Below are 143,782 nucleotides of genomic sequence, written 5' to 3' on the forward strand. Positions count from 1 at the left end.
TGAGTGAATCACTAAATGAGCCGTTTATAAATGAAAACTGTTTTAAAGCAGTGAAGGATTCAAATTCATACAAACATATTCATGCCTACAGCAACCAGGAGGATTGAACAAACTAAAGAAAATTATTTTAGCTTACAGTAATAGCCATAAAAATCCTTTAATGGCCCTGGTAAAAACAGACTCCTATGGTTAATGTGCAATGAAAAGCTAGTAGTTGAGAACATGGAAATTCTAATTGGAGTAAGGAATTATGAAGTAAAGACTGAAAACAGTTGCTCTCCAGTGCTCTGTTCAAAATTCTAACATTAGGCTGTGCCACATCATACAATAATACAGTATAGATTTACTTAGTTAATTAAGTAAGATTGTGGCTTTAATCATGTTGGAGGAGTGCTGAGTTTTTGTTATTTTTACACCATCCTAACACAGAGAGGAACCAGAAAAGCAGACCGAGTATATGTAACTAAAATGGAGGTATGTTAAGGAGGAGTTTACAAGCCTTGTGTGCCACAAGCAGGACCCAGTTTGCTTCACTGTAATCAACATTTATTAGAAAGGTCTCGTCATATGCGTTGCACATCAGATAATAGAAAGGAATTGATAATAATAATGTTTTTTATTCAGCCCCTGGTTGTCTGGTCCAGTGTGTAAGTAAGGGGAAGTAAGTGTGTCGACCTAAAGCAGAATCACATAAAAGATGGTTCTTTTTAAGTAGTTTTGGGCCTGTATCTCTGGCCCACAGGTGAAAAAAAAAATAAAGGGTTTTTGTTCTGAACAGTTTGAGTGGGAGGAAGAGTAAAAGTATATGCTGTTCAGCTGATGCTCACCTGAGTGAGAATATCCATTTGACCTATTATGTGTTCCAGAGTGCTGGCTAGACCAGCAGGGACCCCTCCATCAGAGGCCGCAGTCTGTGCTTGGTCATGGGATGGAGGCTGCAGTGTGCTGCGAGTGTGTGTCTGATGGGTGGAGGAGGAGGAGGAACCGAGATTTCTGTGGGTGTGGGCCTGAGTCGTACTGCTGTGGCTGCCATTGTGATTGGCACTCTGAGCGTGGGCAGCGGTTTGATAATCCTGTCCCTTAAAATCTTCCGATGGGTCAGAGGTCTGCCGACAGAGAGAAGACAGAGTGAAGAGCTGTTAAAAAACATGTACAAAGGCTTGCTTTATACATAAAGGTCACACAGTTTTCCTGTTTCTGCCAATTTCCGCTCCTGCTCCCTTGTTTCAGAAAGTCTTTGGTGTAACAAGAATGAAAGGGTGTCTGTTAATGGGTTTTAGATTACTCTTTCCAGTGTTTCGCCTACATTTGTTCAACAGCACCATGCCCCCGCTGCTACTATATTTAGCGGAGCTGCTAAAAATTCTCCAGCGAGCACAGGGGAGCAGCTGCCTGCATGTTGAGCCCTGCACTCCACCCTCTCCTGCCAGCAGCAGGTAGGAGCATAGACCAAAATGTGTACCGTAAAACCAGGAATATGAATGGAAGTGTATGGAAAAATGAGCAGACTTCTCACTTTATTTATTACGTCGATAAATATTTTCCTAAAGGGGGGTAAATGGTAAATTATGTTCTCATTTAGAGTAAAACGGACAATTAAGCAGGGCACGTATGAGTGGTGCCAGTGTGATTGACAGCATTGTCCAATAGGTGCCTGATTGCCAATTACATCTGTAAATTTCCAGTTGACAAACCTCAACAAGTAACAAATCTCGAGACTTCCAAATGGATAAATGGAGAGAACAGAGCAGACCTGAAGACTCTGTGAACCGTGGGACTGGAAAACATGTTGTACAATGACATCAGTGATGAACAGAGCAACAGGTTTTTGTGCAAAATTTAAAGACTCAAGAAGAAACATGATGGGGGAATAATATTAATTATATTTTTTTCTTAGGTATAATGAGAAACATTATGGTAAATGGGTGTGTGTCATGTTCTCAAGCAGGAACACCCCCCTCTGATGACTTGTTAGAAGAGTGTTTTCTACATCAGCCAAAGCCACTTGTTTGTTTTCAGATATTTGTCCTCTAATTTTACATTTTCTCTCTTTACAAACCTTGTCCCCTTTAAAGTTTCTCAATTCTTTATTATGTTTGCTAAGGAACACATTTTCTTAAAGAAAATTACATGATTATGTGCATCTCACTCACTTACATGCCACCAATGTTGAAGTAGTGAAATGATTGCCTTCATTAAATATATGTGAGCAAAATCACACATCATCTGGGAGAAAATGTGTTCCATATGAAATGCAATTAGATAATGCAGTTTTTAATGTATGTTTTTGTGAGACGGGTAAAAATCAGTGACATAAAAATACAGCGGAAGCATATTTTTATAAAGCCAACAGCACTTCAGTATTTAATCGAGCAGGTGAAAGTGCTGTTTTTCCATTTGTACCAAAACTTCAGACAGATCTTCCCAGAGAAAGGGTTCAGAAGGGGTTTACAAGAATAGTCATTCTCAAAAAGAGGAGAATACATTTCATACTTTGCAGTAATCATCTCTCTCCATACGCTTCAGCTGCCCATTTCATAATCACCTTTTGTGGCAAGTCTGTAATAATGAATGTCAAGTGCAGGAGTGCTAATAAAATCCATTTACAATCCCTTTTCACAGCAGTGAAAGAAAAAGACAGAGACAAGGAGAGCACAAAAAAACAAAACCCAGAGGGGTCTGCAGATGTCATTAAGTAAACACTTCATTTTAAGAAAATGTTAGAAATAAACAGAGCAGATGCAGCTTTAACACGTACTTCAATAAAACGTTCTTTCAATGGTTGATTGCTCTTGTTTTTCTCATTAAATCTGCTTTCTTTCAACTCCAGCACCTCAGCCAAGGCAGATACTGCAAGAGTAATGTTCTTATTAATTTGTATTATTACAAATTACACATTTTGTTCTCACAAGCTTGTTGCACAATAATTGTACAAACTACTTTGTTATTAAACAGTTATATTTTATCAGATAGAGGAAAAAAGAAAATCTGGGTTCCTACACTGTGGTTGACCTTAAATTCAAGGACTTTTCAGGGACTTCCCTAAAATTCAAGGACCGAATGTGCCAACGCAGCTTTTGGGAGGGAAACTCGTTAGAGCCTCTTCGCCCATGTCGTCCACTTTCATTGATTTGCAGCGCGCTCTGCATCTGGACAAGTGACTGTCCTTGGGATCTTGGACGAGTCAGTCTTTGTAATTTTCTTTGGTGAGCCAGAGATGTTGGAATTTGCATTTCCCTGGCATCACATAATTTGCTCTCTTTTGCTTAACGTTAACTCACTCACTATTTTTTCTGCATGTAATCTCAGGTCAACGGAGGAGACATTTACCTTAATATCAACTTAACTTGTTTCTTGAAGCAATTTCAATGACTTATGTCTACTTTGTGTGATTTTCACAAACTTTCAATGATTTCAAGGACCCATGGGAACCCTGTATATGGGCCAAAAGAAATCAGCATCAACTATCGCTGATTTACCATCAGCTGCCTCTGCATCGGCCATAGACAATCCCATATCGGTTGACCTCGACATAGATAAGTATCTCTATAGTATAAAAAAGTAACGTATGAAAAAAAAAAAAAAACACTGCTTCCGCACATTAACACAGCAGTCAGAAAAGGAATCACTGCACTTAAAGGCTCCTTCTGAAAAACCAGAGAATGATGTCTGATGAAATTACTGCCATGAAAATGGCAGAGATGCTGTCACTAAATGGGCTTCGAAGTCTGGATGGTTTGATTTCCATCTGAATATTCTTAACGGGCTTGTTTATTACCCACATAATGACATCCAAACCTCTTAGTTGTCAAATTAGATTTTAAAAAAAAAAAACCTCCAGCATGGATTATGGCCAGTAACACATGTACTACAATGACATTTGGAATAATAACACATGACATTATTTAGAGCAATAAACAAATACACTTTACTGCAATCCATTTTAGAAGGTTGGAGGAAAATGAAAAAGCATGGTCATTAACTTTTGCTTCGTCAGAGCTTCGTCTCAGCAGGCAAGCTAACTCATTAGCGGTGAAGAATCTCACTAAGTTTTTAATAACCGTAATATTGGTTTGTAATCAATCATACGGCCCAAATGACTAACATTATCATGAAAACCAGGCTGAAATAACAGCACTTGTATACGCACCGCCACTCATCATGCTGCCACATGTTTTTTTTCTGTCTAATAAGTAATATTTACTTAGTAGACAGGGTGCAGGCTGTGCCCAAAGGCCACGTCAGCGTGACGTCATACCGGTGCAATTACAAACAACAAACAACAACATTGAATGCAACACCACAGAGAACAATGGAGGACATCCAGCAGCTCTTTTTCCCTGCTTGGTTTGAGGCTATCATGGACGTCAAGCTTTGTATGAGAATAGACTGCGGGTGTTGGCCTCCTATAGAGTACCACTTGGAGCACCACTCTAAAACGGAACATCAAAACAGATTTGCTCTCAGTTCATGGTGTTTGTCTCCATCAGTCTGACCTTAACCTGACTTCTGTGCAAAGGTGGATGCAATTTTAAGGGGAGGTGAATTGTGGTGCTGGCTGATGTTACCTGACTCCTGGAGGTAGTTTGATGTCGTAGCCCGTCACCACCTTCACTACAGTCGAAGTTGCTCTTCCACAACATTACCTGTTGGTGAAATTTCAACTGTTATTATAATCTAATACTAATACTAATAAATGGCAAAACAATGTAATGAAATGAACAAGGGATGAAATGAAAAATGCATTCCATTATTAATTCTAGTCTTGCTTCAGGCAAGTCAATCGTTAAGGTTTCATCTGTTTATCAATGTTTTTGGATCAATTAGAAGAAAATCAGTGATTACCTGTTCATCAGCGCCCCCAGAGGCAAAGTATTCTCCTGTCCTGGAGAAAGCGACACAGTTCACTGAGCCCTGAAATAAGAGAAGGAGAAACCATTTAAAAACACAATAAACCAATCCTAATCCCTAAAAATTCAAGTAGTCAGCACGATGATGCTGGTTTGAACAAGAGGGGTTTAGGGCAGTTGGTCAGATAAAACAGGCAACAAGTTTTAGAAATGGTGATGTGGACATTTAAAAAAAAAAAAACGATTTTAGATCTTTAATCAGTCTCATGATTACCTGAAGCTCATAAATATCCCTGTAAACAATAAACAATCCCTGTGAAAGTGCTGCTGTCTATGTGCAGAATTAGGTCCATTGTTTGATTTTTGAAAACAACACAGTACTTTTGAATGACATGAATAACTAAATATTTTCTTACTAGTAAATCTGTTATGAGAGGCATTATACTGTAGCAGCAGCTTAAGTGAAGGCGATAATGTAAAACACACAAGAAAGTAAACACTTCATAAGAATCTCTTCAATCCATTGATTGGATGCAGTTCTTTTGTGGCATTAATCTAGTTGTTATTTTTCTGCATAGACCCCGACCCAGATGCAAAGACAAAAGCATTGTTATGTCAAGAGTTAGTCATGCTGTGTGCATGTGCTTGAATGTGCACACTCCAGCCTGCAGCACAGACAGAATTCACACTCTCTCTTTTCTCGACTGTAGCTCAGAACAGGGTCAACCGTTACAGCCTGAGCTCTCACACGGCTTTCAAGAAAAGATGAAGGAGAGAGCAAACCAACGAAAGGAAAAGAATAAGAGAGGGACTGTGCTGTGAACAAAACAGAAGCTGTGTCCTGTGGCTAGCACCCAGGCAGGCTGGTTTGGATGAGGAATAGTTTCCCAGAAGCACCTGAGAGTAGCAGACAGTGTCACTATGGCAACACGACGGCCTGACAGACAGCATGTTCTGTCTGCACTATGACTAATGACTGCTGCCAGGCTGGCACTTGCCATGGCCAGAGACACACACACACACAGTCTGACAGGGCTATGAACATAACTGGAACATTACAGAAAAGGTCCTGACAAATGAAATAGTGCAAACCTCTTCATAAACTAACTGTTATTAACAAAAACAATTAAAATTAGTCCATGTTGCAGTAAGCTGTAAAGGTGCAGTCTTGGTTGGTGGTGGTGGTGTTTTACGGCAGGTGGCATCCATAATGTTGTATTTCTGCCTTCCCCTGGATAAAATCAATCATCCATTACTTCTTCTCTTTCCTTTAAAATAATGATGATAATATGGCACATTTGCTGCATAAACTGTAAGAAAGACTCTCAATGTCTGTTTTATTTTGTCACGTTAAAATTTACATTTTTATCCTTATCCTCCGCCCTATCATTTTAAAGCAGGTGCACACCTTATTGCATCTCATTTACTTAATCTTAAAGCCAAAGTGTACTTTATAGTTTAAGACACTTCATGAAAACATCTGAATCATAGTGAGAAGACAGAGGAACAGAGAGACAACTGCACCTAGAGTGAATCAACACTGTTCTGCCCAGCCAGGAATGGTTCTCATGAGACTTGGTAAACAACACATCCAACAGCAACATCTAACAGCAACAATCTTTTTTCAGTCCTGCTGTGTTACCATATACATTGCACACACACATAGGCCTCCACAAATACACAGTAGAATGTATACAAGCAGGCAAATACATACACATCATCCAACATACCCACACCGAACAGATGGAGGTGTCTTCCATCTCTAACTATGTGACTCGGGAGACAATTAACACCCTGTGTACTCCCAGCACCAACAGATTGGCAGAGTCACTCACCACTTGGCCAAAAACAGAAACGGAGACACAGCAAAAGAGAGGACAAATTTGGAGGTGTGAAGAAAAAAACTGACACACTGAACAAGATAGAAAGAAGGGCCTTCAAACAAATTGATACAGTCAGAGAGACATCCAGACAATTAGTGGGATGGACCAAAATCTACATAGGATGTAGCACATGGGTGGCGGTCAAAAAAAAGGGAAAGGGAAAAAAGATGGAGACAAGAATAAGAATAAGTTGGAGGATAAAGGACGGGATGGAAAACATAGAGCAGAATAAAGAGAGGAAGAGGAGGAGTCAGAAACACAGTTTTGCTTCCTTCCAACAACCCTGAGATGAGTCATCATGAGTGGGTTGTCTATTTGCCTGGCAAGTACTAAAATACACCACATACCAAAAAATGCATCATACACACAAAGCAGCACCCATATACACAAAGATGTCAAACACAATCATATCAGACATAAACGTCTACACAAACACACAGACTCTGGAACAACAGCACAGACCTCAATGATTGTGTAGACGGCACCGTCTGACCTGTAGGTTATCTAAACGGTGAAAGAGTGTGTTTGTGTTTGTACCTGGTGTCCGTGCAGTGTATACAGCAGCTTGCCCTCGACAAGGTCCAGTATCTTCATGGTGGAATCACTGGATGCAGTGATGAGGAAATTACCGGAGGAGTGAAACGACAAGCTGTTCACGACACCACTGTGGACTGAAAAGCGCACATACAGTTTACATTATACACAAAGACACACTAACGTGTTAAGCAGTTTTACACATTCAAAATTATAAAGATTATCACTTTGGATTTCTTTCAGTGAATGAATATTTGGTCTATCAAATAACAGTCTTGCAAAAGTGGGCAACATGAAATCATTTTGTAAATAAAAACATACAAACAATCATAGACATATAATCAACTATTTAAAGATAAAAATCGAACCTCTTCATCAGCTGACCAGAACAAAGTATTACGTAATATTACTAAAATAAGATAAAAGAGTGTGAAAACATATTTCTGGCCATGTAGAAACCAAATGACAAGGTCAGGTCACTCACATCCAACACTACAGGGTCTGAGAGGAATATTAAAGTGCTTGGCTCAAGGACACTTCAGTGGACGAGATGTTTGCCATATGGTTTCCTTGATCCCACTGCTGCACATACTGCAGCATTTTTGTACTTGTACAAAATGTTGTAGGCTTACATATGAAGTAAAGCAGCCAATAGCAAAAACAATCTAACTTTCCCCAGACTTGAGTTTATTCTGACAAGCAGGGAGTGATGGGAGAAAAAAAAGAGAACAATATCAGATATTGGACAGGCAACGTGGTCCTTCTGCTGGCTGCAAGATGCTATGACATACACGGTAACAGGCATAACAGTAAAGATGTCAAAAAGCAGTAGTATACTAAGCTAAAAAAAAAAAATATATATATATATATATATATATATATATATATATTAAAAACAGCCCCAAAAAACAAAACTAAATAAAGTAATAACCCAACAGCAAAGTAAGAAGGCCCAAGGACGAGTAATAACAGTGTACCATAAAAACTATTCACACATGGCTCCTTAAGAGTTGTAATTAAAGGCTTTTCAAATCAATTTGTAATTATAGAAAAGTCCCATGGGTATCTAATGTCAACCACAACACAATTTAACACTTCAGGCTGGGTAAATGGGTAATTAACAGCAGAGGAAAGCATCTATCTCCAAGCTCACTCTTCTCAATCCATTAAACTGCAATACGATCACAGAAAAACACATTTTATTGTCAGGTGTAAAGGGGCCACTATGTGATTATCCACCATTACATCCCTCAACTTAAAGAAATTTAAGAGAGCTGATTGGAGCAATCAGACTGTGTAGCAGACTAACAAAAAGGCAATGCTGCTTAATCAGGGTACTGAATCAAATATGCAAGAAAAACAAATCGATCGATTGCCACTTTCAATTTCAAGAGTTATAACTTGGTGCTATTTCAATAATTAGTTGTAAACAAATGGGAAGAGATTAAGTCAGTTTTCCACATCAACCCTTCAAGGGAGATAAAAAAAAAGAAGCATGTGGCCAAGACCCACTCCTCATTTGCTGTGGTAATTAGCAACTGTGACCTTGCTATAGAAAACAAAATAATACTTATTTCTAAGGTGTCTTTACCTTGGTAGTGTTGCAGCATCTTATGGGATCTGATGTCCCAAACCTTGACAGAGTTGTCAGTACTGGCAGCAGCAATGCAAGTGCCACTTGGGTGGAAATCCACCTGGTTTGCATAACTTGGAAGGAAAAAAAACAAGATAAACAAAGTGACGTAAGCTTTTATAGCACCTACATTTAGTAGTTGTTCTAAAGTAAAGTCAGCCATGCAACAAATGCAGCTATCAACAATGATAGTATTGCTCACAACCTCACCAAAAATATTAAACATTACCTGCAACACAAAGTACTATAAATACTATACATTTACAAAAAAATGACAAATGTGGGATATGGTCTCTCAGTCTGAAATGAACACACTTAATGTGCTGGTCTATTCTCAAGGGCTCACCAAGCATGTTCATAGAAGGTATGAATACACTCTCTGCTGTTCTTGTCCCACAGCTTTATGGTCTTATCGTCACTGGATGACACAATCAAACGATCGTCTGGAGAAAACCTGCAAGAAACAGGTTTACTTGTAAGACACATAAGAAAAATGTGTCATAATCCAGAGTTCATGCTTGTATGTATTTATTGATTTAAAATGACACGTATAGAATCCTCAAATGCAAATGAGACAAATGCAGCGTGTATGCTTCATACTTAGCACAGCGGACCCAGTTGATGTGCTGGTTAAGAGAGAACAGAAACTTTTGCCTGTGGACCGTCCACACTTTAATGGTCTTGTCATCAGAGGCGGTGACCATAGTCTGTCCATCACTGGAGAAGTTTACACTGCGCACGGAACCAGTGTGAGCCCTGAAAACTGTGGACTCAGCCTTCCTGTATATGTACACACACACACACACACATACACACACACGGTGCAAAACAACAGAAAGTTCAAGACAACAATCTAAAACAGTGAGTGTCCTGCAATGTGTGCCTTCCTTGCTTATCGAAGCAGGAGGTGGGCTGTCTCTAGCTGCTTCTACAAGCCAGAGTCATTGTTCTTTGTGCAAGCTTTTCTCCAGTAACAGAGACTATTTCAAATTTTAAAAAATTAAATAAAAGAACCTGCTGGGCACCCAGAGACGAACAGTCTTGTCTCTGGAGGCGGAGGCCACCAGGTGGCCAGAAGGAGAAAACTGAACCGAAAGGACACCATCTTTGTGTCCATCAAAGCGATATGCTCGCATCTGAGGTTTCACATTCCAGATCATCACACAGGAGTCCATGGCGCCTGTGGCTGGAGGAGGAGGAAACACACTGGATATAACCCCAAAAAGCACACCATTGTAGAAAATAAACAGACAACAGTGATACAGGTGCCATAGTCCAAACAAAACACAAAGAAGTGGCTGTTACCAATCTGTTTCATGTTGCAGCTGAAGTCCACACTTGTCACAGTGTCCCGATGACCCTCGAAGTGCCTCTCTAGAGTTGGATCAGACTATATGGACAAAGAAACAGTTTGTAGTTGCAGCATATAAAAGCAGAGAAAACCTTTTTTGTGAAAAAAAAAAAACCCCATAATAATTGACAGTGGTCAATACTAAATAAGGCAATAACACATCAGAACATTTGCAAAATCACAATTTTGGGAGATAATTTGTCACCATGCCACTGAGGCAGTTTTGGCATTTCCTCATGCAACTTTTCTATATTGAAGAATATGAATCTACAGAAACCTTAAAGATCAAGGGCTTTGAAGTGTGTTGAAGGACAGTACATCTCTTAGTGTGTACAGCCTGCAGGAAAATAATCTTCTTTAGTCTCTACTGTTTGGAATCACACGCTCAGCAGCCACGTAGTGGCGCTATTTCGCACTGTACTTCCTCTTAAACAAAAACACAGAGAAGACCAAATAAATAGCACAAACTTTAAATTAGCGTTGAAGCTGACTTATTATTCATTTATTAACATGCTGTGATGCCTTATTATTTTTTTGCTGTTCAAACGAGGGATTCCGTGTTACTCACTGCCCTGCATTTAGACTGTCAGGCACAATTGTCTATGCCACAGAACACGTCAACAATAAAAGTTGAGAGTGTATTACAATTTTCTGGACGAAAAAACAAAGTCACTGTGGTACAAGTTGAACCGGATGTGTTTTAAAATGTATTTTAACCTGGCGGTAAGTGCTGCCTGACGGAACCAACTCAGGGTAAACGTCACACAGCAGTTACCAAGGAGACGTTAGTCCCTGTCGTGGTGCTAGTGGGTGCTACTTATCATAGCTAGCCGTTAAAGTCAAAAAGGAGTGCTCTGGTGCCGCACGTTCAAGAATACGCGCACTGATGCGACATGGCTGAGCTACATGTTATCGGCCAGATCGTCGGGGCGAGTGGTTTCCCTCAAAACAGCCTATTTTGCAAGTGGGGAGTTCATACGGGAGGGGCATGGCGTCTCCTGTCCGGGCTAAAGGAGGGTCAGACCCAGGTGGATAGCCCTCAAATCGGAAACATGGCGTACTGGAGTCACCCCATTGATTTGCACTACGCGAGCAAAGGGATTCAAGGTTGGCCGAAGCTTCACCTCCAAGTGTGGCACCAGGACTCTTTCGGACGCTGCCAGTTATATGGATACGGCTACTGCCACATCCCTTCAAGCCCCGGGCAACATAGAATAAGCTGTGCGACCTGGAGGCCGCTCGGTTCCTGGCAAGAGCAGTTCGCGCAAATGTTTGTCGGCGGAGGACCGCAGCTCCGCAGCCCGGACCTCATATACAGTGGGGCGGATAGATACAGACTGCACACCGAGGCCATGGGGACCGTCGAGCTGGAGCTGGGCGTTATCATGAGACACTTTGACAAATATGGCGTCGAAAGTTAACAATTGATGAACTTAATGTTGTGCAGGCAGTGGACTAGATTGTTTATTGTTTAACATGGCGTTGTACTATTTTTTTTAAGATTTATGTTTGTACTGTATTTGTAAATAAAATAAGTCTTAACGAAGTTGGTTCCACGTTCATGTCATTTCTAGTTTAGAGGGGAGAATAATCTCAACCACATCCTTCATGCCAAAGAAAATTGGCAATAATATTTGACCACAGAACAACCAAACTGGGCAGTTCTACCCAGTTGATTAAATTATAAAATGAGAAATGTAGTCAATTTCAATGTAAAATGTATAAGATAGATGGACGTAGAAGTGTTAAAATGCAAAGGTATTTATAACTTATCAGATATGGGAATATCATGGTTTTCTTGGTAACACAGAAGACTTGTATTATATCTTTGGATTCTCACCATTGATGAGAACAATTATGACATCTGAAAGAGTCTTCATAGTCTGTGGGATATTAACTGGTATTTGAGCATTTTATAATCAAAGTATTGACTGATAATTTTCCATTCTGGGAACTGGAATTTCTCACTTAAATTATACCAAATTTTAACTTGTCATTATACACCATTTCCTGCAGCTAGGACCTGCTACACGGTCGATGCTTACTATACACTATGTCGATTGCAGTGAACACAGAAAAATAACTCACTTTTTCAGTGTAGAGATTACTGAGGGCCCTACAGTTATGAACCAATGTACAGACTTGTAACTATAGGGCTGCAATTGACAATTATTTTCATAATAAATACTTCCGTTAATATCTTTCCTAATTGAATACTTGCTAAGTCTATAAAATGTAGATTGATGTTTCCCAAAGCTCATATTTGCAACGTCCTCTATATTTTTGATTTTTTTACCCCTCTTCAAATAAAAGATATTCAATTGACTTTCACATAGAAGCAAAAAAACATAACACGTTCACTCATAGGAAGCTAAAATCGCAAAACCTGTCTTTTTATATATAAAATAACAACACTCAGTCAATAGATAATCAAAACAGGTTAGCTAATAATTTAGTAGTTGACAAATAATCAATTCAACGTATGGACATTATGATTTACTCTTGATGATAACACTTACAATGTCTGAATCAATTTTAAGAAGCACTTTGGTCCAAATAAGGTTTGTGAAGTGTCACTTGATATATGCTATCCATTTAGTGAAATGAAAATCAGAATTGAGTTTATATTGTTTGGTTTTAACATTAAGGCAACTCCTGATAATAACAATAATAATAATAACGATGGTGATGTTGATGATGATACGATACATTTTAAATTTAATCTGCATACTAGCAAAGTTCCATATCCACAACAGCAAATACATGAATCAAAACCCCAATCTAAAATTCTCCAATCTTTCATGGACTCACTAAATACTTGCACACACCCAAATGCTTTGAAAACTAAAACACTTTGTGATGAATTCTACCTCGAACCCTCTGGTGTTTATTTGGTGTATGTTTACATTTTGGTATTCTGCCAAGACATGGATTGTAATAATTATTTACACTGTATGTACCCAAATTGGATAACCTGTATTCCCTACACTGTCCATACATTGTATTGCTTAAACAAAATTGTGTTATTAAAAGAAAGAAGCACTTTAATAAGGCAACAGTTGTGTAGACAGGTCCACAATATACTCAAGCTGTACTGTAGTTTCCTCGAACACTAACTGTGTGGAAAATACACATCAGAAACTAACTTCAGCTCCGTGGCTGCAGTAACAAGTGCCGGGCAGCTCCACTCACCCCCGCAGAAGTCATTTTTCCTGGTATAGAAGACAAAAGAGCGACTTGCTGCTGTTCTAACCGTTACAGCCGGTATATAACGGCGGCTCCACTTCGTTACTGCGACGAATATAACGCCACTGTCCCGCTTGTTCACCGGTATAAATTAACGTTAGCTTTCAACTAGCTTGTAGCTGCTGACAACAACATTCAGTTTACGCGCCGCGATTGGGCGCTGAGCCGCTGGTTAGTCTTCTTAAAGGGGAAGGTGTACACGATAACTTATATGTCGGCAAAACTATAACCTTTATCATGATAAAATTGTACATGAATGGCAACAAACAACTGAAAATGTGGATTTTACTAGTAAATGAACACTGAGCCATATAAAAAAAGTCGGTAAAATTGGTCAAGTAATGAAGGAATCTACCGAAATAATAGACTGAAAGTTTCCCAGCACAAGTAGTGACGCACAGTCACCGCCAGGTGTCAGGGTTGCACTAGTGTAAAATTATCTTATCGTGGCTGAGGCGGTTGCGTCAAATGTTTGGGAAAGTTTTAAATGCCTTCAGTGACAAATGAGTCAATAACATGATTTAACACTGACAGTGCCATTCTTACACGTTGTTAATACTTCCATGCTTTATTTTCTTATAGTGAAGTACTGGACTTCACACTTCACACTATTTTAGTAAATGGTCTGCATACTTCTTCATTAGCCCATGCTAAACTAAAAGTTTACATTCCAGCAAATTATCGAACAGTATTTAAAGCGGTTAGAGCTTTAAAATCTGCAACTACCCTAACAACCCTAAACAGTAAGCGGGCATAGGGCGTATTTTGAGTCAAAGCTCGTCCTCCAGGCAGGATTTCACTATCAGTATATATATAATATAGCAGCACTCACTTTAAAACATTTCACATGTCCATGGACATTTATGTTAAAACCAGTTGAAGCCATAAAAACCAAATCAACCAAAAACCTTTTCTTTACAGCAGTAGTCAATATTACATAGTCAATGTATTGGTTACGCTGGTAAATATCAGTGTGCTTAAGTCATTTATGCCTCTTTTAAGCTTAAGTGTGATGTTTCCATTCATTCAAGAAAAAGAAGATTGGGCTATTTATTTAAGGAATGTCAATACAAACCCTTTCCTTAACTAAATCCCTTGAGGGCCTTTTCCACTTTGTCACGCAGCAAACAGTTCATACCACAAGTGAGTCATCTTTGTTCCCATATATCTGTATATTATAACATACCTTTGGTTATGATGTACTTATTCTCACATTATTCATCTCTATTGTTTTAGAATGCATCTCCGGAAGCGGTTTTGCAAAAATCTAGAAAATACTTTCAACTACAATTATTTTAGGATACATGAACAAACGCTATGTAAGTGAATTAACAGAACTTGTTCCAACTTTATGTCACTTCCTAATGTGACAGTTCCTACTATGTGTGAGTCAAATTTCACATTTTACTTTATATCCATTTGTGTTTTATTGCTAAACACAGTAAGAATAAATAATAACACACACACACACAACAAACTTCAGTATTAAAATGATGTAATGAATAGGCTTTCACTCACTAGAGCTTGTCACTCATTTCCAGTACATGGGGATAGGAGAAGGAAGAAGGAAGGACTAACCTGGTAATCACAATTGATTGACTCATATTTAGTGATCATATAAACAATTACAAAATTCATTAACACACCTAGATGCCGGCCATAACACTGAAACTGCTTAATTATGTTTTTCTTCACAGAGAATGAGACCTTTTTTCAAATCTTAATATGCAGATAAAGGCTACGATTGACTGTTATTATTAAAAAAATAACGTTTCATTAATATCCTGTGACTAATGCTCATGTTTGTTTCTTTTACTTTGTGCTAAAGACAACTGAAAATGCTGCATTCATAACTGAAGTGACACTTAATTGCTGAAGCTGATATAATTGTTTGTCATTGCTGCGTTCAGAACAACAGCCTTACCTCACTTAAAGAACAATGAGTCAATGTGTCATGTGAGCGTCGATGGATGGATGGATGACAGCATTTCAGGTATACACGCAGGGTTGTTTTGGAAAGCTATGGATGTTGTTCCATTTCGTTTTTTGTTACCAACAATAGATAATGTACACGTTGGGTAAGAGAATCATTCCGACATCCGTCTTCAAAAGGGCAAACCTTCACTCTGTCAGCTCCTTTAGAGCCAGAGTGGGAATTCTGTTGTTCCATTGTTCCACAGCACTAAAGACACACACAGCAGTGCGAGAGGGAAAGCTTATGTTCAGAGACAAAAGCAAAACAACTCTTGAATCTCACGAATGAGGAAACATGAAGACTCACTGACACACCGTCTCATTCATTATTACATAAACACTTGCACCATTGCAGTGTTTCCTGTAACAGTGTGGTTTGCCTAGGTGTTTGTCGAAAACCAAAGAATATAATTATATTTTACACGGGTGCATGTTCCCGTCAGACACACACAGTAGTTCACTGTTATGATCGATAGTTAAGTAAATGAATAGCTGCCCTTCTTTTACTTTGGCATGACTACATGAGAGCCGGACAAATACAGGCGGTGGAAATTAATTAGCCTGGAAAACCGAGGCGGACATGTGCAGGCCTTGTTTCATTGCTGTCTTCCAGGAACGATGTACTCTTATCTTTGTTAAGATTTCTGTGAAGAGTGGTGGACAAAAATGCTAGTAAATTCCTTGATTGCAAGGCCTGATCAACTGGTATTGCTCTGCCCAAATTGATTGTACTAGATAAGATATTGCACACACACACACACGTAACTATATCTATATAATCAAAGCAGTAAAAAATCAGTCATTATGTGAATGTGTGTGAATGTCATCTCACTTTTAGCCCAGTTGTTCCGTGAGAGCAAAGGTTCACTGCCTTGCTCGATACCCTTTTACCTGCATAGTGTAGAAACATGTTCAAATATTGAGAATCACTAAGAAGAACACAGTCACGATGCTGCTGCTATTCGTCATGCCTTCTCACCCAGACAATTCGAAATCAAAGGATAGTTTTCATTACAACACTCCTACTCAAAGGACATTTGTGAGCCTGTTTGCTGACTATGAAATCTCATTTGCCTGAGCTGTAGATGTCGGTTGCGTGACAGATTTGTTTAATGAAACTGATTATTATCAGCAGGTCTGCAGTGGAAGAGGAAGGCTGCTGTGTTTCTTGGCCTGCAGAGAGGAAAAAGTAATCAGGGACTTCAGCCCTAGCCTCTGCCATTGTGGCTGACATCCTTCTGTCAGTCTGTAATGTCACGTACATCTATGTCCACTGTTAATTCGACCTTGCACGTGATCTCATTGTGCTCACACAGACTCAAACTGTATTTAATATACTACTGTATGTATGCTATACAGCAAATGTCTCAATTCTAGGAAAAAAAGTTTCCAGAGTAAGAGTTTAGCTTTCAAAGGCCAAATTCCACTGTCTTTTTTAAAAGCTTGTGTTGGCAATTACAACTGTCTTCAGCCCTGCAACTGGAAATGAACAATGGGAGACTGAGAAGGAAGATCACTACCTGTGACGGAAGCAGCGGCTTCTGCCAGTTACTTTTACACATCCTTGTTCCTGGTGTCAGAATCAGGTTTTATGAGGTGAAAGTCTGAACAGGAAAAGCAAGTTATAACAACAATAGGATATAAATATAATAACAAGAATACTACAACGAGTATATGAGAAACCATTAGCCAAATAATATTCATGGTCACTCACACCTGTGACGAGCAGAATAGCACAGCATATAGCATAATATAGAATAAATAAGCACAAGTACAAGAAATGAAAGGTTTTCTTTTCTTTTGCTTTTTAGTGTTGTCCTGTCTTGCCCCCCCAACTGTAACATTAACCTCTCTGTCTGTGGATTTGTTTCTAATCAAGGTCAGCAGCAGAGATGAAAGGCCACAGAGGGGGAGGAATGTCCAGCTGGTGAGCCTGGACACTGGCCTGGACACCGGCCTGGACACCGGCCTGGACACCGGCCTGGACACTGGCCTGGACACCGGCCTGGACACCGGCCTGGACACCGGCCTGGACACCAGCCAGTCTACGCTCTCATCTGTGACCAAGGAACAACGTTGCCAACCTAACCTTTATACTCTGTAACCGTTTTTGTGTAATTGTCACAAAGGTTGGCAACAACCTTGACTTTGCATTAAAGTTTTTTTTTGTTTTTTTTAAAGGCGACATAGACCGGAAGCTCCAATTAACGCTGTGTTTGTGTGTGTATCTGCGTCATTACCTCGTTTATGAAACCCTAAAGTTTTTGGGAAACGAGTACGTTCACGTTCAGTCTCCCAAAAACACCATTGGCGGACTACTTTTACTTTTTAAAATTGTTTTGGTTAACTCAGTCAACAGGTGAGAAAGATAATTAGGTTTCTGCTATAAAATGTACTTGAAATGTAGTTTTAGAACTTAAAGTATTAAAAAGTGAGGAGTTAGCCATGGTGGCTCAGTGTTAGGGCGAGTTGTCTTTCATACGGTAGGTTGTGGGTTCAATTCCTGGCTCTGCTAGTCGCAGCGTGTGAATGGGTGAATGTTAAGCAGCTCATCAAGCCGAGAAAAGCGCTATGTAAACACAGACCATTACCAACTCTTCTTCGTCTGATTTTATCTGGTAGTAATATGTAATGACAATAGTTAGGGGAAATGTAGTGGAGTAAAAGTAAAAGTTGCTAGAAATATAAATAGCAAAGTTATTGTTTTATTACTGAATACAGCAAATTATTCGCTAAGATACACATGATACATGGGATCTACTGGAATACAGCAGAGGAAATCAGGTAATTCTGTTTAGAATGGAAAATCACTCATAAATTGTATTTAATATTACATTTAGTGCTCCTCTACTTTTATGTTTTTTTACGAGTACTCCAACTGATGTGTATTTAACTTTGAAACACTAGTTGATATTTAGCCCTTCTGAGCTTATTCCATCTGTAAATCAATTCATTTCTTTATTAAGCTTAGTTTGTTCTGAATTTTATATCATTTGACCTAATTGACCCTCATCTTGGACACCGTTTTTCATTTCGGCCCCCTCCTGTACAGTCTCATTCCTTTTCTGGTATAATGCGAAAAGGGAAACCAACCACCATGATACAGAGACTTGCAGTAAATAAACAAAGCTTATCGGCCCGTGTAGCTGTGTGTTGCAACCACTAAAGACTGTAAGTAGTTAGATTTTGATTAAAGGGGCATCTGACCTCAGCTGTTTAACGAGTAATTAGTAAGCAGAAACAGCTGAGAAGGGATCGAAAAAGTATGAGAAATAAAAAGAAATAATCTAATGTAAAACCACAAATGAAAACAGGACCCTGATGGCACAAGTGGTTTTAAATGCGAGGAAAATAAGATACAATAAGTTATGTCAAATGGGCTATACTATCTATATAACTACCTTACAGGTGGTTGTAAGAACACTGATGCCTGCAGGAATAGGCCGTGTTAAAACAACACTAAAGACTGGAGAATAATCAACGAACATGCTGCTCAACAGGCACTCACATGAACTGTGCATGAAACTGGGCAATTTCAACAGAAAGGTGTCTTGTCTCCTTTCCTGCCGTTTTGCAAGATTCTTTTTTCACCACAACAGTTGTAATTGGGCAACAGTTAGTGCAATAACCGCTTGTCCTTGATGCTAAATGTCAATACACGTACACAGCGGCTCAGGGTTGCCTCTGCTTGTATGATCTAAAAGCTCATGCATCATTAAACAACTACAAAAGAAGAGAGCAACAAAAGAACAGGATTGTAGGAAAGACTTTCAGCTGTATGTGGAAGAAGTAACATTCAGTCATTTCCACCAGGGCATGCAATTCATAACTGTGCATGTCAACACGATGTCACGATGACACAGTGCAGGGCCGAGCCGGCTGTGTGTGAAACAACGGAACCTCAAGAGACTCTTTAACTGTACTGGTTCTCACACGCAACTAATGATCAGAATGTAAAGTTGATGCAGATGTGAACATTCATCATTTCATGATTTGCATTTCTGTTCTGTATATATACACAGTGAGGCTGACTGGATCGCCTCAGGTGCATCATAAAGATTATTAGACATAGACATATATACCCACATTACCCTAACCCACATTTCCACGGATTTTGTCACACAATCTTAGCCCTCGTGTGCCCCTGAGCCACCTTTCCCTTTGCATGTATTTGCATGCACTTGATGCAGACACATCACATAGCACTTATCATCCACCCCAGCTGAGTCGCTCACGTGGTCACATTCCTGCAGGCCCCAAGGACTATACTTATCTGGACCCTGATGGCTGCACTAAAGCAGATAAAGAACGATGAGGTCAGTGCCAAAGACAAGCAAAACACGAGCCCGGATCAAATTACCAGCTACGAGTTATACGCTATATTAAACAGAGGAGAAAATCAAACGTTCACCTGCAGCTGGACACAGACTCTCTCTCTCTCTTCCCTACATCTTTGAAGGCAAGATGAACACAAAGGCATGAAATGATCATGTTACATTTCAAAGGAAACTCATTTTGGGAGATGACATTGCAGTCCTAATAGTGGATGTATTATTTTTTCAAGACCCAGCTGCAACGAGATTCAGTCACTAAAAAAACCCCACTGAGGAATGCTTGATTGTAATCATCTTCACACTGTAACACACAATGACAGGGATAGAGAGAGAGAGAGAGTAGTGTATGAGGGTTGTGAAAACCAGTTATTCTGTCTCTTTTCTTGCTTCAGGTGTAATGAGGAAGTGAAACAACAACAACAAACAAACAAACAAACAGAAAAGGTTTATTTAGCCGAGAAAGATCCTGGATGGACGGATCTCATGGTTTCTCATTGTGCTGTTACCAGGCAGATTAGCTGAGACACTGAATGTTACAAGTGTCAGTCTCTCATTTGACTTCAGCACTGACACCATTTTAAGATTCATTGATCTTCCGTTTTGTCTGCACCCTCACTGTTTGTTATCCAGGCAGGAATTAGTTCACATGGAAATGGTGAATAAGAGTGAGGCACCAAGGTTATAGTAGTTCTGGATTTTTCATTCGTTTTAGTTTTTATTTTATTATTTGACTTTTTGTTTTTGAAACAAGTTAGTTTGAAAAAAAAAAAGGTTTTCGTCATAATAACCCAAGGAACTATATGTATTATACTGGTTTTATTCACAAATTTTTTTATTTTTAATCATATATTTGCAAAGTACTCAACCCATACAGTAATGTTGAGTTCAGACAAGTCTAGTTGATAGGCCATATCTTTGTAATAGAAATGGAAGTGCATGAATCCATCTACACTCTTTGCTGTCGCACCTCTCTCATCCAACTGTGCTCAAACGGCCTGTAGTGTTTTCTGTGTGAATCCGATGTTATGTTATGCAAATGATTTGTGTGTGTTCTAGGACAGGAAACATTATAACAGACACATTGGCGGCCCCTCTGGTCCCAGTGGCCTTACATAAAGTATATGTATGAATTACAATGATATTTTACTGTTATTCTATTCATATTGTATTATTTATTGCGCACCATCCCAGGAAATGTTTGCATTTTACTCTTGAATCTTTTGTTAAACTGATATACAAGCATTATACATGCAAGTTTATTTTTGTGTATATCTACGTGTGTGTCTGTGTGCACATGCGTTGGGGCAGGGTGATGGGAGTCAAATAGTTGGGGGGGATATAAAAATAACAAAAGGAGTCAATTAGAAGATACCCTTAGTGTCTCTCCACCCTACTCCCCTGCTGCTCTAATTTCACTTTACAACAGTAACATGAGTCAATTTTGCCTTGTTGTGTTTATAGGCTTTTGCATGTAAAGTAATCATAAGTTAATGATTAAAAGTTTCTCTGAAACAGAGCCGCCTATATCTGCTTTTTGAGGCTTTGCTGAGGGTCCATATGCCTGCAAACTGTTAGTTTATGCATTTATTTGTATTTTTCACATAAAAAAAACAATTGGTGATGGGTTTAAAAAGGGTACAGACTAACACTGTACTGTAGTAACAAATATTAAAATAAATGTCCTGCTTCCATATGTTACTCTATTTTGACATGGAGAAACAGGAAGTAAACAGAGGTGAACTGCCATAAAACACCACAAACAAATACATTTTCCTCTCACAGAAGAATTCACAGAAAAACTGTTTTAAGAAAAATACTAATCAGCTGATCCATTTCAATGATACGAAGCACCTTTTCTTTACCATTAACATCTCATTTGTAAATCTCTTAATACCCTCGATGATTTTAGTAAATGAATAAAAACATACTGTGTATGTATTAAGTTCATTTATAAATTAAAATGCTGCTATGTAACGAGCAGGTGAGACAAACAACCATTTACTAGATTCCCATAAATGTGGCGTTACAGACAGCTCACACACACACTCACACATATGAGGAGTCAACTCAAAAGCAGAAGTTACTTTATACAAATTGTCAGTGACGATTGTAACTGTTGTGTCTCACTTCCATTTCCATGTTAGTTTTGCGTCTCATGAGGCAACTGTGGGTTTTTACAACATGTTCATGCTTGGGAAACTGACATCGATAATCTCCCAAACACGATGTGAACCCTCAGAATGATTCATCATGAGGTTTAAATTACAGAAATTATGAATCAGTCTGAAACTATTACATTGTCTTTTCAGTGTGTACTGTATAACAGCGAGGCTCGAGAGCGCTGCACCGTGGTGACCAGCGTGTCCTCTTATTTTGTAGATCTGGGTCATCTGAAGTATCATAGCAGCATTTATGTCATCTCGACCTGAATTCACAGGACAGTGTGTAAGTAGGTCTCCCATCAGGCACAAACAAAGCTAGATTTCACCCCGATCACAGCAGGACGTGCAAATCCTCCATTTTGATCGAATCAATCTGTTGCATGTTGCATCATATTCCCATTGTTTGCTAGGATTACACTCTATTCATTCATCTTCACTCGTTCAGCTTATACAAATAAGTCAGTAGAAGTAAGAATATTTATCAAAACAATAAGAAACTGGCATGATTTTATTTTTTCTTCCTCGTGCTTAGGAGCACAAAAGAGTTTTTTGTGTGTCCTGGAAACACAAGTAGGCCAGTGGACCAAACATAATTGGGTGACTAACACCACCACTGCGACACAAAGATTTGCCCCTTCTTACATGTTGAGTCAGTCTTTCAGACCCATTTTTTTTTTTTCACTGTTACATAAAAAAATATTTCAGGGGTCATCTGCCTCTCAGCATCGTCTGACTTCTAATCTGATTCATCCACATGGTTGTCATGGCAGCGGAACCCCGGTTGAGAGAATGTAATTTAATTAGCAGTTCAATGGTCTGAATTTAATTTGTTTAATGCACGTTGCCCGAGAAATCCATTTCCCATTTTTCAACAAGGCAAACCCCACAGTTGATGTTTTTAAAAACCAACACAAAGCAAAACAACAAGACACTGGTTCTTTCTTTCTCAAACTTTACTTGGCATATATAGAGCATCTGATCATAGAATATACTTTAAATAATTTGTGAAGAAGGACTTAGAAAGACAATTAATACATTCTATGACAGTGATAGAGGAATGGGTATTGTGAATATATGTGCCATATCGAGCCAGCAGCTTTGAGCAGTGTTACGCGCAGGCTGAGATTTGATGACTGAGGCCATTGAAGTAAGACTTTTCACGCTCGCTCATCACCTCAAAGTGAAGCGGCTGTTGACAGAATGTACACTCAGCCGTTGAGTGTGACTTCAGATCCAGGCCAACCTCCTTCCATGTATGCACCAGCCTCTCTGAAGAGGGAAAAAAGGAAAGAGGAGGTTGATTCAACTTTAACTAACAAAGCTACAGTCGGTCACAGCAGCCATGAAGTAAGCGAAAGTGTTTAACAACTGGTTGGAGCTGCTTTAACCTACGTGAATCTCACTGAATGCATATTCATATTATCAGATCTTACCAACAAAATATTTCATCATCTCTGGAGAGTGATGAGGCGTTGGAGCGATACGCAGGAGCTCCTCTCCCCTGGCAACGGTGGGATAGTTGATTGCCTGCACGTAAATGTTGTGGCGGCTCATCATAAGGTCACACACCAGTGTGTTTTTCTCTGCATCCGATACCTAAAAAATAAAATAATAATAAAAAACAAAATAAAGTATATACAAGTGTGTGTGTGTGTGGGTTTTTTGTAAATATTGTAATTTGGTTGTATGTACAGTCCAGATTAAATCAAAATCATTACCCGGATTGGGATGATGTGGCTGGGACAGTGCACCACAGGAAGTCCCGAGTCCATCAGCATCTGTCTGAGCAGCTTGACGTTGCGCTGGTGTTTGCGTCTCAGTGCGCGGCCCTCTTCCCCTTTGAGAACCTGGATGGACTGCCTGGCTCCAGCCAACAGCATTGGGGGCAGAGAGGTGGTGAAGATAAACCCAGCTGCGTAGGAACGCACCATGTCCACCAGGGCAGTCGTACTCGCGATGTAGCCGCCCACGCAGCCAAAGGCCTTTCCTGGAAAAAGACATGACATGAAAGGGGCTGCATGAGTACGAGATGAGGAGCTCTCAGTTAGAAATAATTGTCCCCTCAGCTTGACAGCGACACACAGGGGAGGAGAGGATAGTAATTCAATATGTGCAACAGGAGCCCACAGTCTCCTAGCAACAGCAGAGCTGCTCCAGCTTCTTTGAGCCCTCTGGCATATATTGTGTCAAAGCTTATCCTGAGAAAAACAACAAATCAGAGATCTACCAGTGCTCTAATTACTGAGCGTTGGTTTCTTACATATACACCTTATATAAAGCAAAAATATTAATGAAGGAATAAAGTCATTAATACAACTAATAAATGGCCTGTATTTGTATAGCAACTTTCTGGTCTTGATGACCACTTAAAGCTGCTTTACACTACAGTTTTACCATTCACTCACTTTCATACAGCACATCTCCTATTACTTCATCAGTCATACCCATTCACACGCTGCTGGCACAGCCGTCAGGAGCAACATTGTTGAGTGTCTTGTCTCTAGACAACTCACTCTACCACTGAGCTCGCGTCACATATATACCACAATAGAGCAGAGAGTACATGCTCACCTAGTGTCCCTGAGATGATATCCATCTTGTGCATGACACCATCCCGGTCTCCAATGCCCCCTCCTCTGGTGCCATACAAGCCCACTGCATGAACCTCGTCTACGAAGGTGATGGCACCAAACTCGTGGGCCAAATCGCACATCTCCTCCAGCGGACACACAGCACCTGTGTCATTAAAAGATGAAAAGGGAGAAAAGGTTTAGTCAATCAGGACAGGTCAGTTTAGATCAAAATTCTGGGTTTTGTTACATTTTGAGTCATCAAATAGGGAGGTGTTCATGACATAAGGGATGTATGACCATCACTAACCATCCATGGAATGGACGGTCTCAAAGGCTACAATCTTTGGTTTGTTTGGGTCTCCCTTCTGCAACATCTCCCGGAGATGGGCCGCGTCGTTGTGGCGGAAAATAAATTTTTTCGCACCACTGTTTCTGATGCCCTGGATCATGGAGGCATGGTTGCCTGAATCAGAGTAGATCTCACAACCTAAAAGTTCAAAATACACAGGAATAGAAATGTTTAAAAAAAAAAAAAAAAAAAAAAAGTGCATCACATTGACTATTTCACATTTGAATGACACATGTTATCCAACACATTTCACATGTTAGAACAAATGTAAAGTACCAGGTAGCATCTTGGCGAGGGTGAAGAGGGTGGAGTCATTTGCCACAAAGCAGGAGGTGAAGAGCAGTGCAGCGTCCTTGTTGTGGAGGTCAGCCAGTTCTTGTTCCAGTTCCACGTGGAATTTACTGGTTCCAGAAATGTTCCTGGTGCCTCCTGCTCCTGACCCATGCTTTCGTAAAGTTTCCCTGAGGACAAAAATATAAAAAGTAAATGGCACAAACTTAAAACGACATGAGCGTTTGGGAAAACATAAGACTACTATTCATCGAACTTTTTACATAATTAAACACTAGAGATTCTTTCGTGCTAAAGTGCACCTTAAATAAAGGGTGTCAGTGCAACACGGGAAACAAGATCTGGGCAGGCTCAAACAAGCTGAACATAACACCTTCACTGGAGCCCATGAGGGTTAGTGTGAACTATGGCCAAATAACACTCTTCTAGACCCACACAAACAAAAGTCAGGAGTCTCTGGTTGCATTCAATTATCACGTACGGTGTCTCATCTTTGTTGAGTGTTTTTCTATCTGCATTCCCAGTGGAATGACAAATAAAGACGAATCAGAGAAGACAAAGACGTAAGAAAGAAAATTGCTTCTTCACATGGTAACACAACTGAATATGAGACACGGACAAAAGGTACATTTTTTTCATTCATCAAACACACCAACAACCCCACCAATACTCACATTATAGACTTTGTGACTCGAGGGTGTCGACTCATGCCCAGGTAGTCGTTGCTGCACCACACAGACACCTCCCTCTTTTCAGCCAGAGAGCCAGTGAAGTCTTCCGCCATGGGGAACTCATAGGCCAGACGGTTCACAGTCTTAAAAACGCGATAAGTGTGGTCACTCTTCTTCTCTTCTATCTTCTTTTCAAAGAATTCATCATACTGGAAGCGGGACACTGTCAGAACAGGAAGACACAGCTTGCTTGATGTGGCTCAATGGATGAAGAAATTTCATGGTGAAAGTCTAATTTCATTGTATTTAAAAACTAAAGAAAAAAAAAAACATACTGCCAGTTTCACAAAAAAAAGGAATTGAAGAATTTCATGTCACATGTTTACATTTGAATACAATGTCCGAGAAAAATAAAATATAAATGAAAATAAAACTTACTAGTGCCTGGCAAGTTGTCTTGCAGCAAATGGGAGATCATTTTAGGTCGCTGTTTCAGGAGGGTCTTCATCAGATCAGTTGGCTCCTTTCCACTTCCCTTGGTGGTACTGGCCAAGGAAGACTGCATCAGCTGGGCAGAAGACACTTCTGAAAAAAGATAGAAAAAACACAACAGTATAACATTATGAACTATATAATGACTAAAATTCAAGGATTCATTTGTCACATGTTTATGTTACACAGTGACACACAGTGAAATGTTCTGAGTCGATACCATAGCAATACCAATTTCTAAACAAATCTGACCTTTCTGAACAGTGCGAATTTCCTGAACATCCTCTTGGAACTCCAGTCCGACTTGGCGGACCACAGTGCTGGTCTTCTGACTCATCTCAGCAGACAGAAAAGGGCATTTGGAAGCCCCTGTCTGGCCAGAGGGAGGCACAGGGTGACCAGCAGGCAGGCTGGGCTCCACTTTGGGGCCTACAAGTGGACAAGGTTCATCAACAACAAAGAAAATAGCTATTTTGCCATTTCACATAACATTGCTACATAGTAAATCTTAGATATACAGCTTAAAAAGTTATACATTTCTTCTTCATCACCCTCACCTTCAGTTGACATGGTGCCCTCAGTCTTCTGGTGGTTAGAGGAGGATGAACAGAGGGCCCGTGCCATTGATGGGGCCATAGGTTTTGAGGCCAGCTCCATCATGACAGGGCATCGCTGGGCGTAAACCACCAGAGACGCTTTGGTCTGCTGGAGGAAGGCCTGGGGCACACGAGCCAGGAATGGGCAGCGACGCAAAATTACATCCATGATCAGCAGTTTTGATGATGATTGTCCAGAGATCTAAATGGCAAAGTTAAAACTATATTGAAACATATGCTGTTGAAAAAAAATTATTAAAACCTTCCACATATGTGCACAAGTAACCAATTAAGTGATGGTTAAAATCCAAGAATATAGAAGACAAACTGAAATATCACAGTTCTACCCCTCTACAGCCCAGTGTGGTAACATAGAAGGACTAATCTGTTCAGATCATCAGGTTTATAATATTCAGACCTTTCTTTATGGCATATGACAAAGAAAAGTAGTTCACAAAACTACAAGACTTAAGCCCGAGGGGGAATCTGTCAGCTGATGCTGAAATACCACAGCTGTGTTTCATATATCCACCAAGTTTCAATTATTTATAAACTTCACAGTTAAAAAAAACCTCTGGAATTAGTATGTAAAAAAAATGTGATTGCGTAAAAATGAAAATTACGTTTGATAACCAAGATATACCCTCCCCCAAGTTGGAGCCAACTCTACATTCCTAAACAGCGTAATCACTCATACGTAATACTCCTTCCACGTTTCCGGGAAAAGTTCGACGACCCATGTACAGCAAGTATATTTACGCTTATATAGACCCAAAAACTTTGGTCTGGGGATAATCTTAACTGTCTGTGTGATAACCTTTGCTTCCGTCTATCCATGTGTCAGCCCTCACTGGTGTTTACACTGTAAACATCTGCTGAAACATATTCTGGTCTGATCGAACAGAAATGTTACGAAAACACATATAATGAATGACAATTATATCGGAAAACACTGTCTTAAAAATCACGTGGTGTTATTAGAAGCTAACATTGTACAAGGAGCTGCCATTAACGCAGCTGAATGTTATTAACCATTTAGTATTATTACTCTGTTTAACACAACGTGATTTTAATAATAATAAAAAAAATCACAAATTATATATAATAATGTATAATTTTGCTGAAGAAATATGGGAAACCGAGGTCAGATTCGCTGCTCGTGACTCTTGTTTCACCTCACCTCGGATTTAACCTTAGCTAGGCTTCTAGCTTTAGCCCAGAAGCAGTAACCAGAAGTGAAGGTGGTGCGGAGAAGAAGGCGAACTTACCTCTGAAAAACCCCACAGGCGTAATTCTCTCTATCAGTCGTGTAGTGGACACTGTAATAGCCGCGACGATAACGTGACGTCAAACTGATAACGCGCCTTGCTTTTCGTTGGTGACAGGGGGCACAGTCGTTATCCTGCACTGAGGACGAACGAAGAGTACTCGGAGTTGCCGGAGCTTATAAGAGCAAGCGCCGAACGGAAGTCTCGCGAGAACATGTTCTAGTACGTCACAGACATGTTCGCACGTCATTCAGGCTTCAATTTCGTTGCCTCCTACTACTGTCTCCCTCCCTGCTGTGGCTGAATCACCTGTTGGAAAGATCTGTTTTTCTAGACTTCCCCGAAATAATAAAAACATTCGTGCCTTGTTTCAAAAAGAAAATGTTTCTATTCCAAACGTTCAACATTGATTGGAAAAAAGTTTGGTTGATTCTTAACAAATACTTGATAGTAAACAAGGTGAGAGAAGTCAGTCAGTCAGTCATCATCTACCGCTTCATCCTCTGCCAGAGGGTCGCGGGGGGTGCTGTGCCAATCTCAGCTACAGGTGAGAGAAGTGTCGTTCAAAAATAATTCACCGATATTACCCTGCTAATCATTATATGACTAAATTTAAAAGAGACATAAATACAAACTGTTCCTTTTGTGAAAATCACCCAGAAACTGTTTTACACCTCTTTTGGTATTGTTCACACACCAGATCATTTTGGCAAAACTTCAGCAGATTCATCATTGACAATATTTATAAAGACTTTATTTTATTATGGGAGAATGTGGTATTTTGCTTTTATAGAACTCAAAATAGAGAGAATGTGTACTTTGTTATAAACTTATTGATTCTGTTGGCAAAATTCCATATCCATAAATGTAAATTCAATGGTAAAAAACCTAATTTTGTCCCTTTTACCCATGAAGTTGTACATTATATTTCTTTGATTTCTGGCTCTAACAACAAAAAAGCAATTAAGACTGTCAATGTTTGGTCCTCCTTTTCTTTCTCTTTTTAATAACTCATCAGCTACCCTGGCAAAGTTTTATTTCTCCTGTTTTTGCTCTGTTTGTTCACTAATGTAATATGTTTCTTTCTTCACTTCTGTAAAAAAAAAAAAAAAAAGGCTCAATTTGGTTGGTTTTACATTGAACTTTAAAAAAAGCCACAAATAATAATATGAGCCTTAATGTCAGATATTAGACTGATAAAGACACAATACATTTTTACAAGCGTTAGTCAATACTTTTACTAATGAAATGAAAATGCATCACATCACTAAATCCATGGCCAATACGGAAATAAAAACACAACACTCCCTGGAAACTCCAAAAGTACATTCCACACTAATGTCTTTGTTGACAAACACCCGGTGAAATGAAATGTCAGCTGAGGAAATGAAATAATACTAGTGCACTACAGTGTAAACTTACGACCCCAGGTGTTGAAACAGAGACAGTCCAGCGGAGCTGCCGGAAGTCTGTGTGTAAAATAGTACAACAGAGAGTGCAAGCTTCCAAAAATAACTACACGCTATAGAGGCTTATAAACCCATAAATGCATATGGTAATGGATAAATAAACAGTCCTATTTGTAAAATGGTTTGACTCAATGAACGCAGAATAATACACTACATCGATCCTGAATTGTTGTTATTATTAGCTGAATGAGGAAACAAATCTATCTGACTGAACGCGACGTGGATGGAAAGTGACAGCTATGGTGTTATGCTGCCCTCTGCAGGTCTTTTGAGGCATTGTGTCGGTGAAGGTTCTCAGTCATCCAGGTCATGATCTTCTTCAGTAGTTGGCTGTGGGGCGACTGGGTTTGCTTGACTTGAGTTGAAGACGTTTCACCTCTCATCCAAGAGACTTCTTCAGCTCTGACTAACTAGTGGGAAGAACCAGGTATTTAACCTCTGAGGCTGATAACTAGAGAGTCGTTAAGTTGAACAAAGCAGATCTTCCACCCTTCCCAGTTTCAGTTTTGTGAGTCTGCTGTTGTGGGTGTTTGACCTCACTGTTGTTGTTATTATGTGTTTGCTTGTTAATACTTTTTGGAAGAGAGCTCAGGACACTATTGTAGGTGTGTCAACCTCCTCTGTTGAGTAATGGTTTCTCCAGGTTAACATATTGTAGAGTTAGCATGTGAACATCCTCATCCCCAAAAGGGTCCCCTGTCTTAAGATGTTGATGGACAGCTGAGTTTGGACATTGACATGCATTTATGCAGAGGCTGTTTGGTTTCACCAATGTAGAGGTCAGGACACTCCTCACTACATTGTACTGCATAAATCACATTGCTCTGTTTTTGTCTGGGGATTTTGTCCTGAGGAAGAACCAGTCTCTGTGTTAAAAGCATTGGGATTATTAACAGATATGGCATGTAGCATGCTGGATTTTCTGATATTATCCTCCATAGTTAGCTGTAGGCAACTGGACATGCTTGAGTTAGGTTAGAAGACATTTCACCTCTCATCCAAGATTCTTCTTCACTTCTGACTAAACCCCTTAAACCTGTCAATAGAGTTGTTAGACTAAATGCAGGTTGTTCACCCCCCGTGACCCATGTTGCTGAGGGATGGTTTCTCTAGGTTAATGTAGTTGGCTTCTTTAACTTTAAGTAAACAATAAAAATATGCATGTTATAAAATTGTACACCCTTCTGCGAACTGTTGAACTACCATGCACTTATCTTTTGTTACACTTATAAACTCATGACTTATAAGTTTATGATTTTAATTTTAGTATCGTCTAGTGTACAATAATCATGTGAGGGGAAAGTACAGAAGTACGTCTGGGAGAGGGGGATAAAAGAAGCACTTCTCTGTAGCATTCAAACTGTGTTGCACTGTAACGGCTCCATCTTGCAAGATTAAAACTTGGTCCAAACGTGAGATTCCGTCTCATGGTCATAGGCAACATGTTTACTTTACTAATGTCTTTTTTTATGCCAGTACTTTGGACACAGTCATTACAAATAATATGCACATTAGGCACAGAAGCCCACAATATGGTGTTATTTTCTCTCGGATATGTGAGCATTATTATCACCACGATCTGACCTCAGATGCCACATCAATGACTAGCAGCTCTATATTATGGGTGAAGTTAAAATAATATTGTGTGGCCCTCAATTTCAAGGATGTTACATAGACAGAAAAGATCGTCGATATAGGAAAACATTTGCAAAGTTAATTAACGTTTGCTCATAAACACAAAAATGGGCACAACTAAATAAAGTGATCTTGTTACATCTCATCATTCATTTTAGAAGGTGACAGAATGTGAGAACCAGCCAAAATGTCCTGTGGTTTATACATTTTATGGTTCTCACAAATAGAAGAACACACATTGTTTCCTGCTATGTGGACTATGCAAATGCATAGGGGCCTCAAGCCACCAGGGGGCCCCAAATCTGCATGTTCAGCTTCATCTGAGGAGAATTAAAATCACCTGTCTTTCTCAAAAGTAATTTTCTGATATCAAATGTACTTAAGTTTTAGAAGTAAAAGTATTTAAAGTAAGGATTGAGCAATGGTGGCTCAGTGGTAGGGCAAGTCTTCTTTCAACTGGGAGGTCATGGGAGGTTATGACTACATGTCTACACGTGTCCTTGAGCAATAAAACTTAACCCCATGTTGGACATAAAAGATGTGTGAATGGCTGAATGGCAAAACTATAGCGTAAAGCAGCTCATCAAGACTATAAAAGCGCTATATAAATACAGACAATTACCAACCGATCTTCTGATTTAATTTAGTAGTAATGAGTAACAAAGATAGTCAGAGGAGATATAGTGGAGTAAAAGTAAACGTTGCTAGAAATACAAATAAAGTAAAGTACAGATATGTGTATTTTGTACAGTAACAAAGTATTTGTACTTCGTTTCATTACAACACTGGTCTCATGTGCTTATTAAATCCCTTTTATGCTCAAAATATGAATAAATAAGCTGCAATGATAAATCGTGGCAGGTGTTTTTAACACCAACTTGAGTTGAAAAAGTAAATATTTTTTAACTTTTACTTTAACATAACTTTTTTTTTAAATTTATTGACGTATAGTATTGTTGTTTCCCCTTGTGTTGTTATTTTTAGTAGTAATAGTTTAACTTGCTCATCTTACCACTTATCCTAAACCTAATTCTAACCCTAACCCTAAAACCAGGTTCTTAATCCTCAAATAGCCTGTTGAAGTTGTATTTACCAGACAAAATGTCCTCACAAGGTCAAAATGTCCTCAGAAATATGGGTTTGTTTGACAATTGGTCTACACAGCCTCCTAAAAATGTACACACACATGCACACACACGCACACACACAGTGTGCATAGACGATCTTTGCGTCAGTGGTTAGGCTCCTCCCCCCAGCCGTCGTTGGAGATTCCCACTTCACTCCCTGAATCCGGGAATCTGTGTTCAGCCATGGCGTCGGGCCTGTGCAGTGTTGTTGTATGGCTGGTATTATGTGCGATTTTGGCTCCGTCCGTGTCCGGTAAGTTTGATTTTAAAACATCAAATAGGGTCTTGCTGGTCGTTTGTCGTTCTCGTTGCGTCGTGAACTGCGTGTGAACAGTCGACACGTATGATAAAAGTACAAACCGGTGTCAAAAACCAGGGCGATGTCAGTTTGCCCACCGAGAGCTGGTCGTTTGTTGGTTTACCGTTCGTTATTGTCTTTATATGTCTTAACTAGCTTTTGGGGAGAAAACAGGCGAATTCAGCTGCTCTTTTATGACTTAAAGGCCATTTTTGGTTGACCAAGAATCATTATATTACAAAGAGATGTACCTCCTCGGAAGTCTGTTAGCTGTTGATGATCGATGTTTTGGTAATACCATAAAAATGAAAAAATATCGTCACTTTAAATAGAATATGTCGTAACATCATTAACGACATTTGTTGTCTTAAAAATCCCACGTTTATTACAGTCTATGCACTCGAACGTAAATTAACTTTTACAAATACATAATCATTTCTTTTTTTCTACATTGTTGATTCGACTGTGTGGTCCTTGGTTACCTTTATTTGGACACTGACAGGCGCCAATAGTCTGCCTGTTGACCTTTATTTCTTTGTGCATGAGTCGCTGTGAGAATGTTCCATTCGTGATCCCGTTCACGTGTTACAGAGCATAGTCTGGTTATGACTCACATCCATTGCTGTGAAAACTCCCAATAGCATATTCTAATCCGATTAAGACTAATAAAATGACTAATATGATCCGAATACTCCACATTATCTTAACCCGATTATTGCTTTTTGTCAGTACATCATCAAAGCTTACTCAGGTTAAGGTGATCAACATGTCATTTGTATGGCAGTGGGTATTTAAACCACACTGTCTTCCTCAGCCTTACATCAGAACAGTGATGTTCAAACATAGTGTGTATATACAAGAGGTGTTACGTTAGGTCTGGCTTCATTGAGACAGGTTGGATACAGTGCTGAAGACATCTCTTAGTGAGTGCTACGCAACAGAAATAAATCGACAGCCTCCAAAATAGTCTTTAACCTGAACACTGTAATCTTCATGAAGGTCGGATTAGTTTTAGATTTTGTTTGGTGTGCCTATTAAATTGGCCAACAAGTTTAGAGAAGTAAAGGTGAACAAAACCTGTAAAGCCTCTCAACAGCACCACAGGCCGCAGTTGTTGATTCAACACTTCCCTAAAATACTGTTATGTGTTAGTCCATTGTTTTAGACCAGTGGTGATAATGTAAAGATTCTCGGATCTCAGATTCCCTTCAGACCTTTTTTTTAACAGTAAAAGTTACATACAAATGCACTGTGTTATAATAATTTTATTTTCATTGTCACAGTTGTCATTTTTATATGGCAATGCAACCGAATCCAAGCCATGCAGGATTTGAACAAATGCCTTTCGTTAACATCTGGAGTCCGATGACATAACAAGAGGGGAATACGTGTATCTGTCTGTCATGTCTGATATGCAAACCCTGGACTATGATCTAATGGTGACGACATGCGACCAGGCCCACTTTCTGTCCCAGGCCATCCCTGGCATAAATAATACATAAAATAGACTTTGGATATGTCTGTTTAAGACTGTACCCATTAAAATAAAAGCTCAGGTAAATTGCCTGCTATAATTTAGCAAAATCCAACATATTAAAATTGCTTTTTTTTGTGATTTAAAACCTAAAGTAAAGGAGCAAATTCACACACTGGAGAAAATTTTAAAAAGGACCCTTAGTACATCTTTTTTTCAGGACCACGACTTAGAACAACAAAGAAAAGATGATGGTCTAATCACCGAAATATTGCAATACATTTTTCACTGCAAGTTGAACTTTGTGAAGGCTCTTTTGTGTAAAAGTAGACCATTTATGTCTACTTTTTGCTTGTTTTAACTTTTTTGGAATCCGCAGAGCTAATATACTTCTAAAGTAAATGTGGGCACATTGAGGCTTGTGTGTGTCTCATTTATTATTCTAGTGTTATTATTCTAATACTATTCATACCTGGTATTAATACCCATCGTGAGTGTTCTGAGCACAAGTGGACAGCTGTAAGTACAGGTGTGAATGTTCTCAAGATGCATTGATGCATTAAGGACACACTTGGGCAATTCAGTTTCCACAGTTTCACCACTCCACACACAAACATTCACTCAAAAAAAACAAAGCTAGAGTGCATGAGGAAACACTACATGTGGCATGTGGGAGAGAAAATACTCAGCACTACATTAAAAACACAATGCATGGTGCAACAATGTAGAGCTGAAACGGGCTTGTGATAGATACATAAAACTACTACCACCGTCTACTTTCGATGGTGTCCTGGGGAACATGTGGCAACACCCTTTTAAACGGTGTGAACACCAATGCATCTGTGGCAACAGTGAAGGAGCCCCTACCCAGCTGATGTTTCTGAACCACTCATTTTTCACAATGAACACAAAGTATTCTTTCACTTCTCTTATCTTTCTTTTTATGATGTGAACTATAATGTACAGTATGTTGAACCTCCTTCTTAATACCAGGTTTGGACAGGACCATTGTCTTCAGTGGACAGGACCATGGTCTTCAGTGGTCTTACTTCCTCTTTCCCATTCCATTTTTCCAATGTTTTCTTTGTCCTTTTTGTGTTACAGCGGATGACGATTGTCTGGCCTATGAAGATGCATTTCAAAAATACAACCGCTACCAGGAGTGCCGAAATGAATTTTGCTGCGGTAGCTGCCGTGAGAGATACTGTTGTCGTTTTACCTCCTTGCGAATCACTGAGGACAGACAACTAAAATGGTGAGCTATTTTCTTCTCTGCTTGATATGTGTGTTCTCTCTGTCCCTCAGAGTTAATGTAGTCATGAAACAGGAAGTAGTGTTTTTCTGTGTGCGACCACCAGTATGGCGTTTATGTGAACCAGGAAAAACAGCAATATTATGACTAACCCAGTCATCGAATGCCAGCTTGTACTTATCTTTATGCCCATGATGTAGGATTTACTGTACAACACTCAGTCTCAGTAAAGTAATTAGCATGAGAGTTGTTTTGATTGATCTTGTCTTTTGTTTCTTTTTTTAGTGACTTATGGACTGATCATATGCATTCATCTTCGGCGATGTCCGTGAGCGTTGCTGTTTCTTCAGTAATTGTTTTTCTCTTCATCATCATCACCTGCTGCATCTGCCCCTGCTGCTGCTTATACAAAATGTGCCGCAAACCACAACGTAAGTAACCCTTCAGGAATGTGTGTGATGTTTGCAGTAGCCATTGCTTCAGGGACTCAAAATGAATCTCTACTCATGCGTTCACACATATGGTAGGCTTTGACTTTATTTGATTTGGCATTATTCTTTAGTAGTCCCAATGTTTATTAGCCACATATTAAAGACCAAAACCTCTTCTGAGAAAAAAACCTCTGATGAGTCATATTCCTCTTATGTAGAGGCATGTAAGAAGGGTGTTATTTTGTCATTTGACCTGTCAGTGTGTGGACAGTACAGTGCTACTGTTAAAGTAATTACAGGGATAATAAAGATCTTAAAGTGATAGTTCAGCTTTTTAGTAGCAGTGTTAAGTGTGGTTTGATGATATACGTACCAGAAGATGACTTGTAGTTGACGCAGTATCAATCCTTTTAGTATTATTTGTCTGTATTGTTTACCAGTTTTTCAGCTTAATCCTAATTGGTGTATGTCCTAGAGCGCCCTGATCTGACAGTTATCAGAAAATGGAGCGAGGCTATTTCATCAATATGATTTAATCATTTTATTGTAACGTAATGTGCTGATTAGGGTTAGGGTTAATTAGACAAATTGCAAAGGCTGCAGTTCTTTTTAATTGTTTTACATTTTATGCCAATAAATAAATTCCATTAATATCTTTAGGCTCTCATCCTCCTCCATTAATGTCTCTTGTGTGATAATGTTCTTATTAATCTTGAAAATCTACAACATGGTTAGAATTGAAGTGGAGCTTGACCTAAAAAATTATATCGCAGATTTTTTTTATACCACTGTGAGAATCATTTTAGACTCAGTTGACTTTTAACACACTACAGCAATCAGTCAGCTGTTGAAGCTGATAAAACATATGAAGTAACTTCAAGCTTTTACAAAACAGGATGTAACTGAGGTTAAATGGCATTTCCAGAAATTAGTTTGTAAAACTGAAATTTTGTCAAGATGTCAACATACCAAAAATTAGGTGTCAGCTTATCTGAATATATGCTGGTTCTTTTAATATTGTTATAATAAATGAAATACTTGGAGCCTTTTCCCCCCTCATTCATTTGAATAGCAAAGGTTTCTCAATGCACATCACTTAAAAGGGAACATGACTGAAGCAATAAATCACATGTTCGTATTAGTCAGGTCAGATATTCTTTGTGCAAAAACTTGAGTTACAAATTGCACGAATACAATTTGCAAAACAAATTAGCAATTTACAAATAAATACAATTTGCATGACTTGTAAAGGTTACAGTCTGTAGCCATTTGCTGCTGCTTCTGTGGCTTCATGTGCAGGTTTCCTGCACATTTGCAGGTTTCCAGTTTGCAGAGTGCAAGTTAGTTTCGTTTTCAAAGAAGAACCACGAGGGAACTCATTTTGAGGATTGCTAGCTGCCCCACCCACCACATGACTTGTATTACTGCTGTGTTGCCTCGGTCTTTATAAGAACACAGATTTTGGAGCACACACATGCAAACTGATTTAATTTTCCCGAAATCTTTTTTTTTTAATTCACCAGGACTGTCAGTTTCTTCATTTCATTCATTTTGGTATACTGTTTCACAAGGCTGCTGCAGTTAACAGTATTTTACAGAGTTACAGAGTCTTTGTTTTCACCCTAATAATAAAACTTGATATACTGACGATCACCACCAATTGTACCATACCATAGTGTGGTGCCTATAGAGGAGACAGTTGTTTATATTTATTATGCTCAGAGACCAAGCAATCTGGAACTGTTCCTTACATTTATTAGATCATGCCTTGTTTTGCCTTACTGTCGACAGATACAAATACCAAAACCAGTGGTAAATTGACAGTAATTGTCTGTGTGTGAGATTCATGGCCGTATTTCACTACACAGTAAACTGAGTGACATGTTCCTTCAGTTCAATGAACATGAACCTTGTGCTGTATTTTTAATGAATACCGTACACATGGTTGGGTTATCATTCACTATACAAACCACAGCTGAAAATATTTTCCCCAAAAATGTGTTATTTGCTCCTGTTTCTATACAGTTTTCAACAGTAATCCTCATGCAGTTCATATAAGCTGCACTGACTTTCCCTGATATCCTTATCAGCGTATTCAGTCTGTTCAGTGTCACTGGGTCAAATGCTGCTCCCCCTTAGAAAATGTTATAAACAGCCATGCTGTTGCTCTTCCAGTAAAGAAGAAGTATGCAGACCACAATCAGGTTATGTGTCAAAAGGCCTTTCAAAATTAAAATGGTCCATTATTGATACAAGTGACAGAAATATGACTCGTTGAATCTCGTTATTGAATAGTATAGGTGGTGTCACACCAAGGATTATTTGGAACACCTGTTCATTTATTACTTGTACATGGCAAGATAATTTGTAAAAATGACAAATCATCTTAGACTACATGTGTCTCTTGAGACAGAATGTGTTCATTCAACAGTTCTTGCATGTGATTCTCAGTCAGTGGCGCGTACAGACATTTGGAAGGGCAGTGGCGAAAATTGTGCCTTTAGTATATAATTTCCCCACATTCGTACACACCTATAAATGGACATCCTACACAGCACAGAGTCTTATAGGGTGCTGTATAACTTTTCTCCACTAGGAAACAATATTTTTTTTAAATGTGTATTTTGCGTTAGAGGACACAAATGAATGGCAGGCAGTAGTACACTTCCTCATGATTTTACCACTTTACCCCCCTCTGCACGCCACTGTTCTCTGTGCTTAGCTGAGATAAGCATTAAAGGCATATAGACATAATTATGAACTGGCCTCTTTAGTTAACATGCCCAGCCTCATTTATATGAGCTTTGTGCTATCAGTGACACACAGCTGTGATCCACTGCTCTGTGGGTGGGTGGCGTCTCTTGCTTTGAATCCATTATTCCTGCTGCCATATTCACCTATTCAGTAAACTAGCTATCATTTACATTTACCCTCTTATCCACCTCTCAGATTGGGTGTCTTCCCGCACTTGAGAAAAAGCAGCTGGATAGCGTGTGTGTTTGTCATGTCCACTGGACAGAGTTGTTAATGACACACACTCTTGCACATGTTGTGTCAGTTTGTTTTTTGATTTAAACAGATTTTTAAGTGTGTGCCTTGCAGCAACTACACTCTCAGAGAGCATGAATAGGCACTGACACGAGCAAGGATGTGATTTTTTCCCTAAATCGCGCTGCGGCATGTAAGGATCACATCTAGGAATGTGAGGGCTCCACCTCTCGTGACTCATTGTTTCCATGACAACCGCAGTGGGGGAAAACTAACCACCTCATTTACAGGAAGTGGTCATGACGCCCACTAGTCTGATGAGAGAATAGAAGAGACATAGTGGGAGAATGACTGACGCACACACGTGTTTGCACTTCATTCATAGTGAGGACCCTCAGACATTGTGCATCACAATTAAGTGCCTTACCCTAACCTAAACCTAATACCAATTCTAACCCTAAAACCAGGTCTTACCCCTTAAGTGGACTAAGAGGACTAGCCAAAATGTCCTCACTCCGTATGGTTTATACCATACTATACTTTCTATAGTTTTAAGGACACCCTTTGACATAATTGCGTTGCTCAAAACATCGTCTCTGCAGACATTCCACCCACATGGTTTCCCGCATCGTCCTCCAGTGAAAATGACGCAGCAATGATTTTAGTGACACTAATGTATGGGAGTACAAGCTTTTTGTTTTCAGCTCTGTTTTCATCATTTCACCAATGTGGAAGAAGTCGGAACTAATTAGGCAACAGAGGCTAACTTCTTTGTGTGTAATCTGAACTTCCCGATGGTATTGTCACACTTTGTAACGAACCGTTGTGTTTGTCAATTTCCTGACTGTGTTGAACATACTAGTCAAGTACGTAGAACCCTTGCCCATTAACCCAGTTGGGTATTTAGTGTGGTCCAAAGGATCATGACCTTTTGCCCAAATACTACAACTAATTCACCATTTTAACATCCATTTCTGTGTATTGTTTTTTTCTTTTTTATACAGCTGTGATAGCCACTACCACTCACACAACAGTGGTCACTGCCAGTCCTCAGCATTACCCCCAGCAGCCAACAGGAATGCCTTCGCAGCCTCAATCCTACCAGTCGACTCAGTATCCACCGTACCAGCCCATACCAGTGCAGCCAGGGTATGTAGCCCAGCCCATGCCTCCAGCACCTTACCAGGGACAATCCTTTACACCGGGGCCACCTCCAACATATCAGGAAGCCAGTGAGTATGGATTTTTCTGTTTCAATGACCTTAAATAAAATGTTTCTGTCATGGCAACCGATCATCAAGTCAAAGGCATGTTACTTGAGTGATAGTTGGTGACAGCTGTAGCTATAAAATAAAATAGTTGCATAATTCATTTCTCAGTGCTTGTCGGCTTTTCTGATATTGCAAATGATGGAAGAAGAATTATAAACCACTCATTATCTTCATTTCCTGACCTCGATTAACATCCATTTGTTTCTTGGAGTAGCTGCATGCTTGAAAGTGATTTTTTTTTTTTTTTTTTAGAAAGCATCATCGCTGAAATGGAAGAATTGGCAGAAATGAAGCTCTTGACGTTTTTAGGGTTAACATTATTCAAAGATGTCTTGATGATTGTACGACTTTTTTCCAAAACACAGCATGCTATGGAAAAGTAGCTTTTTATGTAAGGACATGATGCATTACAGTGAACACATGGGATAACTGCTGCTGGTGTATAGTTGGAGCTTGTGGTTACTGTCAATATGGTTTCAACCTTTTCATCTTCATGTTATGTTTTCTTTTTATGTGTAGTTGGTCCAAGCTACCCTCCCAACCCGATGCCTTACAGCCAGGCTGCGTTCTCCCCCAGCCAGCCACCTTACCCTCTACAGCCTCCTGCTCAGCCGGGTGCTAACGCTCCAACACCTACACACGCAGACTTCCTTACCCAGCCTGCATACAACCCGAATTACGTCACACCCTAGACTGGATGATGGACCACGCCATGCTCTCTCAGCCACTTGAAACATGCAGTGTTTAGGAACTTGGCAGAACTTTAAATGTGTGATCTGAGTCAAGATAATATCTGTTCCAGAGGGTCTACATTCATGTGTTTCAGTGATTTAAATGTGGTTAGTGACACATTTTAAGTGCTGTTGAAGATTTGCAAGATGAAAATGTTTGTCTTGGATGGTATTGCATGGACTTACTATATACTAATAGTGAGGTTACTTTTGATTACATCATAGTCATCCTGTTGAATGAAACATAACACCAAAATTTGTCTGATTTTCAAAAGTATATGTGAAGTGCATTGTTATTTTTCAACCTGCTGAACAGGCTTCAACATCCCCCGTCCTTGTCCTTACTCGCACTTGTCACTGGCTAAACCTGCTCGGCCTCCTTCTATCCATGATCTGTGGCGACTGGCTTCAAATTGGTGATGGAGAAGGTTTCGTGTCTGTGGCCGTGATCAGATTTCTGATATAAAGTGCTATGACTTTTTTGATTTTCATGGAGTTACTCGTAATGTAGATGTGTAATGTTTGGTATGTGTTTAATATACATGATACTAACTACATGTAGTCCCAAAATGGGTGTGTTTCTCACAAGATGGTTTAGGAAGGAGTCAAATCGTTGTCAGTTGCCAATATTCACAGAGTCTTGGGTCTTCTTTCTTTAAGAATTCAGGAAAAGGGAACTTGTATCACATCAGTTTAATAGAATAAACCTTTCACTCAGGGAAGGTTCACTTTACATTTACGTTTTATTTACATATGTTCAAGGGAGACATCAGATTTTTCTTTTTATTATCATATTTTTTTTAATTTACTCTTCTATCTTACAGCTGTGCACAACAAGCGGCTAAAATGCATCGGCAGTTCTGACTCAGTTAACCAAAGAAAATGCTTTTTCTCTTTTATTCAACAACAAATGTATACAGCCTGGTGTGCAATTAATGAAAAATGTTGAAAAACAGTTGTGCCTTTGTCGCTATCAAACAGCAGCGCGCATGTAAAATGTTTTATTTTCTATTAATGTTTGTTTGTTTGTTTCGCGATAAAATTGGACACTCTAAATTGACTGTAGGTGTGAGCGTGAGAGTGGATGGTTGTTTGTCTCTGTATGTGTCCCTGTGATGGACTGGCGACCTGTCAATCGCAGGGAGTGTGACACCGCCTTTCGCCCTATGTCAGCTGAGATTGGCACAGCTCTCCCAGCGACCCTCATGTGGAGGATAAAGTGGCAGAGGATGGATGGATGTTTGCGATAGTTGTGTTACTTGTACTGAAAGCTCTATGTTCAACATAAACATAGAGCTGTGTAACCGTCAAACCTTTTATTGTCGACTCAAAACCCACACTTTAGAGTCGACTCAAGTTTGCTCATACATTTTTGTGTTGTTTTGGTATTGAAATCATGGCTTTCTCTTGTAATCACCACTGCCTTTATTCAAGAGCCCTGCTGTAACAGTGACTTTTAGTTTTTTCAAAACTTTCAATTTTTTAAAGTTCTCCTAATAGGCCATTCTTGCTTTGTCACTTGCATTTTTGTTGTTTTCAAGCAAAGCCTCTCTTCTCCTCTGCTCACTGAAATTACTTGAAAATAGTTGAACTAAAGTGACCTTTTTTCTTATCGTCAGAAACCAGATAGCAATTCTGTTTAAAATGCCTGACTTTTGAGATTTCCTTGCTCAGACTTTGGTTGTGTTCAAAGAAAATAGTACCTTGTGTATGTATTTTATATATTAGCGTTTCAGAAGGTCTTTCAGTCACATTTTTGCTGTGGTTTTATTTTACCACCTGCCAGGTAATGATGATGATGTCCTTATAGGTCTTAGTAATTTACATTTTCTTTTTTTTCTTTTTTTAAGTTGTGAAGAACATGCATGTTACCTACATCAACCAATCAATTTGTCTGTATTTGACTGTAGCCTCACCTCTTGCCTCAAACGTTTTGTGCTTGTGTTCTGCCTGTGATTTCAGCCCCTTTGGCCAGTGATTCTTCAAGGTGGAGTGTTTGTATTTGTGAGTTGTAGCCATTGTCAGTTGATGTTACTTTGAGAAAACATGTATGTCTTTTATTTTGTTGAAACACACACACACACATGCACCTATCCTGCAGAGTTTAATAAAAAAAAAAAAATATACGGTGTATATATATATTTACTTTCCCAAGCGTTGGTTACTGATACTGCTAACCCACGTTCAGACAGCAGTGCCATGAACAGACTTCTATTTTCAGCGCAAACAGACCCAGAACTGAGCTAAATTAAAAGCTGAATTAGTCTAAAAGTTCTAGTTCTAGCATTTGTTAGAACATGTGGTTATTACGGCAATTTCACCGGCGCTTTTTCAGGAAGCCGGTGAATCATCATCTTTGTCACCAGAGAGCAAAGAGTTGGAAACACCTGTACATAGTTTCCATTTTTTGGCCCGTTTTTGGACATTGAGACAAAAACTCAAACATAAACTATTATTATACTGTTCAAATTTTCAAGTTTTTTTTTTTTCCAGATAATTAAAGTTATTCTGGAAAAATGGGGAAGAAGCACACACACAGGACATTTTCTGGGCCTTTTATGGTTAAAATAAGAAATAAATAAAAAAGTCCAGACACACATTTTGAGGCTTAGGTGTTAAAGGATTAAGTGAGAATGCATAGCTAAATGGGACATGTTAATAAATTAAACATTGCTGTATAAAAAGAAACAGCAGTGCACTAAAAAGATAAGAAAATGTTGCATTAAAAAAGAATGGTAATGTTCAGTGTGTGGCTGACCAGTACTGTATGTCAACTGCTCTGATTTATTTGTTCCAAATAAACAATTGAAGATACAGTAAGACTACAACTGATACATGCTGTAGGTGTAAGTGCTCAGGGTTCAGAGGAGACTGGGTGGAGATAGTTCAAAGTATTTAGGTGGAGTTACTTGACTGTATAATCCACATACAGTGCTGTAAAACTCAGTAGGAAAAGAAAGTGAGACTTAACAATTTATATCTACTTCTGGTGTGAGTTTCTGCTTTATAAATGGTATAATCTAACATACATACATGACATTGAGAATGAATGTTAAGGTTTCAGCAGTTCAATCAAAATGCAGCAACTGCTGTTGCCTTTAAAACTTTGACAAACTATCCTGCATGTCTTTCACATGAAGTAAGGAATGTTGTTTGGTGACTTATGACAGGGGTGGTACTGTCAAACAGACTGAGATGGTTGTATCAGTGAACTAGGAGCCACTTTTTTGTCATACCTCATTATGGCAGTTATGGTTTCAACTGTCTTGTCCAGTCTTGTGTGTATTTTGAGTGTGATCCTTCTCCTGCCTGTAAGGGGTGAGTTCTTTTTTTGGTATTTTTTCAGCAGGTTTATACTGAATCTTGTTCCATGATTTGTCAGAAGTCACAAAGTGAAACCTAACTAACCCAGTCAAGCTAAAATACATCTGGGAACAATCATGCCAAGACTGAGGTACACCTGTTTATCAATGTTATACTGGGAAGTGTTTTATGTGTTTCAGCTGATCACTGTAGTAGCTATTGGGACAGAGACGGCGTTTACCATGATATTGAAAGGTGTGATAGCTACTGCTGTGGAGACTGCAGCAAGAAATACTGCTGCAGTACAAAGGAAAAGCATCTTACCCAAGAGCAGCAAGAGGCCTGCCATGAAAGGTACGGTCCTGTTTTGATAATGTGATTTTCTTCATGGTAAAGATGGTAAAAACAACAACAACAATACACTGCTTTCTATTTCTATTGCTTTCCACAACAGTGTCACCAATTTATCAGCCAATTATCTCTGAGTATTGAGCAGCAATGTCATTATTATTAATTCACTCTTCTAAAATTTGTTTTCAGTGTTTTTTCTCCCAGGTTTGGCAAAGGAATCAATACGATTGGTATGATTGTGGTAGCCATCGTTTCGACCTTGCTTCCCCTCCTCTGTGTCATTATCATCATCTGCTGTCTGTGTCCTTGCTGCTTGATATACAAGAAGTGTCGGAAAAGGCGCAACCAACAGCAGCAAAGTAAGAGACTGTATTTAAAGTTTAGAGTTTTGTTTCTGACTACACTGTGTAGCTTTAACATGTGCTGAAATAAACTTGCTTTCTTGCTGAGTGAGATGAGAAGGTATGCTACACACATGCTTCCATCCATTCATGTCATATCATTCAAAACCATAATAACAAGAAGCCTGGTTTGATTTTACCCAGTGCATCAGTAGCACCAATACTTGAAGCAGGAGAGAGCAGCTTGCGATGCATGCCTCCATCTTCCCGTTAACATATTATACTTTCTTAATTGTGTTATGCATTATGTGTCTGAATAGCTACAAGTCCAGGAACTCTTGTTAGACACATAACTAAAAATAGTGAGTTCTTAAAGGTGTCTTTTTCAAAAATGTCCAGTCTATCCTATTGTATATTGTATGCAGATTATTTCTACCCTATTTCATAATTGAATCTATATGGTCTTCTACTGCAGTTGTGATCAACACCACCCATGTAAGCAATGTACCTGGTCAGCCAGTGTCTCCCCAGCACCCGTCCTACCTGGACTACCAGCCTGTGCCTGTCGTGCACGGATACGGAGGCCCACCCATGCCCACAGCACCACCACATTTATACATGGATTCAAGTAAGTCCTCTAACCGTCTGATTGCTGTTGAAAAACTAATGTTGTTTTTTTGCTCAGCATGCACAAGGCCTGTTTTGGAATTTTGTCAACAACACACCCTGTGAAGAGAACAAACCAGATGAGAAATGAATTGCCCAACAGTAGCTTACCACCTCCAGTCTCCATTCATACTCAGTTAATATTGTTCTTGCATATATATTGATGTTGATGTTTTTTTTTAAAAGATGTATATCTTCAGAAGGAAAGATAAGTCTTCAATATTGCTAACAGATAATGTTAACAACATGAAGATAACTTTAACATTTGCCTTGCCTACCAATCTATCTATCTATCTATCTATCTATCTATCGATCGATCTATCTATCGATCGATCTATCTATCGATCTTGCTAGTAATTGTGCTAGTTAGTTTGTGAGCTACCAAGCTAGAATCTATCTAGCTTGGTAGTAAGCATGCTAGTTAGCTTGCGAGCTACCAAGCTAGAATCTATCTATCTATCTATCTATCTATCTATCTATCTATCTATCTATCTATCTTGCTAGTAATTGTGTTAGTGAGTTTGTGAGCATCTATCTAGCTTGGTAGTGAGCATGCTAGTTAGCTTGCGAGATATCTATCTTTCTATCTATCTATCTATCTATCTATCTTGCTAGTAATTGTGTTAGTGAGTTTGTGAGCTAGTTAGCATGCTAGTTAGCTTGCGAGCTATCTATCTATCTATCTATCTATCTATCTATCTATCTATCTATCTATCTATCTATCTATCTATCTTGCTAGTAATTGTGCTAGTTAGTTTGTGAGCTACCAAGCTAGAATCTATCTAGCTTGGTAGTTAGCATGCTAGTTAGCTTGCGAGCTACGAAGCTAGAATCTATCTATCGATCGATCGATCAATCTATCTTTCTATCTATCTATCTATCTATCTATCTATCTTGTAAAGTTGAAGTAATTTTTATGAATAATTGTGAAAAAGCAACACAATTAATTTTTCAGTGACGATGGGGATGGGGATGGGGATGGGGTATTTCACACACCCCATCCGTTTCTTCTTCTTCTCTCTTTTCCTGATCCAGCTCACCCACCTTCATTCCCACTGCATCCCCTCCAGCCTGCAGGACTATCTTATCCACCTCCACCACCATATTCAGATGATCTTGCACATCCACCCTACAACCCATCCCATGTCCCAAACCCCTGAACCTTCAAGCTGACCAGATAAAACCACCTCATGATGATTGCGCCGCCATTATCGCAGGAAACAAATCTTCAGAAAGTGCTTGTGTGATGTTTTAAAATAGAACTTTTAAAGTCAAGCTTTGAACTTTTTGTTAAAAAATATTCAGTTTAAGAGGGAAAAATATAAGTAAAAACATTTCAAGTCTTTAGAGAGATAAAAAAATGCCTTACCATTTATTTTTTATATTAACATTTATTTGGAGATGGATACAAAGGGGAATTGCATGACAATAATTGTTCAGTGAAATACATCACTGCATTTATTTAATTAAAAGCCTAATTTTGACACTTTTGCATAAATGCAGACTCAGTTGACCTCCCATTCCTATTTCCTACTCAAATTGCCACTAGGGGTCGCCTTTGTCCCACTTCTGTGTAGAAAAAGGAAACTGAGGCCTTACTTAGGATTTATGGTTGTAATCTAACCATTTCCTCAAGTATAGTCTCTGCATAACGTTCAGTTTTGTGCTGCTTGTGATGTAAACATGCTCTAGCACCTTTAATAGCTGTTTTAGGATATACTTTTTCAAACAGTTTAAACTATGCAGTGATTCTACATCACAACAAACATTTGATGACACTAACAACAGTGTGTGTTGTGTAGCCTGCACAGCCTACATCTCTGGAGAGAGTTAAGTGCAAACCTTTGTTACAAGTAGATAAAGTGTCTCTGGGATTATTAATACATTGTTTTATCATCATCCTGAGCCCATGTTGGGGTTGCAATTATGCTTTAGGAATTGTTGCAGTTATGATAATGTGAGGATGATAAGAAGGTCCTTTATGGTATTATTTGAAATAACTGCACCATAACAAAGTTTTCTTAAAAGTGTTCTAATTAAATGAAAATAAAAAAACAACTTTTATTAGTCTTTTTCACAGTTTACCTTTGTTTTTACTTGTAATAGCTGAAACATTGTTCTGTGACTCTGGCAGTGAGCTTACATGCACAATATCAGGATTATTAGATTTTAAATGATACAATCGAGTATTAGCAATATTTTCCTCATTCATTTCACATGTGAAAGTCTTCATTATGTATGAGCTGTATGTTGGTCATCTAACCCAAGTATCTGTGGCAAACTATAATAACCATTCATTTATGAAGCTGCAATGCCTAAAATATTAAAAGCAAGACAAAAGTTTGCCATTTATTTTTAAAATAAAATTGCCTTTCTCCATTGACGTGATGAATTACTGCCATACTTAAGAATAAGAAACGCTGATTAAACATTTGTATTGCAAATGTGGGTTTTGTTCTCAGTGCGGTCCATAGCCCTTAGTCATCCATTAGTAACAACATACCCAGTTTTCTGTTTTCTACCTTTTTAAAAACTCAATTTGTCTCCAGCAGCGCATCGAAGCGATGTAGAAACAAAGACGCTTACAAGCCTACTTCATAAATCATCTTACAATCATATCAGTGTTTGTTATATAATCCATAATGTTGTATGCTAGAACCCACCCGCAGTATGTCAGAGCCACTCTGGGATCATGTGCACTCAAATTGCCAGTGTGGGCATGCTTACATTTAATTCCATAATAACCCCAGCCACTCCCACTTACTGCATCCCACACTATCCATTAATCAATACAGTGATAGTGCTGACGATGGCTATTTTAGTCATGGAAGTGACTGGGCTCTAAATGGAAAAAATGACCCTGCCCATACTGTACGTACTGCTCCCTGTTGCCCTGCCTGCCATCGAAAATAAGCTTTCTCCTTGAAGTGTGGCTCAAACTGCTAATGAGCACTTGGATAATGTGGCAGATAGTCTTTACAGCTGCCCGTCACTGTTTTCTGCCTCTCTTGCGCTCCTGCTTTCCGACAATCTTCTCCCTCCCTCTGTCTCTCTCCCTCTGAGTGTGCTTTCTTCTGTCTGAGGGCATTCTTGTTTGGCCTCCTGCCCGAGCTGCCATTAGGATATTTTCAGCATTTTCTCGACATCCCACACCATTCCTCTCGTCTAATTCTAATTAAAAGAAACCCACAGCTTTCGATCTAGTTTTGAATAATTCTTTTCATGATTGTGAGTTAGTTGTTTGAGGGAGTTACTGCACAAGGGGAAAACACTCCGCCGTGCATGCTCTTGCTCTGGCTTTGATGCTCCACAAAGATACAGACTTGACAAACTTTCGTACATGTATGGAAACATAAACATAGATGAAAACATTATTTTTATTTGGACATGTAATAAACATGTTTCCTGTTTCACTGAATATAATACGAAAGCTGTTGTTCAAATAAAAAACTAACTAAAATCATGGACAGAATTTTGAGCTATATTCTGCCCTTAAATATAAGCTTCTTCCTTTAAAAAAAAAAAAATAAAAAAAAATTCCACATTAAATACAGCAGGGGGCGGAAAATGTACGATACCATAATGTTGGTCAGATCACATGAGAGGAAATCCTCCTCATCCTTTCTGGAATCTGGTGTAGAGAGTTAGGATAGCATGCACAGACACTAATCTTCAATCATTTCTAATCCTCCTTTATTTAAATGCTGACATCTTTAAAGGAAACTTTGCTGCATGCTTGTCTCAGGCTTTGAGGATCAAATGATCAGTAAAGTAGCCCCTTTCTGAAAGTAATAGCCATGCAGTAAACCAACCATCTCACACAATTAAATTAATCTTTGACTTTATTTCCCTGAAAATCTCTACCTAATGAACTAATTTGTGTTGTCTCTGTAGATTATGGAAAGGTATATTTTCATATTTTATGGCACTGCAAAACAACACAAGATAGCATGACCTCTACAAACTTGACTTAAATATATCGATCTTGCATTAGGCAATTTTTTGCACAGATTGTGATATATATCCTCTCACCGGTTTGATTTAGATCTAATGGGGACTGAGTTTGTTTGGCTCATCTTGACAAAAAAAGAATCAAAGGATCAAAATCAAATCTCTCGAGTTCATTGGTTTTTTTCAAATTGAACTATTGGATTAGCCAAAAGACTGCAGAGGAAAACATGCTGGTGTTTAAGCTCATTTTCAAACACTGGCAATGCTGTAAAACAGTGCACAACAGACTTACTTTTTAAAGATCACAATATACATTGTGACAAGAGCACATTTTCCAGTATAGTAACTAATCATTTGCCAAATCTATCAAACACTTAATATCATTTTGAATTGGTAAAGGAATAAATCCCAAGATATGTTGAGCAAATTTGTTTGTGGACCAAAAAAAGAAGAAAAAATTCCTATAACAATGAAGCCTTCACTGGATTATTTATTATTATTGATTTGTCTGCTGATACTCTCAATTATTCAGAATATCTTTGTTTGGCCAAGAAACACAAAGATCTTTAGTTTACAGTCGAATACTGTGCTCATTCAAACCTCTGACTGGTGTTTTTCTAGACTAATCCTTTCAGCTCTTGTAGGTTCTTGACTTTTGTCAGTCACATGTTACTCTGATCTCAAACTCCACCTACAGCAGCTCACTGGTTCATTGTAATCTCTAATTTCATCCTTTTTCCCAACAAAAAATCACACTCATTCAATACGGTTGTAGAGGAACAAATGACAGGACACTAATAACCTTCCACTCTAAATAATTCACCTGTTTGTGTTGTTGACGTGCAACTGTTGTGCGTAAGGTTTATTGTATGGAACAGTTGTGGTGTTCCACTGACAGCTGAACACAGATTGACTCAAGAGAAAATAAAATCAGCTGGTAAACCCAGAGCAGCTGCTCGTCATGGAGACAATGCAGAGGAGAGGGCATGACGGATATAGTGATGATTCACTGGTGTGGGCACCAATAAATCATATCAGATCAGATCGGAATCCAATTTGATACGCCTCATCTCACTCCTGCAATTTTCCTGATTATGTCTGGAGTGAAATTGTCTTTGTCACAGCTCATACACTTCTCCAAGTCTTCAGAAGACAGAAAGGTCCTGTAATAAAGTTTCCCGGGTCACTGTGCACATTTCTCACATCTCTCTTTTGTCTCGAGAGGTTCTTTTCAGATCGCTGCCACCAGAAGTCAGACATCAGGCCCTTTCAAGCTCAAAGTCCTGGACTGAAACAGCCAATCGACTGTTTATTATTACAGTAGCTTCTTAACAGTGTGTTCCAGTGGTTCTCTTTCATGCTCCTCAAATCTTTAGACACCTGCAGCAAAAAAAGTGGCCACAGAAGCAGGAGCAGACTGGACCGTGTGAACTCAACAGATGAAAAGAAGTCTCCTGTCTCTCTCTCTCTCTCTCTTCAATAGCCTCCAAGTATCTTGACAACCTTGCCTGGTATTTTGGCAGCAGTCCCTTGAGTGTTGATGTCAGCTGAGAGAGGGACGGGAGGGAGGAGGGTGGGGGTACTGAAAGAGAGAGGGGAGAGGTAGGAGGAGTGAGCGGGCTATTCAAGGCACTTGTCCTCTGTCTCCCTCTGAGCATAGAGGAGGGGGAGGCGCACATGCATTGATAGAAACGCACACACACACACACTCACACACACATTCTAGTAGCAGCCACATTTTCACAGCCTGCTCTTCAGACTGACAGCAGCAAACGGAGTTGAGAGCCAGCACTGCAGAGCAACCGAGGATTGGAAACAAGGGAGGCATCTACAGGAAAGGGAAGGAGACTTTGACAGGATTTGCTCTTTTTTATTTTTTGCCTCTTTGCTCTCTGGGAGCCATTGAAGGAATCTTCTCTATACTCTTTTAAACTGAACTAAAGGACCTGCACCCAGTTATGGCAGTACCCGTGGGACATGGGAACATGGCCTCCCTCTCATCTGCCTGGACTACCCTCTTCTGGGTGCTGTTGACCCTTTCAAACCAGGTCTGGGGCTTCAACCTGGATACGACCCACACTCTGCATAAGTTGGGAGACCATGGTACATTTTTTGGTTTCTCTCTAGCACTTCACCAACAGATTACCCCAGAGCCTCAGAGCTGGTGAGTGTCATTGAGTTTGTCCTGTGAGCCATAGGAGATTTTGACCTTTTGGTGAAACCTTACATTTTCACTTTAAATGTGTGATGTCTTTTCTGCAGCTTCTCCTTCTCGTACAACACAAAATGTTCCCTTTGCCTTGACTTTCCATTTCAAAAGATGTGATTTTAACCGGGGCTCTTACAGTCAGCATTTCTATGCTGCACCCATCCTCACTACAGCCATAACTCTCAAGTGGATGCAGGAGTTTTAGCATGTTTATGCGAGCCACACAGCTCCGTGTTAATAGACGGTGATTTACTGTAAGTGCAGAGTGGATGAGAGTGGGTTCCATGCTGAATCAGCTAACAGGTAGTGATTTCAGTAAAAGGTAGAAGATTTTAAAGTGATTTTTCCTGCAGCAGCTCAGGTCTGATGCTGAACATCCTTTGGTAGGACAAAGAAAGGAGACACTAAAGTGCCTTATATTGTGTATGGATGTGTGCACGTGTCTTTGCTTGTCCATGTCACTGTGTGCTTTCTGATCTGCTGTTTGCCAATATTTTGCATAACAGTTTTAGTCTAACTGGAACAGACAATCAAAAAATATATCAAAGAAATTACTTAGAAGCAAGAGGCAGTAGTAAGTTATCTCAGTGATTTGCAGTTAAGGGGGGGATAGAGACAAGCAGGGAACTACTCTGTAATAGGCCTACGGTACTATGTAAAAGTCTTGGGCCACCATTAGATTTGTTGTTTTATCAAAAAACTATAATGACAATATAGTTTCATTATTGGAACAAAACAAACAAACAGCTTCTTCAGGTTAAAGTGTCAAGTATTTAGTGTGACCTTTAATCATTACACTTACAATAGTGTTACCCTGGCTCTCTCAAACAAGGAGTGGAACCCTAATTAGTGTTATTGGTAAAACCTGTGTATGTCTTACTAGTTTATGTCAAATATCTGCTGTGAAAAAGGTCTGTTACACCAAGTTTATTATTTTTGTATAAGACATTACATATGTTGTATGAGTTAAAGTAATTGACAGCATGTTAATATATGCATATATATGTATATATATATATATATATATATATATATATATACATATATATATATATATATACATATATATATATATATATATATATATATATATAAATATATTGGTAGACTGGGTGGACTGCACTGAGACTTTTGCACATTACTATACATATATTTCATTAGAGTATAACTGCCTTTTCCACAGCACATTCACATGATATGATAATAGTCATACATAAGCAACAGTTACATGTTAAAGTAAGTTCAAAGTATTGAAATCAGAAATCAGAAATGAGTTTAGTTTAAAACACAGTTTAGCAGCTTTCAAGTAAAGGCAATATGAACAGTAAAAATATAAAATCGTCAGATATAAATATTTATTGGCACTCAAGTCTATGGTTTACCGTAAATTATTACTATATTTAATAAAACACAATTTTATAAAATAAAGCGATTCTTTAAGAGCAAATAGCTCAAAAATGGTACTCCTGTATTTATAAGTAAAACAAATGCTATGCTGATGAAAAAAGGTCCCTGATTTGGAGCTCCATATTTAACAGTCAGTTCCTCAGTTTACCCAGGGCTGCAGTCATCGTGTCGCCTGGTAAGACTGGGGCAGTGACATCAGCCTCCACTCAGACCGTCAGTGAGAGTCAGGTCACCACCCTGAAACCTGCTCACTGTCCAGCTGCATTCCTGGAACTTATTTTAAAAACGGACTATGAGCGTCTCTGCAGCAGACAGAGACAGAGGGACTGAGGCATGAGAACACACAGCTACATCCACTGCATCAGCGGAGATGATTGTGCCAGGAGATGATCAATACACTTCTCTCTTCTGATGTGCTGAAAGTGATGCACCTATACTGGAAGCGAGTGGCATGAATAATCATACTTCCAGTTTGCTGTGATATCATCACCAGCTGCATGCATTTATGATTTGCTGTCACCAGGGTTCATGAGTTAGCATTCATCTAGCCCAAGTAACTGCCCTTTTAAATACGTTGGCACAATCCACAAGCTGGGTGTTTTTCTTAACTTATAAATACCCACTTAATAAGCAATAATTTATTTAACATGACTGGACTTATACCAATACTGTCTCTCCTTACCTATAATGTCGATATGGCAAATTTGTTATTATATGCATTTATTTATACCATTATAATTCCTTTTGATGCTGATAAAAGTCCTCTATTCACCCTCTTTTAGCTCTGTTACGTCTCATACACTGCTGAAGGCAAAGTCAGGATCTTTAGCACCTTAATGTCTGACTGTGTTCACCAGCTGGTCGCTAACTCTGTCGACCTCGTGTTTGTTTCTGAGACGACAGCGTGCAATTGATTCATTATGCTAAAATAATTGAGGCAAACTCTAGCCAGTGCAGATAAGTAAAAGTGGAAATGAGTAGAAACGCAAATTCTTCTCTAATTCTTTGTAGAGTCGTCCCCACAATCAAACCAGCAAACCTTCCACTCTCAGCAGTTCATAAAAAACATATTGATCATTGCTGCTGTCATTTTACCTAACAAGGGAAAATATTGTTCTGCTAAAACTAGAGAGTGTAATAAATGATGATATAGTCACCCATGTGGAACGTAAATTTAGCAGGTTCCGTAAACCCCATAATTCCCAGAAACATACACAGATGAAGTTTTATGGCCCCAGCGACTTTATAGCAATTTTATCGGCACTAAGAAATGTAGACATTCATGTGATTACACTTTCAATTAGATGAATGTATTATTCAGGTAGTGACACAACCACCTTTCCTGTTTGAATAATACATTTCCATTAGCAGCATGACAGTGCCCTCTCTGTCTCACTGCAGATCAGGGAGCGCAGTTACTGCGATACTGTACGTCCATTATTACTGTATCTCTGCGCGTAACTTTTCTGATGTACTGTCATGAAACACTTTGCCTGAAACCTGCTGTAATAAGATGCTATTGACTCATTTTCTCTTTTGTATCGTGGCGTCTTGGGTTACTGTTGCCTGTGGCCACTCATTGTGTTGTGCCGTCAAATTCAAGGGTGAAAATGATATTAGTGCTTTGATGCGTTGTCCTGTGCTTGCTCAGGATTGTATCATGCAGCCTTTATTGTTGTAGTGCTAATACGTATCAGCTTAGTCACACTGTCAGCGTTGCATCATTTTTGCTTGTTAGATTTGCTGGAGGCTCAGAAAACAAAAATAAACCAAAAATCACTTTGTTGTTATTATATGAATTCTTTCAAAGACAAAACCTTGACGTGTCAGGGAGCAGATATTCACAGAGATGGCAGGTTTATGTGAGGAATGTTTTTTGTGTTAACCCTAACCCTAACCCTAACCCAGCAGTGTATCTCAGTGCAGGATTGTGATGCTTCCAAGGCCTGCGCTTCCTTTTCAATACAGTGCCAAAGGCCATGGCAGAGGTCACGCATGACACATGACCACATATTGATTGGCGTGTTGTAAGGAGATCTTGGTCAGTGACATGACAGGAGGAAGTAAAAGCATGCCACACATACACAAGGTTATTCAAGAATCCCGAACCTGGTATCTGTGTTATCAGGCTTGTTGTTCTGAAGCAGAGGCCCTGAGCTGATCTTAGGGGGGCTTCTTGTGCCACTGCTGATGCTAGACAGAGGATGAGATGAGAGGGTATTTCAGTCTCAGTTATGTGTAGGTCTGCTATTTGTACTGCTATGAAAAGTGCTTCCATGAATAGTCCGTTGCCTTGTGAAGACAGGAAGACCCCTGACCTTAATCCCTCCACTGCCAGTGTTCTTGAGACCAGCTACTGCATGTTTTTTCCTGTACTGTAATTTAACTGTGTCCGTAAAATAGTGGAATCTATTCCAGAAAAACAAAATGGACATGGTGTGATCAATATTTGACCTTCTGCAAGATCACCTTCCTTAATGTCACAAAATCAACAAACATCTGCTCCAACATATAGACTCATGACACTGTGATATAGCAACAATTATTGTGATAAATGTTACGGTAACTGCCACATGTATATAACACTGGGACATGCAGTAGATTTCAGCTTCACAATTGAATGTACAGGAGTGCCTTGATAAAGATAAGGGGGCTGTTGTGCTTGCTGCTTTGATGTAGGCCACAAATCATCTGTTATTGTTTGTTAGTTTCTTTTTGGCCTTGTAAAAACACCTAATGTGGTACTTTGGTATCCTGACCCACTTGCTGACCTCCCTTTGTCTTATTTTTCAATTCACGGAAGCAATTTCCTTTTTAATTCTTCTCTTTTTTCAGTGTGGCACTGACATTTCTCACAATGCTTTTTTCCCCCACTCTGGGCTCAGATCCTGTCAGTGTGACCTTGCAGCATGCCACACATCGCTGACAGCATTGTCAGTTTGTGATTTACCATACACACCGTCATTAGAGCGACAGTACAATTGGTTGTGTTGCATCACAGGGAATGTGGAAATGTCTCAGGGTCCTATAAGGTTCATGTTTAGTGTGGACCTGGCTTTTTCTGGGTGAGATACTCAATCTCATTGGCAGTGGGGGCCACCAGGTATAGTAGATCTAATCCCAGACATCTAGTCTGGAGTTTGGTTTCAGAGCTTTGTGAAGCTGAACAAATCCTCTCATTGAACCAGTGGCTTGATTTACTAAGCTTCAAAAACAAGTCACCAATAGATGACCTTAAGGTGATTGGAAATGCAGTACTCTTAATGGCACTTCAAGACCTAGTAAAATAAAATATGCTTAAACTCTCTTTTCCTGTGAGATTGAAGGAAAGACATAAACCCAGCATCCTCCAGTGGCACATTTGTCCAGTTTTATGTTTGATACTCATATACTTAAATTGGACCCAGCATAACTGCACCACGGAGTCTCCACGATGAAGAATTTCACCTAATTTGCATTAAAATGGCAAAATAATAGCTGCTTTTTTATCACTGGCTTAACAGTTGAGAATGAGCCATACCCCCTTCTCCTCCCTGATTCAATTCTTTTCTACTGCCCTCTCTCTCTCTCTCTCTCTCTCTCTCTCTCTCTCTCTTGTGTCCTATGGTAACTCTTGCTAAATCTCTGAGGGGCCATTCATGTGAAAGCCTTGTAAATATATAGGAACTCAAACTGTTGCAGTGTTTATTTATATGAGAGATCAGTGAGAGGAAAGGTTTTATAGCATGGACTTTACAGTCCAGGGTGTATGCATGCACTCACACACACACACACAGAGCTATTCTTCTTAGGACACTGCACTGACTTCCATTCATTTTGACAGCCGAAACAAAGCTTTATCCCTAACCTTAACCGTGACAGTGAATGCCTAAAATAAGCACAATTCAAATTTGAAATGAGACTGGCCTACATTGGACCAGGTTTTGGTCTCCATGAGGACGACTAGTCTGGACAAGGTCAGTGTTTATGCTAGAAAAAAGGTCCTAGAGAGGTAACAAATACCCGTAGATACACACACACACACGCACACACACACGCACACACACACACGCACACACACACACACACACACACACACACACACACGATTAATGCGCTTTACTGCCTCCCACTTACTCTCTGTCTATTTAACATTCTCCCATTCCTCCACTGCTCCAGTTTGGATAAAGGCTCAGTGGGAAGCAGCGCTGCCCGGCCGAGAGCTTTTAGGAATATTACTCTGTGTTACCACGTGTTCTCTGGGGACAGACGGACAATCTGCAGAGTCAGGACGAAATGTGCAACTTAAATCTGAAAGGGATGCATTTAAAAAAAAAAAAAAAAAAGCACAGTGGCAGTGTAAGAGGAGCAGGACCTGATTCTGTGTCCACAGTTCAGAGATAGTTGACACATGAACACAGTGGCGTCATCTGAGATTATGTATTTGTGATATTTTGTTGCGTGGTCAGAACAAATAATCATTATCTTAGGTGTGAATTACTCGTGTTTGACAAGGATCAGGCTCGCTCTCACTGTTATGCATTACCTTGGTTGACATGACTATGAATATCATATGATCGGTGTGTGGGGGGAGGGGAAGAAGGTCTGATGAGAATGGGAACTGTGGGGATGAATAAATCATGGCAGGCCTCTCCTTTGATTAAATGTGTGTGTGTGTGTGTGTGTGTATGTACGAGTGTGTGTGTGTGTGTATTGAAGGCAACTGTGTTGCCTCTGCTAAAGATGTAGTTTAATCAATTAGCTGATGGCAGCTGATTGTGAACTGGGACCAGAAATGAGCCATGGAAAGCTGATGGGAACAGGAAATTGGGACAAATGTGGATGCGGTTTGTTTATATTTATTTAAAAAAAGATTGGTTTGATTGTGCACGATGGTCTGAGAGGGTTTATCTGATGCCCTTTGCATTACTAATGGCCTATCTTTTTTCTTTATGGCATTTTGCCTTTATTGGACATGAGATAGCCAGGGAGGCAAGGACCCTTGTTATGGCCTTTGCTCTGTTTGTTAGTTTTTTTCTAATTTCAGCATTGTAACTGATCCCACAGCTTTGAGAAAAAACAGGGAAATGACATATAAAAACATGCAGTTTATTTGGGAATATTGTGCAGAACCCTGTATCTTTTTCTAAATGTTTGAGTCCATGTAAATAGACATTACACAGACCTAAGAGAATTAACATGACATTACAGGGAATCTGACTGTCGACCTATTAGTGAAGTCACTGTTTTAACATAATTGTTTCAGTTTTGAAGGGCAAGCTTCAAGGTTCTTCCCTGACCCTCTTTTTGGGGTCCCTGTTCGAAAATGAAATGCCCAAACTAAATAGAATATATCTCTGCAATTACAATCTCTATGTGAATTATCTTGGTCTCAAAATACAGATAACACTTGTGAGATTTCACCAGAGGTGTACGTTTCACTGTAGATACCACTGTGCCAGAGTAAATGCAGATGGGACCCACAATAAATGAAGGATTTTTCCCTCGCCCAAAGAAATATATTAAATTAAAATAAATATCACCTTTAAAAATGTGCATTAGGAGCTTAAAAACTCGTGGAAGTCATGTAACAACATGTGGCCATTAGCTGTGCAAAGTCTAATGATGCTGAAGTGAAGCAGAGTGAAATTACAGAGGTTTTAATTTTACTTACATGTCACTATTGGACTAATAAAAACTTGTTTTGGATAAAAAAAATAAAAAATGATTAAAAAAATCAATATATTCGGGGCATTGAGCCTCAGCCTGTTCAGGGCCATAACTCCGGCTGTGATTGGCCAATCTGGGTGATTGACAGTTCATTTTGATCATCAAAGCCAATAGGATCAGACTACAGGACGCAAATGCATATGACGTAGTTTGACGGGCATTCGCCCTTCTCCAATCAAAACAAGCTAATGGCCGTCTGGAATGACCAATCAGACCAGGAAGAGGCCCCAAAGCATGCTGGGAAGTCTAGTTCACCGTTAGAAGCAGCTGTGTTCCGGTGAAAACAGCTTGTTTTGCTCAACGATAAAGGTAAGACAACATTTCTGGTTGTATTTCTTGAAAGTGAGTTGTTGTTTTGCTCTTATTTTGCGGCTGGATCTGTGAGTTTTGGTCGTAGAGTGATAAAAATGGTATTGTGGTGACTCTACTGTCAAGCAGGCATGTTGTTTTTTTTTCAACATGGCTAGCTGATTCTCTGGTGCCGCTTTTAAATGTTTGCGCTGTTATGGTGTTTTCGGCTGGTGTTGGTTAGATTACTTGGCGTTTAATCTGTGTTTGGTGAACATAGGAATGGTTGGAGCTTTTAGCCGAGTTTTTTTGCCCCCGGTACCGGGGCTACTGGGGTCAATATGACTTGAACTCTGGAATACAGCAATTAGTAAATGCCCACTTTATTCTTAATTTGAGTTAGGAATTTTTGTTCTTCCTCATGAAAAAAATCTATACTGTTTTTTTTCTGTCAACGTAAATTAAAGTGAAGTCAATTGTACAGTATTATAAATACCAGACTTTAGCGGAATACGATACTAAAAGGTTATAAAGAGCAACTGAAGGTGGAAGATGAGAACCAAGTATCTGCATAGACAAATCAATAGATGGATGAGTAGATAAGGGGGAAGAAGAAATGTGGGAGATGAAAAGAAACTGGGGAGGGACAGTGTCAGGGCTACATCCTCTTCTCACTTTGGACCTGAGGGCCAATCATTACCCCATCTCTGTCTGGAAATAGCCGTTCCTTTATTGATCAGTTGTGTGGCAGGTGGTGAGCTCAGGGTTGTTAAAGATGTACATGAAGTCAGGATGAAGCTACTATTGTCTTTTAAAACACACAAAAAAATCATTATGACAGTGTTGCGATGAAGTGGCTTTGGAAATGATTTCACTTAAATGAATGCCAAAGTGCCCATGTGATGCCCGTTGAACAAATCCTTAAAGCGGGAAGTTGAGTCACATCCGTAGGCAGTGAACCGTAATATCCCAAAGGGGTTCTGTAAGGATTGGCAGCTGTTTCTGTCTCTCCTTTTGCACTTAACTGTGCATTACCAAAACCCCCGGTCTCTACTGTGCAAAGTGGGAGACAGTTGAAATGTTAAAAACATAATGATTCAGAGCTCAGTCACCTCATTCTCAGCTGTCGTTGTCTCATCGGCCACACTGAAAGGAGAAACTGGAGTCAGGTGTGAAGCAGACTGGTTTTACGAGACTGATCGTCACAGTGGACAGTTGGACAGGCTGCAGTCAGCATGTTGATCCAAAGTTTACACAGTTGTTGCACAGCCTTTTGTTGTCTGGTGTGTATCTGTGCATGTATGAACAAAAACTCGGGTTATTTCTACACTCTTAGCCATATTAAGGTCTGCATGCTTGCACACATTTGCCTTGTCTGTAAGTGTGTGTGTGTGTGTGTGTGTATGCAGGTCAGAGGTCACTGTCTTGCCTTAGGATAACAACAGAAGGCCTAAAGAGCCTCTGGCCCCCATGCCGATCCCATAGAGCCACTGTTTAACAGCCACACACTGCTCTGCGATGGACAGATGTTAAAGGGTGTGAGCAGATAGATTTAGAGGCAAAGGATAAAATAGTCAGCAAACTAATATTGGAAATGTGGTGGGGTGGAGTGTCTGATGCTGCATTTCATAAACTTCATTATCGTTCAAGTGCCCACGCCTTGAAAATTCCAACGAAGGGCTTGGTTTTGAAATGGTTTCTAGTTTCTGTTGCTCTTTAAAAGCATCTTCAGGCGAAAATATGAAGTATGAAAAAGCTCTTGTCCCTTTCAACATGCCGTTGAGATGATGTGCATCTATTTATAAATGTGGTCAGCTGATTATCCTCTGATGTGATCCTCTAATTCCCCTACTTTTGTGTCTCTCACACATCATTTCCCCCACTTTTTTGTCCTTTTTTAGTTCGAGTGCATGTATCTCGCCTCCATAAACAAACTGAATTCTCTCGGGATTACTCAATATGTTTTGCAGATGCTTGTGTGTATGGTTTGAAGAGGCAGCCTTGTTAGCCTCAGTTTGATGTCCATGAACTTCTCAGTGAGAATAAGCTGGTCTTTTTAGTTGTGTAACCGTTTGCGTAACAACTCATTTTATGCATGTGGCATCAATAAATAATATTCAACATGCTGTAAGTGCAAGTGGATGAAAGTGCCACAGTGAAAATTACAGAAGTTAATCATTATTTTTATGGTTGCCAGTTTTTCATTAAGATGAAATAGACCACCGCTATTAATTGTTTTTCTGGTCTGCCATTGTGATATTTATGCTGATCTATGGCTGGCCAATGATTTAGTAAAAAATAATGTAGACCACAATGTAATTTTCTTCAATCTTTTAGATGTAATATTATTCATTAAAAGGTTCACTATGTTTATGCATTGTCTAAACACACGTTGAGACAAATCACATGTAATAGTGTCGGATGTTTTACATCTGAGGTCAGGAAAGGTTAAGGATAAACACTTTCATTGAAATGTGATTTTTTTTTCATGCATTGTGGTAAAAAATATCCCAATTTCATGATTATAGTGAATTTCCTTTACAATTTTGAATGGGGGGGGGGGGGATTGTTCATTTATCACGTGAGCAGCTTGAGAATACTGTCAAACAATAATATACACTCTTTTGATTTATTTTGAACTTCCCAAACTGGAATCCTGCACCTTTCAAGTCATGCCAGAGCCTCACGATTTACAATGACCTTATTCAAAAGTGTGTTTCAATTGGATCCTGTTAAATCGCATGACCAAACCTTGTATCTGTAGTTTGATGGTAATAGTTTATGTTCATAATTCAAAACACGATCGCAGTCAATGTCGTGTGTCGTTATGCTTAGTCTGATTCATAGAGGTTCTGTGCGGGTCTAATCTTTGAGTGAAATGTTCCCCAGTTTGTTATTTTTCTTTTACTTCAGAACCACAGGTAACTGTTTCTTCAGCTTTTACTTCAAAGCAATAAAGTAATAATCTGACATTTATTGCCATCATTATCAATATGAACTGATTTGAATTGAATTCAATCACATTGTGTTCCAGTCTTTTGGACACTTGCTGAGGCTGAATGTGGGGATGTGACTCATAAGAGTTGGGGGAGGAGTGAAGGAAGATGGCATTGTGTGTTAGTGTGTCTCGGTCTTTGTGTAGGGGTTTGGTCGGGGGGGGGGAGGGGTGGACAGGATTGTGGAAAGTATATGTAGGGGTCACTGCACAAGTGCCCCTCCATGAAAAAAACACATGGGTGCGAGTGCAGTGTAATGAAGGGGCTGTGTGTTGTGTTTTTGTCTGTGATGATTAGTTGGGAAAACAAGTGTGATTACAAAGGGCAGGGCTGTACACCACTGTGAGGGAAACGGAGGCATACACTGTGTGTTTTAAACAATGGGTTTAGAGATTCTTCAGTAACAGCATTCATTCATTCATTCATTCATTCATTACCACTTATACTTTCACGGTCATGGCGATTGGGTGGGGGTGTAGCCAATTGACTGACTATCCAGCTTTGACTTTACTATCCAGCTGACACCAGTCTATCATAGGGCTTCCATTCACACCTCTTGTTGTGAGGTGATGGCGTTAACCCCTGCACCAACATGCAGCCCCTCAATCATCAAATAAATTGGTTGTGGACCGTGTCAAATTTAAGCTCTCACAGTACAAATGTAATGAATAGATAAACTTCTGATTCTGATGATATATAAAATGATATAACACTATCACAATGATTTGTAATCACTATATTTCCTCTTTTCTTTTACTTAAGTTTTTTGAACATTGACTGACATCTTGATGGACTCTCCATTTACACATGGCATTAAAATGTGTCCTGTATTCATATAATTCATCCTGCTTACTTTCAATGATATCCAGTGTTGCTACATCTCAAGTCACACATTTAAAAGTCTCAAACAGGCCAAAAGTCATTCTTGCAAGAATCAGGCAAGTTACAAGTCAAGCCGTATGATTTCCCAGATATTCCACATTTAAATATGCTAAAAAGACAGCCATATTGAATTGCTAGAATTTCAAATAAAAAAAAAAACCCACAGAGCCTAAAATGTAAATTTTGGAAATGCATTTCAAATATTAATCTTAAAAAACAGCACATTTAGTGCAACTGTCCTTCGTGTCAAAATTAAATTTCACGTCGTCGTGTGGTGTCACTTGGTTGCCAGGTTTGCATGCAAGCAGACTCCCAATGTTTTCCGTGTTTCAAAAGCAAATTGTAACGCTAACCCAACAATATTTGAGAAAATGTAAATATTCCATAAGTAAAGTAATTTTCGTGTCATTTTACTTTACTACTTTTACGAATGTTAGTCAAGCAAGTCTCAAGTTCTCAAATTTGCAACTTAAGTTAGACTCGAGTCCCCCACCTGTGGTCTCATGTTTACTCTCTCTACACTATATGTGTCACTACATCTATTTATGAATAACATTAATACTCCAGGAGATGTTTGTTGATGGGGCTCACTGCTGTGATCAATCTGAATCAAGTTTGCATTTGTTCAACAGTTTAATTTGAGATAGAATACCTGCAACACTGCTGACATCCCTGTCAGCCTCAGTTGTACTTGTTGTTGAAGTTCAGAGCTAACCAGCAGATATTAGCATTCCAACATGCTAAAGTAAATGGACTAAGACGGTGATGTTAGAATTCAGCTCAAAGCATTGCGGTGCCATGAGACTGGCTGCAGACCCTCAGTGTGATCAGTTAGTCAGATATGTCTAATGCAGACTGGTTCCAGGTGCATTATCTAATCTGCACCTAATCTCTGTGAGCAACTTGGTTATGTAAAACACACACACACACACACACTCACAGGTTTGCACAGCTACTCTTGTTAGGACTCTGCACTGACACCCTATAACCAAAGTGTTATCCCAAATCCCAAATAACCAGTTAACCTTAGTCGTAGACACACCACACACAGAGTCTGGTTTCCATGACTTCAGAGGACATTACATTGACTTCAATTCATTTTCTGGAGACTTACTTTAACCTCTAACCCTAACCCTAACCTCATCCTAATAATAAAACATGTCTTCACCTTAAAATGTAACAATTTACAATGCTTTTTATCCCGGTAAGAAAGACAAGTCCCCATAATGTAACTGTATAAACTGATTCAGGTCCCCACAACATGAGTAATACCTGTAACACACACACACACTTCAGCCATACTGGTGCCTGTGGTGTCTGGGCTCATGTGGGCATTTCTCTAGACACTGTCACACTCAACACCCCGTTATCTCCTGCGGGCTCAGTGTGCAGCAGTTAAAACAAACCCTGTGCCCACACACACCTCTCACTCCTGGTCGAGGAGCTGCGGGTTCCCTGTAAGATGAGCTCGGTGGTAGAATTCATGATCACATTATCTGACTCATACTGTGAACAATGAAGTGAGCTGGGAAGTCGGTAAAGGGCGAGTAGGTGACAGCATTGCTCGTTCATGACATGTTATCTGTGTCCAATCGGGGACATGTGTTCCTGTCTGTATCTCTGCATTGTCCAACTTTTACTTCTAATTACCCCACACAAAAAACCTACAAAGGCCTGGGCTGTGAATGTTTATTTGTGGCCAGTAACATCATGGTTATTCTGTTTTATTCACGCAAATATGATATGTCATGAGCATCCTTTTATTTTTTAATTTAAGCTACAATCATTTACTTTTAAGGATGAACTGATTTGAACACCGTCAACCCATGTGTTTTTGGTTGATACAACTAAAAACAAAAGTTTACATATACGTTTTCAAAGTAGTGTGAGCAATAATTCATCATGTGCAGCCCCCCAAAAGCAGTAATTAATTAATAACAAAACAGAAAGAACATTAGAACAGCTCAACTGTTTGACCCTGTACTGTCTCACACCTGATATGCTCTAATATGCACTGATTATAATACCTAGACCTGTCCTCATCTACTATAACATAAATGTGGCTCTAAGAGGAATAAACCTATTAACCTCTTGAGCAGACACATCCAGTTTTTCATGTTTTCTCACCAAGTTATTATCTCTTAGAGGTCTATATCTCATATAGCTCATTTTAGGCTTGGAAGTCATCCAACTCTCTTCTCCAAATACTGGTGGTCTAGTCTAAGATCTTCACAGACCTCCCACCCTCACAGCCTGACACCTGCCTGTATGTGCACATTGGTGAGGAGTGGGAGGGGGTATTACTGGGCCTTCTAAACATAAACTAGAGCCTGCTGAAATGATAAGCTGTAAGAGCGGGTAGATCTTATCAGTTTCTTCTCGTGATATGCTCTGACCAGATCACAGTTGTTTAACGTGTTTTCACTGGATTAACACTATATATCACTTGTAGAGCACCAGTCATGTAAAGTTATGTGTATGTCTGTGCTTTGAACCATTGCTTTCAGTTCCCAAACATTCAGTTAAGAGAGATAATTACAGATGCTCTCATGACTGCACCTTAGAAAATGTAAAGTCACAAAGTCAGTATATGCTGTCTGTGTGGTATCATCAGTGGTAGTGTGTGTGTGTGTGTGTGTGTGTGCGTATGTCATATATGGCCTGAATGCAAAATTAGTGCGATAGTGTATCATGTTTATTTCTCCACTTTCACGTCACTTGTTGTGCTTTATATCACGTGAGCAACTTGAGAACACTGTCTCGCTCACCAATATACACTACAGTGTTTTGATGTTTTTTGAATTGCCCAAAGTGGAAGCCCCCATCGCTCCAGTCAGGCCAGAGCCTCATGATTTGTTATGACTTTATTCAATTACTTTTTTTTTCACTTTATGTTCCCAAAATATCTAGCTGTGATGCAAAAACACACACAAAAAAAAGCCATTGCTATTTGCTAAAAAAGCAACACAGCAGCACATTTGATCCACTCACATACCAAGAACAGAATTAAGCCATTATTGTCAAATAAAGCGCTGTATATAACCCAACTATGCTGCACATGAGTAGAAAGGAGGTGCTGTACACATGACACTTACAGTGTGTTGTGGCTGCCACTCTGACAGCACTCAGATGTCCCCTCTGTTTATACTGCATGCGTGGTCCCTGCAGTACTATCAGCTTGCACCACTGCATTTATCGGCACAAATACTTCCCAGCTACACAGAGTTCTAATTTAAGTGTGGACACAACAAGGCGCGTATGACGGGAGGGAGCTTTGTAGCTACTTTGTAGACACAGCTGAGCCAAGTATTTATTTCAATCATTGTTATGTCATTGTTATAATTAAATCTAAGCAGTTTGAAAACTGCTCTTGTTGCACCATATTTGATCTTTGTTGTGTTGGATTTAATCCTTGTTAATCCTCTTTCTTATTTTTCTTTTTTTTCAAAGTATGATTTTCTCTTCACCTGCATCTTTTCCCCTCATCTCGCTTTCATCCATGCAGCATATCACGCCTGACAGTGTTTGGTGGAATGTGGCTCAACGTTCAGTTTTTAAATAGCATCTGAGTCTGAATGAGCAGCTCCTAATAAGGCAGAGAGGGCAGTGACACTGTCCCCAGAATATCAGCAACCACCTCACTGAGCGTAAAACTGCTCCTTCTCTTGATAGCTATATAAGATATAAAAGCCGCATGATTCAGAGAGCTGTGTTCAGTCAATTTCAAGTCATGCCAGCTCTTTAGGCGGTGCCAACAAGATTTCACCTTGCTTGAGCTGCAGATGTGTATAAGTCAGAGGCTTCTGTTACCTGAGGCTACCATGGTTTTATATGGAGTAAGAACACCACTCCCTTTTCAGAATAAATTTTGCGTCCATGGTGTATTTATTGTTTACGATTGACTTTTTTACACTTAACTTTGGTCCCTAATGCTACATAAAGGCTAGCCTACATTACTTGTGAAAATCTTCTTCATGAGTAGAATACCCACTGACACCATTTGAGTACCAACGCGATCATTTGCTGCACCTGTATATTAAACAGACCTCCGATATACAGCAAATAGAGCTCTCAAGCATCAACTTTCTTTTATGGTGCCCAGTATTTAATAGTAATTCTGACATAGGAGATGTCCCACTGGAACATCAGCCGTGACATCATGTCATTTAATGTCTCTGGTCTTCCTTCAGGATCCTGGTGGGGGCGCCACAGGCAGCTGGACTAGGCTCCTTGCGTGGCAGTCGACCAGGAGCCCTGTTCAGGTGTCCAATCACACCAGAGGAGTACGACTGTGAGAGGGTGGATATAGATGGAGATGGTGAGTTTGTAGTTGCAGAAGTTAATTTATAAATCACCAAAATGCTTATTAAAATGTCAACCCATTGCTTCAAAGGAGTTGTGATGTTGTGCATTTTAACTGAAAAGTACAAATACAAATAAAAAGTTTGATTCTGACTTTTTTATTTGTACATATTTGTATTTGTATATATATATATATACATATATATATATATATATATATATATATATACACATATATGTGTATATATATACATATATACACATATATGTATATATTTAAATACACCCCTGGCTTTTACCTAGTCATATGCATTTCATAAAGCGAAAGTGTTTCATGACTTGAACTCAAGTAACTCCATAAAATAACAAAATGCTGTTTGCCTACTGTGGCCATGTTCCTAATTGGTTTACAATACGGAAACCACCACTTCCTCCTGTGTTTCCTTTCAGTGAACCTGGACAGAGAGAGCAAAGACAACCAGTGGTTGGGAGTTACTGTCAAAAGTCAGGGGATTGGAGGGAAGGTGGTGGTGAGTAACGAGCACATCATGTAAATTCATCAGCACAGGAAACCACACTTGGTCGAGAACGATGCTTTGTTGTTCTGCTGCTGATCCTGTCAGTCGTGGACATACGCTCTCAGTTTTGCTTATTTTGGGTGGGTTTATTGGTAGAATTTGAATATTATATCCATACACCTGACCTTGGAACAAACTTCTTATGTCATAACTGTAAAATAAAAAAAACTAAATAAATATGATGATAATACAGTTATCGCTTCCTCACTAGACTTGTGCTCACCTGTATGAGCTCAGGCAACGTGTAAGTCAACCTTCAGAGACCCGGGACCCCATTGGACGCTGCTACGTCCTGAGTGAGGACCTGACAGAGAGAGATGACCTGGATGGAGGGGAGTGGAAGTTCTGCGAGGGTCGGCCACAGGGACACGAGCAGTTTGGTTTCTGCCAGCAGGGCCTGTCTGTCAGTTTCACCCCAGACAACAACTTCATTCTGTTTGGGGCTCCTGGGACATACAACTGGAAAGGTACGGTACTGTATTGGATCATAGAAACTAAGCTTGTTTAACTCAACATGTTTTATTTTTAATGATGAATTTTGGGGGCAGCTGATTACCAGTAAGCTTAGGTCAACATGAAGACTGAAAACAAGAGGAAACTGTCAATCTGGCTTTGTTCCTAAAAGGTCATTATGTGCATTTTATTAAGCATTGAACTATTCCTATTAAAGCAGGTATAGTATGCCATCTAATCAAAACACCACTATTATACTCATTGAATAAATGACAATAATTTATGAGCCAATCTAGTGCAGAGCAGCAGCAGCAGCAGCAACAGCAGCAGCAGCATCTAGTTCATCGAAGAATGTACTGAGATTTATCTGGTTCAGTAATAAGTTACTGAATTGATTTATATTGTCATAGTCATCGCTTGCCACACAAGATTAATGTCACATTTAACTGTGTAATTGTTTCTGACATGTGTAGAACTCATATTGTACCACTGTCTGATGAAATAAGATTCTGCTTTCCGTCTGTGGGATACGATCGGACATGATTGATGGTTCGGATGTGAAATGAAACAAGAAATCAGTTTAAAATATAATTTTGCTGTTACACCCACATTGTTTTCGAAGAGCACAGTTATTGACTGTAGTGGCAGAGAATAATAGTACCATGTATTTTGTTATTGCACTAGTCAAAGAGTCCAATTCCAGTGGCTCAGAGTGTTTGACGCTCTAATGGTGCATTTCCACTAGCGCGACTTGTCTCGCCTTGGCACGGCACAGCACGGCACGGTCATTTTGCTTTTCCATTAGTGATCGATTTCTTTTAGTACCTGCTCTGGCGAGGTTCCAAGCGAGCTGAGCTGACACTATGAGTGAGTGTCTGAAAACGTGACTTAATCTCCAACATTTAGATTTTAGACATTCATGAAATGTCTAAAATCTCATCATTTAACAGGGGCCTGGTGTATTTAGCAAGCGAGCCGCATCACTACCCCTGCAGCTGTAGTCACTGACTGTGTCAGACGGAGTCTGTGCTCCGGTCATGCAGGAAGTACTGAACAAATCTTTGAATTAACTGATTGTAATGATTCAGTCCATAGAAAACAACTGCTTTACAAGTTACACTAGTGTCACGTGTAAAATGAAGTCACTGCAGTTTCATGCAGCCGTGCTGTGATGACTCCTCCCACGTTGAGGAGGTACATAGTGTAGAGTCGAGCTGAGGCGAGGTGAGGCGGCTCTAAGTAGTGGAAAAACGCCATTAGTGATGCATTAAACAAACTTTAGTCCTACATCATCTGCCAATATTGTGTTTTTTTGCTTTGCTGTGCCCTCACCTGTTTCCATTCCAGGTGAGATGCGTGTCCAGCTCCTAAACCAGACTCTGCTTGACCTCGGTTTCTATGACGATGGACCATACGAGGTGGCAGATCAGAAACAACTTAATGCTCAGCTCATCCCTCTGCCTTACCACAGTTACCTGGGTAGGATTTGCCCTCCCTGCTCACTGCTGCCTATGCACAGGAGAGAAAGTGAGGGCTGCAGGAGGGTTTGAAACCAGGGTTTTCTTAGACTGTACCTTGACATGCCTCACATAACCACAAGGGCTAACAGCAGCAGCAACTGGCTCTGACCAGCTGAGCGAAAACTTGTTTATAATGTCCCTTTCATTCTCCGCACAGTATTTCTGGCCGAGTTGACTCATGTACAACTCCACTTCCACCCATTCTCTTCTTTCCCATGTGACTATGTGGGTGGACAAGTCACATGTGTCCAAGCTTTTTATGGTCTGGCTTACATTCTAATGAGCTAATAATGCCAACACACAACAATGATGTTATCCTTATCCCTGTTATAGAAACGAGGCACAGGAAAACATGTGAGAACTTTTTAAGTGGGTAATGTTCAATGTTGGGATACAGTCTAAACCTTGGATGTCATCTCTCCTCTGGGTACACAGTGGCTCTGCAGGAAAGAAAAACAAAAAAAGAAGCCACGGTACCACAAAGACAAAACACCAATCAATCACAGCTTGTCTCACCTGCACCTCCCTTTTCCCCTTTTTCTCTCTCTCTCTCTTTTTTTTTTCTTCTCCTCACCATTTCACCACCCCATCACTCCCCTCCCTGCACTCCTCCCTCTGTATCTCCTTCTGTCTTTCTATTCCTGTCTCGGGCCATAGGGCTCTTGTTCATGGCTAACCCTGTTGAAGATGCACTGCTGTACAAAACTCTGGAGCCCTCCAGCCGGCCCACGCCGTTTGAGGATGTAGCTCATAATAGCTACTTAGGTTTGTAGGAGTGAGGTGTTGCTGTTTTGGACCGGACTGGGCTTGTAGTGGGAGTAGTCCTTTACCTCTGTCTCCGTCTTAGTCTCAGTCCTCTTTTGCTAATTCCGCCTCGTGTCTCCGTTTGTAGAATTTGACTATGTGCAACATAGTTTCACCTTCACTGTTGTAAAGAGACAGCATTCCAAATCTGAAATATACGATATTTTAAATGTATTTGCTCTTTTAACGTTTGGATGTTTGGAAAGAAGGCTGTCTCTTTGAGTAACAGCAGGGTGCTTGTCTGTTCTGTCTGTAGATCTCTATCGTCTGTCGCGTCAGTCTGCATGTGTGTGTGTGTGTCGGTACAAAGCTTTTGAGGTGGTGGTGGTTTTCTTGTGGCTTGTCTGCATTTTAGTGTTAGAGGGAGTTTAATTAACTAACCCGCTAACGTGTGATAGAGCAGTTGATTCTAAACTGTCCGTCGTTGTGTGCTAACATTAGCGGAGAGTGTTAAAATACAAATGCATCGTCATTAGGGAGGGGAATCAGTATCGGTCTGTATCGGTCGGATACTGGTCGAAATTACTGGATGGGATATCGGACGGATAAAAGTGTGAAATCCGATACAATCCAAATGTAAATATGTAAATCCAAAAGCGGCAAAAGCATTTTAGCTGAGTCATGTTTGGAACGTTTATTTCTTTTATTTTGGGAGAACAATATTTGTTGTCAACAGCTTCATAGTTCATAAATCGTCTATAAAATGACTGTATCGGAATAATAACAGTATCAGTAGATACTCGAGGTTGCGATATATCGCTATATGCTATATTGTTCCATCCCTAATCATCAATAAACCAGGAGTTGCAATATTACAGTTGATTCTGCAGTTGAAGAAATGTTTAAGTGGATAAATGAGGATGTTGAAATGTGTGGGAAGCACAAAACCCAGGAGTCTTCATCCTCTGTGACACCATGAATGGTTGAACAACAAAGAAAAAGCACAATTATCAATCCCACTGCTGTCATGATTTCTGGACCAAAGAGGTGGATTATTGTGTTTTATTCTTTTCTGCTTTTTATTTGCAAAGAATCTCTTTAGTGTTAGTATTAGTGTCCGTATATATGCAGTGACTCATCGTCTCTTTAAAAGACATTTCCTATTTTTTTATGATCATGTCATTCCCTTTCACTAAGTGAGTGGATCTGCAGTAAATCTCTTTATTCACATACCTCCACGCCTGTTTACCCTCCCACTCACCATATTGAGCCTGTCTTCTTGGCAGCACTAATTCCCTCATGACCTTCTAGCCTTCATTTACAACTCACATGCTTCCATTGATCCTAACAAGCCACACCTACGCATGTTTACTAAATGGACAGAGACATACTCCAAAATGATGTCACACAATACAGAATTCCGGCTGTTTCTCTAAACATGTTTACATACTGTCATTAAACTAAAAGAATCCCTCTGATGGTTGTTTCATGTGACATTGAAGTGGTGAGACCTATTGTGATGGTTTCCAGGTTTTCATTTTCTAAAAAAAAAAGTCTGGATCCATAATATCTGAAGCAAAAAAGAATCCATTCTTTACATAGAAATTTGAGCAAGAAAATCATTTGCAATAATGTGCCAACCAAATATTACTAAATGAAATTGTAGGCCGATGAAATTAAATCAGATTATTTAAATGACCACTGTCTGCACCACCTTTTCGAGGCAGTTCACGTCCACTCCTCATTTATTTTTTACAGCGTTTACTTTGCAGTAAGTCTGAGTGTTAAAAACCACCCCATGTGAAAAAAGTAGCGCCTTGTCTCTATCCGCTGGGTTTTTACAGGAGCTGAGATGCAGACTGTTGCATTCCACACCTGCAACCCTGGAGCTGCTGTCTGTTTGTCTCCATTTTGTCTCCCGCTGCATGTTTACTCAGGACTAACAAATGTCCAGTGAGGTTATCCTCACTGTTCACACCATCTGCATGTTTTCTTTTTTAACCCAATGAAGCAAATGCATGTGGTTGCTTCTGTTGAAGTGAAATGTTTCATATGATGTGTTATTTTTCACAGCCTGATAAGAAGCTTTTTTTACACAATTTTGTCATCAGGCAAACACACACACACACACACACACATCCCCCTTTCACTCATTAGCTTTAACTGATTTACATGCAAAGCATCATTAAGTTATTCACACGCACACACACGCATACCGATGTACACTTCCACAGCGCACACTCACAAAATGGGGGGCGATGCTTTAGGCCATAAATCTGATTAACATCCAGCCTTTATGTTTACATACTTCCTTCACCAGAGCTCGCTGATACAAAACAGTCAGATCATGAATCTCATGAGACATTATGTGAAGACCAATACATCTCCCTCTTTTGCTCGTGGACACACAACCATTCACTTACCTCTGACAGCCGTCCCCTAGCAACACACAGCACATTTATACCTATCATGAGTTTGGCGTAAAATCAATAGACACTTAAGCCGCACATTTCATTAGTAAGAAGATGAGCAGAGCATTCTGCACTCAGACATTAGCCTCAGAGGCCCTTGGTCAATATAAACTCCCAATCCTTTTTCCTTCTAGGGTTTTCTGTGGACTCGGCCTTAGGGATAATGGCTCTCGGAGAGCTGACCTTTGTGGCGGGTGCACCCCGGGCCAATCACACAGGGGCAGTGGTGCTTCTGAAGAAGGACAATGTCTACCGGCTGGTGCCTCAGCACATTTTCTGGGGGGAGGAGCTGGCGTCTTCATTTGGCTACTCTATAACTACAACGGATCTAAACAGGGACGGGTGAGGACATGATCATTTATTTGACCATGAGGTTTTGCAACTGGAAATGAACATTATGTCACCTGCGACCAGGCGCCTATTGGATGATACCAGCTGTCGATCACACTGGTGTCCACCAATATGTGCATGTTCTTCTAAATGGGAACACAGTTTGCAATAATGACATTATTAAAGAAGACCGATGTTATAAATCCCCCCTGGTGGCCATTCAATATATTCTTATTTCCTGATCAGCTGCATCTGGCAAACAGGCAAAGAATAAACCCGTATTTATATGTGACCTATGGTTGATTCTCAGGAAAAAATAAAAAAAATAAATAAATCCCACTCCCACTGCCAAAGTAAAGCAGATAAACTTTGCAAATATAAGCATTTTTCAGTAGGAAATGGATGTACTTTTAAAATTAACTATAACTATATATTTTTTTTTTCAGTGTCTCCTCACATATAATAAACAGATCATCTGACATCTGAAGAGCTCTGATCTTTCATTCTTTAGTCTTAATTCTCTGTTTCTCTTTCTGTCTTCAGCTGGACGGACATTATTGTTGGAGCTCCTAACTTCTTCGACCGTAAGGCAGAGATCGGTGGAGCTGTTTATGTTTACTTGAACCCCTTTGGTCACTGGGAAGATCACGCTCGCCCGATTCGTCTCAATGGGACGTACGACTCCATGTTTGGGATGACGGTCGGTAGTATCGGCGATCTGGACCAAGATGGATACGGAGGTGAGAATAAGCCCCATCCAAACCACAGAGGGTTTAAGTAATTATTCAAACCCAGAGGACAGAATTTGTCAAAAAATTCTGTAAATGATGTTGCATGCATGTGTTGTAACTGAGAGGAAATGAATTATTTACATCAAGAATTCAAATGTGTGTGAATCAATCCTGTACATGCACAGATATTGCTGTTGGTGCACCATTTGATGGAGATGGCAAAGTTTTCATCTACAGAGGATCAGGTTCCGGAATTGAGACTAAACCTGCTCAGGTGAGTTTATTGTAACAAATGTGCAGACATTAGGATGAAAAGATTAATAAGAGCAATTCCAGATAAAGGACTGGATTAAGGGGATTAATTAATCCCGTTTTTTTTCATCCTATCAGGTATTGGACGGTCGTGACTTTGATGTCAGACGCTTTGGATACTCCATCTCAGGCGGTCTGGATGTGGACAATAACCACTATCCAGACATTGCAGTAGGCTCTCTTAACGATTCAGTGGTTCTCTTCAGGTGAGAACTACGAGATTGTCAAGGGCCCAACTTTAGGCCTGTGGCTCAAAAGGTCAAAAGAGCAAGTTTTATCTTAAAACTTTCATGTTTAAAATCAGTTTAGTCATGATTTGTTGTGTTTTATATGCCCCCAAAAGGTCTCGTCCTGTCATTCACGTGAACAGAGAAGTATCAATTGATCCATATCACATTGATCTGGAGCAGCACAACTGCAAGGGTAGACATGGAGCGTGGTAAGAACTGACGTCCAAGATAATAGCCCCCAGTTTAAATGTGATACAATGTTACACCACCATCAGTGTAACCAATTTAAGTGAATAAAGTGACCCTGTGTCCATGCAGGTGTCATGTTTATGTCACTGCAAAGATGTAAATGGCTGCTGTAATGCTTTTGAAATCTCATCTATATCACATTTAAAAACACAATCTAGGAAACAATCTTCTGAAGAGTTTTCTGCTGTATTTGTAATTTCTTTTCATTCTCCCTATCTGACTCTTTCAAGTGTGGAGGTCAAGGCCTGCTTCATCTTCACAGCTCACCCACAACACTACTCACCACACATTAGTAAGTATTCTCCATTCTATCCTGGGACGCACAGTAACAGGAGACCTTTCTATTTACAGTGGAGCGTTACTATGTCTGTGGGATAACATTAGACTTTATTATGATTAAGTCACAGCTGTGTAATGCAGTATTCCCCCGAGATGAGGGGTTTAATAATATGCTCCGCCCCTGGTGGGCTCTTGAAGTGCTGACATTTGTGTACTTCAACCCCCCCCCCCCCCCCCCGTTACTCTTCTTCTCTCTTGATGCATCGCTTCCATTTTGCTCCCTTTCAGCCCTGGTGGTGCACTTTGAAGCCGACACAGAGCGCAGGAAGTTGGGTCTCCCGCACAGAGTTAATTTCCTGGGCCGCAGTTCACTAGAACCTGAGTATACTCAGACAGAAGAAGTGGAGCTTCATCGGCAGCTTCACCCTGCATGCACCACTGCTGTCTTCCAGCTCCATGTCAGTAACTACTATTTAACTATTTAACTACTATTTAACTTCTTAATTCTAGGAATTCTGGGATTTTATCGATGATTAATCCTCATCTCTGTCCGTGCAGGAGAACATCAGGGACAAACTGCGTCCCATCTCATTGGCAGTAACCCATACTATCAAGTCTGTGCCACCACGCAGACACTCTGGTGCCAAACGTCTGGAGAAGCTGGCGCCGGTGCTGAATGTTTCACCTTCTAATACGCTGCACTCTGAGGTCTGTGACACAAACGAAGCAGAAGTATTTCATTGACGGGACTAATTAGTTACCTGGTCCATTCTACCGTCTATGCATTATTTAATTTAACCTTTATTCCAGTAAAAAGGTCTGGCCATGACAGCTGGAAACAGCAAAAAACAACAGTTGGACACAAATACAGGGAGAGAAAAGAACCAGTTGCAATTTTGTATTTTCCTTTCAACTTAGAAAGGACTAGAAAGACGTTATGTGAAGCTTTCCATCACTGTAAATCATGCTCTTCAAAGTACATAATCATGGATGTATCATTTCAAATAGAAAGGTTGGTTGAACGCAACATTACTGCAGATAAAACCCTCTTCATTTAGTAACGAGGTGATTTTACGTCAGGATCACACATTAACAGGATACATCAATGATTGGGTTCAAATAACTACCTCATTAAGTTTAAAGAAAGGCAACTACTGTCATTATGTAAATCATCAGTGTTTTGTCAAGTGATTCACCCCGACCACTTCTGCGCGTGTAACTTATTAACGACTTTATCGTGTTTTTACTGTTTACCCCCCTGAAGGTGAACTTCCTGCGTCAAGGATGTGGCGTAGACAAAATCTGCCAGAGCAACCTGCAGCTGAGCTACCAATTTGGAACACGACCCCTGACCTCTGATCTCTTCACTCCTTTGCCAAAGTTAGTATCGACTGACCTCATTCCATGTTTGCTGGTGGATTTAATGGCGTAAATAATTATTATTACAGTATTACATTATCATAATAATGTGTGTCGACACATCTTTTCATTTCTGCAGAGATGAGGACGACGTGCAGGTGTTTTCCCTGTCAGACCAGCGACTGGTGGTACTGGAGATTACTGTCACCAACATGCCCTCTGACCCTCTTCTCCCCGACGAGGACGGGGATGACGCTCACGCTGCTCAGTTGAATATTACCCTTCCAAACACGCTGTCATATGCTGGTTCCAGGGTCCCAGCTCAGGTATGGCTTACACCACAGGAACAGCGAGGTTTCAATACCAGAGCTCTGCTTAATTGATACGACTTAATAATGAGATTGTACTCACTAAAAAGCAACAATACTCTGTGATCTGTCACGACTGACTGTAGATGAGATGTCAAGCGAACCAGAATGGCTCCCAAGTTGAATGTGACCTCGGAAACCCCGTCAAGCGAAATACTAAGGTATGGCAGAAAAAGAAAACTGAGTATTCATCTTACTTTTTAACGATTGTTATGTTGTTTTGTGACAAAGTATTAAATACTTGCTTGTGTAAATAAAGCTAGTAGAAATGTCTTTAAAGGTTATCTGTAGTGTAAATATATAAGTGGACTTGCATGAGAGTTTACTGCAGAACATGTTAAATGTTAAAAGCAAACAAATACCAACAAATTTGATTATTGTCCTCTGTTTTTCTCATTCATTGACTAAATAAAAAGTAACTTAATCTGAAATGAAAAGAAGTTTTTGGCTGTATACTGTACATTAAACCCACTCAGACAAGATAACCTTATGGAAACAATAAATCAACAATACATTGCCCCAGTTCGACCAATTAAGTAATTGTTTTTGCTTGTAATTATAATATTAAAAGCATAAATGGATGAAAGCGTCTGCTAAATGACATGTAATGTAATGTAATGTAATGTCTTTTAGCTGAAATTCTCTATTAACTTGAGCACATCAAACATCACCATTGAGACCACGGAGTTGACGGCAGATCTCTTATTGACAACGTACGTCCTGTTTTATTTCATTTTTTGCATTATTTACTTGTAGATGTTTGAATTGGTCAGTCAAAATAAATATGTTTAAATTTGTTTGTCCACTTTCTCAGTATCAGTGAGCAGCCTGACCTGGTGCCGGTCACTGCGTTTGCTAAGGTTGTGATAGAGCTCCCTCTGTCTGTCAGTGGGTGAGTAACACTACAGTGATGCCAGAAATAACAGTTTTTAAAGATTCAACTTGACATTTTTGACATAAAAATAATGTTCTAGGTTCCAGTTAAAATGGTGACCACACATTTTAATGACAGACAAAGCACCTACTGGATAAACAGCCATGTAAAGGTTCATGAGTGTGTATGCAGCTGACTGACACACTGAGATGATGTGTTACTGTAGGCTCGCTCGGCCACACCAGCTGTTCTTCAGTGGGACAGTGAAGGGAGAGAGTGCCATGACTAGTCTGGAGGACATAGGCAGCCCTGTGGATTTTGAGTTTGTGGTGAGGAAAAGTAGTTTGTTTTTCATCTTAGAAGAACCAAGATTAAAAAAAAACAAAAAAAAAACAGAAAAGAGTCCCAGTTTCTCATATAATTGACTGCAGATATTTTCGGTCTTTCAGGTGGCTAATCCAGGACAAGCCCTGCAGACACTCGGCTCTGCCTTTCTGAACATCATGTGGCCTTACGAGCTGGCCAATGAGAAATGGCTCCTGTATCCCGCAAGCTTGAGGTTTGAGGGTCACCCTGACACACGCTGCACTCCCACAGAGGCCTTGAATCCTTTAAAGCTACAGAGCTCATCGCAGTCTGGCGGGGTAAGTTCCATATAGAGTGAGGTTGTTTCTCACTCATTAAGGGCGTTATTTTGCCACACACATGACTCCACATAGTTTTTAATGTCGTTAAATTACACAATGTTTAAATGTTTAAATGTTTTTGGTCCTGCAGGATTCCTAAATTGAAGTTAAATCAGTGACAATGTCAGATTATCCTCCCACAGGACACAACTCAAAGGTTGTGGGTTTGATTCCTGGCTCTGCTCGTCGTTGTATAAATTCAGACAAACTGACTTCAACTATTTTTGGCAGTTTAATTTTTTTTCCCCTTGCACAGAAAATAACTTCCTCTCTAGAGTTAATAATGATGTCAATTTCCTCTTCCCCTGTGAATGTTTGCTAATTTTATGTACTGGCAAAATGGCTCCTCTGGGTTTAGGGGACAGTAAATGATATTTTGCCCGTGCAATCTATCAGTTAAAAAAGTAAAATATCTGTTGTTCATCCCTCCCAGTACTCTCCCAGTACTCTCCCAGTACTGTATGCTCATTGTACATTATACTGGATTTTGTCTCGAGCACTAGTGTGCGTACATTAACACCAATGTGTGTGATGTTTGGGTGTAAAAACATGTGCACTAACATGGTTGATAATTACCAAGATCATCATCATCATCATCATCATCATCATGACTGTCCCCTCTCTGCCTGTATGACTTCATCAGATTGTGAGAACAAGGCGCTCACACTCAGAAGACGAAGGTCAAGTGATGACAAAAGGCAGCGTGGGACGAACCACTCCAGCTGTGGCAGCTTCAGAGAGACGCAAGTCGCTCAAACTGGTAAGAAAGAAACAATGGAAAACTCAGTTATTGATTTCCCACTAAAACATTCAAGTAAATGGATAATTCTACAATGCAGATGCACAAATAAACGTGTGGATGTTTGATTCCAGTTCCTTTTAAAACTCTCCCCAGAGTGCTCAGAGTGCTCAGTTGTCCCTTTTTTTTCTTGCAGGATTGTCTCTTGGGATCAGCACGTTGTGTCCTGTTCCAGTGTCCCCTGCACAGCTTCTCTGGTCAGGCTGTCCTCAAGGTCCATGCCAGACTGTGGAACAGCAGTTTCATAGAGGTAAAAAAAAAATATCCTGTCATACACATGATTTATAGAGATAACTGCCTGACGTCCATTTACAGAATTAAAAGTAATAAGTGTTTTTTAGGTGGCTTTAAGGTAAAGACAGTCAACACTGCGGCTTTAATATTCAGCCAGAGAACAACAAAATACTTTCAAGATATAGAACCTATAGTACAACCAACATAAGCATCCAATAAAATGGCTTTTAGTGCAGTACATTTCTTCTTTACTGTACTCTTCTGCACTTTATTATAAATGTGTTTGGAAACTGCATGTGCTAGGGGTTTCACTGGTTTCCTCCCACAGTCAAAAAACATGCAGATTTGGGGATTAGGCAGATTGGACACTCGAAATTGACCCTAGGTGTGAGTGTGAGTGTGGATGATTGTTCATCTCCATGTGAACCTGTGATGGACTGGCGACCTGCCCAGGGTGCCAATCCCACTTTTCACCCTATGTCAGATGGGATTGGCACCAGGAGGATAAAGCAGAAGAAGATGAATGGATGGATGAATGTGATTGAAGACATTATTGTTAATTGGCAATAATTACATGACAATCTTTGATCATAATGTGAATAAATGGTCTGACAGAGAATTACACGCCTTACATGAAAGACATTAATTGAATGCTCTTATTTACAGCCTCATAAATACATCTGTCCTTTCAGAGGCAGCTCTTAGCAATCAGATCTCAAAGAGTTGCTGCTCCTATTGGCAAATGCAGACATTTGAAAGAGAGTAAACACAATAAATCCAGCAGAGATCTGGACATAGAGAGATAGCCTCAGGTCATCTGTCATAATATGAATTTGTCTGTGCACATCTGATAAGAGAAGCTCACGACAGAGAGCTGTGATACCAAAATGTTAACATTTCAACAACTTGCAGATAAAACTCAACAGTCAACCATTTTTCCTTCATCCTACTACAGCTTTACTCCTGCATTGCAGAACATTTGTTGAAGAAAGCAGAACTCAGAACAGTAAGATTTTCACAGTGTTTATACTCTCTCTCTGTCTCTCAGGAGTTCCCTGCTGTTAGTGCTCTGGAGCTGCTGGTCAGAGCCAACATCACTGTCAAGTCCAGCATCAAGCACTTGGTCCTCAAGGATGCTAGTGCACAGGTAGCCAACACAGCTCAGCTCATACGAAGCATAAATACTCCATTGCGTCTTTTGTTCATACATATTTGGACACATCTATAATAGCTCCTCCCTCCATCAGAGTGTGATTTTGTGTTCCCTCTGCAGGTTCCTGTCATGATCTACCCTGAACCTGGTTTGGCTGACCAGTATTGGATCCCGTGGTGGATCATCCTCATCGCCGTACTGGCAGGCATCCTGCTGCTGACTCTGCTCATCTGCATACTGTGGAAGGTAACACACTCAGGATGACTCTTGACTCTTGAGTTTTTTTAATAGCAAATAGACTACTTTCACATCTTCTTGTTTCTAAGTTTCTAAAACTTCCAGCACTTGATGATCAAAACCAGTGTGGAACACTGAAGTAAACACTTGAGACCTTGTAGGCTGTCGTCACTTGTAGTCCTTGTGACTCTTATCTCTTTCCTTGACATATTCTCTCTCAGCTTTGCTCTGTTCTGTTCTTGTTCTGTAATCATTTTATTCCTTCCAGCTCACTCTCATGTATCCTCTTTTGTACTTTTCGTGTTTGTCCTCTGTCTGTCCCTTCCCCTTTATTTTGTCTTCTCTCAATCCCATTTGGGAACCGTCTGTGTCTAAATCCTCCCTTTATTCCATTTCTCATTGTTTTCCCCCCTGTTCTACCCTCCCCTATGTTTTGATCTGTTGCCCCAGTGTGGGTTCTTCAAACGCAGTGAGCGGCGCCCACACTATGAGACGGAGTACTACCGTGCCCATTTGGGGGTCCAACCCTCGGAGGCGGAGAAGCAGGCATCAGAACTATAATAGAAATGATTATTTTACTCTGGCCTGTTCTCCCCTCCTCTCCCTCAAAGCGGTAAACATGCTCACCCACAATCACTTCCTTCCTTGACCTTTGCTGGTGTGGTGTTCGTTACAGCATGAGACATATTGGCACATTTTCGGACAAACCACCGCAAAAACATGCACATGTATAACAACTTATACCAGTAATAACTTTGAGGGTGTGTGTTTTTCTAAATGTACTCAATTAATTTATTGTTGCTGCATTTTTCTGACCAGATTCACCTCCTAATATAACCTGAACTAGAGCATTTCATCAGTTACAATCTTCAGTGATGCTTTACTGGGATGATGCTACAATGTTCAAGGCATTGTGTGTGAAAATATTTAAATTGAAATAATAAGATTCTTTAAAAAATTGATTTTGGTCATTAATGGGCAAAGGTAAATGAAGGTAAATGAAGAACTGAAGAACTTTGTTTGCACAAGCACACGTTACATCGCCACAATTACGCTGCGGTTTGTGCTATCGGAAAAATTCCAGCACCTTCTGAAAGCTGAGAATTTGTAAGTCAAAGCCAACATGTGGTTGTTAGAATAATCTCACTCGTGCTGTTGCAGGCAGCCGGTGAATCAGCATCTTTGTCACCAGAGAGGAGAGAGTTGGAAAAAATGCCTGGACATAGTTTCCATTTTTTGGCCGTTTTTTTTGGACATTGAGACAAAGGCTCAACCAAATGTTATTTTAAATATATATTTTTTTACATTTAGGTGTTAAAGGGTTAAGGTGATAATAAATGTAAATGCACAAGCCTAAGCAGTGATTATAGTTTAGTTTGCAAAATTTAGAGAATTAGGGAATTTAGAATCATAACGAAGAAATCTATGTTGAGACAGAAATGCAAGCGGCTCCTTTCATTAGATGCTCTTCTTTTTGTTTATTGGTTTAAAGACGTTACAGAGCTAATTTAGAGCTAATGCAAAAACACAATTGCGCTCAAGACCATTTTGCAGTGTGAGGAAGCAAAGTACTCGTATTCAGCCTAATAATAATCTTTGCCGTGCGAACACTGTTTTGCCATTGCTCCCTCAGATGCCTGTTTAACCGTGTGTTGAGCCTCCACTGCTGATATTACTGCTGTAATTATCTGAACTTCTTTAGTCTGCCAGCATCCAATAAGGACTGCCTTTTGGTGTTCAGTGTCTTTATACTACCATTAGATCTTATATATTAATACATAAAAATATTCCTAACAGCACTTGTGTGCAGTTAAAGGCACTGAAGACTAGTGCTGCATTTGAAATGCATGAAGATATGCTTCTTTGTTTTTAATTCAAACTTCACGAGAATATGTTTTACTGAGATGATTGAGAATGGAGCAGATGAGATTTGTTGCATCTATCACTAGGCATGATATTGGAACCCGACCATCTTATCTAATGAAATGAGGGCAAACAAACACATACGGTTTGCCATTGCATCCCTACAGCTGCTATCAGTTCATTTTTTCTTCCTTTCTTCCTCCTCTTCTCTTTCTCACCCTCTTCTGGCAAATCTACCGGCTCTCCTTCCTCCTGTGCCAACAGTGTGGCTTCTTCCAGCGGGCCCACTACAAAGACAAACTGCCTCAGTACAACGCCGTGAAGATTCCCCGTGAGGACAGGCCACAGTTCCAGACTGAGAAGTCCGGAGTTGTCCATAAAAAGGAATGGGCCACACACTGGAGCGATGGGACCTCGTAACTCTCCTTCAAGCACTGACTGACTGAATTTATTAAAATCAACATGTGTGGCACTCATTTTGTCTTTGCATTGGAACTGATGGACTAAAAAAAAAAAAAAGGTGCACATTGACTGAGATCATGAATATCTTGTGCACACTGTACTGCATCAGTACATACATACATACACTGGTGGCCTGTTACACTGGATCTGTGTCCTTCCATACTGCAGCCCCACTGGTGGATAGTCTCTTTATACTGTGCGTCTTTATCAGTGCTTCACAACAAATACCATGTCACCACTCGAGCTGTTTAAAGTATTTCACAACCTGCACAGGGAGCACTGATGCTCATAGTCTGGCACAACAAAGGAGAACCGAGAAATCACAACTCAAAGACATGCATGAATGCACAGAACCTACAGTACAATATTAGATGCGTTCATACACACTGGACATTGACGATGAAGAAGCCACTGCCCACTACATTTTTGCCTTAACTACTGTATATTGATATCATGTTATTGGGAATTTCTTTTAGTTAGCACGGCGAGAATACAACGAGAATATTGTGTCAGAATGTTGCAGAGCACTGAATGTGTGTTTTTTTTGGGCTTGCAGATGAAAAACACTGAATTAGTTAACCTGATGGTTTAATGTATTTCCTTTTTCAAGGAAAATAAAAGCGACTAAATGAGGAGCCTCTTCGGATTAGATATTGTGCATTTTTTTGGTAATATGTCAGTCAGACGTACTGTACGTCGGTCGTCAATTGCCTAAGCAAACTTGACTCAACAAGGAAATCATAATGGAGCGTATAATAGCAATGGCTGTAGCACTGTTTTTGCATGTAAACCAAATGTGTCAGATGAGTGAAGCAATATTAAACATGTGCTCAGTTTAAACATTGATTTTCTAATGGGTATCCCAGCTAATAAAGGCACTAATTTCCCCCCAATGTTTACAATTATTATGCTCAAATTACACTACTGTGTATGACTGAATTTAACTCGCAAGGTCCTCAAGTGAAGCAATTTTTTTTTTTTAACAGACATGTAAGAATGTGTCATCAGGTAACATTTTGACATTTGTACAAATGCTTTTTAGTTGAAGTGTATTAAACCTGCTTGAAGCAGTGATTCTGACTGATGAGCCAGGGTGAGATTGTACTGTCGTTACAGCACTGACATTTCCAATTCCACACAAGTGCCTTATGGTAAAAGTGGTAGATTGGAAGGTACTGGTTAAAAAAAGGCTACTGCAAATGAGATCACGCTGCCCTGACACTTACACGATGTAACGAGAGCAGATCGGAATTCGTCAGAAGGAGAAACACTTTCTTAAGATTTCATCTGGGTTGATAATGAAGCTGTAAAGCATGAAGAGTTGGCTTGTTGTTGTTGTTTTTTTTAGGTATTGCTGGACAATCTTGTATTTGCTGCATGAATCTCCTGTTGCTGTTCTGACGTCCCTCCGTTAGGTTCCTTCATTTTTTTTTCTTCATTGTCACGGCTCAGTGTTTTATTTATTTTTGTTTGACTGCACTGTTTTAACATTGTAGATACAGTAAAAAAAAGAAACAAAATAAAAAGCTGCAGTTCATGCAGGAAACACTAGATGACAGTAAACCTCTGAAACCTTGTCTGCTTTGCTCTTTTTAAACAAAAGAACTATAGATGTTGTTTTTATTTCAAAAGTGAACTTTTTTTTACACACACACACTGCATTGACTCCACTTATTTGGACAGACTAAACTAAGCGCTATCCCTAAACCTCATCCATAACCATTTAAGGCTTATTTACCAGGCAAACGCCACACTATATTTGACTTGACACCAAAGTAAATTATGGACTTACTTAATAAAAACATGTAGTCTTGCTTTCATCCATCTAAAACAGTCACTGTTTTGTTTTGTTAAAGGAGCAGTTTTGAGAAATCTGCTTGTTTTCCTACAACCGAATAAAGAAGAATCAGTTTTCACTTACCTTAAAATAGGAAGTCACATTTAAGGAGGTCACAGTGATATCCGTATGAATTCACTGTCTTACAATCACAACTGAGCTACTACAGAGTTACTATATGCACTTACAGTAATGCCAAATTTGTTGATATTATTTAAAGTATCTGTTTAACCGTTACTGCTCACGCGGCAAGGATCTCTGCCACAGGTGCACCCATGGTAATTTGCCGTGGGAATAATACACACCTCCTTATATGGACATCCTGTGTGTGTGTGTGTGTGTGTGTATATAGGTCACATATTCAGGCTTTAAAACATGTGCTTGTTTGTCGCCTTCTTATGTGTTGTTGAGTCAACGTTATGATTCATTTCATATCACATGTTTAGCAGTGATATAAAGTAGCAGTAATTGTGCAGAAGTCACAAAATAGACAGTTTATTTTTCGTTGATTCTCTGATTTCAAACATTTTGAGTACTTTTTGCTCAGGTGTGTTTATATAGTTGGTGAAAATGAAAATGTATTTTTATTGGATTGCCTATAGGTTGTACTAAAAAAAAGGATATAAGACTGTATATACTGTATTTTTAAACATAGTAATGGGAAAAAGCAGCCAAAATGCTCTGTGTTCTAAGGGTTAAACATATTTTGAATAATAGAACACATAATAGTATTACTTTTAATTTTTAATGACAGCGTGAGTAGAGGATATTTTTCTCTTATTTTACATCAATAAAAAACAGGTTTTCCTGGGATCTGGTTGCTGTCTTTTAAATGGGACATGTGAGTGAGTGTGTGCGTTTAAGTGGATTGCCACCCGTTAAGCTCTTTGATGAGGCAAATCTGTCGTCTCACCCACTTGATGACTAATTATTACACACACACGCGCACACACACGGTGAAACACAAAGTGGACACATATGTCCCTAATAACACCGGTGACACACTGACAAATCGTGTCTTAAATGTCCTTTGAAATGAGCACAATGTAGGACGTTGACATTTAACAAATTGGGGGGATTTGAAGTGTAACTGCTCTTTCAGCACATTAAAAAAAAAAGAAAATCACTGATACTTTGGGCAAAGTCATTATAAGGGACACAATACACATCGTGAACGCACAACTTAACATGGTTGTAAAAGGATATTATGGATGTAGAAACAGGAAAATTAGCACCAGAATAAAATTATGAAAAGAAATTAACCAGTAAATGTGTCCAATAACAATAATAAGTTGTGTTTTCTTTGTATTGTTTTCATTCTAAAGACTTTGAAGGTACATTAATTGATTGTTATAATATCAATCAATGTTTTGCCTGCCAGTCTCTCTCGTGTCGACACATGATTCAGTGGGTAATGGGCATTTACTGTGTATATATAAAGACCAAAGGGACTGCTGCATCAGAGTCCATTTGCAGGGATTTATCTGTTTAATAACTGGGGGAGGTGTGCAGAACTACCCTGAGGGCCACATAATAACATACTCTGTCATCACTAATGCCCTGATCCCACTAAATGGACCAGGTAAAGTCTCATATTAGGGACACTTTGTCCCCTGTTTCCCTTTAGCATATTTCTTTAGCTCTCCTGGGGGTTTCCAGATTGTGACCATAAGGTGTATATAAGCACCAGCGAGGACGTTACCACCAGTGAAGTTAGACCAGGACACCACACCATACCACGAGGACACTCCACCCAGTCCAGGACAAGCCAAGTCTTCATTTTTCCAGGAGCTTTTTTAAGTAATTTTCTTCCTTTTTTTTCCCTCTTTGGCTTCTGTCACCTGACCTCCTCTTCTCAAACTGACACCATGGACACATCTGCAGTGGTGACTCTTCTGGCTGTGCTTATAGCGATGGCTGACATCAGTCAAGCTCTTCACATCCAAGGGGGTCCGGACAAAAACAACATGCTGCCAGACAGCTTTGAGGAGGACATGGCTGACCGCCTGCTCGGGCTGGTGAGACATCATCAAAACCAATCAGAAAACTTAGAATCTTAATGTAGTAGCCTGTTTATTTTCTGCAGCTCACTGGTTTATGAAATATGCCAATTATTGATTGATTGATTTCTACTATCTCAGGCAAGTTGAATGAAAGTTTCTCTGCACAACTCGAAGTCACGCCAACATTCTCTGATAAGTCTGTGCATGTGACACAGTAAATAAATGGAGCGCAATTATACAACCCTGGTAGAGTTTAGTTAAGATAAGTGATGCTCCTCATGGCAAGTTGTACATACAGTCATAGCAAGACAGAGAGCTTGATTATAGGGAGAAGGCAGCATATCAGGAAGACATTGTGATACTGACAGATCTGGGTTTCTTTTGCATAAAGACAAAAGGTGGATTTCTATATTTGTATGAGCTTTAAGTACATTCCATTGCCTCTGCACACTCACATCATCTCCAGGTCCCGTGTTACAGCAGATGCACTGGCGTTCCACTCTCTGTGGTTTGTTTTCCAGAACAAAACATTTACCGACCGTATGTGTGTGTGTGTGTGTGTGTGTGTGTGTGCGCTACAGGAGAGTGAAAACACAGATAACATTGATGATCGTCTGCTGACCTCAGTGCTGCGATCTCTGCTGCTCGGATCTCAGAGAGAAACCAGGAACTCCGTCCTCCATCAGCCACAGAGGTCAGTGACATGGCATGAGTCTGTATTGATTTGAACAAAGAAATAAAAATAATAATAATAACACAATTCAGATATTCAGATATTCAGATATGACAATGTCATTTGAAGGGCTGCAAAATAAATATAAACTTAATAATGCAAATTTCTATAACTATCTGCAACTCAGAAGTGTTCGGGAAACCTCTACAAACGCAAGTTGAGGAAAAAATAATTATATCAAACTACTATAACGTATTAATATCTCACTCTTCATTCAATTCATTGATTTAGTGTCTGACACTATGGCGGAAGACTGGAAGACAGTGTGTGTCAAAGTCAATAAACAAACAATAAAGGCACGTTTTAGATTACTACAATAAAACAAATGTTTAATGTGAACCTATGTTACACCAGAGATATTAAATAGATTATGAAAAATGCTCCAGATATTTATGTCACATGTAATGATTTTTAAATCAATTTCATTGGATCTGAAAATGTTTTTACTAATGTTGCTTCCAGAAAAACATAAACGCAATAAGAGTGAAATACAACTAGACCAAAAATGACTTGGTAAAAGGCAAAAGAAAGCCTTCAATAAAAAATAGAAGGTCTGTGTGAGTGAAAAACCACAATTTTGTGTTAGGTGTTACATCAGTATTCGAAGTATTAGAATCTAATATTTAGTATTCCTGCATAACAACATGATTTAAATAAAATAATCACTTTTGACTCTTTTATGTAGCACCCCAACCTCACCCCTAATTATGTCCAACATCTGTTGCTCACGTTCATCGTCTTTGCAGGTTTGGCCGTGGATTCAAGGGACAGCTGGCGGTGGAGGAGCAAGTACAGCCCCGTAACTGGGAGGCAGCCCCGGGTCAGATCTGGAGTATGGCCGTGCCCCAGAGATTTGGCAAGAAATAATCCAGCGGGGCAGATTTACACATCGCTGTTCTGGTACAAGGCCAAGCAGAGGACAAAATAGGAAGAGACTAAAATTGAATGAGATTAAGAGGAGAGAATTGAATGAATCAGCATTATACTGAAAATTCTTCTTTTCAACATCTCCCCGACCCCTTAGGCCTGACACCTGATGCTTCCTTAAAGGTTTTTTTCCCCCCTAATTTCTCACTCATCAAAGCATGCTGACTGTTGCCTATTAAAGTTTTCTGAGCAGACCTTATTAGTCCCGACTTGAATGTTACTGAGAACCACACGTTTTTGCTGTAAATGATTACCTTATGTTCCTTTTCTTATATCATTTTGTTTTCTGCGCAAATAAAAGAGCTTTGAATTTGGAAAACGCTTAACTTGCGCGTAAGTGTGTGTTCCTTCTGAATATGGGACAAAGATCCAGATCACTCACTTACAAGATGTGAAATGTGAACCCGGAAACATGTCACAGTACAGAACATGTATGATCAACATCCAGTGATCATCCTCTTCGTCTTCAGTTGCTGTTTATTTTCCTCACAACTCAACTCAGTGTTGGGTTAGTGTTATTGTTAAATGAGATGTGCAAGAATTATAAATAATATCATTATAAGAAATTGCATTATAGTTGTAAAACTAATCATAAGGCAATTCTGCAGCATCAGTACAGGACGAGGAACATCTGCCAGACACGAGGTGTCATTTCTACACCAAATCAGCGTTATGTAAATTATATAGGACAAGCACAAATAATATATGTAAGGCACATAGTGTCTCTGAAAGAGCCTCTTAATTCAACTCGGTGAAAAGGGATTTATCCTGCCGGCATTAGTTTAATTCAAAGTGAAGCCCAGTTGTTTCTTACACACCAGCAGTGGTTGTTGTGTGTGTGTGTGTGTGTGTGTGTGTGTGTGTGTGTGTGGTGAAATTATAGGCCACCTGGGGAAGCAGCATGCAATAAGCTCCAGTGCTAATTAAAACACAGAAACACGCAATTACGCTGTGCTTTCACCGTTTCCGCAGCCAATTTCTGGGAAGGACAGCATGTCGATCCCTGTCAGGAGGAGTCTTTTATTAGCCTGACCTCCCACTCCTCTTTATGGACCCAGAATACAAAATGAAGAATAACCAGGGTTGATTGGAGACTACAGAGAGACCTTTTTTTAGTCATTAAAAAAGGAATGATGTGTCCAAGGCTTTGGTTTTTGACCTGGTCCAATCATGCTGTATTGTTATAGGATATTTTCTATTTCAATAATTTCTTTTACAGTCATCTTGAACATTCACAGATCAAAGACAAGGCCTACTATTGTATAATTAAATATTCAGACTTGATTTTTGCAAGAAATACATTTTAAAAAGCGCTAAAAAGGAACCACACTGTGGCAACATTCAAAATGAATTACAATTATTTACAATAATTGTTTATATATGTCAAATTGGATTACAGGCTGGTGACTCAGATGCAATTAATGTATCTGAACAAGCACTTACACTTGACTATTAACATTTGAGTATCAAGTAATCAGGTTTGAATCACTTTGCCCTGTTGTGGGATATTAAATACTGGTCAAAAGTCAGATTAGATTTTAGGATCCCAACTTCAATAAAACAATGACACACAACAAGCAGCATGCTATCACAAGAAAGAGGAGAGGGGAAAAAACACAGCGGGAGAGCTCACATTGTCTGTACAGCTCATTTCAAGAAGAAAATCAGCTCATTTGAATTGCATGAGTCTGCAGGAGGGTGACGAGGGGCAGCAATTACAGAGAGAGACAGTCACACAGAGAGAGAGTCTAAAACAAGCTCAGTCTTTTTATTGTCACCTTTCGTGTCTCGCTGACCTTGTTCACCATATTGAAGGTCAGCCATGTTGAAGTAGCGGAGGGGGACAACTCAGCTGTTCGCCACCACCGCAACCCTGAATCAGCAGAATTTGTCACGTAACAGTTAATGTTATCAAGCAAAAGCAGCGTCAAGGGTAAATGACCGGGGTGCGCTCTCCTGCATGGCTAACAAGAACAGAGTCGAAATGTTGTTCAAACACGATTAATATATACATTGTGTGACACATACAACGACTGTTGATGGTATATTAAGAGAACGTTCAACCACCTCTTTCCTCACTCTAACAGCTGGAGGTTATGTCAGAGAATATGCAGCTAGGGTAATACAATATGGCAGATGTCTGACCCCCAAACTCACACACACACACACACACACACACACACACACACACTTCTCTGCATAAATCGACAAAAGCTCTCAGGACAGAAGCTTTTTATTATCACGCTCACTCGACCGTTGTGAGAAAAAAAGAAAAGAGAATGTTGTGTGTAGCAAAAATAATGACTGGGTCAAAAAGAGGAAAAACAGGATTGTGATGATGATTTCTTCACAAGGAGGATGTGGAAAAAGGAAAAGGTCTTGTGTTATTCACTTGAGTGCCCTGTGATAAAATAAAATATTGCCTGTATACAGCTGAGTGGAAGTCTTTCAGAGCCCAAGCAGGGACTATTAAATGAGGAGTTATAGGCAAAGTAAAACCTTCTTCTCAGTTTACTATACATTTTGTAAATTTAAGCCCGTGACTTAAATTCTATAAATGTGCACGTGGTCACATCGTCTGCATATGTGATGTGAAGCACTTGTATAAGGCTGTGGGTGCCAGGTTTAGAAAGGAAAGATGAATATCTGTGAGATAATAGCAATAATAACAGTCTGTGAGATTAAATATGAGCAGTATTAGATGTTGATAGATAATTTTACGAAATAATAACAGCAATAATTATAATAACATTACTCCAAATGTTTCTGCAAGGGTAATAAAAAAGAAAAAGTACTGCCAATATGGAATAAAACGACTGGCATATGCTTCATTGCTGGTGTCATGTATCAAGGGCCAGCAGATGTAGGACGCAGGGACACTTAGGAGGGACATGATCGATAAATGAGGACAGGTTTGGTCAGATATGAACAAAGCTCAAATTAACACTTAAGCTTTGTCTTTGGGCAGAGATTTTTCTTTTGTTACTTTATGACTCATACTGCAGTGATGTGGGTGATTGTGCTACAATGTTGTAAAAACTTCGTCAACTTATTATTTAGTGAAAATTCATTAAATATTGGTTCACTTTCATACAGCATTCATGGAAATATAACTAGAGCATGAAGGAGGGAGTCACTGTGTATGTGTCTGACACACACAGTCATACAGAATCATACAGCTCAGCGTGATTCTGAGTGAGACTTTTTTGAAATAGTTTATATTTATTCATGTGTAGGATGGAGGTTTTAAAAGTACTTTCTTCTCTGGCAGAAAACGGATGATGTATCTCCCCTTTTCATCCAAGAGAGAGAGAGTGTGAGGGAGAGAGAGAGTGTGTCTTTGTAATCGTCATTCTCCCCTCTGTGTAGGCACACTGCTGCAGAACAAGCCCTGATCTCAGACATCCAATGATGACGGAAAGAAATGTGAAGAGAGGGAGGGACTTGCTGTGGAAGAGAGTGGGCAGCAGCGAATGACAGCAAAGGAGAGGAGTTCCTAGTCTAGAATGTCCTTGCCTCTGTGCTGTGAGCCAGGAGAGACAGCAAGGAAAGGGAGGGAAGCCACAACAGAGACACCAGCAGGTGCTGAGCATAGAAAAGATAAAGTGGAATAGACAAAAACAAGGGGGCCATTAAGAAAGACAATCAAGGAGGAAGTGTGCCAAAAGCAGGGAACAGTCTTACAAAAACTTAAACAATCTGCTTAATTCTCTTTTTTCCCCTAAGCTGGATCAACTCATTTCCATTTCAGCAACCTTCACTAGGCTGTTTCCTCTTCTCTTGTACGGATTCTCCTTTAGCGGATCAGCCCTTTCTCCTTCTCAGCTGAGCACATTGTCCTCCAATCTAACTAACAGTGCCACCATGGAAACTGGGAGCCCCAGGAAGATCCAGTTCACTGTCCCCTTACTGGACTCCCACCTGGATCCAGAGGCAGCTGAGCAGGTAAGGAGGAGCGGGGGAGAGGAGAAGGACAAGGCGATGTGAGTGATAAGGGAATCCTAAGTTTTGTTTATGCTTTAGTGGCATTATTGGACATTTAGTGACATTTAAAAAGTGATAAAGTTCAGTGAAGATTGAAGAGGATATCACAGTGTATAGTTCAAGAGCCAGCAAAACAGTGTGCTGTAGAAACTGCTGTATAAGCTGCTGCTTCAGAGAAACCACATTATCAGCGTCTCATCTCTCTCACGCACTTGATTAGCAGGCTGTGTCCTCCGAATGCGGCACTAAACTGAACGTGATTCATTTAAGATTGATTGTTCCACCTGCAGTCGTAGAGTAGCAGCGTCTGCCCTCAGCAGTGTTGAAAAGGGATGTCGTCTGGATGCATCTCCAGGGGCTTGGATGTTGTTTTGGCTCCAGTCACTGACTGCATGTGCAGCACAGCAGTGAGAGATGCTGATGAAACTTGGCGTGGTATCACCAGATAGAAAACCTCTTTTGATGATCATTTTATTCACTTCAGCCGCAATTGCTGTATGTCGTGAGGCCAGTTGCCCTGGCTCAGTTTACAACAAACAGTCATAGAGTAATTTGATCACTTACTGTATAGGCTCAACTCATTCAACATCACTTTGTGATATAAGAGACGTTTGTGACAGAATAGGTGCCTGTGGAGAGCGTAGTGTCCCACTTCTTTTTTATTTTCATAAATATATGAACAAGGCAGGTCATTCATAATGAATGAGGCTCAGTGTAAGCTGACTACACCTCTGTGTCTGCCTGCCTGCCCCCCTCCCCTCTCTGCCGTTCACTGCTCTCCCCTCTGAGACCGTGACACTATAGGAAAGGAAGATGCAGGCTGGACACTTTTGTGCATGTGCACAGTTTGCGTGTGAATGAGTTTTCAACTGTGTTTTCCAGGAATGGCGTGAGACTGAGTTGTAACATCTGACTCAAAAGACTCAGATAAATGAAAAGCAGATGAACATTGTTGGTGTGTAGATGCATTTGAGTGACAGCTGAGTGTCCGTGACATGATATTAAGAATTATCACCAGTGATATGCAGCCAAATAAATAAGTGTTACAAAACATGCATTGAACAAGACAGGGTGTGTCAATCTTTGTTTCCAAAACCTGAGAAATGATAACATCCTCAGTTTGTTTTTATTTACAGACTCAAAGATATTCCATTTACTTAGATATAGAGAAGCAGTTCACATTTTAGAACACGTACATGGTTTCCTTGCCAACAAAAATGCATGTTGTTTTGATAAAGAATAATTAAAACCATTCTAATCCACAATATATTTAAGAATTTTTTTTTTGTTTTAGATACAATTAATGATCAGCACACTGAGATTTAAAGGTCATAACTGTTGCTTTTAATAACCGTCTTATCAAGCTTATTTTTTACGTTATGTAAAGTGCTAGTGCCTCACAATAATAGTGTAAAACTCCCCCCCCCCCCCGTGTCTGAGTCTTCTGGCTGCCTCTCTCCAGATAACTGAAGACTCTGAAATGACTTGAAGTGTCAGCAGCAGAGGTTGTTTAGCTCTGTCTGTTGGCACAGAGATAGGCAACCTCTCCAGAGTACACCCTGCCGCTCACTCAGTGTCAGCTGGGATCAGCTCCAGCTCTCCCTGTGACCCTCAACAGATAAGCAGTGGAGATAATGGACGGAATGACCTTTTGGACATTTTTTGAGGATCAGATAAGATATCACACTCACGGTTGCTCACGATGAATTGTGTGATGCTTCTGTTGTATCTCTGGTAAAGTAGTTATTCAAAGTATTAAACTTGCTGCTTCCAACCTAAGTATCCCCAAATCAGACATGACTGACGTAATCAGAATAATAGCTGCCAGCAAAGGGGGCATATGAGGTTGATTTTGTTACCATCCAGGCATGAAACTCATTAGTTTGTGCTGGTATGGAGCTAATTGAATTGGTGCGTACTAAACCAAGTGATATTAGAAACACTGTGTGTGAATCGGTGCCTGTGGTCCGTTTGTAAAAATGAATGTAATGCGCCTTTATAATTGTGTGTATGTGTGTGTGTATTTGTGTCTTACAGTGTGTCCGTGCATCTCTAGAGAGCTGTTTGCCTTGATCTGTTTGGAAGGTTGAGATGTAATTGTCTGTCTTCTTTTTTTTATCTGCGTGCCCACCATCTATTGTCTATGTCATTTATTTAAGACAGGATCTTAAACATCTCTACCTTGTTGTGACCGACTCCTCTTCACCAGCAGACAGATCTCATTCAAGCTGTATACACTAGAAAATTCAATTGACTTCTTCTGCAGAGAGCTCAAGAGAGTTCTCTGCTCTCAGACTCAACGAGCATGACTAAAGTTTGGCTAATTGCCATCATTACCCTTTATGAGCATTTCCAATTTATTCTGAAACCACTGTGAGTTTAGCCACAGAGCCTTCATGGCTTGTTGGCTCTTCAGTGTGTGGTACTGTGTGGGTCAAAACTGTCTGTGAGAGACAGACGCTTCAGCAAAGACACAAAACAAACACACAGATGAGGCGCCACATCAACAGCAATTACTTATCTTAAATTTGGTAATAAAGGAAATAGGAAATCTATAGTTGTACATCAAGACAAAATGAAACCTCTGTGTGTATGTGTGTGTGTGTGTGTGTGTGTTTGGCAGCACACTAATGAATGTTACAGGAGGAGACTTCACCCATGGTTCAGTTATTCCTGCACTCTGACAGCTCCCAGCATGGTGAATCAACCTTTGTGGAGAACTGCACGTCCGTCACAACAGACTCCCAGTAGTCAGACCCCGACAACAACTGCACACATTCATCCTCTTATCTACAGAGACAGACTGTCCCACCACTATCACAACCTCATTCTAGAGCTCACTTTGTACCAAAGAGCATAAACTGACGGGAACTGATAGACACCAGGACCTGGTCGCGTCAAAGCGTGACGTAAAACACGACGTCAGTTCAACATAAATCCTGATGAAAAGAGAGAAAATAATATAGAATATTATCACTCCATAAAATAGATTTTTTTTTTGTATGAAATAAACAAAATAATCTCGTGTTTTGATGCGTCAGGTTCTGCAGATGTTCAGATCAAAAATAGACCAGTACACGTTTCTTTTTCTTATTTTAAACACACTTGAAACACACTTTTAAGCAGACCTGACGACACCAAGAATACAGTATATTATAGCCAGTGAAGTGCCTTACATGGATTATACATCACATTGCAAAAGCTGAGCCAGGTTGAAGCTAAAAACATCTCTGCTTCTTGTTTTTTTTTCCTCCCCATTGAGCACTTTAAATGGGTCCACAGTGTGGTCACATTAAAACTAACGAGATGGGAGTATTTCACCGTGTCATTAGTGTATCCGTCTGATGCAGCCTCAGAGGTGCTGGTGGTCATGATTATTGGTGTTTGTAAAGTAAACAAACGTTTTGATTTCCCCAAATTTGGAAAAAAGGTCAGACAGGAGCCTCTGTGGACTCTGTTGTTTGCAGATGATAATATAATCAGTAGTTAGATCAGGGGACCACTAGAAGAGAGCCTGTAGAGATGGAGAGAAGAGGGATGATGGTAAGTATAGGACCAAGGCAAAATACCCATGTGTGAATGACAGTGAGACAGGTGGTACTTTGAAGATGCAAGATGAGTTTAAATACCTGCACTCAACCGTCCAAAGCAATGGACAGTGCACATGAGAGGTGAAGAATAGCGTGCAGTCAGGGTGGAGTGGGTGGAGAGATGAGTGTCAGGGGTGATGTGTGACAGAAGGATAACAGCAAAAGTGAAAGGGAAGGTCAAAAAGACCAGGTAGTGAGACCAGCTATGACTTATATGACTTATAGACAGAGGCACTGTCTAAAAGAGCAGAGGCGGAGCTGAAGATGCTGAGATCTTCATTGGGAGTAACCTGGATGGACAGGAGAGCTCAGGTTAAACAGTTTGGAAATAAAGTAAGAGAGACAAGGTTGAGATGTTTTGGTGACATACAGAGAGTGCATATCTTGAACGAAGGGTGTTGAGATGGCGCTGGTGGGCAGGAGGAAAAGAGGAAGACCACAGAGGAAGATCATGGATGTTGTGAAGAATCACAGAAGAGGACACAATAGGGCATGATGGAGGCAGATAATCTGTAGTGACTCCGAAAGGAAGAAGCTCAAAGAATTAGAAGGTCAGAGGGGCCTGGAAACACTGATGGATCATGACAGTAAGATGACTGGGTGATGGTGTTTTACAGTGTTGTACATGTAGAGCAATCAAGTGCATTCTCCTCCTCTCTTTGTGCCGAGCTCAACTTACAGGCTGATATGCTTGTTTGTATTTCTGTGTCCAACACTGAACAACACAGTGTCACCATGTGAAGCTATACTGCCATAACCCTGCATGTTGTCTGCACTAATGAATCCATTATCACCACACTGAGGCTGCAGTCTGATTGTTGCACAAATTGTTTTTAACACTGGATAATTTTCTCACACTAAGGCTTTAATTGGAGTAATTAATGACTATTAGTCTAATGCTAAGGCTGAGATCCGTCCTTACAGGCACTTGTAGTTTCAATCAAGCTGCTCAACTGATTAGAATGAAACCCTCTCTAACTCACCTGGAGGAAAAGGGCGACAGGAGATGTCTGGGAGCAAAAAGCCTTTATACGAATTCTGTCTGGATGTCTAGACGTTGGCTTTTGTCTTACTACAAATTAAGAATTGAATTACTCTTAAAGAATTAGTTATAAATGCACACAAGATTATTTGAAACCTTTTGCGATGACATACAAATATTTATAACCTGTTCCACAATTTTACAATTTTTGGATGTAACAGCTATGATAAAAAGCTGTTTCCTGTCTAGCTGGCGCAGTTTTGAGTGAGTGAGTCGTGCGATGTGGAGGCTATTGAAAAACACTTTTGATTTTGGTTAAAAGAAATAAAATCCAAATACTTAGTGTTTAAACAATAACAACAACAATATTGTTGGTCTTTTGGTCATGTTTTTTTCTTCAATCGAGGCAGAGACACATCGTTTAGTTTACCATCTGCTGCAATAACAGGCCTGAGCAGATCATTTAAAAGCTGTAATTACTACAAACATTATGTTTAATGCAACAGTTATATCCTATTGTGAACTGCTACAGAGCAAATTACAGCTTGTGTTTTGCATCCAACATCGCTGCTCTCCATCTGCAGCTGTTTGAAATGTTTTTGGGTTTTTTTCTGTTGAACTGATAGAAAGTGAGATGGAAGACACGGGGAATGAAGAAACTGTGATTATACGAAGTGCTGATTTTAGCCTGAACAACCGCAAGATCATATTTCAAGATACAGGATAAGAAAATCTCACACTGTAATGATCAGTGCTTGTACCCGATTCAAGCAAATCCTTGGCGGATACATTTGCATTTAATAGAAGAAGGTTTTGGGAAGCGCCGGCCCTTTTCCTGATGAACGGTGCTGACAGTGCAAACACCATGTTCTGCTGAAGGTCACAGTGCAAGTGATTACAAATCTACCACTTTATTTCTCAGAGAGCAATGAGAGGTGAAGTCTTTACATCTCACAGTTTCCCCTCAAATAGATTTAGAACTTTGGAATCTTGTCACCTAAATTTGATTATTGCATGACATGAACACAGTTCTATATCGTTTAAAGGTCTATTTTTTTTAACTCATTGTTAAAAAACAGTTGTTCACTAAGTGATGAAATGAGCTAAGCACACTGATCAGAATACAATGATTCCAGGTCAACCAGCATAGTATCTCATCCAGCAGACTGTGTATTCGAGACAGCGGGGACGCTGGGACAGCAAGAATATGACAAAAAGCAGTCTACCTTGCCGTACCTACCAGACCGTGTGAAGTTGTAATTGCAATTGATTGGGACTAGATAAGAGATCAGTGTCAGTGCAAGTGCACGGAAGAAAAAGTGCACCAGTGGTGGCAGGACAGCAGCGTACATTGATCGGCCACATCAATGACAAAAGGTAACTGGTTTTCATGTTGTGGCAGAGCAGTGAATGTACGCCCTGCTTCAAGATGTCATGTCATGTAGAATTAATCAGAACGTTTGTTAATTCTCCATGGATTCATGGCTTGACTAATTCAAAAAGAGACTGATGTGGCTGATATAGAAAGATGAAAAGCACAGAGAAGGTCACATTGTACAGAACCATAAAAGTAACCTTGATGTATTAGTTACCAAAATCCTGTTAAATATTACTTCAGAGAGAGAGTGTGTGCATTTCGACAGCTTTGACACATCATGGTTTTCCCATTAGGATTAATCCTCTGAATTTCTACGAGGAAAACTGATGCAAATGATTTCAATCTGTGATGAAACCATGATCCGTGACGATGGAATCATTTGTTACCGAACTCATGCTGTGTCTTTAAATAGGCTCTCTGTTTAAATGAGTATACAATATTATATCTGGGGTTTATGCAACTATTGTTTTGCTATTTTTCGCTCTTATACCATCTGTGTCTACTGGGAAATGTTTCCATCTCTTGGTTTGACCCATTTTTTTTTTCCACGCCTCCACACAACAAGAATATCAGGCATATTTTGCACACCCAGTCCATTCGAATGCTGTTTATGTTCCTTGGCCTGTGGGTGGAATAGCAGAGATGGTGGTTGGAGGGTTGAAGCTGTCCACTGGTATTTGTGTGAGCGTAGGATCAGGGAGCCGGCTGAGGAGAATAACAATGAGTCTGGGTGTAATCAGTCGTACACATCTGTTGAACTTTAATTTGGACGACCGGGATGGATTTTCTAGAATAACAACAAACTCCACAGCCAAGGCTGAAATCTTTATCCTCAGATTTGTAGCATAAAAAGAGGTAGAGGAAATTTACATGTATAAGTGTGTATACAATCTTTACTCATAAACATTTGCACAAGCTAAATTTGATCAAATAAAATAGAAGCATATTTTTTTTAGTTGTCTTTATGCCTCTTTGGTTACCTGGGTAAGGTTAGGGAAAGTTCCTGTTGTTCTGTGATACAGAATACATGTCACAGTGACTTTTTACATAACCTTTTTTTTAAGCTTAATTATTTTTTCCCTCGTAACCAAGATGTCTTTGTGTTTATATTTGGCAGAACTGTCCAGTGACAGAAGTATAGAAATATCTCCTCCCCCCGTGTTACTCTAATATTACAGAGGATGTTACTCTCTCAACCCTGTGAATGGATGCTGAAAGGAAAGACAGCAAACGGCAGGCCACGCTGAATCTGTCCACATGCATCACAGGATGTGAGATCAGCAGTTTTCTTGAAAATAAGGACAAAGCAGAACAACATCTCTGTCTGCCTGTTAAAGAAAAGGCAGCCGGCGCTGTTTATTATTCACACAGCCCTCCTTTTGTTTAAATATGAAGGAATCTTTTCAAATCTGAATGAGATTTACTGTATTATTACTGCGTTATTTCTGAAACAGCATCTGTATTTCATGTCATTAGTGCAAAATCCACTATCCAACATTTATTTAGCCTGAAATCTCTTCAAATTCAATCGTTTTAGATTTTCACCTTGAACATAATTGCAACAGTTACAGCATTCACACTTTATTTGCTTTTATATATGCTCCCATATTATTTTATTTTACAGAGGAATTATTATTTTAAATGTAAGAATTCCCTTTCATGTTGACAAAAATAATCTAAAAAATGCAAAAATAATCACCTGGCCCTGGAAAAATGAACATGCTAATGTAAAATTGAAACAACTTATTATTGCAACACTTATTGCCTATTGTAAAAAAAGAACAACCAACCAATATGAATAAACATACAGACATTATGCTTGGTTATAGTATTCAAGTGTATAATTTGACAGAGATACAGAGGGAAGTAGGTAATTTGTAGAAAAAGTGATTGAAAAAAAATGATAACATAGAGCTGTTTTGTTTCGAGTTCAGAGAATATAACCATTTATTTTAATTTCTATGGATTTCCACTACAATATGACTGACAACAAAATGAATGGCGCTTGAAGCAGTATTACGTTTTGCCAGTAGGGGGAGTCAGAGGAAAGTCAGGTCTGAAGTTTACGTGAAAAAACAGACTACCTCGCGCAACATGTCCGCGAGACGTGACAGTCACAATCACTGTGGCCGGTTTGCGGTTAAGAGCAAAACCTTTTTTGTCAGCGATAGGTTTCAACACAAGCTTTTGAGCAGCTTAGTGAAATCTTTTCATGTATTTTCTTATTCATCATGAGCCAAGAAGCAGGTAAGTGGTGGAAAAGCCGCCATGCTCTGCTATCACTGCTCAGCTAGCTTCAAACATCGGAATTCTCAGAGGACGAATGTTAAGACCAGGTCTCAACACAGCCCAGGCTGAGTGACAAAGTGTGAGGGAATTAGAGCAAGAAAACTGTAATAAAACAGTTCCAACCTACTCTACATAACTTACTGTAGAGCTAAAATACTTAATATAATATTCTCAGGTCCAAAGGCTTCTTCACAACATTTCTGTCATTTATACTCAAGGGATAAAAACTCTAAAACTGTTCTACTTTTTCAGATCAGAAGACGAAGACCCACTCCTGCTACTTTAGTGGTTTCCAGTGATCAGTCTTCACCAGGTAAGGCACTAAACAAACTCACATGCAGCATTTTTATATTACAAAATGTCCTTTTAACTAACAACACTCATTAAGTTTGTTGCTGAGTTGAGGGAAATGTGACATTGTTTAAAAGACCTTTGATCATGCACAAGAAACTCAAGTGTTCTGACAGGAAACATAAGATTAAATGAATCCAACTTAAGATGCCCTGTTTTAGTAAGACATTTGAGTTTTACAATTCTGGAAGGCTGCCACAGGGGCAATTGTTTCACTTTTTCACTGTGGCAATAAACAATATTTACATTACAAATTAACAACGTCAGAAATAATGTGTTGAGCCAAGCAACACCAATCAGATGACGTTGCATTTCGACTGCAAGGAGGTAATATTCTTTTGAAACGCAGACAGTGAACAGGCAGCTGATGAAGCATGGATCCTGGAGTCAGGTGTATTTCTGCAAACTCTCCACTTAATGTCTTCACTGTATAAACTGTGAACCTCTCCAGTGGTTGGAAATGTAAACACAATGATTTAACAGTTAAACCTGGGTGTCATGTCAGGATACTGAAGACAATTCATAATTAATGAAGGTATTTATGTTAATGCTGTGCTAGCTGTGGAAAACATTACTGTATTTCTGTGTTTGAGTGTGTAAACACTGAAGAATTAAGAGAAAAAAAGGAGAAACATTTCTTCCATTGGGGATACCAGCAGAGATTGTCACTGACATAAGTTTGTAAATAACAACATTCCTTTGAGTACAACTTCAAAACTCTCTATAATTGGATATGATTTAAATAATAATAAAAATACTGATTTAGACCAATGCTTCTGAGATCCAAGATGGGAAAAAGTAGATGTAGGGATTAACACAGACCCGGCATCAATCAGCCACAGAGACACAACCAGAGACTGACAGACTGAGACAGGCGAGAATGAGAATGTGCCAAATGGAGGGGGATGGGGAGGCATTTTTTATGATGAGGAGGAAGAGGAGCTGTGCTGGTGCAGAGATCGTGTGCTCTCATCAAATGGAGCATTGCATTATTTAATGCTCTGTAGATTGCTTTGCCTTGTGCACTGTGTACCCCCAAAAGCACATCAAAGGGAGAGCCACAGATTTACAGACAGCTGGGATAGAGTGCTAAATAATGAGAGCACACAAGTGTTCACAGTTTGCCTGAAGAGGAGGAGGAGGAGGAGGCGGAAGAGGCTGACCCTTGTCTTTCCATTCCTGTAGTAACAACTTGAGAGAGATGACACAAAGATAGAATATTACATTTTATTTCCTAGCAGAATAAACAACACTTTATTAAACCCCCGTGTTTGTGGGTGTGTGGTAGGGCTGAACAATGAATCTAAATTTTCTCAAAATTGCAATACGACCCACTGCAATTTTCCAACTGCAGGAGGCGCAACATTTCTTAAAGCCAAAATGTGTGTCAAATTACCCTTTTAACGTATTATAATACGCAATATTGCCCTGAACTGTACACATTATGTTCTACAGACTGTCAAAAAGAAAGGAAACATCTTTGTTTTTCCCAGATCTACACAAATATCACACAGTAATCATTTAAAATAAATATGTTATTCAAATGAACATGATGTAGAAATGACCATGCAAATCATATCGCAATGGCAATTTCAGTCAAAATAATTGGATTTTTATTCAAAATCTTTCAGCCCTAGTGTGTGGGTGTGTGTACTGATGAGCTGCAGTGCATAAAAACACTATGATATTTATTTATCTTGGACATAATAAACAAAAAAGTCTGATGCACACAACATATTAATAATAATAGAACTCTTCAAATTCATGAATAAATATATATTGCACTGTAGAGTAACCCCCAGTACATGAGAGTGCACAATTTGCATTTCTTTCCTGTTGCTGAAACGATAATATTAGCAAAATAAAATAAGTAGTTATTAGTTTGTTTGAGGGAAACTATATTTTTCCAATACAAGGAAAAAAAGAGCACAATGTCTTTTCCTCCCTGGTTTCCTTACCTTTTGCTTAGTAAACAACTGCAAAAACAACACATATAAAATAAACCTTTGACGTGCACGACTGCGCAGACCTCCGTGTTTTCTTTTCCCGTTAAGTCACGGTTCAAGGTTTTCTTTATTTTGCTCGTTTTTCTTCATCAAACGCGGTGCAGCGACTGACAACCTAAATAAGAGGCAGAAAACCCTCTCGCTATGCTCGTGCTGTTACACTCATTCGACTCATCACTGTTGCAATCTTTGTGTTTGTGCCTTTTTTTTCCTCTCACTAAGGGCTTGTTACGCAGACAAAAACAATCTCAATCTCAGCCACACAAAGAAAAATCCCTCATGTGATGTTGCTTGACCCAAATAACTTTTCAGCCATGTATATTACTATGTTTAACAATAACCCCCACAAAATTGTTCAAATGCAGCCACAGCTGCTCTGTTATGTGCACTATTTTAGGCATGAATACTTTAAAAACAGAACACACCTGATGAAAGTGAAGCTACCATTAGATCCCATCTGTGTTGCTAAACTATTGTCTTATCAGGGAGAGTGAATTTCCAAAAATCTGCTTTTTTTTCTGACCACATTATCTTTGACCTTTTAACATTGCTGCAAGTGTCAAAATGGAGCCACTCAAGATGAAGTGATTTGAAACACAAGGGTGGCTATTATACATAATTGTACTTTTATATCTGGCTTCGTGTCAGTATACAGTACACAATTGTCTTGTTGGTGTTCCATAGGAAGAATCCTTAATAACTGTAGGAATTATGATGGGAAAAAGGGGTCAGATGTCAGGAGTCATACAGCAAGGTTCAAACTGAAAGTTAATGTGTTTTCCCCCTTTTTCCCACAATTAAATCTTTACAAAATGTAAAACACATAGTTTTTGTACCATGACCTAACTATAGCATTCTAACAATTAGAGCTGCAACTAACGATTCTTTTCATAATCGATTAATCTGTCGATTATTTTCTCGATTAATCGATGAATCGTTTGGTCCATAAAATATCAGAAAACCATAAAAAATGTTGATCGGTGTTTCGTCAAACCTGGAAATGATGATGTTCTCAAATGTCTTGTTTTGCCCACAAACCAAAATGATTGACTTTTAATGATTAATTTGTTCTCCATAGCAAAGAAATTAAGAAAATATTCATATTTAAGAAGCTTAAACAATCAGAAATCTTGTTTTAATCATGAAAAAAGCTTCAAACGGATTAATCGATTATCAAAATAGTTGTCGATTAATTTAGTAATCGATTAATAATCGATTCATCGATTAATCGTTTCAGTTCTACTAACAATAGCATTTTCACAATGTACATCTGACTTGGCTAGTGGTACAGCAGTTACAAAACAACAAAAAAGTGGTGTTGTATTTAATGTCATAAGCAGTTTACAGTAAATTGTCCTCATGTTTATAAACTTTTGGTATCATATTACATATGATACCAAAATTTGCACCTGTGGGGTGAAACTCCAATTTCAGACTAAAATGATTCAATATAGCTGTTTATAAATTTCAAGCTTTATCCAGTACCTTGAAGGACAGCCCTCGACAGGCCCATTTCCTGGGATTGATTTGTTACAAAATCCATATTGGCAGTATTAACCTTCTTGCAGTGCTGGAAGTCGCTAAAAATAAGACTCAAACGCGAGCCTCACTGTAAACATGTGCTGCTGCAGCGTACAGATTAACGCGGCCCTTAAACGAAAGTGAATGTTTTTGTATGACACAGCTGGGCTTTTGTTAGAGGAGTAAAAGTGATGAGTAAAGAAGCGAGCACATCACTGGCATTCTGAACGCCCTGGTGGATAACTTTCAAGTAGGATTAATATATGCACATCCTCGCACGCATACACGCACAGCCTCTCCAAGTGCCTTGGGAAGCATAGGTTGCCAAGCAACAAGGTGGTGTCCTAGAAAAAAAAAAGTTCCAAGGCTAAAAAACACAGTGCTGCATGTGACATCAACACATTCACTATTGATCACAGTTAATGGCTTAAGTGATTTTTATTGTGTTTAAGGGCTTTCCTGTGGCGACCACAGAGTCACATTTCACATACTAATGTATGTTACTTTTTTTGTATTGTGTATTAATATGAAAAGCAAACGGAGAGACATTTACCGTACATTTCGTACAAATTAACGATGCAAAGGCTCCGAGTACTTTCTCCACCACTGCTACATCATGTGCGCACACAGCTGTATGCACATGATGTAGCAGCAAAATGTTACTCAAGTATTAATGAAGGTGTTAGCAGCACTTGTGCACTGTTGTGCTTGTATCAAATGACCATCTGGCTGGAGGTCACCTTATATCCACCGTGCTCTGCACTGTCTGGATACAGCAGCTCAGTCTTCAGCGACAGGACTCAACATTCCAAAGAGAGACACTGTGTTCAAAGCGGCACAATACGTGAATCGCAAAGGACACGGTGCACTATCTTTAATCAGTGTGTGCTTTAGATATCTTCTTATCATATCATCTTTTTTTTCTTATCATAGATCTACAGTATATTCTTAACTATGTGCATATTTTCTGTCTTTCAGAAATAGATGAAGATCGTCTCCCAAACCAGCTGTACAAGGTAATTTAATATATGCTATGTATTGCAGAGTTTTATTGAAATAGGTTCATAGAAACAAAATGATTAAAGTTCTGTATGTGGTTTTAAAATGAAATCATGGTGGTCTTTGCTAAATAAGCAACGCTGGTGTTTCACAGGCTGCCTTGTTGAACTCCCCTCGACAACGACGAAAAGGCCAAAAGGGAACGCCCACGATGAAAGGTAGTTTTCCTCTTTATTTATTTGTTGACTTCTCTTTGACAAAGAACTCACAGAAAGAATGGATGGATGAATAAATATACCCCAGACATCATAAATCCTTGTTCTCTTGTTCGCAGGAATCATGCTTGACCTCTAAAACCTCCCAGAGTGTATAATGAAATCTTGTTAATGTAAAAAAGTAGAATACATAAAGTTTTAGCTGTCAATTCAGAACAATATACAAAGGCAAGCAAGCAAATATTACATTTGGTTGATTTACTTGAGCTTTATACTTAGATTTTAGAAGTGAACGGTGATAAATATACACACAGGATTGCAGATTTATTCAAAAACAGAATATACACTGTCTTTTCTATGCTTTAAGAGGACATCCTTGGCTTTTGCGATCAAGTTTTTGTATAAGATTATGACAAAAGTTTGTTCTATTTTGGGTGTTAGTCTTGGAGTGAGCCAGGGCTGCACTTGTCACGGTGAAGACTCATTATCTCACTTTCCAACCACAGTCTCCATTTTATAAAAGCTAAAAGCAGAACTGTGTGAAGAAAAGAAAAGTAAAGAAACTCTTCACTTAAAGTCTGAGAAATGTCTCCGCACCTGACATTTCTATAGGATTTTTGTATGAGTGCAAATGATTTTGTGACATTTATTTAACAGGAGGCTATTTTTTTACCACAAAGACCCACAGCTAAACAGTGATCAAATTCACAGAGTCCTTATTTAGACAAAATGGACATTTAGTTTAAAAGGTAATAACATAACCTAGTATAACCTAAAATAAAATGATGAATACGTCTTTTTCTTGTTAGTTTTTTATAACCCTTCGTCTCCACCATTGGTTCTCTTCACCTCACACCACTGAATTCTTTTGCTCATCCTCCTTTTGCACGTTCTTCACCTTTCACTTAATTCTACTTTTGTCCTTTCATCTTCTCTGCTTCTCTTTCTCCTCCTCCTCCTCTTCCATCTCCACCTCCCTCCTCAAGAGCTGCAATTCCTGGTAGAGCATCACCTTTATAGACAGCAGCAGGGAGCTGGGGATGAATGCTCCTCAGAGAGCTGCCTTTCAGATCGACCCAGCCCAGAGTCTGTTCCCGCTGGAGAGGAGCTTCCGCACGACGATGAAGCCACCGTGGAGGCCTTTGAGAAACTGCGTTGCCAACTGGAGGGTATGTTTGGAGTTGGGATTTAATTTTTATACTTAGCTACACAAACCTTTCAGACTGTACCTCTGCATTTGGCATGCAGGGAAGCAAGTCCTTAGACAATCCTTACTAATTATAAAGCCTGTTTGCCTCAAATACAACTTGACCTACCTAAAAATATAGTTATTAACAGGAAAATGTGATAAAAACACTCATCGTTGCCAGCTATGCAGTAAGCTAATTTTTAGCACCGGTGTACCCAGCCTGAGGGTTGTATTTCACCCCTGCAGAGGAAACTCAGCCTCATATTATAAATGATAGTATTCAAAATATGATGAAAATGAGGCCAAAACTGTGGGAAGTTGCCATGACTCTCATTTGTTTTGTTTTTTCATTTTATAATTTGTTCTATTTGGGCCCTTAAAACTGATTTCAGGCCGGGACCACTGGCCTAGTCTGTAACTGACGATCATTAAAAGCTTAATCTCTTAACTCTGACATGTGGCGGTGTAAGTAAACAACAGAGTAGAGATACAAAGTACTCTGCTCAAAACAAAAATAAGTAGGTCAAACTGACTCATCACGGTACCTGAGTGAATACACTGCATTGCAGGCACCGTAGCACTGTGCTGTAGGTACAGTCTAAGAGGGAATAACCATAGTCTGCCAAAACATGTCTGAGTCAAGTAAATGGTGTGTGTGTGTGCGCGTGCGTGTGTGTGTGTGTGTGTGTCTGTGTGTGCGTGCGCCCGCGCATGAGAGAGAGCGGATAAAGGACGGACAAAAGGAGGAGACTTTGAAAAATGGATGGCGTGATACATTGAGAAATAGAGAGCAGATGGAAGGATGAGGAGAACAAGGGAACGCAGAAGCCTCTCAGGGAAGATTGAGGATTGAGGCCAAATTAAACTAATTAACATGAAAGGGTGCAGAACTGAATTGAGAGAAGACAGAAGATATTTAAGTCAAGCTGAGGTAGGGATTCATAATAATGAGCTCCAAATCTGAGCCGGCTGAATGCAGAGAGAATCTGGCTGGATACATGAATTCAGCAGAGTGAGTGACCTGACACCTGCACACATGACTCCATTCCTGCAATCGCACACAGAAGAGAGAGAGAGAGAGAGAGAGACTGCCAGTCTGCCTGTCTCTCTCATGATCAGCACATTTCATTTATTTTTGTGTATGAACGTACTGAAATTTCACTTCACAGAAATGTCAGTATCATGTGGCGCTTGATAAAAAAACCTCAGCATATTTGCAGAACGGTCCCTTTAATGTAAACACTTAATATTGTTTAAGTGCCTTGGCAGATGCAGTGCACTGTCTGTGCCAGATAAAGTACTTACCATTTAATAACAGAAAGCAGAGGTCAGCTTTTTATCTCATGCCAAACAACTAGCTCTAAAAGCATGTGAATGGATAATGGATGGCCACAAATTGCAGCCCATACAGTTCACACATTTGGTCATAGTCCAGGACTAATGCGTCATGACTGGACAGGACTCGCATTCTATAGCATTAGCACCAGAGTGCAGAAATGCAGTTCTTGTAAATCTATTTCCTTGTCATTTTACCATCAGGGGCACAGGTTCTTTGTTTTTCTTTGTGGTGCCAAACCTTAAAGAAAGGTTAGAAGATGTGTGTTGGGATTGCTCATGTGAGCCGCAAGTCCTCAGACAAGAAGAAGCACAGGAAAACAAATCAATGACCATTAACACCGGTCCAGTAAAGTGTGGCATCAGCCCTTTTGAAGTAAATGCAACTGATATTGTCACATGGCAATGATTGGCATTACTTTTAAACAGGAGAACAGACCATCTGTTCTTAACTATAAATATGGAACCAGAGCATTTTATCAGCAGTGCTTTATCATTAGGAGAGTATTTATATAATCTCTTTCTGATTTTCATATCTGTCTCCCATGCAGAATTTTCCAGAGAGAGTCTATTAGAGGCTGCGGGTGGACTTGAGTGTCCCCTCTCTAAGGAGGACGAGGATCATTCCAGTGCTGCCAGTGTAGCAGATCCCTCATCGCAACAAAACAACACACAAGCAGGTACACAAATACAGTAGCAGCAGGTGGGAATGATTTCCCCTTCAAAATCTCTACCATCTCCTTCATGGCCTTTCCCTCAGAAGTCATCATCATTCCTCCTTCAGGACAGTGTTTTTATTTATATTATGTTAAACTGTTCAACAAGCTGGGCTTTGGTTTCTTGTAATCATGGTTCGTCAACAAACACGCTTTGATCCACACACAGAGCTCTGCCATGGTTGAAATGCCCTGGGAGGCAGCTGTACACAAAACTGGAAATGGTTTCGCAGGTAGGGGGTGAGGAGCAGAACAGACCGAGCATGAAACTAATCCTATGTTCAAGTTGTGTGAAAAGTGGTGTTGTTTCACCAAAAAAACACCACCAGCTGTCATGCTGGAAGTTTGTGGCAGAAAAATGATTTAGGCCGATTCATAACTTGCCATCTGTAAAGCACAAGACTGCTGAGCTCCTCTATGGACGCGTGGCATCCACCCATGTTTGTGACGCAATACACAGACCCAAATGAACATGTTTACACGGACTGTACTTATTCATGGTTCATATGTCCTTTTCTTAGACATATAACCTTTATGATTGATTTCAGTGTAAATATAATCCCTTTTTGTTGATACCGGCTTGTCTTGTATATTCACTGACACTTGGCCCATGCAAGTCACATTTATAAGGTTACAATGGGTAACAGTGAGATTTGTGTTGTGTGTAAAACATTAAGCAGATTGGACTCAGTAAGCTTGTTGTTAGTTTCAAGTCAAATATTACTTGGAGCTGCTGGCCTGCACCATCCCCAAGGCTTGTGGTTTCCCGCCTGCAATTGGACGATTGGTGCGGCACCCAGCTCGGATCACCAATCTGGTGACTCAACCCACTGAGGAGACGTTAGGTAGGAAATCAGGCACAGAGTTTGTCACAAAAACTGATTGTGTATGAAAACATTGTAGATTGCGTTACGTCAAGAAACAATGTGTAGGGCTGCTGTTCCCACATGTATGTTGGTTTTACTTCAAGCTGTATAGGGATAGTTTAGACAGGGTTTTTTTTTTTTCACTATTAGCTCTTTCTATTGAAAAGTTCTCTTTTGTTTACATTTTGTTTTTGGTTTGATTTTGCCATAATGCCTGTTGTAAGTAACATTTTAAATGTTACAAATGTTACCTCCACTTCTTATGCTGCTTCCCTTTCCCCTTGCAAGCTGGTTTGGAAACCTATGGCATTGATTCAGAAATTGAACATATAACACTGTATGTTTATGTACCAAGGTACATATTATCTGAACATGAACAAAGACCTTTGTAGTGTAGCAGCACAAATAAATCAAAAAGTGGCCCCATACTTCCATTCATGCTGTCAGAAAGATTAATGTTTACAATTAACAATTTCTGTGAGTAAAACCTGGAGAAACGAGATATTAACCACGTTCATTTGGTGCTGGACTGAGAGAGCCGTCCTCGTGTCTGCCTCTTTTTATTCTCTTATACTTACTTTTTTGTCTCTTGCTATATTTTGCAGGAAGAAAAGCTGCAGCATCCAGCGTGTGCCAGTCAGCCGAGGAAAAGACAAAGAACTGCAGCCTGGAGAAAGAGAAATAAAGTTATCCTTTGTACAACTCAAGCGGCTCAGTCTGCTCAGCCATCCCAACAAAATGACAGAAGATTGTGTCTGCAGATCTACTTTTTAGAAACATCAGGGCATATAGTGTATGCTCCTCCACAGCCAGACCTTAGTTACCACTGCAAGAACAACAGCAAAGGTTTCTACACTTAATTTTGTGTCGGAAAAAAACCATCCTGCTTAAAGAGAATACTATTTAACTATGTTTGTTTTGTTTTGCATCCCCTGCACTCAACATAAACTAAAACTAGCACCAGAATTGGAGTTAATATGGAGTTATATAGGGACAGTCTTTTCCTGTCTCAGTCACACATTCATCGTCATAACTCACAGTGTCTTTGTTCAAAGGCAGCACGTCCGTTTAGAAATTCTCATCATGAAATAATGTGCCATGACTACTGCAATTTTGAACCCATGTCTAAGCAATATAATGAATTTGTACCTCATTAATAACTTGGACTTAAACTACAGTTTTTATGAATGTCAGCATTTAGGTTTAGTTCCGTTGTAAGTTAGTAGAAAGTATATTTGTGTGGACTGACTGCACAAGTGAATGATCACACCAATAGACAACTAAATATTATTTGCATGTTTTTTCCTGGTATAACACATAATTGTTAGCACTGCATTTAATTTATTTTTTTTCTTTAGTTGATTAACATGAAATATTTTAACATATTAAAATATTTTCCATCGAAAAATTCTCCTTCGGTTTCTGTTTCTCCAGTTTGAGGATGTGGCGATGTTGCGCTGCATTCTGGGAAACTCTTTGTTTAGTTGAACATTTTTACAGACAAAATGTTCAACAAATCATTAAATTCATAGTTGCTTCTCCTTTGAGATAAAAATGCAGAAAAGAAAAACATTTATTATTTTATGTTTTTGTTTCCATAGTGATGGCCACATTCTTTGAAGTTTTCCTAATTTGCATATAGAGCATTGTTTCCAAACAGCCAGTAAAAGGGCTTCATTTAACTGCATTTGAGTAAAGCCACCTTTGCTTACCTAACTCACAAACAGGAACACAGATCATTTTCCCTGCCCTTTTCTCTTGAAACAAACATTCACTGGTTAAATGTGCACTGTAGTTTGCAAATTAGCTGCTCAACTGGAACACATTCAATGTCATGTAAGTATGTCTGGTTTGTCTCTGCTTGTGTTACCAGAGCATCTGTCAATCACTCACAGATAGACACAGATAGCCTGAGGGAGATATGTCTCCCCCTTTATCCTCTTCATGGTAACTAAATGTGATTTCAACTACTCAAAAATGACTGGTGATACCTCAATGAACCGTTATAATATCAAGGCTAGTTTCTGACAACCATTTTTTTACATGTGGTTGCTCATCTCTAGTTGACACACAGGGTATACAGTACAGTGTGTCCATTTACATGTTTTTCACTAGTGAGTACGGTGCACCCTCATGTTTGACACTGAATTCAGTTGGGAATCTAAATCATATTGCATCATACTGAATGCACAGTGATGTTAAACTAAGCCCAAGGTCCAACACAAATTGTAATTACTGTTAATCCCTCTTAATTCTAGTTTTGTATGTGATTAAAAAAACCACCAAAAAAAAACCATTTCAGAGTCATTATCACACCACCACTTTAAATGTTTGTAATTCCATCTGCTGTCACCGATTTGGCATTAAATTGTGTGACAATCATCCCACAACTGTCACATTATTTTGTTTGTGTCTGAACTGAAACAGAAAACGAAAGCCACTTTAGTATTGATGTGCAAACCTTTTTCTTTTTCTCCTGCAGTGTGTTTATGCAACACATAATGTTTGTTCAGTTTTTGAATTGTTATAGTGAAACCTACATAAATCCGAGTTGGGGAGTTGTTTTTTTTCTCATTCAATTATACTTGAATTGAGTGACGATTAATGTAATCTAAATTTGTTTGATACAATAAAAGTGGTTTAAATTGGTGATCAGGTGTTGTTCTTTCTAAACCACCAGCACTTATGTCAAATATGAAGTAGACCCAAAGCAAAGTAAACCATGGAACTGCTTTAACTATGTCTAAAAAAATTTAATCAAACTCAACTAACAGCGTCTGACATCATTGCACCGCTGGTCATGTGTTTAGTTGAGTTTTGAATTATATCCTAAAAATAGTAACGTAGACAATGAATAATTCAACGTATTCAGAGCCAAGAGCATAAAGACACATACATTTTTCATAACGAGCGGATCTTCACAAGTATCTTTGCGAACACTGCAGCGATTTTAGCTACATGTGATATTTCCATTTTTGAGGTACAATCCTTGATGGAATTATATTTGGTGTGATATTATATTACAATCGTCTAAGAGGGTTAGGGCATACAATAGGATCTCTTGAGAGTTAGAAGCTAAGTTGATGTTTCGATTCATTTCTACATCAAGCTAATCTTGTACTTTTTAATTTGACTCAAGAGGTTGAGCATCTTTAAAGAAAGAAAAAAAAACATGTAGGACACCATGTGCATCGTTTTTGTTGTTGTTGCTGAAATACTGAAACCACTTGAGACAAAACAAATGAATGAAATCAGAATCGTCATGTCTGTTTTGTATTCATGTGACTGCTCGTGTTGAGTTACAGCAGCGAGTACTGCATAATTGCTTTCCTCGGGTCAGTAACAGTTTGAGTTTCATTCGTCCTCCCTGTCCTAAAATGAAGGTGTTATTATGAACTGTATAAGTGACACCTGTGAAAATTAGAAATTGGGTTTGAATCTGAGGCCACGGGGCAGTCCCAGAGCCAGGTGTCTGACTTTTTCCTCTACAACCCCTCCTGCTGGTAGAGCACGGAACTGAACTTTTTAAACTTGAATTGACTTTTTCTTTCAGTAGAAAAAGTAACATGTATAGAAAATGTAGAGTCAATACTCAACTAAACATTGTATTCACTGGAGAGGTGCAGGTATACTCTGTGTTCATTTACTCCCCTAATAAGAAAGTCTAAATGTTGTTATAAGCTTTTCTGCAAAGGTCAAGCGTGTATTATAACAGGACAGACAACACACTGGGCTCATGGTGCATCCCTGCTTCTTTAAAGTCCAGAGAATACAGAACCTGTGGGCTGATGTTTGTAAACACAGCAGAGGCAAAGGTTGCCCCTCTCTTGCTTTTCATAGCCTCCATGTAAACAGACAAGGGTCACACTGCGTCAGACTCAGACGTGGTATTTTGTATTATTAGAACCTACAGTTATTATGAGAAGTTTTTGTAGTGTGTACGCCACATACACATACAGAAATGCTGATACTTTAGCCTCAAGCTACTTAGTCGCTTTTCATTCTCTTCCTCTCTGAGCGCATCAGCAAATAAACACCAATCCCAGATTCCCTCTGGTTTCGTGAACGTTTTTTGTTCACCTGGCGCTTAGCACCACTAATACTTGCATTTCTTAGTTTGTCCGACCCAGCGCACTGTCCAAAGTTTGTCGCCCAGAAACGTCCAGAGCAAAACAAAGAGAAAACAGTAACCTCCAGCAGAGGGCAGTGTATCACTGGATTAAAAACACCACCACAGGGATTAACTCAAATTTGAACAAAATCCAATAGTATAATTGATAAGATTCTGTTTAGCTGAGAAATCCACTGCAACAATAATTTTGCAAAAACCCCATTAAATTCTTTATTACTTCTATGTTCATGTCTCTGCAGTTACAGTGTGGTATGAAACACCCGAGGCCTGATCACTTAATTGATTTGGATCGATTCATGTAGGGCCCCCTCTTCAAGGCCCCCCTAATGCTTTTGAACCTCCCTGGCTTGACATTCTTGCAAAAAGTGCTGTGCTTGCATGTAGAACAAGAGTCCAATACTTGTTTTAATAAGACAAGAAAAGATGCTTGAGTTGAATTTTTTTTAATGTTTAAGAAGCCCCGCCTCTTACATAATCCATGCCAAACAGCACACATAGCAAATAATATATTTTCAATATTTATTGCATGATTAAATGATGTGTGTGTGTGTGTGTAGTTCAAACTACAAAACATACAATAGGTGTTTGTTTTTCGGTGGCAAATTAAATTAATGACATGGACTATACCGTAACATGGCCAGCATGTCGACTTTTGCATTTAAGTTATGGTAGTATGCTACACTTGATAAGACATCAGGACATTTCTATGACTATACTGCATCTTACCTTGGGAAGATGATCTTAAAAGTTCATTAAAAACCCGTGGTTTGTTGCTGTATATAGTATAGTAGAGTAAGGCATTCCAAACCTCAGTTAACCTTGATAGATAATCGGTCGGCTACACATGTATATATCACAGAGGTTACGAGCGGAGGTGAGGTCTTGCCTACTGGTTCGAAACTGTGGTGGGGGAATTTTCTGACTGCTCTTCTTGACTGGTCCTTCGTTCTCTCGTCAGGCTTGGGTCTGAAAATCCTGGAGGGTTGAGGATATTGGGAGATACAGGAACATTTGTAAGGGAAAAAGAAAAAGAAAATTGTATCTTCATCTGTCTCTTTATGAGATTACTCTGAATTTAATAAAACAATTTAAACATTAAAGGGACTGAACACAAATCATTCACTGACATTTAATTAAATAATGTCACCCACCATTGGAGCCACTTTCCTTCCATTGGAGCTTGTTGTCTTCGGTGTGTCGTGTCCACGTGGAACGGAAGCTCACCAGCTCTGCTGTGATGTGGGCGAGACTCCACTGCAGACCTCTGGAACTTTCCTTCCAAAGATTACTATTGAGAAATAACAGAGTGCTCTCATACCAGACCTTTTTACTTTCACACCTTTTTCTATATTTATTATATCCTCCTTGTAAAGGAGGTTCTGATCTGATCTAACGGCAAAAGTAAAGTGTGTGGTTCTCGTCCCTATAAATGAAAAAAGATATAAGATATACAAATTCGTCTTAGAGCCGATCCATTTCCTCCACAGCAGATAATGGTTCACTTCTCCATTTAATGATTATTATTTATTTTCAAACTTTTATTTGTGACTCTTTATTTATTTATTTAAGAGAGAGAGAGAGAGAGAGAGAGAGAGAAGCATTAAGAACATGGGGTTATAAAAATTGTCAATAACGCATGTTCCTTAAGTTCCAGATCAGAGGATCACAGTAATTTCCTTTCTTGGTATAATGCTCCCTGATTAAGCCTTGCTCACCCTGCAGCCACCTCATGTATAAAAGTCTAGCTCCCCCACTGCTGCTATGGCTATTGCTTCATATTTAATGAACATTAATGCCCGACAAGAAAGTGAATAGATGTATTTGCCAAAGCTCTGTGTCATAGGCTCCAGTTTTCAGTACGCATTAATTCAGTGTCATAGCTAAACTTTGTATTTTTTATTCCAAAAGGTATATTATTGTGACTGTGGTGCATGTTTTGTCTGTATGAATACCTGTGTCTGTTACAGGGGTCTGGTGGACCAGGATTCTCCTCCACCAAAGGAATAACAATCTTTTCAGCCATGTCCGTCAGCAGAGAAAATGTAGGATATACAATGAAATCTATAAAACCTGCAGGAATAAATGCTGGCACATTAGCATGTGAAAACAAATATATTATAATATTGTGAAGTGTGAATAACTTTGTAGCAGAAAAGAAATGCAAATGAGTTCAACAATGGTAGTAAATTTCATTATTGTAATACTGAACCTTGAATAAAATCTGTACTCAGTTCACACAAGGTAAAAAAAAAAAACATCACTGACAAGAATAAAGGTTTTGGGAAGTGTTTGTCAGACTCACCAATCTGGGACTCAGCTACCAGGGTGCTTTTACGATCACACAGAGGAGAGAAGGGTAGGTTGAGCTCCGCCTCTCTATCACCCTCACAAAGACAGACAGAGAGAGAAAATATCTTAAAGGGCATCCCACTCATTACCTGAAAATAACTTTCTAAAGGTCAGCTGATTCCGAACCTTACAAGCAAACAAAATCATGTAAGAAACCCAAAAAACAAAGGAAGCATGTCAGAGAGAGGTTTGTAACATCTTATTTTTAAAGATAGCAGAGCTCAACACCAGGTTCTTGGAACATTTTATATTCCACAGACTTTTAAGGTAGCTGCAATAGTGAAAGTTACAAAATGATCTTTACGTGACCTCAAAATAGACTTCCTGCTAAATCTTGGTACTGCATTTGACAGCATATAATTTAATGAAAAAGACAGGAGATTGTATTAAATGAAATACTCTGTTTGTTTGTTTAAGCCCTCAGCCTATTTTGTAGGTCACTGCTCGAAAATTGCACACTCATAATGAAATGAGTATCTGCAACCACAAGGTGTACTTGTCAGAGTAAAGGGAACACTTGTGAGATTTGTCAAGATGCGTAAATATCACGGCATGTGCGACTGGTGAAGAGTAAATGAAGATGTCACACCACAAAAAAAAAAAAAATTCAAGCTTGCCTAAAGAAAACCCAGGATGAGTATGTTTGGAATGATGCAGTTGCAGCTCTAAACTTCTATGAAACCATAGCACAATATGTGACCATTATCTCTGCAAAGGTGGACTTTGATCAAGGGAAGCAAAACAACATTTTAGTTTTAGTTTGTTTTAGTATAGAAAGTACAGACAAGGTCTCATTTGGCACATTTTTGGCAACATCTGTGCCATTTGAATTTTCTCATGTATTAAATTACTTATTTAATTTTCACTATTAGTGTTCAATTAAAGAATTTATGGCTTTGTTTCAAAGTTTCAACTATATATTTCCTGTTCCAAAAACAAACACAAGATGGCAGGACTGAGCTGTATCCCAGTACAAGCCTGCTGTAATTGTAATGCTTCCCCAGGGTCCTAATCTCCGTTTGAGACGCCCGGAATAATTTGAGTGTAACACAGGAAGTCCGTCTGACTAGACAGAGCGTCGTTTTGGCTGTAAATATCAACTTTTTGACGGAGAAACATCAAAGGTAAGAGCAATTTTACAACAGTTGTTCGGCGAAGCGATTTCTGTTGTCTTTATACTTTGGTTTTTATCTCTCTTTCTCTCTTTGGTGTGGAGTGCTTTGTGACGTATATCCTCAGAATCAGTAGAGTCTCTGCTTTCATTCGAGTTGTAGCCTGTGGTGTGTGTGTGTTCTGGATTAAGTGTTGTCAGGTTAGATCCAGATTATGTGGCGAGTGGGTTGACACAGCGGTGCCGTACGAAGTTTGATATGTAGTAATTCATTTAGTTGTTATTTGAGCTTTCACATTTAAAATAGTTTATACAGTCTTGTAGTTTATATATATTTTGCTGTTTAATGTGATGTGCACCATCACTATATTATTTTGTGTGTAATGCAGTGTTCCACAATATTATTATTAAAATTAATATTACCCCAAGACTCTCTGGGTCCCCCAGTTGGGGGATCTTTGGGCTTTTCTTCCATAGATACAAAATTAACCATGGAGGTCAGCAGTGTATTCATCACCAAAGCTAGATAAATTAATCAGGTTCTTTACCTGTTATTGTACTTGATTTTAAGTTCTCCAGACAAACACTGTCATTATTTCTCTACACAGTCAGTCTCCTGATGAATCTATCATGAATCTATCAGCGTTATTACCTGCCTGAAAAACTCCTCCATCAGGGATTTGGTCCAGCGTGAATGCAGTGCCCAGGGCTTGGATGGGTGGCTTATGTCAGCCGTGTGGAGTAACAGAGAAAGCGCTTTAGGCTTATCAATCCTGCTGGAGAAAGCATAATTCAATAATTTAAGTCAAATGTGTGTCATGCACAGTGTGAATAATAGCACCGTCACATTGGCATTACCGCTCTTGTTGTTGTAGGCAGGATTTCATGGCTTTGACTTGGAGTAAGTGGGAGGACATGTCTGTGGACAAAACCATCTCTATAACCAGTGATCGTAGCTCCCTACACACACACACACACACACACACATACAAGAAATAGAGTTTAGTAGTTGTACTTGCTTGATGAGAAAAAGATAGTGGAGGTGTAATTTTATTACATTTTAGAGCCCTTCAATAAATACAATATTCTAATACTGTATCAATCATACTTTATATCAAGTATCAACCTTCATGAATGTGCAAATCTCTATATACAGTATGAATATAATTTGACAGTATACACTGTAATCCATTTCAGACGTTATAGTCGAAGATTTACATTGCAGAATATGATCTTATTTCGTTATTGTAATCCATAACTTTCAACTACTGGTTCTAAAGGGCTGGCTGTGAGTCACCAGGAGGTCGGGGGTCGATTCCTAGCTCCACTACTCCACCTGCCATTGTGTCCCTTGGCAAATTGCTTCTGATATGAATGGGTGATATAGATGTGTGATAGAAAAAGTGCTGTATAAAGATGTATTGTATGAATGAGGGTGTAAATGGATTGGTCTTAAAGACTTGAAAGGCCCTAAAGAAATACAGACTATATATTTTAGAGGTTAACGTATGTACATTCTATTGTATATCACAATATTGTTGACTTATGAAATGTATTTTTCAGTCCTGTATACTACAAGTACTGTTTACTACAATATATATACTGTATACTGTAGTTTACATTTAAAAAATATATATATTTTACTGAAAGAACTGTAGTTTTAGCAAGTCATAGTAATGTATGGCGTGTGTGGGACTGACTAACTTACTGTAAGTGGTCATGTGCCCACTAATGTGTTTTAATGGTTTTTATAAACTGAGGACTATAGCACAGAAAATGACCCATTAGACTTCAGTCACAAGTGTTTTACAGTCTTCTTATAGGACTCTTTCTTATTTTAACAGCTGGCTTTTATGGCTGATAAAACTTAGGGTAAACTTTGTAACCAATAACCTATTTTGAGTGGGTACACTTGAAGTTTCAGTTCATTTTCATTGATTAGAAATCTTGTCATCTTACATCCATTCTTCTCGTGACAAATTCATGAAGATGTTCATTTGCTCATTCTGCAGAAGCCGAAATGCAGCACTTAGGTGATGGCTTTCCTGTACCGATCGGTCGTTGTATGTCAAGGCAAACTCTGACCTGAAAAACAAAGTCAGACACTGAGAGAGCAAGAGAGGGTAGGCACTGAGACAGATATGAATAGACGGGTAATCAATCATTTACATAATCTGACTGTTTAATTTGATGTGCAAAAGTGGTGACTACGTACACTGTTTATTCTTTCCTTTATTGATTATATTGAATCTTCTTCCAGTCTTTACAATGAAATCAACAACTAATATTCTGCTGAGAAAGTTTTTGAAGATGACATTTGGTTAAATGTTCATTTTATTTGTTAGAGTTGTTATTTTTTAATTGGTTAAGGTGCATGTGGGTTGAGGTGCTCTGAAATGGCAATAAGATTTTGTGGTGGTTCAATAATTAAATCATTACAATAGAAATAATGCTTTGAAACTGAATAATACATTCTTGTGTTCTCCCCAGATAACCCCACAAAATAGTTTGTTTTCGGGACATGTATTTGTTTGGAATGATTCACTTGTCTGGAAACTATTTATTTGCACGTTTAATTTAGTCGCTGTGCAGTGACTGTGATCTATGCCAGCCAGCCAATTATAATTAATGACAAAATGACAAAGTGAACATTTAGACACAGGCTCCTCTCATCCTGCAATTAACAACAAATTACATGGTTATTTTGACACTCTATTATAGGAAACTTACAGTGCCCAAACACACAAGGAAGGTTTTATGTTACAGGCGTTTTAGCTTTTGAGACATGACTTTTGTGGACGAACCTTAAAAAGTCATTGAGCCATTGAGTCATGCAATGCCCCCAGCCTTGAGTTGAGTTTCTGAGCTTTGTGGATCCAGAGGCTGCACGACACGAAGCTGTTTGCAGTGTCAAATGTTGACTGATGTTGAATGGGGAATTGTTGGTAAATGGTGAAACTGTAGGAGGATAGTGAGAAATGTCTTCTGCTACAGGAGATGTTTTCAATATTTATTTTTCCATTATGAGGATTTGTAACTATCTCAGTATTTCAAGCCTGTAGTCGGTGAGTGTTTGTCAGTGTGTAGGTGGAGAATGACCTTTAGATAGATGCTGTTTGGATAACTGTAACCAAGACATGTTGTCTTTGAATGAGTAGGCATCTTTGCGCTTTAGTCCCAAAGTAAAGCATAATGATGATGATGGGTGCCATGAGACTGCGTTCTTTAGTCCTCTTATGTGGAAAATCAACATCTAAAAATACTGTGTTTGCATTAGCATCTCTCTCTCTCTCTCTCTCTCTCTCTCTGTCTCCAGTTTTGCTGTTCTAATATTTTATAACAGGATGTTGCATCAGTATAAATAGCTGGTGCTTTGCAGCTCACACAGAATACAGCATCAGAAAAGGAGCTTACTTTGTGTGGATGTGGAAGTTGTTTGTGGTTCCTGTGTGTTCGTAGTCATGGATGGCTGCGGCAAATAGTGAAGCCATCACCTCGAGCTCTGTCAGCCAGTGCTTTTAGACAGAGAGATGAAACAAAGTATCAGAAATATGCTGTAGGCATAGCAGGCTATATATATAATATACTTTAACAGGATCATGTCAACTGTGACCAAATAACATAAACGAGCCACACTGTTGCACTACACAGATGTTTCCTCCAATGCATTGAACACAGACACAGTTTAATGTGTATGTGGTGATCTTTGCCTGGAAATAGTACTCAGTTGTTGAGTTAGGTTTGGTAGCAAATGCCAGTGTTTTATGGCTTTTTAAAATGCTTCGCTTTAAGATTCATTTATTGTGGAGAGATCCAGTACCACAAGTCCAGTGCGCAGCAGCAGGCAGTGCATTGTTTGCGTCACATCAGCAGCATGGACGTGACTGTGGTAAGGGTTGTTGTGTCTGCAATATCCTCTCTCAAGTGCAGACAAGAACTCTGTCAGGCAACCGATGGGTATCTGCAACATGTAGCATTACATTTAAAAATCCAGCATTCAGTTTGTATTCACCATGCGGCAACACCACATATTGATGAGACCCAATATATCTACTCATTATAACACAACAATAGGGTCCATTTTAATGGGCAGTGAGAAAAGTAATATTATTTTAACCACAAACTAACAGTACAGAAAGTGTGCCATGATGTGCATTTTAAATCTCAAACTGAAAGACCTTAAAACGGCTGTTGAGCTCATATCTGGTGACTAGCTCAAAGAAAATAGTCTGTAGTGCATGATCAGAGCTGGTCACGTTCAGAGCAAACACATCAAAGTTCCAGCGGTCAACATCCTGAGGGAAAAAAAGGGAAAGTGACGGCGTTAATAACGCATACTTGTGCCGTGTATACTGGCTCTTTTGTGATGTCCGATTTATTTCATGAACACACGATTCACTGTGAGATTTATGATTAGTTGGGGCTTACCCTGAGGCAGTTTACGACCGCCACAGGTTGGTCGGGCATGGCTGCAGTGTAGGCCCTCTTGAACATCCTGGAATAATGCAATGTTTATGTTGAGTTCAGCTAAAGTTCACATGTTGACACTGTGCAGTGAACTCGACTCAGGGGCTGTTTATAAAATTTATCCAAAGTCCCTGTCCCCTTTTGGAAGGATGTTTTCAAGAGAGAAGGAGGATAATGTTTCACAGTGTGTTGGAGCCGTCTGTATTTTGTCTGTAACATCACTGTATGAACTTAAATTAGAGTTATAGCACTTGAATCATTTACAATGGAAGTTCTATGGTACATGATAATCGTTTCCTGGTATTATTACACCTATGCGTCGTAAAGGAAACACAGAGCTGTGCTACAGAAGCTGCATCGTTACTGTAAACATTCTGACACAATTACACAGGATTTGTTTAATGTTTGTGCCAAAAATCACTTGGCTATAATAGCATCAACCCTTTTTTATGATCCCAAAATATATTACAATGAGCAAGAGTGTTGATATACCTCTCCACAAATATCCCCGCCTGCACTGCATGGACGATGCTGCGGAATTTGGGCTTTTCATCTGTGCGTCGCGCAGGCCGCCGCACCCTCTGGGTGAAGGTGGACGCCAGCCAGTCGGTGACCTCTGAGGGCACGCCGTCGGACTGCAGCTGCTGAAGATCGTCTTCAGATTCCAGGCACTGCCTGTGAGCGCAACCAGGCACACACATAGACACAAACACTGATTGCTGTGGTATGAAAAAGAAAAATCTGTGACAAACATGGGATGAAATATAAAAGAAATATAGACAGAAATATAGTGTATAGCCTGGACTTCTGCACATTTCTGTCACTGGCTAAGATACTGTACAGAGTCCAACAATGAAGTGTGATCTCTTTTTCCATTATTTTTAACCATAAAGCATGCAGGTTTAAATAGACTGTGAAATAGAGACATTTTCCCTTCTTTTTTTGCCCTCTTGCTCTTTCTGTTGGTCTAGAAAGGTATCCTCCATGGGGTCATGGGGAGCTGTCATACCCTGGACTTTTTTGTTTTATTTACATTAAGTTTTTAATGTTTTTGAGAGAATTACACTTGGACAGAATTCCAGCTTTTATCATGGATGTAAGAATTGACAGCAACCATGTTTAGACATTTGTAGGATAATGTCCTCAACCTGAAGTCAGAGTTCTGAGAAAAGTATAAGCTAGTGGATAGCTTTGACCCATACCTGTTTCCCAGTTCAAGCATAATTTTCAACATAATTTCCCCATAATATTGTATGCTGCTGTCAAGCTGCTGCAATTGCCATCAACATAATTGCTGGTCTCTCGTCTGCAGTCGTGCTCAAACCAATTAAATTCTGGTGCTGGAGGGTAGACTGGTTCTTCTGTTATCACTAGCATACTGTGCTGCTATCGTGTCACATTGTGTTTCCCTATTAATACATCTGATGCATTTTAGTCACAATTTGACCTTTTTTTTTTTTCCTGTGTTGAGTTTGTTCCAGGCTTCAGCAGAAACCCACATTCTGTTACCGGTGGTTAGCCTGACCGTGTGGTACTCAGAAAACTAGACAACTAGAGAAATCACTCAGATCACGCTGGTCCACTCAGTTACCCACAGTGTAAAAATAAATCATGACCCAGTCATAACCTACATCCTTCAAAATATATGGTGGAGTGGCTCAGTGGTTAAGACCCTACCTTGTGTACCAAAGACATCATGGTCGCAAGTTCGATTCCACCCCTGGCTAAATTGTACTTGATTCCATTGTAAGTCGCTTTGGATAAAAGCGTCTGCTAAATGACATGTAATGTAATGAGATAGAGAGGCTACAAGAAAGAGGTGTGAAACTTAATCTCAATGAGACTGGGAAAAAAATAAAGAAATAAAAATACAAAAAATAAATAAAAAACCTTGTTCCGTCAAGGTAAACTGCCTCCAGTAATGATGCTGTGAAATCCAGATTCTTTTTGATGTCTTCAAAGTCGACATCTTTCTCCTCCAGCTGCTTCAGAATGCCCCTCAACCTGAACAGAAGCAAAATCATTAACGTGGAAGTGATCAAATCAAACGTACATGAAAACCCCTGAAACATGCCCAACGTTATAAAAGCAATAGGAAACTTTTTGTGGAAATGGTTAAAAGCTACACCTGCAGTAACCTTTACTCACAGTGGGTGCAGTCATAGAAGTTAGCTCCAGAAGAAAAGTCTATTTGAACAAAATGGCAGCCTTCTAAACAAGAGCCTCTGAAAACTGTCAGCACTTGTTGCTGTCAGGAGAAAGTGCAAAGGTCTGAGAAGTGACATCAGGGTGAAAAACTCCTCATGAAAAAGTTCATTTGGAAACAATTTAAATGCCAAGCTGCTTTCAGTTGCCAGTGGCAAAAAAGGCATCGTTAGTGCCAAATTTTCCATGAAAAAAAAAAAAAAAAAAAATTCCCATGGTCAGGGGCTTATGTAACCCATATTTTTGTCAAAGTTGGCTCAGTGAAGAATTATATTTTTGCATTTTTGGGACACATTCTGCTCTCATCTGAAAATGTTTTTCTTGCTCGTGGTTCAGAGACTTTCACCAAAGACAAATAGTCAGCAGAGTAAATGCTTAGACCACATGTCACCTACAGTGTAACCCACCTGCAGTGTGTTTATGCAACCTCATCTCACTGATAAATCCAAAAGCTTTCATACGCTGATGCAGTGTCACGTGAAAGTTCTCTGGAATCTTCCTACTTTGATAAGATTTTATTTTCTCCCTGGCTGTTTGAACAAAAGGTTTATTTGATATGATAACACATTTGTGCCACAGATAATTCCCCTAAAACATTTTGGGCTCTCTGTATGATACCCTGAACAATTGTGTTCCAACTGTGCCAGGCTACGCTGTGGAGCCGACTCCTAGGGAGGAGACGCTCACAGCTTTTCAAGTGTTTATCACGCTGGCAAGAGCTTTCAAAAGCTGTTGAGTCATAAAAATAGCATGCGTCTGAATACCACTGCTCACTTTCAATCTCAAGTAATCTTTTGTGATAACGCAGTATTTTTTGTTTCAACTGTTTGCACATGGCGGCATAGTGGCTAGCACTTTTGCCCTGCAGCAAAAAGACCCAGGTTCCCAACCCGGTCTGACTGAGGGCCTTTCTCATGTACACTTGACAGGTTCTCCTGTTAACTGAAGACTTAAGATGTCTGTTAACTTAAGATGTGAATGTGAGTGAATGGTTGTTAGTGTCTGCGTGTTTGCACTGCTATAGATGGGTGACCTGTCCGGGGTGTACCCCACCTTTTGCCCCATGTCAGCTGGAATTGGCTCCCGCTCCCTGCGACCCTCATGTGGAGGATAACACGCTAGACAATGAGTGAGTGAATGTTTGCAGTGGAAGAGCGGCTGACAGGACGTTTACAGGAAATTTCACGTCAAGTGCACTTGAGGAACTTTGTTTACAGAGACAAAGGACACATTTCCCTTTTGCTTGGACATTGTTTAATCTCCACACTGCGTAGTGTCATCCTGGAGGTAATCTAAGTGCATATCAGAAAGTGCTATAAAAATCTACACTTTTTGCCAGCACAATTCTCTATATAATGTATCTCAAAACAAGAAGAAAACAAAAAGGTTAAATCCATACCAGATTAGCAAGTGAAAAGTGTTGTGAATTATCTCGTGTGCATAGCGAACTCTAAAGAAATGTGTCAGTTTATGTTCTAAATACTAACCCAAAACCACCAAGGGTCTAAAGCACACACTAATAAAGCAATGTGTTTCTCAAAACAAAACCACATGACCCATTACATCTGCAGCACATTTCCCTCCCACTGCAGAAGCATGAGCGAGATGTGCAACCACTGAGAGCAACAAGTGTTTGTGCACATGCTGATAGTCAGAGAAAGTCTTGAATGTAAGAATTAACTTCTTTTTTTCAGCATATGGAGGATGTGTGCAGTCATGAAATGCTTTAAAAGCCACAGCATTATTACCACATCATTGTTCACTGCATGGTGTGGTTTTTACACGTTATTTTCTTTGATACAAAACAAGAACCCTACTCCAACAGAATATGATACAGACATTGACCAAATCAAACGGTACCTAGCTGTGTTCATTTCAAAGGTTTAGCATGTTGGCTTGAGACCAGTAAGCCCGTGAGAAGCCGAACATGTAGAAAAATGGATTATTACGATATAACCTGTACTCATTTTTAACCCTGCCTTACCTAGAGATGGGGATCTGCAGTCGTTTCTTACGGATTCGCACAAGTTCAGCCATTCCACACTCAAGTTGTCCCCAAATAGACCCCAGAGTTAAAAAAAAAAAAAAGAAAGAGAAAAAAAAAGCAATAAGATGAAAAAAGAAGAAAGAAAAATGGTTGTAGAGAAATAGTAAGCAGAAAAGTTCTCCAAACCACCAACACAAACTTTGTTCGTCCTGAGACAGACTTCTGTTTCAACAGCTCTCCCACCCACTTCTGGGGGACCCACTACAGTTCACTCTGATTGGTGAGGCAGGCCTAAACTGTGTGTGTGTGTGTGAGAGAGAGAGAGAGAGAGAGAGTGTATGTGTGTGTGTGTGTGTGTGTGTGCTTTAGAGAGAGTGTGTCTTTGTCAGTGACTGTTTGTGTATATGCATGCACCCGTTGTGTGAAGTGAGTTACTTGACCTGACTCACTGATGAAGTGTTGACTGCGAGGCTTTCAAGCAGTGTGTACTCAAATCCCAAATGAGAATTTTCCACCACAGCCGCAAATCAGGGAACTACACAGAGTGTCTTTGAGTGAAACCCACCAGAGTCACCCGAACCAAAATACATAAACAAAGCCTGTCCTCAAAACCCACAACAGGCCAATAGTTTTACTTCTGTTTTTGGTACTGCTGCGCACTTAAGATGCATTCAATGAAATTATATTTCTCTTCATTACTATAACATGCTGCTTTTTTTTTATATCCCTATGTGAGGAGTTAAAGACAAAAGTCATCGAGCAAAAACTAATTTGTCAAGACATAATTCAGCCAAACCTTCAGTGACACACCCGGCTGTGGCGGCTTCAGTAGACGGCACAGAGACTCCGATCATATACTACAGGTCCGTAATTTACATTAAGAACAGAGCCAAACTGGCATGGCTCATAAATATCTCACAAGTGTTTAGTTAGCACTTAAGAGACTCAAATGAAGTCACTCTTCTGTCCAATGAGGCATCATAAAAGGAGAGCGAGTCATCTAAACAAGTTCCTAAATCCATGAATGTTTTTTGTTTTTTTCGTGGAGTACTGTGAGAGCTCGACCATGGCTTGGGAAAACCCCTGCCTGCTGTCCATCTCCCTGCGTGTCCTGCTTTGACTGCTGGGTCACGCTAACTCTCAGACTCCCATGCTCTTTGACATGGCATGGCATATTGCAAAGATGAAGTGAAGTAACATTACGACGTATGATTCTCCATCCCATGTGTCACTTTAAGTTGCCTGTCTCCCACCAAAAGCAATGTATCGCTCTAAACATAGAGAATCAACACTCACGTCGCCATGTCAAATGAAAAGTATAAGGGGAATTCATGCAGTGTTGCTTAAATCCAGCTAAAATCTCTTGGCTGATTTTCTTTTGTTGGGTTGCCAGCCTTTCGTATAATAATGTCTCTCTTTTTCTTTCCCTCTTCCCTCCATTATCCTCTCAGTCTCCCTCTGATGATGATGAACATACTAATTCGGATCTTTTTCTGTCCACTGAGTGACCCGAGCCAATTATTCTCGCCGGCCCAACACTTCAGAGAGAGAGAAATCTGGCTTTGTGGCACCATAAATCACACTGGGATGGTACGTGACTCTGCATGGGAATGGGATATTTAAAGGGCCGGGGATGCTGGGAGGCACATAGAGTGGTCCTTTTGATTTTTACAACAGTGAAATTAGGTTTTGTAAAACCAAAATTAAATCCTAACGCGTGACAACTACCACAGTTTCTTTTTCAATTGCTAACGCACTAAAGCATTGGTAAAAACAGGAGCTACCTTTTCAAAACCCTTCACACAGTCTGTGCAACAGTTCATCTCACCTCCAAAACACATACATGTCTCAAAATAAGCTTCCTAAAAGTTTCACTTTGTTGTCAATATTTTGTTTCTATAGATTCCAATGTGGCTGCAGCAGAAATGCATCATTCAGTTTTGACTGTAAATTTCAGTGTGCTAGCATTTGAAAAATGTGCTGCAAAAGTATAGTGATTTGCAGATGTTGGCTTAAGTTTTTTAACAATGTGACTTGAAAAAAACTACAATTAAGTAATTGTAACCTAATGTTACTGCTCAGCAGCATCACTAACAGACACAAATCGTCATTGCACCACCCACAGAACATTTACTGAGTAACCTTCTGTATCTGTACAGCCTGTAAACACACAACTCTGTCCCATCAGCAGAATGACAAAAATGATCATATTTAACATTTTTGCATAAAAATAAACATGCAACAAAAAAAAGAAGAATAAAACAGATGCTGACCTTTCCAGTGTGGTTGTCCATGTCGCAAGACAGAGATGTCTATCAGCTGCTTTGTGTAGCTCACGTGTCGGTGTCATGACCTCTGGCTCGGAGTGCTGCTGCAGACCATGTGTGTGTTTGAAAGTGTTGGAGAGAGTTGAGAGACTCACTGAGCTTGTGCTTCTTTGTTGCTAGAAATCCATCAATATGTGATTTGTCTGCTGTTTGAATGTGTATATCTTCAATAGTTTATGTTAATCTACACTGTCCTGTTTAGACTCAGTGATACATGTTGTCCCTCCCTCTGTATATGTATAGACGGCTACATTTGCAGTGTGTGTGTGTGTGTATGGTGTTATCTCCTGTGTTCCACTAGTCAGCAGGAAGTGCTCTGCGTCACCAGGACAATCACGGGAGAGTCTTTATATCAGGACCAGAGTTTCCACCATTAACTGTCCTCAGGGTCTCAGGACATGATCCTCTGTGGAGCCGCAAATAAAGGCTATCTGCATGCAAGGCCTTAACATGCAAACAAATAGTGTACATATCACGCCAGTATGAGTTAAAATAAAACAGGTACATTTATAATCCTTCCTGTTTTCCACACCCCTAATATAAGACCTAAAATTTTAGTTACTTTCCTCTTTGAATAATAAGGTAGGATTAAAAACAATCCCAAAGAGTAATAAAACTTTTTCTTTAATACCCCTGCATCATGTCACAGCCCATTACTGCTCCACAAGTACCAACTCATAAAACAGTTAAAAAGTGAGTTACATTTTATTTTATTGTCAACTTGGCATACACGACATACTCGACTCACAAGTGCCCACAAGAGCAACAACTTAAGATTTATATCCGCTTACAGCGACATCGTTTGTTATCAGACGTCACACAAGTGTTGATGTTCTACTCATAAATGCTAAAAATGGAAAATGGGTGAAACGGGAGGCAACTAAGCAACTAATGCATTTTTTTTTTTTTTTTTTTTTTAACAAATAAAATCTGGATAACATTTTTTATGAGTTAACCACCATTGTTGTTTTTGCTAAATTTCACCTAAATGCCACATTATGTAATTTTAAGTCTTTATACAAACACACACCACATGTACACACTCACTCATGCTGGTTTATTCTGTGCTCATGGTTTTGCATCGAGAGTGGGACTTGCTGTTTTAGGATCTGCCATTTGTTTATTCGTTAATGCTTGTCTATGTATTCAAGTTAAGTGTTGCTGTAATGGGGATTGACCTCTTATACACACAAACACACAAACATATACACACAATATGTACAAAAAGCAGATGCGAGCAATGATATTTTAACCAGTCTCCTGCCAAGAGTGGAGGGGACAAGGCAGAGGGAAAGGGAAAAAGCAGGAACAACACTGGTTGCAAAATAAAAAAATAAATAATAGGAAACACTCAAGGGCAATCTAATTTTAGCAATAAGTGTTTTAGATTCTGTAAAACTGGAGTACATCATTTAAATTGTACACGAAACATGAAGCAGACAAGACTCTCATTCAGGGAGGATGAATGTGAGGGTAGCAAGGGAGGAGAACATACTGGAAATAGACAAATTTGGACCAAAAAGAAAATAAACAGCTTATAATTAGCATATTTATTAGTGGAAGGATTGTAAAACATAACATTACTCATCAACTATTAGAATAATCTCTTTTAAAATCTGAATAAATGTGGTTGTAATAGAAAATAATTTGTGTCATTATGTTGCTGGTACATAAAATGTGAAAGGGATGTTAAAGAATATATGATGATATGATGTTTGATCAGTTGTTACAAATCAGCACTGTAATACTGGATAAATACTTGATAATCAGGTTTTAAGACAGACTTTAACCTGGTGTGAAGATGTTGAAATATAGCTATTAGATGAATGAATACTTGAATTCTTAAAGGCTAAATTAAAATATGTTTCAACTGTTAGCCCAGAGTGACGATGAAGGACCTGTACACCTCTCTGTAGGCATTTCTGAGCAGAACGTATGGAAAGCAGCTCTCCAACATGTCCTGGCTCAGGAACGGAGACAAGTCCACGATCTAAAAGAGTAAATATCAAATGTCTCGATTCCAGAATTTAACCATTGAACACAATCAGGTTTCAGCTTAACATGTTAGTTTTTAATAAATAATGCTCAGATAGGAGTAAACAGAGTATCTTTTTCTAACTATTTTACAAGACTTATTATTATAATAATAATTATAACCATAAGATATAAGGTTATGTATATTATTGTACTGGCAATCCTACCATGTGGAGGAGCAGGTAGATGGATTCTCGGTTTTTGACCTCCACTCTGTCTATATTTTGTCCCAGCTGAAGCAGAGTTGATGAGGCCATCTGTGGAAGTACACGGAGCTTTAAAAAAAGACTGAACATTTTAAACAGCTAAAGGTGCTTTGTGTTGTAATGGGGTAAAAATGTTAGGGGATTGTATCTGAAGGCAGGAGAAACAATCCATCACTCATTTCATGTTTATATTTAGTTCGCCCACTTTCATTCAGTGCTCATTTTCCTTTCTTGTCTTTGCCTTTATTGCTAATTTTAGACCGGTCTTTAGAGGGACCAGGTCCATGAGTGTTTTATTTGAGTCTCAAACATCCTTTATTTAAGTAATGTCAAGAGGTCAAAACACAAAAACAATTAGAGAGTCTAAAATGTCATAAAAATACAAATATACGTATGTATATATATATATATGTATAAATACACATTATATATACACACACATATATATATATATATATATATATATATATGTGTACATATATATATATATATATATATTTAGGGAACACAGAAATAAACAAGCTTTGCCACTCACCAAGAGAAACTCTTTGAGGTGCTGCTCTATGTTCTTGCTCTGAACAGTGAACATGGCAGCAGTCAGGTGGTTGATAGCTGCAGCTAAACAGTGAATGTTGTTGTTGTGGCCTGAAAAGTTTAAGTACAACATTAACTACTGTCAGAGGGAGAGAGAAAGGAATAGCATGTCCTGTAACTTTAGTCTCAGGGAGGATGTTTTATAGTCGGACGATTAGAGAAATAACTTAATGATGTGAAACACTTAAGAGGAAGCATTCTGCGCACATTTCCTCGGGCTCGCAGGGTAAACATATTTCCGTGTCAATGGAAAATAGAGACAAAGAAAGTAATCTGGGGCTCCACCCTCGGCTTTGATAGAAATCTTGGTTAATTTCTCCCCTTAATGTTGCAGCCCAGGCTCAGAGCCATGCAGTTAGTCAGCAAGGCCACATGCCAAGAGTAACTGTGTCAATGCACGTCAGACGAAGTTATCTGTAAACAAAAGTCTCTCAACAGAAACGTGTTTCATATTAACCAGCATACTTAATTTACTTGGTACCACGTCAGTCAGACTGGAAAGAATGATGCACAGAGATGCTAATGGACCTTTTTATCCACTATCAGCAGTTGGTAATGGCTGCAAGGAGATGTGATTAGTAGTTGGTTGAGGCCTGTCTGGAGGCCAATTACTGTCAAGCAGGTTGTTGCAGATGGAAATGAGTGAATGAACATGCACCTCCATGCTCTCGGCTGTAGGACGAGTTGTTGTCCAGGGACAGGGTGGGCAGGGACACGGCGATGTAGACGAGCAGTAAACAGGACAGCTTGTACTCTTCATCCATGGACGTGTTGTCTGCGGGTTTGTCAGGACAGATGTCACGTTACATTACAAAATGTCAGAATGCTCTCGCTTCCTGTTCCTGTTATCTATTGGAGCACTACAGAAATGATACGAATGAAACACTTTGATGTTACCTGTCTTCATGCTGCTAATGGCTGCGACAAGGGCAGGATCAATGGCACATTTCAGCCCTGCAGCAGATGCCAGCTCAAAAACACTCAGTGTCACCTGTGTTCATAAAAGCACTTTAGAAAAGCAGCATAGAGGTGTGTATTGCTAGGATTAAGATCAATTACCCTTTCCCTAAGAATTTTTATACTTTTTTACATTTAGATATTTCATTCTTCTGTCCTCATAGAAATGCTATGATATTTAAACATTTGTATTTAAACCAAAGGAAATGACCAATTACATATTGTAAAAAAGTTACTCCTACTACTACTACTACTAAAGTTTTGAATATTGTTTAATAATAATTTTACTGATTACTATTTGATTCTTTATACAGTAAAATAAAGTGAATAAAATAAAAATATTCAAGTGAAGTATAAGAAAATTAAATTTGTAGTTACAAGTACACAACAAATAATAATTTTCATCCTGAAATGTATGTTACAAGTTAACCCTGAGTTAAGAACATACAGATTCATTTTATTTTTATTTTTATTTGCTCAATGTGCTAAAATACAAAACACTGCCAGTATAATATGGATGTGTGTTTTGTATTTCACAGCAGCCCTAAAGTGGTATTCTGTATTTTTGAGTCATAAATTCATAGAGCGATACTTAAAAGTCTGCTCACAAGTAGCTCATATAGTCCGTATTCACAAATGCACATGCACACAATACACAACTAAATAAAAAGATAGATGAAAGAAAATAAAAAAAGTAGCACTGAGGATCTTTGCACACAGATCAATTTAGTTGAGGTGGAGGCACAGCATGTGTGTGTGTGTGTGTGTGTGTGTGTGTGTATACAGAGAGAGAAACCGTGTATTGGATGTCTTTGTCTTGACACAGGTTTTGATCTTGACCTATTTCTGGTTGCATGGATGGTTAGCCTGTCAGGGCGAAAGGTTTCCACTGATGTGGTTAAGAGTGCAGCGCTGCAGCAGCGATCACAGTCTCTCACGGAGACAAGAGGGGGCTGCTGACGTCTTTGGGGTTATGCCGGCCCAGACTGTGGCACGGTTGTCATTCCTCACTCAGAGGCCAGATGTAAGTAAAAGGGAGTGAGAGTTCAAGAGGCACAGGCACGTAGATTTCTCCGGAGAGAGATAAGGAATATGATTCGGTTGGTTTTGAATAATACAATAAATGGTTCTTTGTGAGCTACTGTTATTTATTTATTTATCTAAATAAATGATGTTTAGCCTAAAACTGTGAAACACTATAGTGTGTGTTTTTAACCCATGACAGCAGATCAGTTAACTCCCCAAAGTCTCACATGTAAATATACATCTGGATGAATTTCACTCCAATTTTGGGATTTAACTCTAAATTCTTAAATTCTCCCACAGTATGTTGACCCTCTCATAATAAACAGTGTGATGGAACTTGCTCATTGCATATTATTCCTGTGTTGGAGCTAAACACATGCATTCCTTTTCTTTCCTTTTTTTTTTTATCTTATAGCTCTCTGAAGCTGTGTTTTTTTTACCTTGGTGTCGTTCTCAGGGGAAATGAAATCTCTCAGGCACTTGATGGGTCCCATCAGAAATGGGCAATGCTTACGTAGGACCTAGATTATAAGAATATATGACACAATATCAGTGACATCATCATTTGGTCAGCCGTATACTGTTTAGGTTAACAGAACAATGAAATTACTTCACCTACAGTGTTCTTTTTTTAAATACGCAAATAAATGATTAGTTTCTTTATAAATAAAACAGAAATCATATAGTGTAAATCTGTCAATCTTATACACAAAAGACTTATACACAAAACAGGTTAGTGGATACTGCTGTAATTGTAAGAGAATAAATGGATGAAGATCTGATAAATAGGAGTCAGTTCTGTCAGGATTGTATTCTGGGAAACTAGGATTTAAGGTGCAAGAAAAATGTGTAAAATGTAATACATTCTGAAGTACTCTATAAATATAAATATTCTTATACTTTATCAGTAGATTACAAACTTTTGACAACAGTTGATCATTCACAAGTCGTAACTTGCATATGAAAACAAAAAAATCTCCATCATGAGATTAAAGCATTTAAAAAAAATGTCATCTCTCCAAGATTTTTACATTATCATAAAAAAAAGTTGTTACACATTACATGTTTCAGACAGTTCTGAGCCATTGATTTGAAGGACAGGATCACACCGATGATGGTCATCCTCTTCAGCACATTCTCTCCACCTAGACGTGCACGTGAAACAGATCAAAGTCCAGCACACCGGTATTATCAAGGTTTTTACATGATAAAGGGTGGTTTGAGGAAAGTCATTGGAAGTAGAACCTGTCATTTTTGAATTTCGTCCATACTTGTTTGCCTTGCACCTGGACATGCTATGCAATTGCAGACGCTAGCTCCTTTCTCACTAACATGTTGTTCTGACAACATCTAAAGAGTAACACCTTCACCAAATTTCAAGCATTTATCTATGGAACTGTTACTTCAGGGTGCGATTCATTCATCTGCAGCATAAGAAATAAAGGCCAAATATTTGTTTATCAGTGTAGAAATGATGTGATTCATCTCTGCACCACCTCTGTTCCTGTCTACCACTTTCTTTTCTCTCATTGTCCGCCCCCCTCTTCACACCCTCTCCTCTTCATCACGTCACTTCTCACCTGTCAGTCTCTTTTTAAGATTGGACATTTCCTCTGGCTTATCAAAGCTGCTTCTCATCTGTACCAGGACGTCCATGTTCTCAGTCACCATTTTCTGACAAGACAAGAGAGAAATGATAAAACCTCCCTCGGTTGAGAATTGTAATGGAGAGGGGAGAAAGCTTTAACAGAGTCTTCAACATAATCATAGGTGTCAAGGTGGGGAACAGGTTTAAGTGTCAATGGCACAACCCTGGTGGAACCCGATTTAACCTGCATTTGTCAAAAATATCTGCGTACATTGCACCAGGTTTATGCAGGACATGCATAAGACAAACTTTCAATCACATCATTTCAATCCAAATGCCAATCATAAAAATAAAGAAATGTGCACAATACTGTACACATTTGTAATACATTGGTCTTGCTGACGTTTACTATTTTATACTGTAAAAATGGATTCCATTAAATATAAGTGAATAAAAGTACTATAACCTCACTCAGATACCGCTGGCCACGCTCCATTACAATTCTTGGATCTCTGAAATGATTCATTGCATACTGTACCTTCATCTCCCTGATTTGAGAGGTGATGTGCCACATCAGGTTCTCACTGAGAAACTTCAGACCATATGGACCAATCAGTTCCGCCAGGGCCTGTAGCTCTGTTCAGAGAGTTGTATGAATAATTTAAGGATGACAAATGGAGGGACACAAGGAATCAACAGAGTTTTAAATTGATGTTGTCAGGAACAGAACAAGGATGAGCCGGAGATATAATGTTTGTTTGTTTTTACTGAGACATTTTTATGTGCAACTACTACAAACCTTAAATCCACTCGTCACAATAGAAATTAATGAATTAATGAAACCACTGCAGCCATTAGACCTTTCACTCAGCTTGATGTCCCTGCCTGAATATGAATGGATAAGGACGTGTGGTTAAAATAGGAGGTGGTTAATGGAGGGGGGAGTGAGTCACTGTGCGGCATTCAGAGACCTTACTGAGGAGTAAATATAGACAACGATGATGCCAGTGAGGGGCGTCTAGTGAAGAGCACTGGTGTCTGAGGTACCATGTCTGTGCAATGATCATGAATGCGTCTCCCAGAGTGTGTATAAAGTCCATGTTTGTGGTTGTGTGTGCATTAGTCAATGTATGTTGTGGAGTGAAAACAGAATCAATACAATCACAAATAAAGTCCTCTGCTTCAGAGGTGAAACAAAAGGCTCTGGGGAGAAGAAACAAGTGAAACAGGGACAGAGCAGGGAGAGATGATGAGCAGAACCCAAGTTTACATTTGCCAGGCAGTGTCAAGATAAACTGCATGACAAACGGTGTGAAAGGAAACACCACACACCTTGACATATAACAAACTCTTCTTCCTTTTAAGCAGTAACTCTCCGCATGTGGTGTCACAACAGTGAACCAAATCAGTGAGCTGTGTCTTCTGAGGAGACTGAGGCGTCATCTCTCCGATCTGTGGGTTCGTAATCATTAAAACTCAGACTACAGGGGAATTTTATGAACCTCAAGTCAAGTGTGAAAACATGGGTCTGCAAAAGGGGAAGTGTACACACACACACACACATTCTCATGCAGCTTTCTCACTGAAGACACTCACAGACTTAATGCATTCCCTCGCCCCTTACCATAACCATAACCATTACAATTAAATGTATAATCTTAACTATTAACTTATTTAACTTAAACCTAACCTAATATCAATTCTAACACTAACATTTAAACCAGGTCTTTATTCCCAAAGCCTTTTAAAGTTGTGAGGACCAGGCAAAATGTTCTCACTTTCCCAAAATATCCTCACTCTCTATGGTTGATAAGTTTACAAGTTACATAATAATACAAGAACACACACACACACACACACACTAACCACTTTATTTGGTCCAACTGCTTGTTAACACAAATATCTAATCAGCCAATCGCACAACCAGCATGTAGACATGGTCAGGACAAATTACTGAATTTCAAACCGACTCTGAGCGCAGCATGTAACTGAAATTGAAATACTCGCGCACAACCATCCAAATGAAAAACACCCACTGAGCAGCAGTTCAGTCATTCATTGTCTACTCCTTTATCCTCGCTGGAGCCAATCCCAGCTGACACAGGGAAACGCCCTGGATAGTTCGCCAGTCCATTGCAGGGCCAACACACAGAGACAAACAACCATTCACTCTCATATTCACACCTATGGTCCAGAGTGTCCAATTAAGCTCAGGATGTTTTTGGACCGTTGGAGGAAACTGGAGCACCCAGAGAAAACCCACATGCACACGGGAGACCATGCAAACTCCATACAGAAAGGCAGTCAGTCTTTTGCTGTTAACCACTGTGCTAACCACTGTGCTAACCACTTTGCCCCCCACTGCAAATGGTTGAAATAAAAACTACCGTGTTATCACGAAAGACTGCTTGAGGTTGAGAGATGAGAATGGCCAAACTAGTTCGAAGTGACAGAGCGGCAACAATAATTTAAAAAAAAAACACGGCTCATTACAACCAGGATATACACTTTGATATGGTGTGTGTAATCAGACATGATAAGTGTCATATGACCATATCAACATATAGTATACTGCAGATTAAAACACTGTGGATGTGGGTCTGACCTGTTATATCGGAGAACTCTTCTGCTTTGAAACCTGGGTCATTCTCAGTGGTCTGATTGAGGAAGCAGTGCATCAAAGGACAGTGGACAATGAGGGAGCTGCTGGCTTGACGCAAGAGACTCTCCAAGTACCTGAGGTGCAGGAAAAAGGAAGAGAAAAATGTCCTCAGTCAACCCAAAGGTGTTTGGATTAAAGACAATGAAAGTGAGAAGTGATGGGACAAAGAGCAAAATTAGCATGATACATTTTGTGTCACTTGTTGCCACGTGTGGTTCTTGTGGGGTGGACAGTGGTTAAGACTGGTACCCTGTATGTGAAAAACATCATGGTCGCAATGGTCGCAAGTTCAACTCCACCCCTGGCTGATTGTAGTCACTTTGGATAAAAGTGTATGATAGTAATTTTATAGGTGTAGGTGAGACGCTACCTACGTTTGTATTTGTACAGTTTATAAATCAATGTATTTATATATCACACGCACCAGTTTGTGTACAGGGTCGTGACGGTCTGTGCTCCACGAGCGTCCATTGGCTGTGTTTGCTGCAGCAGGACATTCTTCACCAGCCGGGTGATGTCCACATTGAGGTAGCTGGAGAAACTGTGCAGGGTGGTTGTATAGGCTCTTATTCCTGCCAGGAGGTCTGACGGACGGGCTATCTCCTGGGTGGTCTGGTTGTAATTGGCCATTCTCACGATGATACTGGAGAAACATGCACAACCAATGTCATCTAGTATCGGTCTGGAGGGGATTTAGTGTTGGACAGATGGGAACAGGTTAAACTAGCCATGGCGACATGGCCTCACTCATAAGCACATTCACTGCTTCAGGGCATCAATGTGAGTTTTTTGTATGTGTATGTGTGTGTGTCCTCTCCCTGAGTAGGCTGTAACTAGACTGTGTTTACAATTTTGGCTATGGAAAGGCCAATCACTGCTAACTTGCTGCTACTCAAGGATGCTAATTTTAGGGTGACATGGGAGATAGTCATCAGCTAAGACAGCGAGACTAAGCAGAGCATGTACTGTACACAAAAACGCTGGGTTACCCTGGTACCAAGCTCTAATCTAAATAACTGTTAGCACTGAATAGATCCAGACGAAGGGGGTGACGGGACTGATCTTTTCTCTGATTTATAAGTGGGTGCAACACCATAAACTGTGGAATCCATTTGTAAAGCAGGATTAAGTGCTCTATTACCAAGCAGGAAAGTGTGCTGATCTTTGACAGAATGATAATTTGAAGGAGAAAAAAAACAGTGGATTTGCCTTTTTTCAATATGCTCATTCATATAGTACTTCTATAGCTCCTCCTCAGTGTTATGATTAGGTGACTGGACAGTGTGTCAGCTAGCAGCATTAAAATAATACCATGAACAATGGCACCACCCTGAGACATGAAAACAGGCCCCAATGTTATATAATATAACTAGAGCTGGTGACCCAATAAGGAAAAAAAAGACCTTTTATACACTGTCATGACTCATGATAAATGAAATAATCCCCCTATCCCCATTTAGCATACTCGGAGAGGCGTGACTCCAGATGAGAAAGGAGGAATTCTGTCGGGACGACGATGTGATCGAAGACAAGAAAGTCATTGAAGAGACTGTAGGAGGAGCAGAGCTCTGTCAGCATCAGATGCATCTTGTCAACACTAGAGGAGAGAGAGAGGGAGAGAACGGAAGAGACAAAGAGGTGAGGATGTAAGTGCTTCGGACAAATATTTTGACAATGCCCTGGGTGCTCTTTAACATATAAGGTAAACAACATATTAGAAAATTGTAAAAAACACAACTGGGCCACAAGAAAGGAAAACTAATAGGAAAAAGACAGAATTACCACTCAGATTTAATTAAGGATCTTTCTAAATGCAGCTATAATCAGTTCAGCATAAAATGTGCAGCCAGTAAAACCTTTAATATAAATGATGGTGTATAGTTATTTATTATTTAAAGCTTGATTTAGGACCAGTCAACACCAATTGAACTTGATAAGCACGACATATTTGAACATACTTGTTCTGGAGATTAGAGCATTTTCACCCCGATACCCTTAGGTAACAATTTGTCATTTGGGGAAGGAAATGCAATATTGGATTATTTCTGTTTCCAATATGAACTGCATTTTCCAATTCCTAAAATTCACAGAACCAGACTGTGGCACAGCTTTTATTTAACTTCTGATATGTTTCCAGAAATTCGGAATGTATTCATTACAAGTTGAGTCCTATTGTGATAAGAGGAGGAAGACATAGTGACATGAGGGGAAAAAAAAAAAAGCTGACTTGGTGGCAATGGTCCGATCTTTCCTCAGGCTTTCAGCACCAGGTTTCTCTTTCTGGACCTCTCCTCTTTTTGGCATTGGTTTCTTTTGCTTTCTATAGCGTGCAGCACTGATGGACTCAGCACAATGTTTGGGCAGCAACTATGGGGTTAACACGTGGGAAGAGACAGATACAGAGAGGAAGAGAAACATATGGGCAGACAACGAGACAAGAAAGGGAAAAAGATATCAGGCAAAAACTGAAAAAAAACATGCTCCATTAGACAATTTTGTTAATGAAGTTAATCAAGTGCAATCACTTTTCATTTCATCTGTCGACATAATTTGTAAACCTGAATATCTCCCACCCACTGCATACTGGTAGTCAGGAGGATATGGAGTTCATTCTTTTTTCTTTTTTTTTCTACCGCTTTATCCTCCACTTGAGGGTTGGGTGGCCACTAGAGCCAATCCCAGCTGACAAAGGACAGGATACACCCTAGACAGGTCGCCAGTCCATGGCAGGGCCACACACACACACACAGACTGTATACTGTCAATTTAGAATGCAATTAACCTCTGCATGTTTTTGGACTGTGGGAGGAAAACCCCCAAAAAAGACCCTCAGTCGGACCAGGTCGCTGAGGGCCTTTTTTGGCTGTGCCCCAGGATATAGAGTGTGGCAGAATAGATCTCCTCTGGATAATTTTTGAAAAATCTCTCACCTTCTCATTGAGATTATGCTGCTCAGCACACAGCTCCAACACCACATTGCTGGTCTGCTGGGCTATCTGCTCCAGGAAGGTCACACAGAGGTGCAGACTCTTCTTCTCCATTGCCTGTGTCTAGACAAAAAGCAATGGTTTGGTAACAAATCCCAATTTCATTCTGACAGCTTAAGCTTATAAACTGTTAATAGCAATTTTAACTGAGAACAATGAAGACAATGCTGTGTTTAAGCATGAAGCAAAACAAGAAACAAACATTTTTTCAGGAATGTAGACTCCATTGTGTCCTCTAGGTGTTGTGATGGTGAGAAGGTTTTTAACAAATAGTCAAACTTCAGTGTCGATAGTTTTCACTGATGCTCAGCTAATTCAGCAGATGACAGAACACTGACCTCTTCTGGGCAGAGAGCGTTTCCACATTGGCTGAAGTGGGAACAGACAGAAGGGAAGGACATGAGGTAGCGTTTCATCTCCTCACTGCTTTGGTTAAACATCTTCTCAAAGACACGTGGGTAAAAACTGTAAAACAAAAAATAAAAGGAAAAATGTCAGCAAGAGAAGAGAAGAGAAGAGAAGAGAAGAGAAGAGAAGAGAAGAGAGAGACTAACCAGAATATGGACAACTCAGATGTCTCCAGCAACAGTTCTTCCACACTGTCCACTATCTTGGTGTGAAACTGGATCATGTTCACCACCTTTGCTAAGTCAGGGTATTCCATTATGGAGAGAGGAGCCTTGTTCACGCTTGTGTAAGCCTACGTGAAGAGAGGTTAGAGTTCATATTGGTCTCTTTTGAATGAGAAAACAAAATGTCAGAAACTGAGCTCTGTTGTGACATTTGAGGCAAAGCAACAAACATGTCTACCTGCAGTCTGAGCCAGTCCAGTCTAAGTGCTCCAAAATCAAACTCCTCTTTGTTGTCCACTGCAGAGGGAAATGCAATCACCATCATCATCATTACAACTTATCTATTTATTTATTTGTTTGTTTTTAGTGTCAGTGAAGCCTATCAGTGTGCCATGATTACCTTGTTTGATTGAGAGAGCAGACAACGTTGAAACAAATGATGTCATCAGGACTGATTCCTCCTCTGGGCACACGCACATGTTCTGTTATGGGAAGAAAAGTTTCATCCTGTTGGGTCATAACTCTCGTGCTGATGTTATTTCTCTTTGGTAATGTAGCATCAAACAAGTAACACACACAGAATTTAAATGACCATATTTGCTCTTGCTATCAGTACCTGCATGGTGTCATTGAGAACCAAGGCATCAAACTGTGCCAGGTACTGAACGTAGTAGCGCTGTATTACGTGATTAAACTTTCTCAAGAGACTCCTCAACTTCTCCATGTAGAACAGCAACTCTGCCATCTGACTGGGAAAGAAAATGGGAAAACAACAATTTAACTCCACTGATGTGTACATATATTGCATTGTAAAATCTCTTCTGTGCAGTTTAGGATAACTGCACTTTCTAAGACCTAGTGCACAAAGCTGCTACACTATTGTTTTTTTTCTATTATCTATAAATTAGGCTTGATTATAAGACATAAAATCAAAGATTATGTGTCATTAGCTCATCTCATGGTGTACTTCCTCTGTACCGACAACCTACTTGTCAATGTAGTCTTCAGGCGTCTTGATCTTTGGCATGTTTTCAGAGTGTCTGACGAGCCACAGAACCTCGTCACGGGAAAACGACAGAGCCATGAAGACAAACAGGGCCTTGGAGATTTAATTGGTACACAGATCCAAAAAGAAGAGGATAAACTTTATTAGAGATTGGTAAGAGGCATGATTACATTCATTGAGTTATCGCCCACTCCTGGCCAGATATTCCCCAGAGCCCAAGATGTGTGTAGGTTGGAAAGTGGACCCTAGACTTTGTCACAAGTTTTGGGGGGTGGTTTATTGCTCATTACACCACTTCTACCTTTGGTCCCAGGAGTCCAGGTTCATCCTCCAGAACGTTTATTAATTCTTTGATTGCTCCTCTCAGAAAGTGCCTCCTCTCTCTGTGCACAGCTCCACTGGTAACAGCACAGAAAGTGGATATGAACACTTAATTCTCACAGTTCATTTCACAGACACAAACACATTATTAAACATTTCTTTCATACCACACTCACCAGTTGAGTATAACATGCTCACGGCATTCTTTGATGTCTGCGACACGCTTGCTATATCTGAAGAAAAAATAAACAGAAACAATCTTCAAAGTTAAAGCTGTTACAGATGCATTGCTCCAGGCATGCGGTACGGACCATTTTCACACATGTATCATGTTTTTCTTGGCATTACTAAATGATGCATTATGGAATCAATCATCTTCTTCCAAGAAGAAGAAAATAAAGAACTACAGTATGACAAAACATAACCAAAGAAAGCTCAACAGTTCAGATTCCTTCAGCAATGCAGTGATATGAAATGGTCCTTTGTGTAAGGCTCACTTTAAAATCCATTACCCTTTGCTAAGTGTCTGAAATATGGGGTGTAAAAAAGACTATTATCTCCCTGTTCAAAATTCAATAAATCATCTTGGTCTATTTTTAGCTCTCAACAATGTAGAGAGTCATAATGGACAGTGCAGCGGTGCAGCGTCCATCCATACCCTTTGAAGCTGTCAAAGAGGTCCTCTGAGACTTTGTGAATGTTGAGCACTTCATCTCTGATGAGGGTGAGGTTGAGGCCACTCCGCAGAGCCATCTTCCACAGCCCTTGGGAGGCCTCGTTGGTATTCAGGCTGCTGTGGCACAATAGGAATCCAACTAGAAGTAGGGCAGTCAGCAACAAGAATTGTTTTTACTGATGTCACATATTATATCACCAAGATTTAAGACTCATTTCTTGAACTTTATATACTTGAATAACTGTTGCTGACAAATAAGAATTTGGCATGTTATTGAAACTATACAAAATTCACATTATCTCATTTCAGATGTCACCACTTCCTGTCCTTGATTGCCTGCACTTGCCCCAGTGTTTTCCACCTGTGACTAATTGTCTCCGCTATATATATCTTCCCTAGTGTTCTCTGCCACCTTGTCCTTTGAGTCATCATTA

General features: G+C 39.5%; 9 protein-coding genes across 15 annotated transcripts in view; 5 read left to right on the forward strand and 4 right to left on the reverse strand.

Annotated features, from left to right (window-relative positions):
- Positions 1-13,622, reverse strand: part of poc1a (POC1 centriolar protein A) — a 15,362-nt gene extending 1,740 nt beyond the window's left edge. The window contains exons 1-10 of one of the 2 annotated variants that reach the window (XM_058630543.1): positions 13,444-13,622; positions 10,206-10,290; positions 9,915-10,086; positions 9,501-9,680; positions 9,247-9,354; positions 8,859-8,974; positions 7,271-7,404; positions 4,846-4,914; positions 4,569-4,646; positions 828-1,106 (exon numbers count right to left, since the gene is read on the reverse strand). In XM_058630543.1, the coding sequence (XP_058486526.1) occupies positions 828-1,106; positions 4,569-4,646; positions 4,846-4,914; positions 7,271-7,404; positions 8,859-8,974; positions 9,247-9,354; positions 9,501-9,680; positions 9,915-10,086; positions 10,206-10,290; positions 13,444-13,458 (1,236 nt within the window). In that variant the 5' untranslated portion in view covers positions 13,459-13,622. The other variant, XM_058630544.1, reaches the window with a different exon arrangement.
- b9d2 (B9 domain containing 2) lies at positions 10,751-11,797 on the forward strand. Its single transcript, XM_058630546.1, has one exon. The coding sequence runs from the start codon at positions 11,145-11,147 to the stop codon at positions 11,670-11,672; it is 528 nt and encodes a 175-aa protein (XP_058486529.1). The 5' UTR covers positions 10,751-11,144; the 3' UTR covers positions 11,673-11,797.
- A 9,280-nt stretch (positions 13,623-22,902) lies between the features above and the next one.
- Positions 22,903-28,370, reverse strand: alas1 (aminolevulinate, delta-, synthase 1). The gene is made up of 11 exons (XM_058632757.1): positions 28,208-28,370; positions 26,901-27,141; positions 26,596-26,772; positions 26,290-26,436; positions 25,855-26,074; positions 25,166-25,350; positions 24,848-25,027; positions 24,539-24,703; positions 23,686-23,954; positions 23,401-23,563; positions 22,903-23,236 (listed from the first exon to the last, which is right to left on the reverse strand). The coding sequence occupies exons 2-11, from the start codon at positions 27,106-27,108 to the stop codon at positions 23,076-23,078; spliced, it is 1,875 nt and encodes a 624-aa protein (XP_058488740.1). The 5' UTR covers positions 27,109-27,141; positions 28,208-28,370; the 3' UTR covers positions 22,903-23,075.
- Positions 28,371-32,554: 4,184 nt separating this feature from the next.
- LOC131461152 (protein shisa-4-like) lies at positions 32,555-47,616 on the forward strand. Its single transcript, XM_058632185.1, has 9 exons — positions 32,555-32,691; positions 35,315-35,465; positions 35,748-35,893; positions 39,886-40,113; positions 40,672-44,201; positions 44,387-44,540; positions 44,727-44,896; positions 45,354-45,506; positions 46,580-47,616. Exons 1-5 carry the CDS (start codon positions 32,622-32,624, stop codon positions 40,842-40,844), a joined length of 768 nt encoding a protein of 255 aa, XP_058488168.1. The 5' UTR covers positions 32,555-32,621; the 3' UTR covers positions 40,845-44,201; positions 44,387-44,540; positions 44,727-44,896; positions 45,354-45,506; positions 46,580-47,616.
- Positions 47,617-51,188: 3,572 nt separating this feature from the next.
- On the forward strand, positions 51,189-84,792 carry itga7 (integrin, alpha 7). Of its 3 annotated transcripts, XR_009240414.1 has the most exons (26): positions 51,189-51,659; positions 67,177-67,304; positions 67,739-67,818; positions 68,078-68,333; positions 69,667-69,798; positions 73,189-73,396; positions 73,928-74,124; positions 74,301-74,389; positions 74,506-74,633; positions 74,771-74,866; positions 75,137-75,198; positions 75,474-75,643; positions 75,744-75,893; positions 76,450-76,565; positions 76,684-76,870; positions 76,999-77,073; positions 77,546-77,625; positions 77,727-77,804; positions 78,013-78,115; positions 78,236-78,430; positions 79,116-79,232; positions 79,408-79,521; positions 80,554-80,652; positions 80,779-80,904; positions 81,346-81,508; positions 83,023-83,112. XR_009240414.1 is itself a non-coding variant. In XM_058631569.1 (25 exons), exons 1-25 carry the CDS (start codon positions 51,454-51,456, stop codon positions 83,176-83,178), a joined length of 3,348 nt encoding a protein of 1,115 aa, XP_058487552.1. In that variant the 5' UTR covers positions 51,189-51,453; the 3' UTR covers positions 83,179-84,792. The 3 variants fall into 3 exon arrangements, 2 of the variants coding, with proteins under 2 accessions (XP_058487552.1, XP_058487553.1); XM_058631569.1 differs by lacking the exon at positions 81,346-81,508 and having other exon boundaries at positions 83,023-84,792; XM_058631570.1 differs by lacking the exons at positions 69,667-69,798; positions 81,346-81,508 and adding an exon at positions 70,497-70,604 and having other exon boundaries at positions 51,190-51,659; positions 83,023-84,792.
- Positions 84,793-86,756: 1,964 nt separating this feature from the next.
- npffl (neuropeptide FF-amide peptide precursor like) lies at positions 86,757-89,046 on the forward strand. The gene is made up of 3 exons (XM_058632193.1): positions 86,757-87,075; positions 87,642-87,754; positions 88,540-89,046. Exons 1-3 carry the CDS (start codon positions 86,926-86,928, stop codon positions 88,658-88,660), a joined length of 384 nt encoding a protein of 127 aa, XP_058488176.1. The 5' UTR covers positions 86,757-86,925; the 3' UTR covers positions 88,661-89,046.
- A 3,117-nt stretch (positions 89,047-92,163) lies between these two features.
- Positions 92,164-112,791, forward strand: LOC131461451 (protein phosphatase 1 regulatory subunit 1A-like). Its single transcript, XM_058632719.1, has 7 exons — positions 92,164-92,665; positions 101,196-101,256; positions 105,800-105,837; positions 105,975-106,038; positions 107,022-107,204; positions 109,111-109,239; positions 110,747-112,791. Exons 1-7 carry the CDS (start codon positions 92,585-92,587, stop codon positions 110,824-110,826), a joined length of 636 nt encoding a protein of 211 aa, XP_058488702.1. The 5' UTR covers positions 92,164-92,584; the 3' UTR covers positions 110,827-112,791.
- Positions 112,792-114,700: 1,909 nt separating this feature from the next.
- Positions 114,701-128,844, reverse strand: LOC131460253 (dual specificity calcium/calmodulin-dependent 3',5'-cyclic nucleotide phosphodiesterase 1B-like). Of its 4 annotated transcripts, none has more exons than XM_058630575.1 (14): positions 128,666-128,844; positions 124,091-124,204; positions 122,693-122,875; positions 122,162-122,228; positions 121,912-122,028; positions 121,554-121,694; positions 121,148-121,248; positions 119,693-119,818; positions 118,592-118,693; positions 118,386-118,506; positions 116,576-116,657; positions 116,226-116,343; positions 115,425-115,561; positions 114,701-115,248 (listed from the first exon to the last, which is right to left on the reverse strand). In XM_058630575.1, exons 1-14 carry the CDS (start codon positions 128,740-128,742, stop codon positions 115,160-115,162), a joined length of 1,575 nt encoding a protein of 524 aa, XP_058486558.1. In that variant the 5' UTR covers positions 128,743-128,844; the 3' UTR covers positions 114,701-115,159. The 4 variants fall into 4 exon arrangements, with proteins under 4 accessions (XP_058486558.1, XP_058486557.1, XP_058486560.1 ...); XM_058630574.1 differs by having other exon boundaries at positions 118,386-118,509; XM_058630577.1 differs by lacking the exon at positions 128,666-128,844 and adding an exon at positions 126,390-126,631.
- Positions 128,845-129,356: 512 nt separating this feature from the next.
- The window catches only part of nckap1l (NCK associated protein 1 like), a 20,702-nt gene continuing 6,276 nt past the window's right edge, over positions 129,357-143,782 (reverse strand). The window contains exons 9-31 of the mRNA XM_058632787.1: positions 143,331-143,487; positions 142,849-142,905; positions 142,653-142,749; positions 142,335-142,444; positions 141,962-142,094; positions 141,746-141,827; positions 141,584-141,642; positions 141,328-141,473; positions 141,112-141,238; positions 140,717-140,836; positions 140,014-140,153; positions 139,252-139,383; positions 138,211-138,429; positions 137,730-137,860; positions 135,663-135,760; positions 135,117-135,210; positions 134,599-134,681; positions 133,977-134,057; positions 132,451-132,544; positions 132,212-132,328; positions 131,495-131,604; positions 130,921-131,010; positions 129,357-130,709 (exon numbers count right to left, since the gene is read on the reverse strand). Coding sequence (XP_058488770.1) covers positions 130,593-130,709; positions 130,921-131,010; positions 131,495-131,604; positions 132,212-132,328; positions 132,451-132,544; positions 133,977-134,057; positions 134,599-134,681; positions 135,117-135,210; positions 135,663-135,760; positions 137,730-137,860; positions 138,211-138,429; positions 139,252-139,383; positions 140,014-140,153; positions 140,717-140,836; positions 141,112-141,238; positions 141,328-141,473; positions 141,584-141,642; positions 141,746-141,827; positions 141,962-142,094; positions 142,335-142,444; positions 142,653-142,749; positions 142,849-142,905; positions 143,331-143,487 — 2,594 coding nt within the window. The 3' untranslated portion in view covers positions 129,357-130,592. The remainder of the gene's footprint in view (positions 130,710-130,920; positions 131,011-131,494; positions 131,605-132,211; positions 132,329-132,450; positions 132,545-133,976; positions 134,058-134,598; positions 134,682-135,116; positions 135,211-135,662; positions 135,761-137,729; positions 137,861-138,210; positions 138,430-139,251; positions 139,384-140,013; positions 140,154-140,716; positions 140,837-141,111; positions 141,239-141,327; positions 141,474-141,583; positions 141,643-141,745; positions 141,828-141,961; positions 142,095-142,334; positions 142,445-142,652; positions 142,750-142,848; positions 142,906-143,330; positions 143,488-143,782) is intronic.

Source organism: Solea solea, chromosome 6 (assembly GCF_958295425.1).
Source record: "Solea solea chromosome 6, fSolSol10.1, whole genome shotgun sequence".
NCBI classification, from domain to species: Eukaryota; Metazoa; Chordata; class Actinopteri; order Pleuronectiformes; family Soleidae; genus Solea; species Solea solea.

Coding starts and splice junctions, on each gene's coding strand:
- b9d2 (XM_058630546.1), top strand. CDS start 11,145: ATGGCTGAGCTACATGTTATCGGCCAGATCGTCGGGGCGAGTGGTTTC.
- alas1 (XM_058632757.1), bottom strand. CDS start 27,108: ATGGATGTAATTTTGCGTCGCTGCCCATTCCTGGCTCGTGTGCCCCAG. Junction 26,075..26,289: donor AGACAACTTGCCAGGCACTA/GTAAGTTTTATT, acceptor CTGTTCTGACAG/TGTCCCGCTTCCAGTATGAT. Junction 23,564..23,685: donor GCCACATCATCCCAATCCGG/GTAATGATTTTG, acceptor TTTATTTTTTAG/GTATCGGATGCAGAGAAAAA.
- LOC131461152 (XM_058632185.1), top strand. CDS start 32,622: ATGGCGTCGGGCCTGTGCAGTGTTGTTGTATGGCTGGTATTATGTGCG. Junction 32,692..35,314: donor TTTGGCTCCGTCCGTGTCCG/GTAAGTTTGATT, acceptor TTTGTGTTACAG/CGGATGACGATTGTCTGGCC. Junction 35,894..39,885: donor AATGTGCCGCAAACCACAAC/GTAAGTAACCCT, acceptor TTTTTTATACAG/CTGTGATAGCCACTACCACT.
- itga7 (XM_058631569.1), top strand. CDS start 51,454: ATGGCAGTACCCGTGGGACATGGGAACATGGCCTCCCTCTCATCTGCC. Junction 69,799..73,188: donor GCCTTACCACAGTTACCTGG/GTAGGATTTGCC, acceptor TTTTCCTTCTAG/GGTTTTCTGTGGACTCGGCC. Junction 74,125..74,300: donor GGACCAAGATGGATACGGAG/GTGAGAATAAGC, acceptor GTACATGCACAG/ATATTGCTGTTGGTGCACCA.
- npffl (XM_058632193.1), top strand. CDS start 86,926: ATGGACACATCTGCAGTGGTGACTCTTCTGGCTGTGCTTATAGCGATG. Junction 87,076..87,641: donor CTGACCGCCTGCTCGGGCTG/GTGAGACATCAT, acceptor TGTGCGCTACAG/GAGAGTGAAAACACAGATAA. Junction 87,755..88,539: donor GTCCTCCATCAGCCACAGAG/GTCAGTGACATG, acceptor TCGTCTTTGCAG/GTTTGGCCGTGGATTCAAGG.
- LOC131461451 (XM_058632719.1), top strand. CDS start 92,585: ATGGAAACTGGGAGCCCCAGGAAGATCCAGTTCACTGTCCCCTTACTG. Junction 101,257..105,799: donor CAGTGATCAGTCTTCACCAG/GTAAGGCACTAA, acceptor TCTGTCTTTCAG/AAATAGATGAAGATCGTCTC. Junction 106,039..107,021: donor GGGAACGCCCACGATGAAAG/GTAGTTTTCCTC, acceptor TCCCTCCTCAAG/AGCTGCAATTCCTGGTAGAG.
- LOC131460253 (XM_058630574.1), bottom strand. CDS start 128,742: ATGACACCGACACGTGAGCTACACAAAGCAGCTGATAGACATCTCTGT. Junction 124,205..128,665: donor TGGACAACCACACTGGAAAG/GTCAGCATCTGT, acceptor GCTTCTGTTCAG/GTTGAGGGGCATTCTGAAGC. Junction 121,695..121,911: donor AGCTCAACAGCCGTTTTAAG/GTCTTTCAGTTT, acceptor TACATGTTGCAG/ATACCCATCGGTTGCCTGAC.